The sequence below is a fragment of the Syngnathus leptorhynchus genome, chromosome 7, assembly GCF_054491065.1.
Source record: "Syngnathus leptorhynchus isolate UIUO chromosome 7, UIUO_Slep, whole genome shotgun sequence".
In the NCBI taxonomy this organism is placed as follows: domain Eukaryota; kingdom Metazoa; phylum Chordata; class Actinopteri; order Syngnathiformes; family Syngnathidae; genus Syngnathus; species Syngnathus leptorhynchus.
Window position 1 is genome coordinate 1,704,319 of NC_141201.1, and position 108,592 is coordinate 1,812,910.

The window sequence follows — 108,592 nt, forward strand, 5'->3', positions numbered from 1 at the left end:
ACAAAAAGTTTAATTTAAAGTCCTTTCTCTAAGTGCGGTAATTTGCTTGACTTCAATTAAGGAAATATAACAGAGAAAAGTGCCGTAATGACTTTAGATTTACGTTTGATTGCTTTTGGCCCTGGATAACGCGCAGTCATTTTGCTAGCCACAATTCGTTGGCGGTAATCAGATTCGCTAACACAATGGCGTTCCATTGCCAGGGGCCACCGTGGGAATCTTTCATCAACATCTTGACGCCATCCCAAGTCAGATGTCTCATTTACATTTGGCCAAACGCCGGTAAACTTAATTAAAGATCTAAATCTGTTTGGATGTAGAATTCCAATCAATTCTTTTTAGACGTTTCACAAGCGTCATCACTTGCAAAGTTTACAACTTTTTTTTTTTTTTTTAAAGCCACTGCCCAGAGCGAAAACAAAACCGAGGGCGGCAGAAAAATACACCTGCTTCATTTCCCAGCTATTTATTGCTCCTAAACAAAATGTTCTTTGATATAAGATGTTTGTCTTCAAATGTTATTGTCTCACTGCGTGCTGTGAAGGGAAATGCAATTTATCTTATTGAACAAACAAAGAACACGTCGCGCTACCAAAACAACTGAAATGTCAGACTTGCTTTGAGTGATTCGGCTTGATTTTTTGAATTTTTTGTTTCGGTTTGGCAAAAAAAAAAAAAAGCTGTTAGTAAGCATTCATCAACGAAATGGAGAGCGTCATCTTTTTGCACTCAGAGATAATTTCATGTTAAACGCCCTTTCGAGTGTTATTGACTTCATGTTTTGGATTTCTCGTCAACTCAGTTTCCGGCATAACTTTTGACATTTATTAAACGAGATGGTGTCTTAGTTGTGCCTTGTCACGGCGTCGTGCCAGAGCAAGTGTCGAGGCGGTTTGATAAATGTGTAGATGAACAGTTGGAGCAGAAAATTGAAGCTTGTACTACCTGAATGGCGTTTGGGAGGGGGAGGGGGAGGAACATGACAGCACAAATGTCAGTCTTGAGGATGAAGCCACTATCAGTTGTGCATTTATGGCTGCATTTGTGATTTCTGCTATGCTGTCATAACTCAAAACTGACCAAATTGTTCTCCTTACCAATTTGTAACTCGAATCTCCTGGTTGACGAGATAATGGTGACATTAAATGAAAGAGAATAAAAAAAAGCAAGATGGCACCCAGGGCGAATACGTTTTTGTTTAATGTCAGTTTTTACGGCCGAGTTTTTGCTGAATCTGACAAAAGAATAAAAAGGGAAGAAAAATGATGAAGCATATTATGGGTGATGGATGAAGCTCGTATGAGTCGTTTCACGCTATTGCAGCCCAAATAACTTGATTCAAATCCTTTTGGCATAGTGAAGACTATTTTGTAAAAATGTTGCCAGACCTTTGAGGTATGGAAAAAGGTGGAGAAGAAATGCAAGCACAACAGGCTTTCCTCAGTTTGCGGCTTTCATCTCCTTGAGCCTTTGTCGTCGTCGTTGCCCCGAGCAACATATTAATAGGTGAGACTGGAAGTGAAAGAGGGAGGAGAATCCAACAGGAGTATTTTCGGAGCCGAGTTGCGAGGCATCGAGGCTGTCATGAAAAATCGTTTTAAAATCAATAAGTCTATTATTTATTTATTTAATGTAATTTACTTATTTTTTTATTTGTTTAAACACAAATAGCTGAATTTGTAAAAGATGAAGCACAAATATGTAGGGGTTAACAGTAATAGCTTCCTGAATATGGGGGAGGGGGGCGGGGTCCTCGTCAGGATTTGGAGCCAGTGGATGTTTTGAAGTGCAAACAACCCGACCGCCTGAGCTTTCACCAGGTTGAAGGGGGAGGTTGGGTAAGGTTGCATAACCAAACCACCGGGGGCGAGATTGAAGGAGAATAGCAGCGAGAGCGTCAAGTCAGCATCCCTGGCGTAGGCTTGCTGACCGGATACGCTAAAGATGGCGGCAGCAAAGGAGGTGCCTGAGGCGGTCATTGTCAAAGACTTTAAGTTTGCTGAGGTCAGCATTTCTGCTCAATAGGATGGCGAAGGTCAAATAAAAATGTTTTCTCATCCTGGTTTGATTTTAGATTTTGCAATACTCGTTTGAAGAATCTTACCAAATCAAATATCGGCAGATGCATTTTAGTTTGCTTTTAAGAGCACTTTTGCAGTGCATTGAAACGCTATTTGTGCTCAGAGTAGTACAAGGAAGCGGCAGTAATGGCTGTCAGAGGCTGGCACGCCTCACTGAGCTGAAGACAACATTTTCCATGCGACCGACTGCAGGGGATGTTGGCCGTTACGTAAGCCACGCATCACACGTGAGCTCCCTGATGGAACATTTAAAGACACTTGGCTAGGGATTGAATAAAAGCTTCTGGAGAGTGTTTAGACACCAATGTAATCCATTTTTCCTGGACGGCATTGACCTTGAAAGCTCCTCTTGGGATGTTAAAAGCACGACTGTTTACTTCCCGCCTGCCTCGGCTCTCGGGAAAAGTGCGGGTACGATTCGGCGGGTCCCGGAAAGCATGGAGTTCTACGATAAACAACGGCGTCTCTCTCTCTCACACATGACTGAGCTTCCCACTGCCCTCCATTTGCCTTAATGAAGTACGCTGAAGCTAATTATACATTAAGGGAATGTATTACAGAGAAGTGGATTTTTAAATTGTTTGCACAAGAGACGGGATGGCTCAGTAGCAGTCTGGTCATTTCTAAACTCAGATGTGGGTTAAATTGACGGCCTTTGTGACCATATCCAAGATTTTTATCATTGTTTTTCATTTGATAATGCTTTATATTGCAGAATAGCTTTTTATCATCATAAGACCTAGTGGTGTTCCCCAAGGCTCTTTACTAAGTCCACATATTTTAGCACTCTTTGTGACCATGTCCCAGCTTTTCATTCATGTTTTTCATTTCATCATGCTTGATATTGCATTTTATCATGATAAGACCTAGTGGTGTTCCACAAGGCTCTATATTAAGTCCACCTATATTTGCACTGGACTCTACATAAACTGGGAACTGTTTTATATTTGGAACCATTTTCATACTACATGTCTGGAATCTTTGTACATGTTTGTTAAAGTAGGAACTTTTACTCGACCTCGTCCCAGACAATGGGCCCTGCATCGCTTTTCATTCTTTTTGTTGGCTTTCTGTGACACATAAAGTATAGCCACAAATGTCTTACTTTAGTTCTTTTCTTTTAACTGCGCAACTGGAAGCTCATCAAAAGCACTTTCAGGGGCAACTGTCACCTATCACAAAGACGAATTTACAAACGGAGCCGATCGATGGCGTCGCAGCTCAGAACTGCAGAAAATGAACATCTCCAGGGACACTTTTTAGGACCACTTTCTTCCATGGTGGGCTTTTAGGCAAGGGAGATGATTTTTCAAGTAAAGTGTCATTTTGTTGCTTTTTGATGTCATTTCTGGGGGGGGGGGGGGGCAGAGATGGGCCTTTCAGGTCTTTTGGCTAATAAGATGAAAAAGGATTTCAAGATGCGTGGAGCACAAGCGTTCTCTTTGCTGAGATTAAAGCACCATTTTGAGGTACGACGCACGCTCTTAGATGTTTTTTGTTCTTTTGTCGTCTGTTTGATTCTCGCGGCTATTGTCACCGTTGCGCTGGCGCGGCGAATCTCCGTGTCGTTAAGACATGACAGAGAGAGAGCGAGAGAGAGAGAGAGAGAGAAAGAATCCACTAGGCTTTAATCTCAAAATTAAAGAGGAGTGCCGTTGCATTACCTCGCACTTTGCGCTAATTGAGAGTTTCTCGATGCTTGAGATGGTTTTTGCTGATTGCCGCTTTCATGTCGCTGAGGTGTCACTCTCGTTTCAGATGATGAAAATGTGCAGTAGTTGAAGCTTCTCTGAAATGTAACCGCCTTCTGATCTCTTGGACTGATCAATAACTTGTGCTTCATCTCTGCTATCCAGTGGTGGCAGTAAGTCAGATATTCGCCAGTCATGAGTAAGTCTCAAGTCTTAACCTTCAAGTTTCAAGCGCATCCCCAAGTTACCGCCGCACAAATCAAACGAGACAAGTCGAGTCGAGCACCCACTAAATTTCAAGCGAGTTGAGTAAAGACTTTACTTTAGGCAAGTCATAAGTCAGACAAGCTTAGTCACAACAACTAAATCACACTTTAGCCACGTTTCTCTCATTTTCTAATTCTAGGAAAAAATTGAAAATAATCAATGTTGAAATTTCCAAAGTGTATCATTTACGTATTAGCATGTAAGGCCTTAGATCTTTTCGGTCACGACAACACCGCTAGTTAGCTAGCTACGTGCTCCTGGTTGACTCTAACTTTTGTTGTATTGAAATATTGTCATAGTTTTTATTTCATTTCCCCCAAATAAACCCACGTCACTTTAAAAATTAGCTGGCACACCTTTGTCTGATTTTAGGTAAACAATTGGTATTCATGGGTTTCTTGCAAGCTAACGTGCTAGCAAGGCCTAGTTAGCATCGCTCGTGAGGAAAGCTATATTCACTTTTGTTACAAATATTTACTTTGGCTAGTCATAATTTACAATTAAGTCCTAAAGATTTCCATAATTTAATGTTCTTAATCTGACACTTTTTTCCTCTAAACCTACAACCGGCCTTGTAAAACGCGACCGCTAAAATAAAAAATAATAACAATAAATTGCCTGGTGTTCAGCGGGCCAAATGATGTTGCCTTTTTGCCAGTGTAATTTGTTTACTGAATTTACTCTGTCATCTTTTTTTGGGGGGTCACGCAGCTCACGAAGGCCTTTGCTAAGCTTGAAAGCCTGCAGCACGGTTGTTTCTCCACACTCACACACATTAGTTGCTACACTTCATTTGGCAAATGGATTTCTTTTGCCGGCAAAAAAACGCTGTGAGTATTTGTCTCCATTTCTACGCCATCACGTTGGAATCTAAACAAGCTGTTGCTATGCCGGGGGGGAGAAAAGTCTCCTGAAAAGGAAAAAAGACCCCTTCATAGTTCTAACGTAATTATCATAATTGTGTACCCCTCGGTATGTCACAATGTGTCACTTTTTTTTTTTTTTTAGTTCTTTATATATAGATTTTTTTTTTGTGTGCAAAAATTCAACTAAATGTGTCAAGAGAGCACTACTGGGAAATCTTGCTGTAAAGGTCAACTTGACGCAATTTTGTCTGCTTGGTGTAAAAAGTATATTTCAAGAAAATTTGCCACGATTTCTAGTCCTTGGTTCACTTTCACCCAGAATGAGAAAACGAGGTGTCCTGTTTAAATTGAACAGTTAATAAATAAAAAAGTAAAAGAATGAGTGATTACATATAAATAAATAATGACACACCTGATGATTTTTTGAAAGGAGAATTTCTAACATGCATTTTTAATGGAATCATAATTACCGAGGCATGTTCTTTGAGAGGTAATGGATAATTATGTTTTTTTATACCTGTCTTCACTGCTAACACTTTTTGTGTCAATCTGACTACATTGTAGCTGTTTCTAAGAAATCAACTCAACAGGAGGATTTTAAAGACCAATTTAAAAGCCTAAAGTGTCAAACACGTGCAGGATAATGGCTTTCAATTTGGGGGGGTTGAGGGGTTGCTAACATTACCTAGCATTTTTTTTAAATAAATAAAACTACAAACATTGTAAACTGCTTCACCTTCCCAAGTAATCTTGCTTGAAAGGACTATTATTGTGCGGGTCAAACTGACCCACGTTTTTCTGCTTAATAAGTGTGATCTCTCCGTACAATGAAAATGGTTCATTTTGTCACCATTTTGAGTCTGTGGGTCACTTTGACCCAGAATAAGAAGAGGCGTCGTATTTGAATTATTTAAAATAAAATAATAATAACAAATCACATTTTTTTTCTTATGATTTTTTTTTTCTTTAAAAAAATCACATTTGAATAATCAATCACAAAAGAAACAATTGCCTCCAAACTACATTTAATGTGCATTCTGTTAGGGGGACTCCCCATGGAAATGAGCCTTATGGTTCTAATTGAATGCATTTACATTTCATTGTTGAGATGCTCATTTGTGTTCATTGTCCTTTTCGAACAAATAAAAGAAAATGAAGGAAGTGGCGATTATTCTCATCGAAACATGATGTGTGAGCGGTAATGGAGTTAATAATGTCTCCCCATTTATAGCACTTTTATTGTAACGGTTCAGATCGACCCGGGGACATTATTGCTGTTCCTGAGAAACAAACCCAACAGGCGGTTTAATATCGTCCTTTTATAAGCCAAAAGTTTCACATAACCAAAAATGTGCCTTTGAGGGTTTTTCTTTGTGTACTTCTGAAAAAGAAAAAGTACAGCAGAGCTACTTTTTTAAAAAAAAGTTTTTTAATTCTTTTAGGTTTTTAGGGGTGCTCATTACGTCAATCTCGATCGTATAATAAATAAATAAATAAATAAATAAATAAATAAATAAATAAATAAAATTCTATTGGCTAGAATCCATCCCATCGCTTGATTGACATACAGATAAGCCTGTCAGAATGCAATTCCAGTGAATCGCACATGCGCAATAGACAGTGACCACACCCCTTCACCCAGCAGTTTGGCCGCGCAAACACAAACCCGGCGCCAAAGCTAACAAGCTAATCAACGCACTACACATCAACGCACGAATTGTAAGTACTCGCTTTTTTTCTTTTAAACAAAAGAAAGTTTATGACCATCAAAAATGAGTGGGGTTGCTCGACCAAGTAAGAAGCCAAAAACGTATCACTTTCATACGGAATGTGAGTTGGACTTTTTTTTTTTTCTTCTTCACAATGTCGTTTATGTCAATTATGCGTCCCCGGCTGATTCAGTGCAAGTCATCAAACAACCAAACTCAGGTAATTACACTAGATCTTTGTGCCTTGGTCATTTTAAAAGTAGTTCGCGAGCCGAAAAAGTGTGAGCATCCCTGACCTAGATGTCGTCCATTTAATTGGACAACCTTGTATCTATAATAAGTGAAGACAGCATGAAATTATACCATAATTAGCGTGCTACAATGTCATCTCATATGTCAAGATGGCCGCGTTTCTCACCCGCCAGAAGTAAGGCCGATCTTACTGGCTGGACCCGGTCTTTCCAAACTATTCCACTTCACAAAGTAAGCCTGGAAACAAAAAAGAAAAGGATAAGTTCATGACACAGAGGTAAAAAAAAGTTCACGTGGTAATCATGCAAATCAGATGATAGCTGTCTGACGTTATTATTTTTTTTAAATGCTGTCAACAAGATTAATTTGTACAGGGATTAATTGTGTAAAAACTGCGACCCGGTCGGTCTCATTACCATTTAAATTCCTCGCGATGCTGGATTGACTTCGGGACATGATATTTATTATGATGAGGTTGTTTGGCTACGAGACTGTGTCAAGCAAAAGACGCATATCGTCACGGTCTGTGGCACATTTCATCCGGAGGCTGAAGTATTTGATGAAAACACAATTTATGAGACATTCTAACTCCGGGAATGTTTCTTTATGACATTCAAAGCATGGCAAGACCCATTGGAAGTAAACTGTCATGGCTGCCATCTAGTGGTGGTTGGTGACAATACACCTAATACACCTGCAGTTGTTCTCAGTGTATTTGCATCTGTGTAATTTTTTTCGACTGTATTTTTCCTCTTGTTTGTGTGGAAATCGAACATTGAATATTTATCAGTGTTTTTCAGATTTTATTATGTTTAACTTTTGTTTTGTTTTTGACTCCACCCGTTGTCCATCTCTGATCCAATATATAGCACATACCTTTAGGTAGTTTTTTGATGTGTCTGAGTGACAATACAGGAGTGCAGAATTTTTTTTGAAGCAAAAAACGTGCAAAAAAAATCACTATATCAGCATATTACCCCAAAAAATCAAAATACAAAAAAATGAAAACATTAAGGAGCATGACTTAATTCACACGACTTAGAAGAGCAACACACGACAGCAAGAATGAACCAACAAAAGCACGCCAAGGAGACAATGTGGCACACCTGGACAAGACACAAGTGGCTGGAGAAAGCTGATTGGTGGACACAAGAACCGGGCTCGGGAAAGCAGGTGGAAATGAAAACCGAATGAGAAGGAAAACATGACCAAAAAATATTAGGTTCTGGTCTTTTTTATTGTTTTTCATAGATTCTGTCCCACAGAATGACGTTCCTATGACGCAGAATTCTTGTATACTCAAAAACATGAACAGAGACTCTTGGATGTTTTTGAAGAGGAAACATATAAAATGGAAACGACATCAAGTAAAGACTTGGTTTGAAATATTCTTCCGACCAAGGAACCGACATTTGGACCAAACAAAACAGCATCAAAGGTAGGACATATTTTGTTTTATCTCCTGTTAATCAGTCATGGTCACTGTGGATGGTGGCTGGAGAAAGTTGATTGGTGGACACAAGAACCGGGCTCAGGAAAGCAGGTGGAAATGAAAACCGAACGAGAAGGAAAACATGACCAAAAAATATTAAGTTCTGGTCTTTTTTATTGTTTTTCATAGATTCTGTCCCACAGAATGACGTTCCTATGACGCAGAATTCTTGTGTACTCAAAAACATGAACAGAGACTCTTGGATGTTTTTGAAGAGGAAACATAAAATGGAAACGACATCAAGTAAAGACTTGGTTTGAAATATTCTTCCGACCAAGGAACCGACATTTGGACCAAACAAAACAGCATCAAAGGTAGGACATATTTTGTTTTATCTCCTGTTAATCAGTCATGGTCACTTTGGATGGTTGCATTCCTTTCATGTCACACAGTCCACCAAGTCAATTAAGACTTGGCTTGTAAATGTTCAACATTGTCATCCCAGACCTGTTTTGAAGCCAATTATCGAGACAAACACACCTCACACCAAAGAGAATAATCTTTTAGGACAAGGCCGTCTGGCATTTGATGTCCTTAGTTCGGGAAGGGGCAAAATTGTCTTGGCGTGTACCCAACCTTATCAGTCTTGGTTCCGTATTTCGCAAATCAAGCCGAGAAAGTTATCTGACTCGGCTTCCGAGCGCGCCACCTGCTGCGTCTCTTGAAAGAACCTGCAAATGAATATCTCGTTGTCCTCTGAGCTACTTTGAATTTGTATTTTTTTTCGTGTGTGCAACCAAGACAAAAACAGTCTTTTAATTGGCGAGCAGATGCTTTGTTTTCCTCATTCCTTGATGGCATTGTGACGGAACAACATTGGCGCAGTTGACGCGTAATTGTCGGAGCCGTTGCCCATTTCCACAATGACAAAGAATGAGCTGGTTAACCAGCAAGGGTCCACAAAATTGGACAAAAATGATTGAGCGGGCAACAGACAATTGCTGTGCAATTCTTTCTCAGGGTGTGTAATTGCGTATTGATCTGCTTGTATTGTCATTTTTTTAATTAACAAGTCATTTACAAGCTGGGACCTGTTGTGAAATTTGTTTGGATTTACAAGTACATATTTTGTAAAATATATATAAAAAAAAAAAAATACAAATGATTTATGCTCGGTTTAAACTTTGTCCTAATCACTTTTATTGATCGTGCTGGCAACTTTTTGATTTGCAAAATGTGTGGTAAGACTTCAGTTGTGTGAAGCAAGTTAGCAGGTGTACCTAATAGTGTGGCCAACGGCAGGAATTTATTTTGTGTGTGCGTTAAAACAATTTAGATCGTACAAAATATGTCTAATATAATTAAAATAAAATATTTAAGTAGAACCAAATAGTCAGACGTAAATTCAAAGCCCTTGTTGCCATGCCGCGCTCTAAAAATGTAATTGCCTGTTTCAGACGACGCACTTAAACACTTTCTCGCTGATGTGTGAAGTTTGACAAGTTTTATTCCCATTTCTTCACCACCTCTCAAAAGCGTTATTGTGGCTTTTTGCTGATGCCCCGTATTCCCTCGACGAGACGAGATGATTCTCGCTCACAAGCACGCAAAGATCATTTCAGTTTAAAAGCCGGCGGCACCTTAATTGGGAAGAAGAATATTTTATTCCAGGTCTACTATTAACGCCGTGTGATTTATAGGACATTGTGCATTTTTGATGCTTCGGGAAACGATTTCCTGTTTTGCGTTTTGGCTTTATGGAAATAAAAATTAGCTTGATACGCGGCGGCTCGTCAGAATTCCCCCAAGGATGCTGATGCTCTTGTTTCTTTGTCAGCAGCCCAAAATGTTTTGTTTTATTCACAGGTGTCAGCGCGGTAAAATGGATGGCTGCTGGCGTGACGAGATTAAAAATGTAAAAACGTTTGACAGTTACGGGTCAACTGTGTTTGTCGAGTCGCGACATTGATTTACATCGATTTTGGGGGGGGCGCCATCACGTCTTTTTTTTAAGCGTTGGACAAAACAAAAACAAACGAAATGAGCCCTGAGGCCAGCTGGTCCACATCATCAACACCAGCTATTAAAAAAACAGTAATGCCGTCCAAACACGAGTGTGCGTGAAACATTTTCAAACTGCAAAAGTGCTTCTGTTCATTAAAAAGACAAACATTCATTTTGCGTTGGCCTGGGGTGGTTGGAATCGGCCAAATGCTTCCTGACTGAAGAGGCTATTAAACAAATATGTGGCTGTCAAACAATGGCCAAGTTGAAATGGTGGCGAGGGGAAATATTTCGAAAAAAAAAAAAACACTTTTCCTGCGGGCACAGGTGGCTTGAAATCCATTACGGCTTTTTGCGTTCCAGAAAAAAAAAAGCGATCCAATTGATTGATACTTCCAACAAAAGATGTCCTATTAGTTAGGTGAGCTACATGAGGACAAAATATTTCTACGCACGCTGTTTGTCACCTCGGATGTCAAGACAGTCATTGGTGCGCACCGGTAGAACTACAACGGTGTTAAAAGTGAGCATTATCCCGCCCGCCCGCGTAAGTGATAAAACATCTCGCTGACTCGCCACGGCCGACGAGCAACAATTGCTTCAATCATGCAAGCGAGTCGCTTGCGCTGGCCCGCGTGTTAATCGGCGCACTTTTAGGCCGTCAAGCGCATCGGCGGCACATCTCCCGTTAGCGCACTCCATCGCCGAATTGCAAACATGGCGACGCGGTGACAGGCCGACGGCACGGGTTGTAAATCACCGCCTGTGGCCCGGCGGGGCGAAGCAGCGCCACCGTATTGGAACTGGAGATGGCTTCTGAGATGATGAATGGCGGGATGCCGGAAAGACGTCCAGAAAACAGATCTGGTCGCGGATGTCCTTGAGCTGGATTGCCGTGTGGAGGCTTATACGAAGCTTAAATTGAAAAAAAAAATAAAAAAATAAGTGGAATGCGTACTTAGCGAGTTCTCGCTCCAATATCGTAAACTGAGTTCATTTTTAGTTCTTATGTAAATGTAGGGTGGTTGGAAGAAGGCTTTGTATTGTTGAAAAATCTCTTACTGCTTTTGTCATTTTTTTTCCATTTACCAAAATGCAGACAATCCAAGTGGCCAAAACAAACATTTGAACGGATAACAGAAAATGATCCGACGATTTCCCAAACATGCCAACGTAGGCTTTTGGGTTTTGATCACGCTGACTGCGTTTGCGGCAAAGGAAGGGAAGCACTTTCCGCTGCATTCCTGGAAAAGTAGTCGGAGGAGCATAAAGTAAATTTCCTCTTTGTCAAAGAGGATTATTACGACGCAACACCCAGACTGTGACAATTGTTGCGATAGCGGCGACAGAACGGAATGAGAAAGATACTTCCAAGCAATTCCAGAGACTTACTTTCTTAAATTGCAGTTCAGTTGCCAAACATGAGGTCATCTCGGCGCGTACAACAAAATATTTGTTAGAACTTTTGCAGCTTATTAGCATCAAAAATCCGTTAAGAAACAAAGCAAGAAGGATTTATGAAGTCACCGAGTTCACTGGATTGTAAATATCACCTGTTGCTAGGCAGATTTACACTTGTAACTTTTTTTTTGCAGGAATCAGATAAAGATTTAATTCATAAACTTGCTAGCTCGTCTCTCGCTAGGCAGATTTAATGGCACTCCATACTTCATGATTTTCTTTTTTTGTTTTTGCAGTGTCTCCTTAGCACTATCTTTATGTTATCAGCTAAACACACACAGATTGATTCATTCGCTTATGTTTTATTCACTATTACGTGATCTTGCCTATTGGATGGGAAAAGAGCCGCCTTTTGTTTTCCCCTCATCCATTTCAAACGCGTACTCCCCGTGATTAATGCCGGCCTTGTACAAGGAATAATCTGAATTACACCGCGGCCGTCGGATTACAAATGGCATTTTCCGCCCATGTCGTTGTCTGATTTACGCGACAACAAGCTGAATCCCCGCACGTGCGTTATCTTCCAACTGCGCTGTCATCAAATGCCGCCATTATCCGGGATCACGCACGCGCTAGTTTGCAGATAAGGAGTGTTACATTATGCAGCGCTTGTATGCGGACGCTTAAGGTGTGCTGGGTATCAAAAGGGAGGGGGGGGGTCCTCACGAGTGAGCCCCCCCCCCCCCCCCCCGCCTCATCTAACTTTTAAAACATGAGGAGAGGATTCTCTCTCAGCTCCAAATTGTAATTATGCAAATGAGACTGAATTTTTAGATTGCATGCAGATGGGAACTTTTGTTTGCTGAAACTTGACTCTGTTCGGTGGAAGGTCATTCTTTTTGTTTTCCTGGAGGTACGGCCAAAAAACGAGAATGCGTTAATATGATGTGGCCCTTTTTAAGAGTTCATTTTTATGTGCTTCCCGTAAGGTCATCTACCGTCTGTTTACGGCGGCCATTTATGCACCAGAAATGCTAAAATGACTTCCCGTTCTCCTCGTTTATTTCGAAAATAGACACAATTGTTTTTTGTTTTGTTTTTTTACAAGGAAATTAACAGGTTGCAGAGGACAACCCAAGTTTAACTAATGCACACGTACTCCTAGCTTGTCCGACTCCTCTTTGACTTTCATAACAAAGACTGCATCATACAGAGCGTTTGGCAAAAAACAGAAAACAGGGACAGCTTCACCTGGTGGCTCTGATATTGTTGAGAATTTAATTTGTGCGGAAATTGCCGGACGCCAACAGGCGAGAGCGACGTATAGACGTTTTCATCAACAGAATTCGATTGGCGCTCACCGTTGCCAATGTTTGTCACGAGGGCTGTCAGTCAGACCCCAAGGTCAAACTTAGCGACAGCCTGTCCTCCGAATCCGTGAAAGCCGGAGGATGAGGATGAAGACGAGGAGATGGAATAAGAAAAAAGTGATTACAGTGGAATCTGGCATTCTCTGGATGAATGCACTTTGGCACTCTGAGGCTGATTGTGATTGACACTCTATGACCAGTCGCAGCCTGCCGGAGCATCTGTGCTGTCGGGGCGGCGAGGGGGCGCCCGTCCAGGTTCGGCAGGATTACTTTCTCCTGGAATAACTTTTCCCCAGAGAAGATTACAGTAGACAAAGTGAAGTCGGCATTTCCCTGGTTTCTTTTCAGCAGGCCGTCGCACCTTTCGGGGGCTCTGTCGGCTGTGCTGGGAACAATCTACATCAATACGATTGAAATTGATAGACTTTGATGATTGATGATATGTCTCGTTGTTGCTTTCAAGCTATAGCGCAGTCTTATTGAATCTTTTGCCTGTTTGCAAAAGGAAAATGAATCAAGTTTACTGACTGAAAACATTGAAAGGAGATGAACTGTATTATGGACAGTTAACACGGTAAGAAAGTTCGGAAATATATATTTTTTTGTCAGTGTGAGAAACTGCACCCCGGACATGGTCGCTTGTGGTGTAATTTAGATTTTCTTTGCCCTCCGTTTAAGGTGTCACGGTAATAACGGTCATCACCAGGCAGTGGCTACAAATTGCTCGGGGCGCTCGACAGCAGCAAATGACTGCTAGCGGTTCAGGTTGTTTAGTTCCTATAAACCACTTCGGTTTTGATTTAGAACAGTTGGAACAACGCTTGGGGCAAGGACATACTGTATTTTATCATTGGACAGCAATATTGAGGGGAAAATATGTTCCTGTGGGGGTAGCTAGCTCTCTATTTACTTTGGAAATGCTCTGATGCCACGAACTAGCTTTGTTAGCTAGCTGGCTAAACTTGCTAATGGCATGGATACTAATTAGGTCGCTTGTTATTCAGTCAACAAGCTAACTAAGAGTAAATGAAAGCGTCTGGCGGTACGGAAAGCGCATGTTTATAAAAAAAAAAAAAAAAAAAAAAGATCATAGGTCTTGTGATCCTCTTGTCATATCAAGCTATCACATGTGACAAAATTGTGATACCCGATTAAAGCTCTCCACCTTGTTTTAGTTTGATTGGTCTGCGGTCGCCGGTGGCCATCAAGCATCACCATTGATTAGTCATGTGACACGCGGCGTGACATTTTTCATGTTCCGCGAGCTAGGCTATCCTGTTGTTCCGTGCGTGTCGGATGAGATGATTGTCATCCCACGTGTTACAGCTCTAATGAAGCCAGCAGGACGCATATGATGAAGCAATGAGACAACTCCCACTCACTATCCCTTTGTGGAAATGATTCCAATAAAACAAAATTGCAATATTGGAAATTTTGAGAACGTTGCAGATTTTTTTTTTTAAAAAGAAAAAATGTTTTCAGAAAAGTCATAGATCAAATTTTATTTTAAATTGATATTTTCTGTTTTCATTTTTATTTTAATTGTATTTATTTTTGGGGAGCTTTTTATTCAAGATAAAAAGCAATTCAATATTTAGAAATCATGTTTCAACTATATGTCATATAATATTTATAATATACAGCCCATCATCATTGTTACTCCTCCCACCAGCCAATCAAATTCCTTGACCCGGGCATTTATTTATTTATTTTTTACCAATGATGGCGTTCAAGCCTGGCAAGAGGCGAATAAATACACCAGAGCAGTCCGAGAATGAAAAACACCACTTGAGTAAAACGTTGCTTTTATCTCATTAGCAATAAAGCTAATGCTTGGCCTCCCATTAAGAATATGCGAGGTGAAATAGAAAGCCATATTCCATCACTTGACTCCTTTGTTGGCCCTTTCTATGCGCTAACAAGGTAAATATAAAAAGCTGGCCGAGTGTTTTACCGCTGCTGTCAACCTGCGCAGAGGAAAGCGGCGCTATAAAAGACGGATGGCTGATGATCGGCCGACGGTTTGCATGAATTATGATTTCATGGAATAGCATAAAGAGTCAGTTTTGCCGTTGGCTTCGCCTCCTCCGTCACATTTTGTTAACAGGGGGCCGTGTGATTGATATTAGAAAAGAGATGAAACTACTTTGGTGTGTTGCTCAATGATGAGCTGAAGCAAAGTAGCCAGTGGACATATTTAGACACATTTAGTTGTTAGTAATAATGGACAAAAACGATTTGGCTTCACTCTAAGTCGACTTGTTATGATGGACGATGATTTATGAATTATTAAATTTATCAAACTAAACAGAGAATTGCATGTTACAACTACAAGTGACTGACCATTTGAACACAAATGGTGGAGCAACATATTTAGACAGAACAGATGACAAAAAATCGATATATACAGTATATATTTATATATTTGGGAAAATCCTGAGCTAAACTGACAAAAAATATACATATAATTTTGAGCTTTCTGTACTCTAGGTGCATTTAATATTATTGATTGATTGATTGATTGACCTACAATGGACCTATACACCTTCCTTTCTTTGTTGGCTGCAAGTGTTCCATTTTAACATAACCAAATATGGTTTGCTTGCCCTATAAAGGTCTTCCGGTGCCTGAAGGCTCGTATATTTGAAGGCGTTGGGAAGGCGTCCACTTACTACTTTTACAAACCCTAACCCACACGAATGGCGAGTAAATGCAAGTCAGCCACATTAAGCAGCAGAAATGTGGAGATGAAGGTGTAGTACGGAAACCATATCGGGAGGCACTTGGGCTGCTTTTTATTCTCTCTCGCAAAGGCCATCTTCCTCCTGACCTAAGCCGGCCTGACGTGTTCACCCCCTATCCTCGGTACCTATTTGCGGATGACTCTAACGTATGGTGACATGGCCTGGGGGGGGGCAGCGCTTCCTCTCCAGTGCCGGCAATAGGAGAGCTGGCTAATGTCTTTTGGCTGTTATTTATCTCGGGCGGAAAAAACACAAACGGCGTCGAGGGAGGAGAAGGCTCGAGCGCGGGCTGCAAAGCTGATGCTTCTAATGTGTTTTGGAGGCTTGTGTCCGTTTAGTTCATATGCTGTGCTGGAGCAGAAAACGTCATTCCCCATTGAAATGAATGGAAATCCCAATAATCCGTTCCGAAAAAAAACTTTTTTTTAAAGTCATTTAAAAAAAAAAACTGTTATTTTGCTTTTTTATTGAACAAAATATTTCAAGAATGTTATTTGTGTTTTTATTAAATATTATGTTGACGTATTCATAGGAAGTTCTACGGAATTTTGTAGAAAAAAAATCGCATAAAAGAAATAGAAGAGCGATAGTCTAAAAGCGAAGTCTTTTTCGTGATTTCTGCTGTTAAGTTTGCATCCAAACCTATGTAAGAAAGCAATCGACTATCCATTTTAATCAACCCTTTCCCAGGTGCACATAATTAAAGGCTACATTTAGCAATGGAGTCCATCAGGATAATCACCTTGGCTTTCTGTAGCCGCAATCAGCGCGACTCCATATCGCCAGCTGGAATCACCCAATGAGGCACAAAGACGCCTTTCAATGGCGATCCGATAGCACATTTGGATGCTTTGCAAGAAAAAGACCATTAAAAACGGCTTTTATCGCTTAAAGGCTAACACGGTGACCATCAAAGGTGCGACGGTGAATAGAACGAACATTTACAATTTAATCTTTGACATTTTATGGACAAAAGGTAAAATATACATATGAAGGGAGGTTAAGGCCGGACGTGGATAATCGTAAAATTGTCGAATTACAAGAAACAAAATGTCTTTCATTTGATCATTTTGAGTTACAAACGCGTTCACAGCACCGATGAGACGCGCAAGTCAAGGTGGCGCCGTAATAGAAGAAAATGGCTGAGCAGGACGCGTCAATCACAAATTTGGCTGTCGCTTATCAACGCAAGCAGTAGGCTGCTGTTTCCCATTAGCGGCGGTGGGCGGAAGTCATCAACAAATATGCACGACCGGCGTGGGCGCTATCGGCAACGACGAGCCCAGATTCTCTTTGCTTGCAGCCGTTCTATTTATAAAGTGCGGGACGCTCGCCTGTCCTCATGAATAAACCTTACTGGGATGAATGCTTCCCACCGGGAATACACTATGGTGGGAGGGGGTGGGAGGAGGGGTCGAGATTTAATGTCCGCACTTCCCTCACATGAAGATGCGACACTTCAGCAGCCTCCGCAAACAGGATATGAGCACACATGATATGAACACACACGAAATGGATGCACGCCATTAGCATTAGCACAACGCCAAACCCTTGGATTCAAATTGTTGACCGATAAAGCCGTGCGGCATTCGCGCTACGTCGGCCTCTCTTCACATTTCATCGTTGGCTGTAAAAAAAGAAAAATACATCAGCTCCAATTTACTGGCTAATCTTCGACGGCATCAAAGTAGAAGATTTTTCTAAACAACTGTCTGGGATTTTTCCGTGCCGGCGCGCTGACGCGACCCCGAGGTGATGCCGGCGGGATTGACAAGACGCCGGGTCCGAGGCGGGTGAGGGGGATTTGGAATAAATCACACCGACGGGTCTTAGCCTGTCGCCGCTGCGTCGCCACAGAGTAATAGATCTCCCGCGTAGCTCACCGGCCTCTCTGCCACAAAAGCCGCCTTGAGGGAAATGAATTGCAGAAAAAAACACACCAAAAAAACACCTCATAAACATTAGCAGGTCGCTACAGAATGCGCTTATTGAGGTTAGCCTGGGTTGTTGGTAGAGAGTCACCTTGTCTAAATTCCCAACTTCAAACCTCAATCTTATCTGAAAACCTCAAACCGTGGCTTGAATCCAACATTTCAAACAGCCTGGGTTTAGATGTGACCAAGATCATATGCACATGTATGACCAGTACGCATGTTCCTGGTCATGTGTGGCCACTGTGCTTTGACAGATTTATTTCCCACACCTCCCTTCCCCCTGCATGTCACATGACCTCTCCAAAATATCTCAGCCTTGTTCATATTTTATGCCTCTTGCCTAATTTAAAGGAGTGAATTAGAGCAGAAAATTTGGCGGTTTTCTTGGACACACACACACACACACACACACACACACACACACACACACACACACACACACACACACACACACAGCATTTGACACTGGGCGCCATCTTGTTCTTCACACAAACAAACCCTGTGAAAGAAATGAAACAGACTCCCGGTTTGGGACTTTAATTTGAATTATTAATATTGGTGACATTGTCGCATAGCACTCAAAACTACTTTCCATCGCTATGACGACAAGGATGCTTCAACCCAGCCCCCCCCCCCCCTTCCCTCCCCTCCCCTCCAAAAACATCCAACATGGTGGCTCGTCACACGGGTGACATCACGACCTCGCTTGAGGCGAATGATGACATGATCGGCACAGAAGCAGCAATGCTGCCCGCCATCTTCTGGCAAGCCCCTTCGGCATTCGGGTCCACTTCCGACGAGTGCCCTGAATCAGCTAGCGTATGCCCGATTTTTAAAAAAAATATATATATTTTTCCTCTCTCACCAGTAACAGAATTTGGCTTATTGGGAACCCAATCAGTTCTTAATTGGGTTACCTGAGTTAATAAAATAACGGACTCAAAATCTTAAAACTGGTCTTTGTCTCAGATGTTGCATGGGAGCTTTTGAAACATGAATGAACGGAAATCAGAGGCCATCCAAGTGGAGTGTTCAGAGTTGCCTGTCGCATCAACGGCACGTCAGCCCGGCCCGCCTTGACGTCTCTTATGTAACGCTCGGAAGAGAGGAGAGGCCATGCCGCCGCCAAATACTAACCGTGGCTTCAATCGCTAATTTCCAACCCTAACCCTGACATGAACTTAAAAATTTCATGCAAAAAAAAAAAATCTGCCTCTGACTTGAAAGCCAAACCTTCTTTTCAAACACTTTCAAACCCAGTCTTAAATCCCGATTTATGAATTTGTAACCTGTAAACTACACCGGCCTTGAAATCCTAACCTTCCATTTGCAAGTTATCTTAACGACCCCGACGTTGCCGTAGTGCTGCTCATACAAAATGTAGGTGAGACGTTACATATGCATGATCGACTGGTAGCTGGAAGTGTGTGTGTTGCGTGTGCGTGCAACCTAATAAACCCGAAGCATCAAGGTCTGCTGCTGCTGCTGCTTTGTGGAAGTAATAAATAAATAAGACTCGCAGCAGCCTGCAAAGAAAGTACAAATCTGACTGAGATTACATAACTCAAATCTGCTTGTTCATTGTCTGCCAGGCACTTTTTGTGCAAGAGCGTTTCACTCGCTTCAAGCATTTATGACTAAAAACAGATTCAATATAAAAAGCTAATATACAAGGTTCATGTAAAAATATATATACCCAAAGTGTAAATAGCCTTCTGAAAAGAATTAATTAAGTAAAAAAAAAAAAAAAAGAATTAGTGGGTGTGTTTTGAGGCAAGCTACTTGTTTTCAGGGATTTTGCCTTGTCAAATGTTTCTGTACTATTGGGAGATAATTTTGTATAGTCATGGTTTGAGGCCCACATTTTCATTTTATTATTTTTTTTTTGTGCAGCATGGGACAGGCCCCGTTTATTGTCGAGAATGCTTATACCTTTACATGTTTTCTCGTTTCCAAGTCCGCCGTAGGAACTTGACGTAAACGAGAGGAGCAACCCGAAATCAACCCGAATTTCTCCGCTTTCAAAATCAAACGTGGCGCAGCTGTCGCCCTCCGCCTTGTCTGAAAGGAGAGCGACAGACAGACAGGCAGCGCATTGCATCGGCTTCATTTTAGAAGACAGGCAAAATGTCAGGCCGCAAGCGACGGGCGTCGTGTACTTTATAATTAACCGCTCATCCCGCCCGCCTGGCGTCTCTTAAACATTCAACTCGTTTCATCGCAAGGATTCTTTTAATGTTTTATTTCTTTCGCTTTTTAGTCCGCTTAATCCAGGAAGTAAATTGACTAATGGATTGACTGTTTAACTCGTTAACTTTGTGGCTAAAGACCAACAGTTATGAAAAATCTACAAAATGCTACATTAGCCTAAATGCTTATTAGCACACGTTACTGCACATTGCGTGTCGCCTTCATGGCTCGCAAAAATATTCCTCCGCGGCAGCTTTCCTATTTTATTTATTCTGTTGCTTCAGAGGATATTAGAAAATAAGAAAAAACTGACAGCAGAGGGAGAGGAGGCTCTCCTGGGGGAAGCTGGGTGGGGGTGCGCTAGCTGGCCACGTTTACGATTATCATTCATCTGTTCAATTAACTGTCAGCTTTTCTCCAAAATGAATGAAAAGACAGACCGAAATAAAGCTGGTCGATAACGTCGGGGCCACAAATTGAAAGAGTGGCCTCATGCATTTCTGAGCGCCAAGCGTGAAAATGGACACGGACGACGCTAAGCGCGGGAAAAAGAAGAATTAAACTAATTTCCGAAAACATGCATAATATCGATATCGGGCCTTCCTGACGAGCGATAAGGATAATGAGCTTTTCTCCCTCCTTCAGCTGGATGCGGGTATTGTGTCTTACAGATGTAAGTCTCATTATCTGACCTCAACTTTTCTTCAATTCAATTCCCGCATTCGCCGCTCGCCGAGCGCGTCCGCCTGATTAAAGAAGTTTTTTTGTTTGTTTCTTCCCCCCCCCCCTCCTTTCTTCGAGGAGGCTGAAGTCGTTTTATCAGCTCTCACGGCCAAAAAGATAGCGAAGCTCCGGTGTTGGCGAAAGCGCCAGACAGCTGCTGCTCACACACGTTAAGCCTCAGAAAAAAAAGAAAGAAAAGTCATTCACAATGGCTACAATACAAGTGTGGTATCAAAAGCTCACCTTTCGCTAGGTCACGTTGTGAAGAAAAAATGGCACGGAATGATATACATCTGCAAGCGTTTTTTTTTATTTTAATTCCATTCATTGAATCTTAATTCATCCTAGTAAATGCATAGACAAGAAATGTTCTATTTATGCAATGAAAGATTCTAAATGGGTTATTTTATGCCAATCGAAACAATGTTAAATTGGTTATTTCTGGTTTGAACAATTCTATGAAAAATTTCAATTTTGAGAAATGAACTAGAAAATATATATAAATGACCTAGAAAAAAAATACATATATAACTAGAAAAAAAATATATAGAACTAGGGGGAAAAATATATATACTTTTTTAAATCTACCATTTTGAAATTGACTGCCGTTAAACGTGATGTTGCATCTCAGGAAGCTCCTCTCAACAAAAACGAAATGACAAATCGAAACTTTCACACAAATGGAACCCTTTCACGTTCCAATACATAATCCCAAAGGCAGCCATCACGGAGGCCCTCGACACCTCGCGTTGTTCCTAAGTGGCCGTTCAACTTTTAGACAAGCATCAGTGATGCAAGGAGACGAAAATCCATCCTCCTCCTTGGCCATAAATTCACAGGCTGAAGAAAACAGGATGTAATCAATTTGGCTAGCGGTGCCTTATCTGCACTTGCAGATCCTCCCCACTGCCAGCATCAACCATTGCCGTTTTATTTATTCCCCTCCCGCTATCTTTAAATTCTCAAACGGTGCTTCCTGTGGTGGAAATAACTTTTTTTTTTGTCAACTTGATGAGACAGCTTGTTACCAGCAAGGTGAGTGGTGATAACCTGACTTTCATTGGATGGATCAGTTGGGCTCTGGACTGTCACAGATTTATTTATTTTTTTCTTCGTCCTCCCTCCCGCCCAATTGAGTGTGTGTATTTATTCATCTTGGTTGGGATTTATTTGCTGTTCGACGACTTATATTCCTCCGGCGCGCTTGATCTCCTTGAATCAGATTGCACCTTATCGGTCGGAGCAGACTGCACCGAGGCCGTCGTACTGCCAGCTGAGCTCTCAATCGGCGTGTCGCACATTAGCAGCGCCATTACCGCACCTCCGCTTGACGTCTGCGTGGGTTGCGTTGGCTAAATGGCTAATTGAAAACAGCCTTTGTATCGCGAAAAAAAAAAAAAATGTGTGTACCAGAGATGTGAACTCGGGTAAAAATCAACTCCAGTCACTGAGACTTGACAATGAAAAGTTGTGTTTATTTTTCAAGACCTTAACTAACATTGTGGCCGTAAAAATCTATTTATATTTAAATGTTGGACCGACTTACGTTATTGGTTTAGCCCAAACAAAAAGTTGTTTGTTGCAGTGTAGCCCGGGTACAAGCAGGAAGATGAATGAAATTCAAAATATTTATAAATTTGCTCACCTTCACCAGAAGGTGCTTTTTTTGGTGTCATCCATTACGAAGTCGGGTCAAGTCGGGGAGGTTAAATGTAAGAAATATGTGCTGGTTTACACAGATGAGGCCGACGAGGGAAGCGACGATAACAGCGGCAAAAAGAGACACATTTTAGGAGGTCATCTACTTTCTTACGTAAGACTCAAGTTGTTTACTATCTTGATGGCCTTGAAATGGATCGAAGAACGTAGATGCTTTTGACTGCAGTTGCTTGGTCTTAAGTGAGGCAGGTCCGAGAGCAAGAGCCCATGGTTTAAAAAAAAAAAAATCTTGTTTTTATTTTTATTTTTTTCAATAGTTCGAATCCCTGAACCTGCTGGAAGTGGAGCGAAATGTTTCAAATGGTAACAAATGTAAGGAAATTGAATCGTTTCACCCTTTCTTTTGATTTGCTCGTTCCACCAAGAGCTTAAAAGAAACTTTTTGACATTCATGTCAGGCAATATGAAAAAAAAAAAATGTACATGTTTCACGGTACAGTTTTTATCAGGGATGATAAATGCGTTCATACTGTGAGATGTATTTTTCCGACGCTTGAACCTCAACATGAAATAAGGTGGAGGCTTCTGTTGCCCACAGCGAGAATCGTTCAGACAGAATCATTTCGCCTCGCGACGGTTCTGCTGATGAGCCCGGTGTCACTGCCCACCCATTTGCCGATAGCCCACCGGTCACTCGGCAGCGCTCTCATTTTCTCTCGGCAGTTCTTTGAAGCCCGAGACAGAAATTAAAGATCTGCAGATATCACCCGCCCATTGCTGGCTGCATTCGGCCCACCCGCCCGTCGCGTATCACCTTGGCCCGCTCAAATGTGCCGCTTTCATTTGGATTTTAGTTATTTGGATGAGTGAATATTCAGTAGTGTTTTTACATCTAACATATAGTCTATATTCTTCTTTTTGGTCATGTGACGTGAATGAAGACTTGTTGCTAGGCAGTATTCATGGGGCATAATCACTGCTGCCCCAAATATGAGTTTGAAATTGTAATGTTTTGGAACTAGTTTTATCTGTGAAATATTTGAATGTAGAAGTCGTAATATGGGCAACAGAAAGATTTTTGAGATTCCTCAAGAGTAGCGGGATTTACTGTAAACTTCAGATGAAAATTTGCACAAAAAGGGGATGGTGCTTATTAAAATCTAAAGGGTTTAAATGTCAAACTCGCGCTGTAATTCCGACAGCGATTTCATTCTGCGATGACATGACTCCAAGATTTGAATAGAACGACACATCACAGAAATGAGTGACGCTCTTTACCAGCGGCAACTCGCAAACCGTCCTTGAGCTACGCTACGCGCTAATAGCTAATCCGGATTTTGGCTGTGACAGTGAACCTCGGCTAATTAATCCACTTTGATACATGCTTCGATACAGACTGAATAAGATCAGCCAGCCAGCGAGGCGGCTTCTGTCGAAAGAGAAGAGACCAACTTTTGGCTTATCTCTAAGACACAACCCCTGCTGAAAATTTGCACAGCAGCAGCGAATGGACTCACTCAGCAGTTTCTTGGAAATGTGATTCGGAATAAATATGAAGGACAGAGCTCAAATGTGGTGGGAGCTCATTTGTGAATTCCCAAGGCATAATCAAAGCTGTGTAATGTATTAGACAAACTTTCACCTTTAATGTGTTTTGGACACACACAAGGCGCAATCAAAAATGGTAAAAGTTAAAATTACAGAACGGATCAAGTGTGGGATGAAAATAATTAATGTGTTTTTGCAAGCTCCGATGCCGCCAAGTTCAAGCAATTGTCTGTCATTGTGTTGTCATAAGAGATTTTTTAATCTGTTTTTACAAAATAGTCCCAGCAATCCTTTTTGAAACAAGTCGTAATGGACCATTGAGTTTTTTGTGCGTTATTTTTTTCTGCGACATTCAAATGACAAGTTCATTAATGCCGCCCGCCGCCTGCTGTGCTTTTACTGACATCTTCACACGAAAGCTATTGATTAGATTTGAATGATTGATTAACTTGACAACTCCCTACCAAGAAGAGTGCCCATGAAGTGACTGCTAAAAGCAATCTGTGTGCTTTTAGACATTATTCATATAAAACTATTCACGGAAACAACTCTAAAGGATGCTTTAGTTTATTATTTTTTTTAATTTTGCAGGCTATAATTGGCAAACACGGCCATCTATAAAGTGTCCTTGTGAGCCGGGCCTTAGTGATAAATGCATGCTGAGGCTTACTAAATCACAGGACATAAATGGAAGGCATACAGTGCCGAGTGTCTTCATGCAAATATTTTTATTGATGGGCTTCTTTCGGATAATCGAAATAAAACGACTCGCCTCGGGGCGGGAGTCGAGAATAGCTCTCGCATCCTTCCCGCCGCATCCCGACACCAATCCATTCGGAGCTTCTTGTTTTTGTGCATTGCGTTCATTTACATTCGAGCTTTACGTATTTGTAAATGTGGCACTGCAGGGTGCTTTAATGGTAGAAAGTGTTGTCAAGTTTGGGTTTTAATCATTTAAAAAAGTACCCACTATAGCTAACATTCGTAAGCTAATGCTAGTAGCTAACGGCAGTTTGGATTCAAGTGCTGGTAGGGAGCAATTATTTCAAATAAAAGAATTTTTGGCAACTTGATTTCGGGGACATTTGATCTCTCTAAAGCACCCGTCCAACACGTGTCATTGTCATGCAGTGGCACATGTCGCAGCTCATAATTTAGAGTGAAAATACAAAAAGTGGGCGTCAGAATTGCTTGGATCAGCCGTGATTTTGTTACAACTTGGCTTGGAAACGTGCGCGGAAAACCCCAACAGATCCTCTCCGTGAAATGTTCCTCCATCACTCTTATTAAGTTCATTCCAGGTTTCAATTTGAGCCATTATAAAACCTTCAAACAAAGCAAATAGTCTCGCTTAAAAAACACACACAAGTACCTCCATCAAAGGGCTTCCAAAGATATTCAGCTAATTAGGCTACATCGTGTTCCTTTTGGAATTCAACGTCGACAGCGTGCAAACATCGCAAGGCATCTTAACGTAAAGTGACGCCGACAAATGTGTGACGCCGCTTCAAACTCTGCACACTCACTTCAAAGTGAAGCTGCGATGCTGCCAAGTCAATGTTTAGTTTAGTCTTGAAGTGGAAACTCTTTACTAAAATGCCAGACAGGCTGAGTTGAAAAAAAATAAAATACACACTACATGTAATATATGCCACAAAAATCGGTGAGAAGAAATACTGTCGCTTTTTCAGGTTTGAGTATTTTTCCGACAACTTTTTACTTTTGATCCTCACAATCCATTGCTGCCTTGCGATACCATTGACTCCAATCTATTGTGGAATTTGTTCTTGAACATCTCTAGTTGGAAATGAACTCTAGCTTGCATTTATCTTTTATTTTATTTGCGGCTTCAAAAAAAAAACCCGATTTATGAGCTCTGCATTAATTCATTTATAAAATCAAACCTTACCGCCTCATTTATATTTTGGGGGGAATAGCCAAGTGATTTTATGCTTCCCCGGCGTGCTGTGCTTGCGTTCCAGCAACAATTGGCGTATAACGTGAACTCTCTCACTTGTTCCTCCCGATTGTTGTGCTTTTACAGCGAGCGACACAGAAACTTTACAATATGCACACATGGCCGGATAGTGGAATGCTTCCCCGGTGGGTGTTTCGAAGACAGCCATGCGGCATTTGAGACAACAAAACTTGGCAACTGTAATGAGCTACCAAACCAATCTGGCCATTTTATTTTGGTCATTTAAACTGGTGGCGCCACTTTCACGGTCATTGTGCAGTTGCGTAATGCTTCCCAGTGGTGTTGCAAAAAGTGTGAACATCGAAATGGTACAACAGTGGGTGTGGGTATTATTAAAGTGCTTATGCATGTATATAACTGTAGGCTACACTCCTAAAGGATCCAATAAGAATTGCCCTGATTTTACTGCCTCTGGCTACTTGGGGGAATATTTGTATCCTATGTGGGGAGCCGGGGACTATTTTCAGATATGAATTGCTTGGTTGATTGTGTGAGTTTATCTAATATTAAAACTCGCCAGAGTTTGAATGCACATGCTGCTTCGAACATGAAAGCAAATGGCAAAGTTTACAAGGAAGGAAAAAAAAGTTTTTGTGGGTTATGGAACAGTTGAATTTCAATAGGGGAATATTGGGATAGAAATAAATAGCGCTTAGGGAACTAATGTACTTCCGTACAAGTGATTTGAATAATCGTTTTCATTCACACGCAAATATTTTGTAATACAGTACTGTATATCAAATGTAAAAGTACATAACTATAATTGGAAGCGCTGGTGCGCGCTCGCGTGGACGCGGATTTTGGCGGGCCGAGTCGCATCTCATCCTTCCAGCTTCCCGACTCCTCCCCCTCCCGTGACGTCAGGGCCCCAGTGGAAGGTAGCGCGAGGAGGAGGGGACGCTCACTCGCTAGCTCGCTCGCTCACTCACTCACTCGTTCGCTCACTCAGCCGGCCAGTAGTCGACTGTTAGGGAAGCAGCGTAAGCACACGGCCGTCACTTGCGTGGAGCTCCACGGTGTCAATCGGAAATCGAGAACCCGACTTTCTTTCCGGAAGAACATTGCGGATCTTTTCCCCGCCATTCTCCCAGCACCACCGCGGGGAACTTGACCCAGCAAAGGGGAATCGGGACGCCGAAGTGTTTGGAAACTTCCCCTTCGGCCATCGATCCAGAGACTTGGATGGAGCCAGAGCGGCGCGCTTGAGGCTCAACTCGAAACCGCCGTGGAAGTCAAGCGTGGAACCCTCCTGACTTGTAGATGATCCTCTAGTTTTCTTTTTCTGGCTTTGGAGGTAGCAGGTCCAGTTCAGTCCAGGGGGACCCCCCACTTTCTCTCTCTGTTTTTTTTTTGTTGCCCCCACAAGTGGGATTTGCGCAAGTTGCATGCTCGCTCTTTGTGCACGGTTCTAACGCAGAAGACCCCCCGGGAGAGCTGAGGTGCCATGGCGCAGCTGTGTGCGGGGATTTGCGTGCTCCTCTTGGTGCTGCACGTACAAGGTAATCCCCATTAAAAACAAAAGAAAACTGACTTTTAGCCATTTGTTTATTTAAAATAAAATGTCCCGGGCTTTTTTTTTTTTAGTCATTCAATGCATAAATGCCCAGGCCAATCCGCATAATTTTACATTTGCAATTTGGAGTGTGTTTGCTGCAGAGCAGTTATTTGGCGTTAATAAAAAAAAGTGTAATTACGCGGATGATCGGCAGATGTCGTTGTGAGCGAGGTACTGCAAAGTTAGGCTAATTTAGATTTGAGTGTGGGGGGGGGGGGGAGTGGGGGTGGTTGGAATAAAAGCATCCTCTGCTCTCCAGTTGTAATGGGATGAATCTCCTTAATGTAATGACTCCCCCTCCCTTCATCCTCTCTTGTCCAAATCCTTTATTCCGCTTTGTGGATTCGACCCTGTTGCAGTGGGAATGTTGCGTCTCGGAATATATTCCAGCCACTGACTACTGGCTGTATGTGCTTGTGCACATTAAAGCCTGTCAAAGGCAATTTAAACTCAATAAATGTCTGTGGTCAGTGGTGCTCCTCATGGAAAATGTGCCATATTCCCCATTTTTCTCCCCCTAAAAAAAGGCCCTCAGGCTCCTCCTCCTGTTCCAAGGTGAAAAAACAAGAAAGATGTCGACCTTGCTCGCTGGTGTGTTTTAACAGCGATTGGATACTTTGATCACAAAGAGCTCCGTGTGATTTACAGCGAGATGATCCCTTTGCTTGTGGAGAAGATCAGGATTAGTCCCATTCCCTTATGTGTGTGTGTGTGTGTGTGTGTGTGTGTGTGTGTGTGTGTGTGTGTGTGTGTGTGTGTGTGTGTGTGTGTGTGTGTGTGTGTGTGTGTGTGTGTGTGTGTGTGTTGGGGGGGGCATGTGAAGTAGTTCAATCAAGGCTGTGTGTGGAAAATGTCTCCAAAATTGTACTTGAGGCGTTTCGGGGAAAGTGAAAGGAAGAAATCGGGTGCCAAATGAGATTCTCCTAAGGATGCGTTTACACGCACGCAACACCGTTCTGATGTTTTGTCACAGTTGGGAAAATTAACGTGGCATCCAAATGAGATCGTAATGCTTCAAAAATCGGATTTCAACTCAATTGTAATCAATTGAGGCCCCCAAAATATGGATGCATCCCGTTAAAAAAAATATTTGAAGACCTGAGCAGTGGGAAGTGGAGATGTGTGAACATGCAGATACCGATTCAGTCTGTTAATTGTTCAGACCAAATGAAACCATCACATTGGTTTATTCCACAGTTTTGTTTTGAACTGGGAGTTAATGGAAAAAACCTGCTGCCTGAATCATTGTCTGTCAGACACGTAGCAACAAGAATTTGCTCTCAATGGCCCCCGGGGGGTTAAAGGGCGTCGCTGTAAATGCCCAGCCTCTTTTTTAAGTCCTAATTGATATACAGCCTGTTCCCAAGTCGGTCCTCACCGGAGTGGGCGTGTCCCGGTCTTGCAGCGGGACGCCCCGCGCCGTCAGCGGGAACGTTGCCCGATAAACCCACACGCCAGATTCCGAAACAGCGAAGGCTCGCCAAAACGATGATCGGCGCGCGCGGGTAATACGAGCGCCTGCTGTCTTTGGCAGGCCGCGAGTCCAGACTTTCGATTTAATTGGAATCCTCCGCCAGGTGGTGGCCGGCGGAGGTACGGCTCTGATGTCTCTTTTATTTAGCGGGAAGCGGCGAGTTATTAACCAAGACGTAGGGCGAGTAGAAATCACATCCCGGACGTCCTTGGCGCGAGTCGGCCGCTTTGGCCGCCAGAGCGTGTTTCCGCGCGGCTGGCCCTTTAAGTCGAGCCACGCGACGGCTCCATTGTTTAGGTGTCCGGCCGTGGATTTCGGACCGAAGCCGAGTGCGGTCGGGCGGGTCGGAGGCCGGCGGGGGCACTGGAAGGTCTTGCGCTGGATGTTTGATGATGACTCTGGCAGGAAAGTGCCGGGGGGGGGGGGGGGGGGAATGCACATGTGTCTTTAATTAGCATGCTGACGTTGCACATTTTTGACCTCAGCCATTTGTTGGTTTGCTGGTGATCCAAATTACTTTGACAAAGCGTTGAGAAAGGGGGAACTTGTTTGCTAGGCGACATCATTCCCCAGAGTGTTATTCCGAAGCATAATTGGGCCTTTGTGGAGGTATGCATCGTTGTTTGTTGAGCAGTCAAACTGTTGTTTGGATCCTTGAATGAAGGACTAATTGTGCCATCTTGCTAAAAATGTGGACGTGATCATGATCTTTAATGGCATAAATGGAAAATGTGGCCTATTTTTTTATTGATTTGAATTTTGCCAAACTTTCTTAATTTTCTCAGAGCATTCAGTTTTGGGGATTTGGAGGTGCTTAGCAATCGCCCGCCCAAACTTCAGATTCTGGAATTTCACACTTGAAAGATAATATTTGAATGAGAAGCCATGAGACATTGCTGAATTTTTCTCAATTTCCCAGGAAATGATGCATCACAAATGTCGAGCCTAGGTGGAGGTAAGCCCCGGTTTGTTTTTTTTGCTGGAAATTAACCAACAATAACAAAGCTCTTTCACATTGTTGTGATGGGACTCCTTCGATTTGGTGGACTTTCCCGCCATTTCCTTTCGTTTCCCAGTGAATGGTGCATGAGGACTGTGGAGCCCTGGTGGTGGTGGTATGACTCTGCTCTTTTGATTTAGCTGATCCAGGGCTTGATTTCCCCACTTTGCTTAACATTCCAAAATAACTCTTTCTTTTCTTTCCTTGCTAGAGGAGGCATGTACTTGTTCATTTGCTGATGCAGCGATTTAAGATCAACTGAGAACTGCTTAACCGAAATGGGACTTGGAGAGAGTCCAGGTCAATTTTGGAATTTCCTCAGCCACACAGAAGTGACTCCTTGAAAATTCATGCAAATGTACGATGTCGTGTGTTTTCATTTTGGCGATGAACTGAATGAAGATGGTCTTGCCTTGGCGGAGGTCCGCGCTCAGGCTAGCGTCATTTGGGTATCGCTTGTTATTTGCTCGTTTGTGGCAATTTGTCCCCCACGCCGACGGCGAAATCGCACGGGGATTGTAAGGCTTGATAGTTTGAGTGTGACTACTAATTGCTGTGATTCCGCCCTCCTCTGGGGGGTATCTCCTTTCGTGATGGATGGGCAGCAGCGTCCCCGGGAGAATTGCTTGAAGGCGAGCTGACGGGAGATTAAACCGCGGCGGCGCGCTCTCTCTCTCTCTCTCGCAGGCGCTGCCGGCGGGAGCTAATGGAAGCGCTCGCTTCCTCGCTCGCTCCGACTTGTCTTTGAGCGTTCGGGGCTCGTTGTCGGCGGCGGCGCTGCTGTCAAATCTCTCCCAGAACGCTGCGTGAAATGGAAAGTTTAGATTCCGTTTTGTCTGCCACGACTTGCCCCGCAGTAATATCCGGGCTTTCAAAACCACTTTTATTCAGTCAAAAAAATATTTGAATTGCCTTCTTTGTGTTTCCATGCCGCAGTTTGTGGAATAAATTTGGTAAAGGTTGTGTAATGTGGCTGCCTCACACTCAAGCCACACTTGTACTCCATAAATAAACACAGTGCAGATCAACTTCTGTCATTAGCAGACAGTGTTTGTTGCTAACGTGGCTTAAGTCCTCCTCGACAGTAAGTGGCACTATATTGCGCCAGTTGGCGAATCATTAGTCTGACAAAAAGTAAAATCTAACATTTTTTTTACAAAAACGTTTTGAAATGAAACTCTCTTCCCTTCATTGTCTTTTGTTAGCAAAACAAAGTTTATATTCCGCTCGGGCTAGCTAGTTTCCTAGCGTTAATTTGCACTTTCAAAACTTCCTTTCCACTAAAAGTATTTGAATTGTTTCCACGCTAGAGTTCAAAACGGGCCTGCCTAGAGTTTTGCTTATAAGGTCGCATTTGGACGGGCGGGCCTGAATAAAACATGACATGAAAGCGCTAAAACTGAGTGCTAGCGACAGCGCCGGTCCTCCGCGCGCTAATACAATCGAGAGAGAGAGAATGAATGATGAATTAAGTTCAACCCCTGCCTGGCCCAAGCCCGGAATCTGCTTCGGGGTGAGACTCCAGTCATGATGAGGAATAAATGAATGGTTGAAATTCCCAGCTGAGCAGTTTAGCCGTGAATTTGTTCTCTGTGCTTAAGTTATTCCTGCACGCTCAGGCTAATATCACCTGGAGTATTTTGACTACTTGTAGGCGAAACCCACGCATCGGTTTAATGAAGACGATTTTATGCTCATTGCTAGACACTCACTTAGCAGCACCTCCTGGAAAGTTGGAATAAATTAGCCCTCAACACATGTTAAACTGGTTAATATTAAATAGGGCTAACATTTAGCCCTCTCTAAAAACTCATGAGGACAGATGTCAGAAAATGAAAGGAAAAGCAGCCATTTTGATTTGAAGCAGATATTTTTGCTTATTTTTATTTTCCCTCTCTGGAAAGTTAGTGAATGAAAAAAATTACAAGACAGACAAAGACGTTCTGATGACTCGCAGGACGGCGTCCATTTTGTATCGATGGCCCAATTCAGCTTCAGCACCAATCCGAAGCTGCTATGAGAGACACTAAATGGCCAAGCTTTCTTGGCAGACCATTGCATCATGATTTATTTGCTAATTTGCCATGAAATGGGAAATAAAATCATGTTTGATGATTGAGAAAGACAATATGTCATGAACGTAAGAAGGGAGGTTGTTCGTATTTGATCTTGTCTCGGTTCTTGGTCGTCGCCATGTCGGATCAAGATGAGATGGGAGGTAAAAAAAACTCCAGCTCTGTGCAATTTTCTGCTTTAAAGCCTTGACATTCCACTCTGTTTCAACCGGAATGGCGGAATCAGCAAAGCCAGGCAAAAGAGGAAATCAATGAAGGGGATCAAATCTCGCCCTGAGCTTTTCTGATTCGGCATCAACATTTCTTCTCCTATTTAGCAGACAGATTCTTGTCGAGGGATTAAACAGTTAAAATCCCGCTCGACTTGACTCTCTCCGTCCCGCGTGCTTTCTCTTGTGTGTTTGTCGAGTCGAGGCGTTCTGGCGTTGTTTGATAGGCTTATAATGCCTCCTAAATTGATCTTAATCTTCTCCAAAGTAATGTTGGAGGAGATCTGACAGCTGACTTTTTTTTTTTACATTAATCGTTTTGCAAATAACTGGTAGGACTGCTACAAGTCTCTTCGGTTATTACCATAGCGACAAACTTTCTCAGCATACACTACATCGACGACAAAGCAAATGATATTTATTTCTTTGTGATGTTGGGGAAAAAAAATGCAGCCTTTTCATGTACTCATCAAAAAACGTGAAATTTACGAGTGGGGCGTTAAATGGTTGCTTCGTAAGAGATTGAAGGCAGATAATTCCTAACACTTTGAAGGCTGTAGGCTTTTAAAATAAAGCAGATTTGCTCTCCTCCATTAGTTCTTGTAACTATTCCTCCAATAAGATGCGGGCTACAGGAGTGTTAGGAGGACACAAGCACAAAACAAAATACAAACAAGTTTTTTTTTTTTTTAAATAAATTTGATAAAATTTGTAAGGTCTGGCTAGCCGACAATTGAAAGTTGCCTTTGTTTATTTTGGATCTTAAAGAAAGGTTACGAAAACCTTTTTTTGTTGTGCTAAAAAATGACCCTAAGGAACTCTCCCAGTCACCATTTTGAATTGAACTCCCCAATTGATTGATTGATTTCCTCTCTTCTGGTTGTTTTCCTGATTATGAAATATTTGAAACAATGACCCTGTCTTTTTTTATCCTCGAATGAAGACGTTGTTACGTCAACAGCGACTTGTTTTTCCAGCATGTCGTGAGATTTATTTCAGATTTCGGGAATGGTGGCTGCGTCCAAATCGTGACTCAAACCATCCGTTCCCGCCTTCCTCCATATACTGTCAAAGCTTTGGTGAAAGTCTTTAACTCTTAAAACGTAGCGCTAACCTCACGCTCCAGAAAAGTAAGCTGTGATGAAATTTCCATCCTCCCCACGCACGCATGCACGCGTGTGGCTCTTTCGTCAGATTCCGCTGCCAGACTTTTACATCTTTTTCCGAGCCCACCCTTCACCGCCCCCCCCCATACACACACACACACCAAAATGTCTCCTATCTCCGCTCTCCCTGCCGAGTCTCCGCACTCTCAATACAAAAGGGGTCTTTGTTGTGTGAAATACTTCCCTTTTTTTAATGAGTAATGTTGGCTCATTTAATATGCCGCGATGATATCTCTCCGGGAGATGACGAGGCTTCAAAGTATCAGCGTGCTTGTAAACGGGTGTCGGCTGCGGTTTTGGCAGCGGTGAGGAAGGTTTTGCATCAAATAACACTGGTTTGTTGTTTCCCACTGGGGGATGTTCGGGATTCGTAGCAGAGGTGAGAGACTTGACTTGAGTCTCTAATTGCCTATTTTAGGACCTGGGACTTGCTCAGCTAAAATAGAAATCAAATGGAAAACAATAGGATAGAAACAGCTGGCTTGACTTTGTTTGGTATTGAAATCCGCTTTTTGTTGGGAATGTACGCACAAAGCTGGAAACACAGCGACGTTGCCAAATTTAACATGCAGGGCAGAGTTGAGAGATTCATAGATATTAATTTTAGCATAAAATTGCAGTTGGCTCTGTTTTTGTGTGTCGCTACTCCAAATGAGTAAAGTTGAGTAAAGACGTTGGCAGGCTAATTTCTGTTAGGGTTCCATAAACCGGTTCACATCATATGTTAGCATTAACTAGCTCATTTTGATTTTTACAATATATGTATATTATTGCGAGTGGAGTCCAAGAGTACAATAAAAATAACACGGTGACCTGCAATGTGGCATTGATCCTTCCGCGTTGCCGTCCGAGCCAGTTTCCAAACGGCACTAATGCAGCTAGCAATCGATAGCCCGGTTTTCAAGCCCCGCTGCATTTCAGTGCCATGTTTGCATAACGTCAGGTGTCAAGCGGCCTTCACCCGCTTGCTTTTATTAGCCACCACGACGCCCTGTAATGCCTCTTTGGAGAAAATGCGCAACACAAATAGGTGGCAGGCTTTTGAATCCGAAGACCCGGGAGAGGGGCGAAGCTCGCAGCGAGCTCCCTCGACGCAATTAGACGAGCGAAGCAAACACGCTAATGCAAAACACACAGCACCGAGCGAGCTGACGTGAAAGAGATGAGACCATTGCGCCTCCGGAGTTGAAGGCTTCTCAACCAGGCCTGTGCCGCATCCCAAATGTATTATTTATGTGACGGACAAGGGAGGACTCCTACTCACCTTATTTATTTACTTTTTGCTGTTTCACCGACACCAGGATGAATAAATCCGGTGTTATTTTTTTTTTTTTTAGAACTTGGTGAGGAAAACACATTGAGTCGTAGTAAGGAGCTCACGTCTTGTAGTAAAGCCACAGGTTGACTTTCTTCTCTGGGTTAAGCTCATTAAATCGTCTCGAGATTATGTTTGTTTGTGCCTTTTGGCTCCGGTTTAATTTAAAGTGTAGAGCGAGAGACGCATGCGCCTCACTGATTCCTTTTTGTATTTACACATTAATTTTATGCCATACGTAAAGCTTTTGAATAACTGGACAATTGTTCAATCCTACTAAGAAATACATTTGGGAGGAAATGAAGACAAGAACGTTCTAGCCTTTGAAATTTTAATGACGAACACTAAAATTGAGAAAGGAAATCTGCCCTCTCGAAAAGCAAAGATTGTATGGCTGCCAAAATATTGAACTTTTAGCATCTTTAGTCATGCCTCGAAATAAATTCCTGCTCTTCTCGCCACCCACCTCCGCATCCCGCCCTCCCTCCCTGCCTCCCCCTTCGCCTCTTGCAGCTGAATAACTTTTCAAGGGTTTTTCCACATGGGAGCGCACGCAGACATCTTTGCTTCAGCGAGCGGAATCTTGAAAAATCCCGCTAGTCCGCATCACGCAGGGAGAGCCATTTTGTATCCCGCCGTGATTGTCAGTCAAGCAGAGAAGATGACAAATGTCATGTTGAGGGCGGCGACCCCTGAAGGTCAAACGTGTGGGTCGGCGTTAACATGACGCTAAATTATGCGGCAACAACTGGCTGGGGAGTGGAGCTTCTTGCTTTCCCTTCCAACTGTTTTCAGAGCAGAGTTTTCCCGTATCACAAGCTGCTTTAGAGCGTTTTGACTGATCTCGTTGGACTCACGGAATTTTGGGTTGGTGACCATTCATTCGCCTTCTGGAGTTCAGAAGAAAATTGTTTCAGCAAAAGTAGCAAGTCGTCCAGGTGCTGAAGTGGTGAAGCAGCCCCAGGCTGTCTTGATCTTGTTGGTGGATGGATGCATTCAAATGTGCCGGATCATAAGAACATAATACAAATAATAGAAATAATTCATAAAAATAGTAACTAATAATAGAAAGAATAAAAGTATATGCTGTAATTTGTAGTAACAATCGGGTAACTCATCAGCAGGAAAGAATAAAAGGCTGGTCCAGCTAAGATGACTCACACTTTTGGGGTTGTGTGATGAAGCTGGAAAAAAACAAAAACACAAATAGCTCGTTGTTTACAAGGAATTATAAAGTCAATTTGCCGTCAGGGCTTTATAAAAAGAAATAAAATAAAGCTTGCAAGTAAAAAGGAAAGTCAGGAGATGAAGATCCTCATGTTGGCCCCGCGGGGGAATTGGACCCGCTGTTCCCCAACGTGGCCGATGTCCAAGCATGATTCCAGTTCGCCTCGCTCTCCCGTTCTTGGCGGCGTCTCCCTTTGAACATGTCGAGGACGCTTGTATCAATAAGAGCTCATTAATTTTTTCCAGCTGTATTTTTTTTTTTTTTTCCCCTGTCGGGAAAGCCACTCAACACTATCTTTGCTCATTCTTTTTTTGCGTAATTGTGACTTAATGACACGGAAAAGTGAGAATTAAATTAACAGTGCCGTCGTTTGCTGGAATTTTTTTTTATTTTTTTAATGAGTCTAATGAGCTATTCAAATGCACAGTGAGCTTTTTTTTTCCCTGCTGAAGTGGATCTTTGTCGGCCACTACCCGATCAGTCGCAATGGCAAACAAGCCTACCGTCTCCCTGGATTGGTCGCCGGTCAATGGTAGGGCATTTAGAGTCCGTTCAAACTCGTATTCCCACTCACAGCTCAGCCCAATGAAAGTCAGCTGAGCGAACCACCATACTGACAGTGACCCACATTTTTTGCTTAAGGAGAGTAAAAAAAATCTAGTTGTGTTGTGTTCCATCTCTTTATCTGGAGGAGGGATTTAAGGGTTAATTCGATCGATTGGATGGCGGGCGGGATTTGCCACCGTAATCCTGCTTGAAGTTCTGCTGTCCTCACCCTGTTTTGTTGAAGGGGTGGGATGTGTGTGTTATGTTCATATGTTAACAGAAAAGTTTGTTGGATTCCAAATTTTCACCACTCCTTGTTTTTCCAATGTCAAATTTTAAAGTACAGTCTCTGGTCCTGTTTGTTTTAACTGTGTGTGTGTGTGTGTGTGTGGGGGGGGGGCATGTTAGGCCTCGAAGGCAAGACCGTGGAGCACGTCCCAAACGCGAGCCGCTCCGGCCCCGCCTCCCGATCCTGACCCACTTTTCTCCTCGCCGCTCATCGCTGGCTGTTTAATTGCCGCGCGGCACACTGAGGCCATCTGCTCCGACTGAGGCCCGGTCGCTATGGAGATGCCGGGAGGCTTTTCGGATTTGCCGTAGAGTGACCAAGAGGGAAATGGAGGTCAGGGGATGGGCGGGGCGGGGCCGGGGCGGGTGAGCTGGACATTCACAAGGTGGTGCTAGGACAGCACCTTGGAGATGAATTATGCGCAGTGGCTAGCACGAGAAGCTAACGTAGCGCTCGACATCGTCTCTGACGCCACAATGGAAGAGCCGACGCTGTAACGCTTAAACTGTTAAGAAAACCGTCCCAAAAAAAAAAACATTACACACATTCTAAATGAAATCTATTTAAATATTGGGATCATTTTTGTACAAGATGCAAAGCCAATTTTACAAATATTAACAAAAAACACTTCCCCACATGCTGTAATTTCCTCAAACAAGCAAAGCGTGTCCTTTTTATTCCATCTCAAGATTTAAGTTTGACTTTTTTTTCTCAGTTAATGTCTCTAACAGACACCTTGGCACGGACCGGAATGGCGCGGCGAGGTTTTGCAGGAATCTCTTAATGTTTACTCGTCTCGCTAAAAGGTCAGTATTGGTAGCTGTCATTTTCTGAGGCGCCATTCATAGGTCAATAGCTCATTAGAAATCCGCCGGCGTTTGTTTCGCTCGTGTCACAAAGATGCCACTGTTTGCAACTCAGGATGGGTGGGCTCTTGAATGGCTCCGAAAAGACACACTAATAGAATAGAGAAAAAATATTAGGAAAGAATAAAAATGTTAAATTATTAGAGTAAAAATAATGGAAAAAAACTAAGAATCACGGTCAGACGCGTCTGTCTCTGTCCATGAAGGTCACAAATCACGTCTGTCCGTCCCCCGGTGGCAGCTTATCACCGCGTGTTAGATTACATGCTAGCTCTATGGAGGACGGTAATTAATTTGTGCGATACTCTAAAAGTTTGAGGTTGCGCTAAGCCCCATCTCTCGTTTTTCTTTTTTTGTTTTGGTTTTTTTTCTGTTTGTCCAGAGCATCAAATGATGTGACATGAAAAAGGATTTGGAACATCACGGACGACTGTGGCCGTTTGCGCTTGCCAAAGTGCTGATTGCGGTTTGAACGGCGGCCATGTTCATTAGCGCTCTTTGCGCTTGTGATATGTTTAGACAAAGGACGCCTGCCTCATCTCTCCTTGACTGGGCGGCTGCCTTTTATTGGCCGCTCTTGCGCAAACAAGGCCCTTCGGATCAGGTTGTGGCCTTGCTTCTGTTTTGCATCATTACATTTTTGGCTCGTCCACTTTACAGCGGCCCATTCTGTATTTGATTATTGCCTGACTGGGAGGCCTCAATCCACCTTTATTGAATTCATCGAAAAATCTGAAGGGCAATATTTTGGCAAAAAAATATTATTGAATAAAACCCCCCACTAACTATAAAGTCAAAACATATCTAACATAGGACATGATGCTGAACAAATATGAAAAACACAAATATTAAAAATCTAAAGGTGTAAGACAAAAATGCCTAAAAATAGTAGAACTATGTATATATATATTAAAAAAAAATGTATACAAAATTTCACACAAACAAAAGAACACAAAAAAATATTAGAAAGAAGGCCGAAATGATATAAAAATACTCGTTGGTTAAAAATTGAAAATTAAAAAAATATTTTACCGCTAAAATATATTTAAAAAAAAGATACAACATTGCCCTTTGCGTGGCCAAAATATTACAATCGAATATACAATTATTCAAAAAACCCACATTGTATATTATTTGTATAAAAAGCAAATGTAGTATGAGTAGGAAAATCTAGGCGTGCCATATTCACTGCACGTCTTCTTCAGTGCCTTCCTCTTGTTGATATTTTACTTCACTTTAAGTCTTTCACAAGACGTTATATACCTTAAGAACAATAGCTCCAATTTGAAAACAGCAATAGCAACCACGTGAAATGTTTTTTCCACTTTATCAGTAAAGCCCCGGGCTGGCTCGCGGCAAAGAAGTGGAAAGCATGGTCTGATTCCGAAGCTTCCACTCGTCTCTGTGATGAATGCTAACAGCCACCCTGTCATACATATCTGCGGCTAATAACGGCTTCGGTATTCATCAGCCGGCTCATCTCCCCTAAGACTCCGTGGGGAGAATATACGCATTCCCGCCGTGTTCTCTGTGAACCCCCAGCAGCGCAAAATCAGCCCATCTGCAATCACAACAAGCAGACGATATCAAAAGAGAAACACAACAATCGCAGCGGGAGCCAGTCTGGAGGGCGGAGGCTGCTTAAAACCAGGCCGCCGTTGCTGTTATTTTCCAACTAGATAGATGACACTTGTGCCAATGAAGTCGGCGGATGGACTGGCCAATGGAGTTTTTTTTTTTTTTTTTTTTGTAAGAAAATACCCATCATCTGCGTAATGTCAGAATAAAAAGACCCTCGACTATATCTGGGCTAGACTGCGAATAGCAACGATCTTTCTCGGCGATACATCCGAGGACTTTAGTCCCGCGGGAGTTGGGTGTTGTTATTGTGCATTAAAAGCATTTTAGGATCTCGGCGACATGAATAGCCTCTTTGTACTCTAATGCGCCGACTCATTTGTTTGTCTTTTCCAGATGCGAGAGTTGTGAATGACGTGCGGATTACGGGCTTTACTGTAACTTTGCTGTAATTCCGCCTCTTTGTGCTGTTACTTTGCTCGAATCTGAATCTAGTTCCCACAGCTCTGCGGCCCTTAATAAAAAGGGATCGGAATTGAATGTTAGTTTCTGATTAGGAAACAAAAGGATGCCTATCTTAACGTGTAGGCACTTACAAGCTAACATGCTAACAGGCGGAGATGACTTCACACAGGAGTACATCCAGAAGGGATTATTCAAATGCGCTCGTTTAATATTCCGGGTCGGTAATGTCAGATTATTCCCCCGCCGTAACTTCGACCTTAGATTTACGATTCATATTTATGGCGGGTTGTCAGGAGCCGGCGGCCAATGATGAATCAACAAGGATTCAGGCACGGAGAGTTGCGTGATGTCGTAAATCAGTATCCAAAGCAGGAGAGGGAAAGAAATCCCACCTAGGTACACAAGAAGGAGCCAATTATGGAGTGAGTAACCTTCCCACATGCACCGCATGCTGCGATCTGGGGGATTACCAGTGTGCCCTCTGGGGGTGCGCTGGATTAAAATTGTAATGTTGGATGTAATTTGAATATCGGCACGGTGTCAAATTAACGTGGCGCTATAGCCCAGTAGTTTGAGTGCATTTTATGCTCTCAAAATATCATGAATATTTCAAATATGTTTAAAAATATACTATGGGTTGCGTTGTGTGCCAACTCTGTCATGTTTCAAGGAGCGCATGGTTTAAAAGATGTATGGGAAATCACATTCTATGATATATAATTGATGTACTAAAATTCTGCTAAGTTAATTTTGTTACAATTGTTTTTTGGAAAAAAACATTTTTGTTGGGACTTGGAAAGGGGTGGTGCGCAGTTTACACGGTTTAGGGGAAAGACTGCTCGATTAGTTCTACGGTTTTTGGTCAGTTGGACTGTGTTGCCTTGGGAAAGTGGTGCGCCAACTCCCTCACAGTGTTCAAGAATGCGTGTGGTATAAAACATTTGCGAAATATTGTTCCCCGATGTCAAATCAATACAGAAAGTGAAGGATGTAGTTTGTTTCCATCTACTTTTGACTGACTGGATTATTTTGCCATCGGAGCGGATTTTACGAACCTTGTCGGAATGTTGAAAAGGGTGCGTCGGTTAAAATGTTCAGTAAAGGCTTCTTGCTCCCCGCGGTGCTTTTTACATGGGAGGGAGGCACGCATGGCAACAGCGTGTGCGCATGGATGTCTTTCAGGTCGACTTCTCCAAGTTGTGTTGGGATGTGGAGTTATTTTTAGCTGCTTCCCATGCAATGTGTCAGGGGCAGCATCATGTTGAAGATTCAGTCAGATGGTCCTCAACACCGGGGGCGCAGGGATGAGTTTGTACCCAGCGCTGGAAGGCGTGCGGGGAGGGGCGGGGCGGGGGGGGGGGGGTGCGCTGGGTCACGTGCTGACCTCATTGTGCGCACGAGTAGGCTTTTGGCTCGGCGGCATCACGGCGGCCGTAAACGGGAGACTGAGTGACTTATCTGGGAGGCGGCTTACTGCGAAAAAAACCAACTGACTTCCCCGACGCAAATAAAGAAGAGACAGAAACGTTTTTCTTGATCCGTTCGTAAAATTGGGAGAGATTTAGTATTTTTATCCCTGGAAAAGGGAGCTGACATGCTTTGTTACGCTCGGCGTCTCCTCCCTGCACATCCCCTCCCTCTTCCGACATCAGCATCCAATTGTCGAGCTAGAAAAGTCAGATTGGTGTGTGTTTTTTTTTTTTTTTTCAAGAGGTTAATATTCTTTTACCCCTCATTTGATTGACATGTTGGCATACATGCAGATAATGTTTTGTCAAAAAAAAAAAATAGTCCATGTCTATGGTTATGGTCAGCCAGATCAGACACCTGAAGAAAGGAACTTCCGGAAAACGTGTCAAAAAATCTAAATCTTACCACAATCGTACCATTAGATATTACATACTGTGCAAAGTATAAAATCAATAAACTTCCAGAAGTTCAATTGAAAACAATTCTAGAAACCATAGTAAGTAGAAGAACCTTAAGCTGGAGACTTCCCACGTTGGTGGGGGCTATTAAATGTCCAGTCTAGTCGTTTTTTACGCTTGTGTTGATATGAACATTAGCCTCATAAAAGTCTCCCCACCACCTCCACCCACTCCCTTGAACGTTCCAACTTCGCAGCTGTCCAACTTCCTTCAGTGCTGCATTAACTCCTGCTGGCTGGAAGCAGATGCCGGCGGGAAAACAAAGAAGGGGGGCGGGGGGGTTACTGTCGTTGCGTAGCTGGTGATGAGAAGGGCGGGCGGGGGGGGGGGGGGGGGGTTAATAACGCTACTCAAGAGGGTCAGCGATGCCGTCTCCAGGTTTGCTTGAGCACACTTGGACTTCTTTTGTCGCCCGTTCCGCCTTTCACATGGTGTGACACAAAGAACGTTTTAATACGCACCGCTAAAAGAAAGGAGCTCCTGTTCCCACATGAGACACTCTTTGAGGGACAGATAAAAAAAAAATAAAGTCTTCAGGTGCTGTATGAGTAGAAGCGACATCACTTCAAACCAAAAAGGCTGCAGACTTGGCGGCTCTTCTCTGGCAAGTGCATTTTGTAAGACTTGTTTTTTTTTTTTGTGGGTTTACTCATGATTGACAAGCGCACCAAATGGAACCATTTTTGTGGGGCTGTTTTTATAAAAACAAAATTGACTCTTTCAATACCTAAGTACTTCAAAACAAGGTCGGTACCTTTTGTTGGAAAGTCCTGTTATTTTTGTACCCTTAAAAGCAAAAACACTGCGCTGAACCAAAAGTACATTTCTCTGGCGTCACGGAACATAACGTCAAAGTTTCGGTTGCTCCATCCCGCATAAACGTGCGTGTTTGGGCAACAATGTGGGTCGAAGGAGCGGCTGACTGCTGACTGATAAAATAGTTACATTCAACACTCCATTTGGATTAACCCCCAAAAACGCCCTCACCGCTCCCATCAATTATGCGGCTGGCGAGGAATTGTCCGCGGGTCAGCGGCAAACGTCTATCGCTTACTACCGTTGCCTTTCGGCTGCTTATCGACGTTCATTTCGCAGTGGCGGCCTGCAGGTATTGAAGCTTTTATGGTGCGTCTATTAGCAATGAAGCATTTCACAACGGATGGCCTCTGCGTTTAACATCACACATCATTAAAAGTGTTGCGTTTGCTTTTTTTTTTCTAAATGTAAAGCTTTAATTATCCTGAAGAATAGCACTTAATCTATAAATTGACAACACAGCAGGCAGGATTTTTAACCGGGAATCACTTCATGTGCAACATGCTAGCGTGACGGCGCTAAACCCAACCTGTGCTTACTCGTTAACCCATCAACTTCTCACCGTACAGACAAATTATGAAATAGGAAACGCCAAGACAGGGCGTGCCTGAGAAGTAAACAAAAGCGCTGACACATGCCCAAGGCTTTCTGAATATAATTGAATTGAATATCATATCGTTTGTATTTTCATACTGAAGTATTTCTGACAGTTTGTTCTTTTTTTCCCTCCCTGATAAAATCACTTGTTCTTTTTTTAACCAGTTTCTTTTCGTCTGCACTTCTACTCAAGTAAGGAGTGTGGATACTTTTTCCGGCTCCACTTGAGCACCCGGAAACACATATACTATGGGGGGGGGGGTGAGAAAGTGCGAGTGAAGCAGTTCTCAACACAACAGCTGTGCTGGAATTGTTGTCATTTAGCACCCGGTTCCGCTTTGCTTCAAGATCTCTGTTGACTTAGTCAATTCCCATCAGGCAGGTAGCGAGCTACTTTTGTCCTTAAAACGTCACAATAGGTACCAAATCAAGTTTGTCTTTGTTTAAATATGTCAATTTAATTCAACTGGACTTTATTGAATTATTGTGTTTAGTATGAATCCAATGCGTAATGTTTCAAAAGTTTGTTTAGGCTGCAATTATTTTACGTACCACTAGAGGGAGCCCAAGTGTGAATCATATCTTTCATTTCAGTGGAAGAAGAAATTTTGTAGTTTAAGCAAATATAACCTGGAGAAATCTTCACACGTACAAGTTAATTTAATTTCGATCGTTTCTACAAAGAGTAAGGGTAAAAATCAAGAGTAGGATCATGGGCAGAACGCATATTATTTTTTTCGGCAATCTGCGATAGCTCCGTCTCGACCCCTTTTGTGATTTCATCGCGGTATCCATCAGTAGACGTCAGACAGAGGCCTTCCCCGTCCTCCTGACAAAGAGTGCGAGCGTTGTACGACATCATCTATCATCCCGCCGCCTTTGTTCAGCATCCTGTCTGATGCGAGCGCTCACAGCCAGCGTCGGCTTGGCATTCAGCATGACAGGCGGCCGCAGATGCAAAATGACAGTGACAAAAAAGGGGAGGAGGGGGAGGCTGACAGCGCTGTTTTCCATTGAGGCCGGGGGGGCTCGGCGGGACTTACGGGGCCCGGCGTCAGATTATGTCGGCGTTCCTGACACCCCCGACTGTCACCGGTTTGATGTCCAAGATGCGCTTTGAAACGTACATGGAAACCCTTGCCGTGTTCTCTGTGATTGAAAGTGCTTCAAAAGCTTCAATTTGTTGGGAACAAGCTGCCGCCTCGCACTTCTTAGCACCGTATATCGAGGAGGGAATATAAACGAGGGAACCTTTTTTTTTTTTAATAAATATATAACGAAAGCCATTTTCCACCCGGTGGCTCAATACAGTCGAGTGGCTGGTTGGGATCAGATCAAGGTTTTGTATTTGTCATTACAGAGTTAGCTTTCATTTAATTTGGACTTTCATTTTCATCACATTTTATAGCAGGTTTATTCCTTTTAATTCCTATTTAGTTCAATCTTAATTTTTAAATATATGGAGCGGGCGTGTAGTTCAATGTTTATTTTGATAAATGCACTAATATTAGCACTTAGCATTGGATAGTTCCGATTTCCATCAGCGTCTTCCTTTCAATCGAAGCATATCTAATTCTGTGTGTGATGCATATACAGTGGCGTTCTTGTGGATTCTCCTCACTGTTGCCTCCAGTCAAGTGTCTGTATCTGAGTTTCGCTTGGATCCATTTCCCCCCTCTTGTCTTTTGTTGAAAATGCGACACAATGTGCAAATGTAGCGTTTGAAAACTGCAGGTTAGCGTTGGCTCATTTGCAAAGTTGTCATTCTGGCTGGCTCCCTTCTGTCAGCGTGTCAAGGCTTTGTTTGGGATTCGCGTCAAGGTTGTTAGTTTACAGAATCATTCCGAGTTCCATATAACACATTTCTCAGCATTCATTATTTTCTCTCTCTATGGTGACATCTGGTCAGGGGAAACTGACTCATTATCGACAGGGTGCTCAACTTTCTCCTTTGGGGTGAAAGTTTACGGCGTTGTTGTTTTTTTTTTCCGGCACAGCCGCGTGTCTTATTATTTTTAGCAAGCACCTGGGGAAACGTTGGTGTCACCTGATGCTTGGCTTGTAAAAGCATCCTTCTGCTTTTTATCTGCCCATTTCTTTGCGCCGCACAGCTGAAATTGCATCCACACATGTACAGCGCATTACATGATAGTCGCACTACAACTATATAATGCGGCGCGCGTTCTGTAAGTGAAGTTAGCCAAGCGAGTAGAACTGGAATGGCCGTCCCGGGAGGGACGAATCCCACTAAGGCCAAGCAATAATGCGGCTTGCATGCTGTTAATAGTGCTATTACTGTTACTTATGAAGCCTGAAGTCGATTTGGATTTATGTCAGGCCACTGCAATAATACATATTGTAGTCGTGTCTAATGTCAGGTAAGCATGATATGGACTGATCTTTTCATGGAGGATTTTAAAGGTCAGTGGAATAGAATGGTCATATTTTCCACTTTTGATTCAGTCCTGTTTTGTTTTTATCAGGCAGTCAATTTTAATGAGTTAAAACAATTGCACATTTAATTCGTTTTTAAATAATTGCAACTGCTGTGCTAAAAAGACAAATGAACTCTATTTTCACATGTTTACATCAATTAATGTCATACAACTGAAATAAAACAGATTGTTTTGATGTAAACGGCATATCAGAATAAATTGTGTCATATGTAAACTGTCTCGATAGATTTCAACTGGAATGATAACAACTTCATGTAAAGTCGGCTAGGAATGGGCAATACCTAGATTAGCGTTAATTATTAATGCTAACATGAAGCTAGCGGACTTTAAGCCTAAACTATGAGGTTATTTTAAAACCCAATAGTTTAATTCTCTTGTATGATGTTTAGTTTGATGGTATAAACTTCATTTGGGAGTGACAAAAACAACTTGAATTGTTCACTATCCCCCAATCTTCTGCTTTCTATAAAAAAAAGCCGAGTCACTGCCGCCATACAGCGCCATCTGAAAAATCTTAATTGAAATGTTAATTCGGTTGTTTCTCGGGATACCAATTCATCCGCCGTTTCTGCGCTGGGAATAAACGAATATAAAATGCGAGTCGTTACTCGTTGAAAAGTCAGGCGGCGCAGGTTTAATAGGAGCTAGCGCAAGCTAGGAAGGGCTTTGTTTGTGCAGACGAACTCTCTGGGGGTCAACGGCGGCGCGTCTGTAAGGGGCGCAAAAACTGTTCTGGGATCACAGAGGCCGTTTAAGATTACATGTCGGCGGCGCATAGGTGAAAATAATTGGCTGCGTCACTGGCCCGTTCTCCGCCAAACCTCCATGTAGTCACCCCTTGCTGACTGGGTGCAAAAAGAGGTAGCAGCACCAGTTTGGTGCAATTAGAGGAGAGAGGCAAGCTTCTAAGAGGTTGTGAAAGAGAGGAGCAGCAGTGTGACACTAAAGTGCACCGGCGGACTTTGGGGAAATTATGAGGGGGACATGTTGGGGGCGGGGCTGTGAACTGTGACAAATATTGCGGCGACTTTGGTCAAAAGATGACAGAAAATGTTCATTATGTTGCTCGTTATCATGAGCTCAGTAAAGGTGATAAAAAGGTAAACAGAATTCGTGTCTTGTATATAATTTACAGTACAAGGAAATGTTTATTTTTGTCAAATTGACCTTATGGTGTTTATTTTAGTAGAGTAGTTGAATGTGTACTTTTATTAACTTCAGTCTTAGCACATTCGTCACTTCTGGAATCAGAAAGTTACTCAACCTTTTATTTCTGAGATGAACTCAAGAACGTAGCTAATCAGTAGTTGGTGATGAATGCTTGGAAGTATGCAAAAGAACAGGGCGAGGGGGTGGGGGGGCACTTTGGATCCGGTTTGTGGAAATGCAACACTCCAGAATTAAGTCTATTCCAGAAGTGGCAGCTTGCCAGAGGGTGTAAAAATGAGTGCAAATAGACTGTGTGCTGTTAATGTGCTGCATCTACAAAAGGCGGCATGTGCCCGAGCCCTAATGGGAACTTGTCTTTGAGGTTGGTGTCATGTTTGTGGGGGGGGGGGGCAGTGTGTGAGTGGGCGTTTGAAATTAAACTCAATGAATCCAATTAGGAATCCCATTTCGTTTTAATTTTGAAGTGTATGTACTGTTGGGAAATAATCAACACTGTAAACTGTTGAGCAGCTTTCTGTTTTTTTCCCCAAATTCTCTTTGACAATAAATCAGACTGTTTTTAATGGGGTTGGCCTGTGTCATGCAAAAAAAAAAATTGGTTTCTCCCTGAACTAGGGTGTGGCAACGCAAAGACTCACTGGAGAAGCCTTGGAATGGTCTGTTGTGCTCATTGCGGTTGTTTGCAAGTCTCCGTTGTTGTGATGTTGCGGCGAGCATTGGCAATACCGCAGGACAGCCGGCGCAACTATGCAGTCTCAGCAGTTGCTATCAGGCCGCCAGTCAATTCCAGCGACAGAAAGGCACTATGTGATTGAAAAAGTTTCTTCAGAGGCATGATTGCGCAATTCTCTTCTTTCTATTTATTTAAATTCTCGACAGGAAGTGAGATCTGAACAATGAGCCAAGTTGTTAGCAGAGTTTCAATGACTTCTTCTGCCAAATATTGGAATCGGCATCAAACCCTCCCCAGTTTGAGAACTGCTGCACTCATCTTCTTCTCCTCCTTCGCTGCCCTTCGCCCTCAAGAATGCTACGTCGCAAAATTTTCACTGGCGGTTTTGAATAAATAATGGCGGGCGTGCATTTATCAGATGACGCTTCGATCTGCGACACGCGGACAAGTCTGAGCTCGCCGCGGCCGAGCCGCCAAACCGACTCCGCTGTCTCCTCGGCCGAAACGATTACTCATAATAACGATGACTGCTGCTGTTGTTCTTTGTGTGTCATTTTTCCACACCTTGACATTTGTTCCTTGTCAGCTCACAAGAAAAACGATCCCACCACCACACACCCGCTGCTCCCCGACCATTTGGTGAACAAACTTGCCGCCATTTTGCTTATTTTAAATACTAAGCACAGATTCTTGCAAAGATTTTTTTTTTTTCAACATTAGAAATCAAACTTATGTTCTCTCACATATTAAAACACAAAGAAATTTGCGGCGTTGTTTCTCACTACTTTGCGTACGCATGTTGGCTCGCTCGCCGCGGTTCCGACAGAAGCAACAATCAAGCAAGTCAGAACCCACACACGGTTGCCGCGGCGCGTGCGGCTCTCTCATTTGTGTCGTGTCGCGGTCAAAGCCAAACGTGTGCAAATTATACGCCGGTGGGCTCAAAAAGCCAACACTGCGGCGTGGGCGAAGACGGCCGCACCCGCGCTGACGCCCGCCCGCACGCACGTCTGGCTCAGCTGCGGGCCGCCAAACTGGTCCGCAGACGAGAGATTGCCTCATGCCATGGAGTGTTTGTTGAGCGCGCACGTCCATTTGGGATTTGTTTGCACTCGGGAGCGTATAGAGAGTCTCATTCAAGTGATTAGCCAAGATGAGTTTGCACAAGGAATTGTGCATTTAGGGCAGCTGTGACTTTGTTTTAATCTGCATCTGCTTTATAGCAAGCAGCATTCTCCAGGGACTCCGATTTTTTTTTTTTTTTATATAAACTGAAAATAGGTTTTTCATATAAATAAATGTCATGGCATTCAGGGGCAGATACGAATGTCAAATTGACATAACAGGGGAGTCCTGTAAGGTAGAACCCGGACCCCTAAAGCTCGAGAATCACAAATGTTTGTGCGACCTAAATAAAAGATGGCTGACAAACGACAATTCAGCAACACACCTGCTTTTCTATCCCCGCCCGGCTCGTCGTCGTCGTCCTCCTCCTCCTCCACACGGTTCCCCTCGTATCCCAGATGCGGCGAGCAGATGTGCCGCGGAGAGGAAGCGCTGCTGTGTAAAACAAATGAGAGGGGGCGCACATGTATTGTAATCCACACACGCACACGCAACGCACATTTGATATAGTCATGCTGCCATATAATAGTGTTTGAGAAAGTCCACGAACAAGCAACACAGGAGCACGTCCAGTGTCTTTTTTTTTTTTTTCCTTTTTCACTCCCTCGAGCCGTAAAACAATAAGTCACCGTCACGTTGAGGTCAATAAAGAGAACGTGCACAACACACACAGCCTGGAGATGATATCATAAAGTAGTTGCTCTCAAATTGGGATCCCCACATGTCCACGAGCCCGGAGCTTGTGAGCAGGTTCACTTGGCTTTCTTAGCTGGTACCTGGCCCGGCGACCTCCGCATTGTTATATTTTGTCCGGAAAAGAACCTCAGTTGACATGAAAGCGGAGTAAACAGCAGGGAGTAAAGATAACATTGCACTGGGGAGAGAGGGAGGCCGCGGGGGTTTGTACAAGACTCAGATGGAAGGTCATTGTATTATCTAGGTGTACCTCATATTGGGATCAGCGTATATTTTGATATTTCACATCCGGATGCCTCGCATATATCGCAATGTAAGGCGGCGCATCTTCTTGTGTCGTCCTTTTAATTAGCTTAATGAATGCAGTCAGCTGTGTTTCGCCAGCGCACGCCATAAATAAGGAATATATTTTCTTCCTATTCTCGTCTTCCTCCAGGAGATTTTCTGCCGCTTTGCTTCCATAATGCACTTCCACTGACGCTCCGATGAAAATTTCATGCACGGCACGCTCGCTTCAACACGCCCGACCCCCGCTCTCGCTTTGCCAGATGTTCCATCCTCCCTCTTTGCTGATCCGTCGTGTCGGCCGTCTGCTTTTCGCTCAACGTCGGCAGGGGGCGACACCCCGAGAATTAAAAAAAAAAAAATAAAATTGGCCGACCTTTGAAGTCTCTTTTGGGAAAAATGTCAGCGCTTCTCTGAAATGCACTCGCCTCTACTCTTTGATTTTTTTTCTTTTTAATTAAAGCAGATTAAAGGTGGCATCGACTTAATTACTCACTTTATTTCCGAGTACCTGCTCTGTCAAAGGCCTTTGCTTGCTTTCCTTTCACATATTCTGCAAATTAAATCCAATTATTAGCTTTAGTTCTTTTTTTTTTTTAAAACATCTCAAAACAAAGAAATAATAATATATATTTATTTTCTTTGCAAATTTAGCGGTCCGAATAAACTGCACTCTCACAGTGGTCATTACTGTCATAGACACCATGCTCATATTAATGGGCAACGGTAATGTGTTGCTAACCAAAACAGCAGCACTCATTCATTTTCATTCCCTATAGTGGAATCCGCTGTCCAGATGGAATATATTTGTACCGTCTCTGAATATCTACCTTTTTTAAAAATGGATACATGCAGTTGAAGTGTTGAATTAAATAATTTTTCTCAACAACGCAGGAGTCCGCATATTTGCCAGCAAAGTGAACAGAGAAAAGTAAACACCAAAATAAAAAGGAAAGCGAACAGGAGGATTGTTGTCTAATAAAATCAGTCTCCGAGGAGCCAAGGCGCTCTTCTTTGGCGCTTGAGCTACCCACTTGATTGTCATGTTTTGTTGTGTCTCAGCCCAAATAAAGAAAAGTGAAGTCCGCTGAACTCTGCGGTTTTAAGTAGTGCTACTGGCCTCTGGTGGCTCTCCTTTTTGCTAATTGTTTACAAAATCGCCCTCTCGTCTCGACTTTTTGTGTATTGTTTTAGCTGAGTGTAGGAATGTAAATCTTGGGAGGGATTAGCATACGCTACCGCTAAACTCTACTGGTTAGCTGCTTAGCGCAAATATCACTGAACTGTACTGTAGACGACGTATATAGCTAACCATTTTGTGTCCAGTAAACATATTGAAGAACCACCATTTTATTTACTAAATGCTTTCCGACTAGATGGAATTTGAGCAGAGCCAGCCTGCATGTTTTTTCATATTCATTGAAACAGAGTGGAACCTTTTTTTTCTTTTTTTTTTTCCCCCCATCCTCTCCGCTTAGATCTCAGAGGCCGTTCTAGTGAATCATAGTTTGAATTAATGAGGTGTTGCATGGTCATACCAAGGACGTCTCTTTCTTTTGTTCACTCGCTTTATTTTTATTTTTTTTGTATCTTCACAGAACTGCTACGACCGTTCAAGAAAGAGTCATGATCATTCAGTTAGTTAGCTGTCTAGCTAGCCAGCTATCTAGCAGGTTAGTCTGTTAGCTAGTGAGATAGTTTGATCATGACGTTAGTTAAGTAGAAAGTTGATTGATCCTCTGAATGAGTGAATTTGTTAGAATACATCAATATTTTATTGATCCTTTAGGGTTCACTAATTGACTGTTTAGCTAGTTATATTTTTGTAGGTAGATACAGTAAATATTGTATTATGATTAAGAAGTAAGCTCACATGTAAACTTAAACTAAATGGACGGGGTAATAAGTGAGGGGCTTTCGTTTTTTTTTTAACTTAACAAAGAGCTTGACGGCAATACGTCTTATTAATTATTTTCAAATGCCAGCGTGGCTAAAATAGAAATGTCAAGTTGGCGCGTGTCAAATCATGGTAATGTGGGGTGAAAGCCAAAAGCCATCGCGTCTTTATTCTTAATAATTCATGCCGCCGACGACGTGAACGCTCTTCGGATTGTTTGCATCAAAGAGCTGATTAAAAGTGCTACAAATATTCTCTTGAAGTTTTGGCGAGTTCACTGGTTTTGATCTCATGATGATAACACTCATCTCGACTATGTTTGTTTCGGCCAAGCGTTTCTTTTTTTTTTTATTATCAAGCTTTTGTGTTGGAGGCTTTTGTGCGACTATGCGACTTTGTTCTTTTATTGCTTTCGCTTACGGGATTTTTTTTTTTTGTCCAAATGGAAAAACTTAAGTTCTCTGTCGTCAAGGTCCTTTGATCTTATGATTTCGTCGTTGTTGTTGTTTTCAAGCCTGGCTTTGACTTGTCTGCAGCGTCAGAATTGTTTTGTCTCCATGCAGTAATTCCACCTTTTTGGATTCTGCTCTATCTCATGAGAAATGCCTTGTTGATATTTAAACAAGGACACCAAGGTGGGGCGCTACATTACAAACTGGCGTACGTCACATCCAACTATGGTGAAGTCCCTTTGTATATATTACAATCTGTAATAATCAAATGATGTTGTCAGTGATTAATTACATCATCCTATACAAAACAAAAGTGAAATGACCTCGGAGAAAACGCCACCATCTGCCACTGATTCTGAGAGGTCTTATTTCGAAAAGAAGTGATTACAAACGCATCCGGTCGCTCGCTTGCAAGCCGCCAATGTGTCAGTTGTCTCCGCCAAGCTTTTAGTTCAACACGCTGCCTGCTCATTATAATCTAGAGCCAAGACAACATCGGAATGTAAATGAGGTTGAGGTTTGATGGGAACGTCTAAAATTTTTACCTGTGGCACGTGTTGAGTTAGTTCATTATTTGTCGTTTGTTGGTCACCTCATACAATCCGAATTTTGCTACGCGCTACAAACACCGCTGGCGGGGTTTGTTCCCCAGCTAAATCAATTATGAAAGCAGTTATTTAGAAAAGCAGCTGATTGCAAAATAACTATGCGCTCGCATGTGAGGTTTGCGACCCGACAATTACAACAAAAATGTGCCAGTTTTCATTGCTGGGCTGCTTTTTCAATGTTAGCCTGCTTAGAATCAGTAGCGGCAGAAGAGTAGAAATGACTCTAAATGAGTGTTTATGGTTCTTAACATTTTTTTGAATTTATTAGTTCAAGGGCAAATATTTCAATTCATATGATTGTGAAAAAATATTTAGCAAAACTGTCTTTGAAGAAAAGCCACTAAGTTTTACTTGCTTCAACTTTGGACCTGTTTTAAGAGTCAGCATGCATTACTCCCGGCTGTCTTCATTGGTTTTCTCTTTCATTTGCTGGATGATTTTTTTTTTTTTTTTACAAACTTTCTAGAAAGTTTTTCAATGGTTCAGCCAGGCATGAACATTTATCATGAATTCCGTCCCAGGAAGCGAGATTGCAACTGAATATTCTATCTCCAAATGAGGAAAAAAAAAAACCCAAAAACAATACAAAAAAACCCAAACCACTACAGGATGCTGTGAGATTCCTAAGTGGCGGCGTTGAGTCTTTCAAGCTCCAGGTGCAGATGTCGCACGCAAGTGACAAGAATGCTAATTCAAAGACGTTATCGTCGTCCCTTTGCACAGCACGCAAAGCTTTGTTCACTTGTGAAGCAGCTTTCCCTGGCCGTTTGACGGCTTCGGCTCCTGCCATCACAGGCTTGGAAGTTTTCCGAGAGGTAAATCACATCCGGGCAGGATGCGGTGTTGTTGTTGGGTTTTTGTTTTTTTTCTCCTATGAGCCTGTCTCAACAATGCATGCGTGGATCTTTCAGGTGCGCATCCAAGTGTGTCGCCGATACGAAGGTCGGCAACGTGTCCGCTTCCACTGGCTTGCTTGCCAACAGTGGAGCAGCCATTGTTGTCGAGACTGACACGGCCGTGTCGGCTCGACCCGTGAGGACTTGCGTACCCTTCGGGCTTGTAAAACTATGCGATGTAAAAAGTGAAAGTATAGAAGCTGTAGAAACAAACATGAATCACATGGATGAGAAAATACAATGGAATACAATGTAACATGCATGCCAGGCCAGTAGTTAGAGCTGTTGCTTTGTACAAAACATTTTTTTGGGGGGAAAAAAAGATTTAATTTGATCATCAATTAATTGTTTCCGCTTTAATAAACTAAAGTTGAGTTTTAATCTGTTTTGAGACGAAGGCATCTTATGGTGTTGAGGTTTTATGTAACACTTCCAGTGTGCGTTAGCTTGTGAATACAAGTAAAACACCCCAACATCTATCTTCAAAGTGTAGCAACAGCAATTCCCCTTCAGGGACGCAGTAAGCAACATTTAAATAACGGAATTAACATATTGTTTTCCATACTTCAGGTCCCTCCGCTATTATAAAACAAATTGCTTTGTTTGCAGCGGATTAACATTTGTTTTAATGCCGCAAAGTCACTCACTTGGAGTTTGTGCTTTCGCACATTTTTTTGAGGTGGATATCTAAGGTGACTCTTTTCTTTTTGGAGGAAAAGCGCTTAGCACGCCACGGCCGCGTTCCGCTTGGCCGCCCTCGCGTTGTGGCAGGGTGGGCGCGGCCGCAGTCACGTGATCTCAGCCCCTAACTAGGTCAGCCTCGTTTTAGTGCAGCCGAGCGAGCGAGCGAGAGGAGCTCGTAGCTAAATAAATATTTAACAGCTATTCATGTGTGTGCGTGCGCACGCCTGTGTGTGCATTTTGTTTTTTTTCTGAAGGGCAATGAAGAGGACGTGTGTTTATATGTAATAAAGTGCACAGGCGAAATAATGGCGAACTAAATGGCGCCATTTGGGGAGTTGGAATACAATATCTGGGAGCTAGCGTCTTTTGATTGTTGCGCGGACAAAAGATATGCAATTAAATGCAAATGAGTTGGTTAGTCGGAATTTCATCGGCACTGATGAGATGATTCATAAATAAAAACTGAGTGCAATTGCTTTTTGTCTACATGTGGTGTTTGCAAAATATTTTTCCCCATTGGTTATGATGGGAAAGGGTCAACAGTAGCCAAGCGCGTCGTCTCGCACACCTCAGGTTCAGGGTTTGATTCTCGTTTCATCTTTATTTTCGTTTGTTTTCTTTCAACAGGGCAACAAAATAAACAACCGGGTCAGCCCGAGGGTTGATTTCCAACTCCTGAACTGTGCCGGTGATTTGTGTCCTTTGGCAGTTTGTGGCATTTAAATATGGAGCACCCGTATAGCATTAGCTAGATTCACATTGTCTATGCCAACTGCTGATGATACAAATATAATCACTGTTTTAGCTCGCACGGCTAACTTAGTTCCTGCCGAAACTAGTCAGAACTGCAACTATATCTCCATAAATAGATCATATTATGTCATACTAATTCATTTTATAGTTAGATGTGTATTCTAAGCATTCTTCATAATCTTTCTGAACACTACTACGACACTACAATGAGCCCATTTCTGCTGAAGTTAGTATTGATGGTCAAATGTGTTTTTCAAAAGCCTCATGGTTTGGCCCACAACAACTCTTGGCCTTCATCCAGCCTCCTCCGCTATTATGTCCACATTTATTATGTATGAGCGATATGCAGTCAGTGTATCGCATGTGAGCGTACATGTTGGCCGTGCAAGAGCAGCTTTAAGAGCTCCATATGACATAGCTAATTCTCCTCTTTTGCCAAACAGCAGCATAGCACGTGGGTGCTTGAAGGCTATTTCTCTTTTGACATTCTGTTATGAAATTGCCTTAAGTGGACGGCAATTGAATGGCGACAAAGCCAACCCCGCGTTATGCACCTCCTCTTCTTTCAGCCGGCGGCGGCGGAAAAGATGGTCTTCAAGGTCGAGCCGCTCGATCAAACACGATAAAAGGCGCCTGAGTCGCGCTAGCTTGAGATGTTAACTATTGAAATCCTATCGTTAGCATTGTTAGCAGCGGATAGGGCCTGACCCCCCCTGATGTGACAAGTGAAAAATCACCAAAATGGGTTTATTGTTGTAACAGCAGGCGTGAATGTGAATTGTTCTCATTGTTCATTTTCACCCAATGATCTCCAGTTGAGCCTAAATTGACTCGAAAATGTATCACAACCCTTGTAAAGCCCGATGGAAAATACCATTGTAAAAGCAATAGGGGGTCACTTCAGTGGCATTACGATCCCATTAAATTATGCTAATAATCAGGTCGAGAGGGTTTCACGTTGTCTTACTAGTTTTGAATTTATTGTTGTGACAGTTTGACTTCATGACTAAAAAAGCTGACTTCATCCTTGTAACGTTTGATCCTCAGCACGTGTTCTCTTTTCTTCACGTAAAGGTGACGTTCTTCTCTCGGAAGAAAAAGTCAACCATCTTCTCACATCACACTAGTATTATTTGCAGCTCTTGGCCCAGGCGTCCTGCCTCCCCCACTTTACGCCCCGCGCGTTGTTTGACAGGATTGACAAGCTCCCTGGCCGAGTTGATTAAAAGCTTTAAGGTCAAAGAAAGTGGGACGGCTATCGAACAGCACCTGTCTGTACGCGCCGAAGAGGTCCCCCCCCCCCTCACTTGCTCGCCCAAGATCGATGCAGGACGTTTTCTATTTTTTGGCAGCACAAACAACCCCCTGCATGGGTTTCCTATGTATCAAAGTGTACGTAGCGACATGACGCCAAACGCTCAGCCTTTAAGTCTTGCTAAAAGGACCTCCGGCATCCGATAACATTTCAAAAGTGCTATCAAACATCCCTAGTTCTATCTTGAATTATCTTTTTTTTTTTCTTTTAAAGTGATTTTTAGTCTTTTAAATGCTTTTTCCCCCGTCCCCAGAATGTGCAGAGTCAGATCTTCTTTCATCCTTTTCTACATACTGGTAAAAATAACGTTTCAGTCCTCGGTTGCCCGCTGAGGGATTATAGATCATGAAAGAGATGCTCGAGTTCATTTGAAACCTCTTCGATTAAGTTCCACCAGCGAGCGAGGGTCCGACACGGACCGGTCGTGCTGTCCGGGAGTCATAATCCACAAGCGGACATTTCAATTTACTCGGGATGATGGGGAATTAAGATAAGCGCTCCATTGGAGAGCCACGTCCTCGCTTTTCGTTAAGATTTTTTTTTTTGATAGAATGAAATGTAAGGTATTGACTTATAGTCTGCCAAATGAAAGCATGTTTTTTTTAAAAATAAAAATGTATCCAGATATATGTAGCTAGCGAGAAAAAATCTAAATCTAACAATGCTCCTTCTACTTGAATATTTAAAAAGAAATTAAAATGTATAAATAAAATGAATGGAAAAAAGATTAATGAATATTAATACATTAATAATAATCAAATTAATCGTACATTCATGTAAATAATGAATTAATAAATATTACTCAATATTTTTTTATGATCAAATGCAAATACATTGAATTAAATAGTCACAAACAAATAATTATAATTATATACTTGTCTATTACATAAATTTTTAATTTTTTCTTTGCAAACGCCCAAGCTAGTCCAAAAGCCGTCAATGCAGGATGTTCGATTTGGAGATAAACATCATGTCCTACATGAAGAGGCCACGGATTCGCAAACCTTCCCTCCCTGACACAACAAAGCCAACCTTCTCGTGTGCTTTGAGAATTCTAATTAGACTGTTTTGTCTCAACTAGGAAGGAAAAAAAACGCAGAACTTTAGCATCGTTGGTTCTCCTGGGGTGAGTGACAGTGATTCCAACACGTCCTAATTGAGTTGCTGGATCTCGCCTGCTTCACCCTGCCGCCTCGTGATCAATAGCACGACGCTATCAGGATGTGTCAGCGATGCTTTTGCCTTTGTTTCATCAAAGCGCTTGGCGAGTCGCAGCCTATTCAGGTCCGTTCGCCGTCTCGCGGCGCCTGCCGAGGAGGACCTTTGACTGGCCGACGTCTTGCCGGGTAATTTGGGCTCCCTTTTTATTGCCGCTGATAGCGCACAAATGGGGTGGCCCGTCAAATGCTTAGCATTTGGCCGCGCTCGAAATGCACGACGTGGACAATTACCTCCTCTCAGTGCGCCGTTACCTGGGAGCTGCTCAATTGTCACTTTTCTGTCTGTGTTCAATCGGGGAGGAAATTAAGTGTTTCTTTGTGCAAAACCCAGGTCACATTTACCCAAGTAGTGGATTGGTCCATTTCGACCCAATGGCTACGTAGCTACTAATTAACATCAGCAGTAAGCTAGCAGGTTGAAAGACTGGATATCGTTAGCAAATTGGTCAAATGTTAAAAATATGTGAAAAATGAAGACAGCTATAAGGCCTTCAGCATTTGTATGCGAATCTTATTCCTCAATTTCAAATGGCTGATTTTGACCAACAACATAACAGGAGGGTTAACCCCCCTCCCACCTTCTCCGATGTTCGAGCTGCCCTGTTTGCAATTATGGTTCCTTTCTCTGGCGCTATGTGAATCCCACTCCTCAATTTTTTTGACGGCGGGGGGTTGGGGGGGGAGGCATGAGTTAATTTCCTGCCCGTGCCCACAGCCCACCCACCGCGGCGCCACGCAAACCCTCGACACCCCGGATTCGCTCGACAATTCGGACGCTCTCAGATTGAGCTACCTTTTCTCTGCGTCTTGTTTTTCTGGCGGCGCGCATTCGCTTGGAATCCGGCGCACGACTCGTCGGCCCAGGTTGCCGCATGTCGCGACTCATTGTCAGACATCTAACAAGCGGCGGGGACGCGGGTAACTCGAAGCCGCCGCGCCACTCTCCTTTCAAGCTGCACTCGCTCTCCCTCTTGCTGTGGCTTTGTGGTTCCCCCGCCTTCTCCTTGAAAGCTCAATTTCTGAAGCAGAGTCAAAGTTTTTGGGTCCAGGGCTGATATTTTTCCAAGAGCCCCCTCTCAATCCTAACGTCTCATTATTTTTGAAAAAATAATAGTAATGTGTTGTAATCGACTTTTTGCACAGAAACAATTCATATATAACAAATTTGTCTTGATTTATCATATCAGAGCTTTCAATTGACCAGAATCCAATTTAGATAGCTCTTAAGAGCGTCACCAGAACTGGACAGTTTTATTAGTGAACTGCATTGTGACAAAGAGGCGTTATTTGTTCCAGCTGGGTTTTGATTAACTACTTGTGAGAAAAGTGCATTGGGGAAGGATGACAGTGGCGAGTAGGACTCCCAGCTGGAGAGCACATGTGGTGCGGCACGAATGCGGCGGCGCGACGCGACCAGCATTCCAATGCTCGTATGTATGTGGAACATGGAGCCGCGCTGGCCTCGTCGAGCTGGGCTGCGGTCGTGGTTTAGGAAACGCTTCAGCCCCCGGCCTCGGAGAGCTGGCGACAACCGCCGAGATTTACGATCAAAAACACACATGAAAACAGCAAAGGTTGGCGGCTGAGCCGCTATGCTGAAAAGCTCGGTGTGTTCTCGTGCTAGCCGTCACCGCCGCCATGTGCTAGCGCTGCGCTAGTGGTTTTTGTTAGCACTGCGGTCAACGAGACGAGATTAGTGAGGGATTAGTTTGGTGACTGGACAGGTCTGAAACCTTCTACCTATAATGCCTGCAAAGAAGTGATTTGTAACGTTCCTCGTATCAATTTGTTAAATCTTGTGAATTGATCTGGACTAAAGCCACAGATGAAGGTTCGCCGATTATACAGCACGTTCATCCTCATTGAGTGGGAAAAAACGATTTCAATAAAGAGAAAAACAGGTTCCGCGCTAAAACACGTCTTAAGTGGATCAGCTAAGGCTAAAGACGGGATGCTAATCCGTACCTAAACAACATGACCCGCGGGGGGCTATATTCATAATCGCGTCGATTTGCCTTTAATTCCTCCCGACACGTGCGCAGACGCGACGACGCGTGCAGGTCACGACGTCGCGGATCCAGCCGCGATGAGCTAATTGATAGCAGACAGTGGATCCAGCTGGAGGAAGAGGAGGAGCTTTTAGGAACTGAGGAAGAGCGTGTCCTGCATAGGTCCCTACCGCACATTAGGCATGCGCTTTGATGGCTGCCCTTGTTTGTTCCATCTCGCACGTCTTTAAAAATGCATGATACGCACGATTCTTTCGGCGACAGTCGACGCTATCCTCTTATCAAATATTGATTGGAGGCTAGCATGCTTCTCTCACTTTAATAAAGCCATACAGCGGGGTCTTCCACAAGTCTACATATATATATATCCTTTGACATACTCGCATCTTGGAGATCTCAAGCTGGCCTATTTTGAAGAAAAACAGAATAGAAAGAAAAAAACTCAGCATGTCTAGTGCAGGTCGCACACACACAAAAAAAAACTGGATGGTTGAGTATTTGTAAAGGTCAGCTCGCAGGGGGTGTATGGACTTACTGTGCTTGTGTATGAGAAGATCTTGGCATATTTTCTTCAGCGAATAAATGTAAAATGTTTATTTTGCTTACAATTCATTTTATGGTGCTTGATAAGGGTCAAATAGAAGGATTACATTGTTATATATTGAATTATGTTCAAGCCCTTCTAAATATTATATTAGTTAGTACCATGAAGTGCATTTTATTTCATATTGAGGCTGTGGCTAATGCAGCAGAAATTATTATATTATTAGTATTATTAGTTTAGGCAAGATTTTAATCGCGTAATTTTTATGGATGATTAAATGCTACACTTATTTTATTTTTTATTCTTATTGAAATTTGTATTATTTTCATTGCTCTTATCACAAGGGCTCCATTAGACAGCATTACCTAACCCACCCCTCAACCACTAATGCGTCATCCACCTTTCCCAGCTGCTTCTGGATTAGTTTCGTGTCCAGAACAGAACAATCAGAGAGCCTTCTTGTTCACTAGGTGGACAGACCCCCATGCACAGGATCTGTGCTTGTTTGCAGACGCTTGGTCCCTGAGTATCGGGTATCAGCGGTTGATGTCATCCAACCATTTGGCCATTGCGTCATCACTGTTTATTTTGTGTCGTCGCACCGAAACCGGTTGTGCCCTTGTTTAGTTAAGCTGCAGGGGAGAAGGGAGGCAGTGGATGGGGGTGGGCGGTATATGCATGGGTGTTGTGTTGTTGACACTCACTCAGCCACAAAAAAAAAAGTGTGTGTATGTCATTGCTGTGGTTAAAGATGAGCAAAATCCCAGATTACAGTACATGCTGTGTCGTCTGTAAACAAGAAAGCTTTAATTACAACTCAAGAGTGTAATTTGTGTCAAAATGCTGTCCTGTCTGAATCCTGAAAAGCTCAAATGAAGTGAGATGGAGGAAATACCATTGGTTCTGGATTCATGTATCATTTCTCATTCAAATAGCTCAAGTGCTAAAATAATGTGTATGCTAACAAATAGCAAAATGCTAACCTGAAATCTTTGGGGGGAAATATAACCATGAAAATGTGGCAATTTTGGTAATTTTGTTAAAAACATTTCATAGTAGCATGGATAAGAATGGTGCTAAATCTGGCCCTAATCTTCTTCCGTAGGAATGAGAATGGCGCGTGTCCTTTTTACGTTGCAAAAAGTCAAATTTACAAAATAGAGTTGCCGTGTTTTGTAGCGTTGCGTCGCTTCAGCGAATAATCTTTCCGCTGAACTGTCATGAAAAGCCACCCTACTGATGAATTCCCTTGACATTTGGAATGCCTTAAAGATGCTCTGGGCGTTTTTATTTGTGTGTGTTTTCACTTAAGTGCCATTGCCATGGTAACCACATGCACTACTACAGTCGAGTGTCGCCCAGGCCGGACCACGTACCGTTGAAAAAAAACAATAAACTGCGACTACCAACAAAAAATACGATAAATCACTGCCATGGCTTCCTTTAGTTTGTTTGCTTGTTATTTATTTGAGATATATGCCCGGACATCAGTATGGAGCCTTATTTCAAGGTAATGGGTACTCACAGATGCTGACGATACCAGCCACCGATACTTAAGGCCAGAGGGGGGGAAATCTAGTAAGTCCTCCTCCGCAGTAGTTGGCGCTATACTGCTTTTTTTGTTGTAATTGTGTTAAATGAAATTTAATACTTGCAGTATCGGTGCTCAGTATCGTTGAGTGCTCAAAGTGTGAACAGTTATCCAGGTTTCGGTTTGAAAAGAAGTAGTATCGAACATTGCTAGTTAGAATGGATGGGATCGTAGCCATCACAAAAAAACAACAACAACCGTTTGCCGCAGATAGAAGTCAGTCCGAGACGTTGGCCCAAGGCCGTGAATACTGTCGATAATCATTAACGTTTACAGCGCTGCAGCAGATGCTACATTGTTCTCGCTGGGTTGCGCGTTGGAAATGAGAAGCAGTTGGCTGGACCATTTCAAACAGGTCCGGTCTGTCATTTGGGTAGAAAGCGCTCGTTGCTGACATGCTAATGTTGCCACATAACAACAAATTTGCTTCATGTGACGCTGAAGTTGTTTGGGAAAAGATGAAATACTGAAATGCTTTTTAAATGAACCGAACATTTGATGAGATGAACATTTTGAAGTGGGAATGGTTTGAAGTAGTCCAGAAAATATGTTAAATGCGAGTTGTGTTCTGAATCATCTGTTCATCAGTTACTTTGCTACCTTGTCATCGTATTTGTTTGTCGGCACCGCTTATTATTTCAACAGACTTTCTTTTGTTTACACAAAGCTTTTGTCAAAAGAACTGACAGTCTAATTTCCCTAATAGACAAAATGTCTCTTATTTACTTTCCGCCAGAACAAAAGAATGTTTTGTCATTAATTAGTCATCGTTTAAATGCACTGCCCTCAAAGCGCATTTTACCGAAAAGTTTAATTTATTCATCAAAACCTCATCGGGCTGTGAATGAACTTTTTTTCATAAATTGCAAAATGTCGCATTTCAAAGAAAAAAGAAAATGCTGCTGTCCCTCGACAAGTGTCACAGTTACGGAGAAATACTGACAAAGCAGCGGCGGCGCGCTAATTGGCACGAGCGATAAACAAGCGGGGCGGGAGGATTCAGAATAAATCTGTGGGAAAGCAAATTGTCACTTGGAAAAAAAACAACTGTCTGATCTGTGACATTGAATGTCAAGTAGGGATTTGGTGTTTTGTCCTCATGAGAAAAATGCACCTCACTTGAACCACAGAATACTTCTCTTATTTTTGCTAATCGTTTCATGACGGGATATAAAAATAAATCTACTGATAAACATGATGTAGTTTTTCCGTAGTGTGCTGTCGAATGAAGTTTTTTCTTTTAATTCACAAAAACTAAAGAAATAAACTATAATTGGAGAACATTCCCATGAACAAAGACACGAAATTTGCTGAATTTGTTGGGCATGCTATGAAAGGTCTCAAGGACTCGTGCTCAAAAATGAACAAGAAGGCAGCCATTTTGTTTCTAAGCAGCCATTTCACGCTTTGCCAAACCTCAACTTAGGAATTCGTCTAGGTATCCATTTTTTTTCTCCCAAATTGATTTATGTGATCATTTTGAGAGTTTTCCATAAAAGCTGATGCTTCAAAGATTTCTCCTGCCACCCTCAATGGCTGCATGTGTGGCCAGGAGCCAATGAGGACAGCCTGGGCACAGTCGTCGTGGGAACGGCGACCGCATTAAACGCTCATTATCCCGAGTGGGTCGCATCGCGTTTGATCCTTCCGTGTCCCACTAACCAAAACGTTTACGCGAAAGTTCACCAGCTGCGCCCATCTGGAGGTGTTGTCATCACTACTTTAAACGCAGCGTAAAGTTCACGTCACCCTTGAAAAGACGGCGACGTCTCGCTAGCGTTCCGAACACGCCATTTGTCCGCCAAAGCTCCCTGGCTTGGCTTTAAATAGACATTAATGAGCGTCTCCTCTGAAATATGCATCGGGCCCTACTTCGTCTTGGCCTCGCTCACGTCGCGGCCCGTGAATTATACCCGGACTCTGGCGCAAATGAGTTTCTTCTGGGATGAGCGTGCCAGCAAACGAGCCAATAATTGTCTTATGAAAAGCTGGCTGGGCGCCGGCCAGCTGGACGGTGCGTAACTGCCAGGGAACGCTTGTTTCATGACAAAAAAAAAGAGCCTTTAGGGGAATGGTGTCCTCGATTTTAATGCAAAGTGTTAAGGTTGATGTTTGGAATGCCCCCAATAGTGGCAAGATGGTGTCAAAGTCGATTTGTACACTGAGTAGCATTGGCACTGAGTAGCGTTAGCTTCTTGCTAGCTTGATAGCACCTTCAGCTCAACTTAGTAATGTGTATTATTAGTTTTTTTAATGATTGTTCAGGTGGATTTGAGTGGATTTTTGCTTATTATTTCCAATTCATTCAATTAATAACTTAAAAATGTTTTTGTTTTTTTTTGAATAAAAATGTAACCCAGGCTAACCTTAGGTCCTCCATTACTGCTGTCCTTTAGACAGAGCACAAAAACACAAATGCTGAAGTTATTTTGTGTAGGTGGATTTTATTTAAAACCGTTCCGAATGTTAACGTGGCTTAAAACATTGCTTGTACAGTTCAAACAGACTTTACGACTGCGACAGTTTGGTTTGAGGTCACACTTGAAGGTACCACCGCAGTTATTGTTCCGCTGACACAAGACCGAGGAACAGAACGACGTGATTGGCCGACACGTTCTCTCCCAGCAGCAGAGATGAAAAAGCAAACATCCCACAGCCACATGAGAGAAACGAGTCGAGCCCGTTCCCCCGTGTTTATCGTAATTGTGACGGCTCTTATCAGAAAGTGGGAAGGCGGTTTTTAGAGACGGCTGGGTTTTTTTTTCTTTTTTTGCCAGACAACACAAAGCCCACGCTTGCTGGACCCGACCGGTTCTGAATGCTTGGTGGCAAGGCCGAGGGAGCGTCGCTATCAGTGGGGGGCCAGACGACTGTGCGGCTGCTTGAATGACGCCCCATTTTCCATCCAAGTAGGCTCACCTGGAAGTGTTTCGTACTCGCTCTTTGTCCTCTCGACGTCGTCTGCCGTCCTGTCTTTAAATCGACCACATGATAATAAATCTCCCTCAATGGCTGCCCTTCTCTCAGGACTCATCCCAAAGTCTACCTTTTCCATGTAACGCTGTAATTACAGCTCCGCCGCGTCAGGCGAGGACTCTTCCAGTTTTCTAGTCCCCGTGGGCGCCCCCTGGCCCTTCGACAGCGGGGATCTGGGCTCTGTGGCTGCGTAATTACGCATAGCCCTCTGGTTTCCATTTGTGCGAGGGCCTGTTTATTTGCTTCAGTCTGTTAAAAAAAAGAGGAGGAAGAGCGGCAAAGACGATGGGAGGGACTGCAGCATTTCACACCAGAAAATCTCCTGCCAGTATTTTGTGGGTCTGGCAGGCTTTGTGTTTTTTAAAGAACATGACCGACCCAATATTTCTGGAAAATAGCAACGGCACAGGAGTGGCAGCTGGGGTCTTTCTCACAGAACTCAGAGTGAGCGTCTGGGCTATTCTTTAACTTTATACTGCCGGAAAGTTTGACTTCCGTGTTTGTTCCGCAGCATCAAGAACACAGCTGTAATGGTTTATTTTAAAATCACCCTGCCATTTATCAGCTTCTGTCTTTCACACAGAGACGAGTGAAGGAAGTGTTGGGTGCTAAATTTCACACCCTTTGTTCGATTGTCTTTCACATAATGTTAAATATGTACCTGACAATTAATTGTATTCAACACCTCAGGGTGATAGAAGATGACAATCAAAGTTAACAACCTGGTTGAGGCTTTCCTTCAATTTGGCCTGATGGTGTTTCACCTTTAATCTGTCTTCCCCCGATCCTTTAATTGAATAGCTAATATATCAGGCTTAGCACACATAAATATTACCCCAAGTTAGCGTAGAACATGTTCATAGCCGTTGCCATCAACAGCTTTGATTGGTTCTGTTTTTAAACGTTGAGGAAGGAGCTCCAGATCCAATTTAAAGCGGCACTATCAGGCGCTAAATCGCGTTTGCCGTCTCCTGAAATATCTTACGGCCGCTAGCATCGGGCCGGCTAATGTTAGCGGTGATAAAGCAGAGCAGAGGTGCGCAAGGACACAGGTGTTCCTCAAGGTACATATGACAAGGTTGCTAGTCCTCGCTGTCAAAGCGGGTTAGTGAATCAATCTGTCATCTGGTGGGTGGTGCGAGTCCAAATCCCCGCAGACGCCATGCGGGGGACGAGGGGGAAATGAAAGATGATGTTGCGCTTGCTAACTTCTAAAGGTTGTCACTTAAGTCTCTTCGGCGGCGGCGGCGCTTGAGCGAAAGCCATAACAATGCATGGAATTGGTCTTTTTTTCACAGCGTTCCGCCTCAGAACGCAAGTGCGGCCGTCGTAAGCGTGTCGGAGATGGAATGCGCCACCGTTTATTTACTGCGGCTTAGACGGCTTTGACAGAAAAGCTTGCTGTGACACATCGGAGCCCCACCCATCAATCTGATGTGATCATCTCTCGCTATCTCTATCTCGTCTACCAATTAAGGTTTCAAATCCAGACTGTTTTAAATATCAAATTAGCATTTCAAAACAAGGTTACAGTTTGAAATTAGGGTTTCAAAACAGATTAGGGTTTGCAGTGACTGTTTCAGGCCTGGGTTAGGGTTTCTGTTTTGGCTGCATGTGTTTGCTAAGTACCACAGCAAATTTTCTCCCAGCTTTTACGACACGATTCACCAGAGGCTTTATGAGTCGTTAACTCAGGACTTTCCCCTCGCAGCTAGTCCTGCTGGCTCGCGCCTTGTGGCTGATTACAGCCGGCTTGTAAATCCGAGGCCTCGCAAGAGGGGACGCTGGGGGAGGTAGGAAATGGGACATCATCATACTTCACCTGCAAGTGAACATTAATCAAGGCCGCCTGATAATAAAGATGCAGCAAAGACAAAGCTGGATGAGGCAAGGGCCGGACACGACGGCACGCTGTCGTGCGCTTGCCAGTCTAGCGTTTGGCTTCATGACATCCAGTAAACCGACAGAAGATAACGTTAATTCACTTAATTGTTCTTATGGGGCCGTTAGAGTACCGCGTTTCCTTAGATAGTGACCATTCGTTTCCCATTTGTACGGACATTAAGTGTAAATAATCTCAAATTAGCTGGTAGCAAGCCTTTTTGCTAGGCTATTAAAAGGGTTACAAGTCTGGGACTTGTTTTGTGTGGGTTAAATAAACATGTTATGATTTTTTTTTTTCTTTTCTCATTTTACAACTAAAGCCCTTGAATGTCGGTGACGAACGAGCTAGCTTGATTTTTCTCAACGCGCATGCTCCCATTACGTTTATTAAGAGCTTCCAATGGCCGCAGGCAGTTCGTGGGAGCGAGTCGGAGGTAATTAAAAGCGCAATAGCATTGACGCTACACGAGGAGGAGGCGGTCGGTGGGAAACGACACGCCGGCGAGGCGACTTCGGCGTCAGCCGGTCGCCCTCGTTCATTAGCGATGCATTGCCTCTCGCGGGGAGCCTCCCTTCTCATCAGGAACGGCACCCCCGCCGGACCCAGACGTCCCCCCCCACACCAACCCCTCTGCTTTTAGCGCATTTTAAGCGGATGTACTGCTATGTATGCACGTCCCTAAACAGCGGGTTTGACTTTCAGCGCTAAATGGGCGTCCCAGGGTCAGGCGTTTGCTCATTTGCTTGTGGAGCAAGGCCTTTGCAAACTTTTTTTTTCTTTCTTTTTCCAAAGACCTTCTCATAATCTGTATGCCAATTAAACATCAGCATGCGGCGGTAAATGCCAGGGGAATTAAAGTAGATAGTTTTCAAGAAAAAATTTCATAATTAAGACATGACATTCATAGTTTTCAGTGAAAAAACTTATTTTAAGATTTCAATGTAGGTTTTATTACCATTTAGAATTTTATCTATGAAATAAGATCGCAGTTTCTTACCGTCACAGAACTCAAAAGAAGTTGGCCGCAATTCCTGACGAAGGTTCTCATCTTTGCCTCCTCAGGTGCCCGCTCCCAGATGGTCCGGATGGACTCGAGCAAGTCGGGCTTCGTGGGCTCCCAGGTGGAGCTGGGCTGCAATTTTATCAACAGCAACCCGCCGGTGAAGATCTCACAGGTGACCTGGCAGAAGCTGCTCAACGGCACCAAGCAGAACGTGGCCATCGCCAACCCGGCCCTGGGCGTCTCCGTGCTGGCGCCCTTCAAGGAGCGCGTCACCTTCAAGCAGGCGGCCGTGCGCCACCGCACGCCCTCGCTGGAGGACACCACCATCGTCTTCTCCAACTTGCAGCTGTACGACGAAGCGGCGTACATCTGCGAGTACACCACCTTCCCGGCGGGCAACCGCGAGAACATGGTCAACCTCACCGTCTTTGGTAAAATAGGATTTAGAATTGTTATGTTGCATTTAGGAGATGTTTAAGGTTTTTCTTCCATCAAAAAGCGAGCAACTTAAATTTTGAGAATATTGACCAGTTGCCTTGACGATGGCAGTGAGCTACTTCCATAAACATTTTTTTTCTCCCCATAAGCTGCTGAAAGATTCTTTTAATATGGGTCAAAGGTTTTTCTGTCGAATTAGTCTTCTAAATGCTTGAATGTTTTTTTCTTTTCCAAGAGTCAGATAAAGCGCGGTCAAAGGTACATTTTCCTATTTAGCGAAGCGTTTCAAGAATGATCGCTGCGTTTTGAGCTTGTGTGGCCAAACTGCCTTTGAAGGCCTCGGGCAAGCGGCATACTTTTTTTTTTTTTTTCCCCCCTCCGCTCTGAAGACTTTTGTCTGAAGAGACTTTTCACAGTTTGTATAAACGCAACCTCTGTGTCAGCCGCCGCGCCTTCTGACGGTGACGCCGCCACGGGTCGAGTGCGATAATTGGGGTGAGGCGCTCCCTTTGAACGCCTCACCGCCACAGCGTTGTTTTTTATTTTTTTTTACAGTATCCATCAAGAATCTACAGCACGCTTCTGTGTTATATTCTCGTTATAGCTTTGTTTAAACCATGAAACTTCATGACTTCCAATGTCACCCTTTTCCTTGGTATCGATCAGTCTCTAGCTAGCTAACTAGCTCACCGACTAGCTGTCTTGAAACAAACGTGTCGTTGGCTAACTAGCTAACTTAACTTAGCTGGCTAGTTCGAGCTGTCTCTAGCTAGCTAGTTAATTAGTTCACTAGCTACCTTAAAAGTAATGTGTCATTGGCTAGCTAGCTAAATAGGCTTACTAGTTATATTTTTTTCCTCCCAAAAGATATTTGGGATGTTACTTTGTTGCTTTTTTTATTTCATGTTCATAAAATCCAATGTCTTCTTCCAATGCGGTGAATCTCGGTAATCCAAATGTCGAGTTCATTGCTAATTGCTCTTTCTCCTTTGAATTTTAATTCAGTGTACTGCGATGTCCATAAAAGCAGATTCTAGGAAAGCGAAACATGCGTTATTGTGAGTGAGTTAAACTTGGCCGGAAAACATGGATTAATCTACTTTTCAAGAAAATGACTGTGAAATGTTTCAGACCACTAAACTTCATTTATGCTTGAATCATCTGGTTTTAAAAGAAAACATAAGAATTGATTATCTTAGAATAGAGCTCTCATCAGAGCCAATATGTGAGGCTTGATGCCTTTACCTTTGAAAGAAAAAAATACTCAAGTGGCCCCTGTTCCCAAACAACTCTTAGATGCTCATTTTAGATCCGAGAGCCCCTTTGCGCTCTTCTTTAGAGCGTGCTGAGCTCTTTTGCATCCGCAAGCGCCTTCCCTCTTTACGTTTACTTAAGATCAAGCGTGCACTAAGTGGAGATTTCTAATTGGCACCTCACAAAGGATTTCCAATAAGATGAGTGCTCATGTTGGGCTCCTCCATCTGCGAGACTTGCATTTTCGCTTTGAGAACCCGGCACAACTTTGCTTGATTAGCGCGGCTTCGCTTACTTAGCACGCCCCCCCTGGGAGGTAACACACGTCATATACAAAGTTTTTGTTTAATAAATTCAATTACCAAAGGTAGGGGTAAAAATTTGCATTTTGTTGTTTGCACAATTAAAAAAAAACAACAAGTTGGCCCCTTGTATTGTAGAAGGATTTAAAAATATTTTTGTCCCCGCCTCTGCAGCTCGCCCAATGACTCGCATGACCTTGACCACGCCCACCATCGTGGCCCGCTCGCAGCGCCGCAAGATGACAGTGGCCACGTGCGTGTCGGCCAACGGCAAGCCGCCCAGCGTCATCCGCTGGGACACCAGGCTGAAAGGCGAGGCCACCTTCCAGGAGATCCGCAACCAGAACGGCACGGTGACGGTGCGGAGCAACTACGTGATCGTGCCCGGCCGGGAGACGCACAAGCAGAAGCTGACGTGCATCGTCACCTACCGCAACGAGAGGTTCACCGACAGCGTGGTGCTCAATGTGCAATGTAAGCATCCGCTGATTTGCTTTTATAGTCCTTGGAGACATTTGGGCTATCAGAACAATTGAGCTGTTTCAGTTTTAAATGGGGATTGACCGATTTAAAAAATGTTCTGACGATTTGGCAGGAAAAAAATTCTGGTCACCAATTAATCAGATGACTAACAACATACTAACATTTTTTTTAGATTTTTTCGGGGGGAGGGTTTGGGACGGTGATAGAAATGTTTTTTTTTCCAATTTTCGAGAATTTAAGGGGAGTAAAAATAATAGTTGTGGTTTTGGTATTAGGATTTTGTTTGGATTTTGAAGAAGAATATTTTTGGTTAGATTATTGAGGAGTAAATTACAGAAGTTTTGTTGGCTTTAGGGGAAGATTAGAGGCGACCAGGTCAGCAAAATAATATTGTCTAAAGTTAAGCAGCATTAATCGTGATATTCGAACAACAACAAAACACTTGGCATCTTGAATTTGTGCTGCTCTCAGTAAACCAAGTCAAACGTATTGTACAGTATATCACCAGCACGTAGCGCCAGGCGCTGAATCAGTGCTTGTTGACAAATTATACGATCGTGATAAGTGGAGACTGCCGTTTGAACTTCGGTATGAAGCCAAGCGACGAGGACAGAACTCAACACGCTTGTTTTGAGTGGAAGCAAATTCCTGCCTTTTTTTTTTTTTTTTTTTTTTAATCTGGAGGTTCCACAAAAGCATGTTTGTGTGACCCGACTGCCTCTTGTGCTCGCTCTGCAGACGAACCTGAGGTGAAGATCGAGGGTTTTGACGCCAACTGGTACCTGAACCGCCAGAACGTTCAGCTGACCTGCCGGGCGGACGCCAACCCGCCGGTCACCATCTACCAATGGAAACTGTGAGTGGCGCCCACACGTCACAAAAAACATGACTGCTTTAGCTTTTACTCCACTTTATGATTTTGATTTTATAATTTTTATTTTATTCTATTTTAGGCTTTGTCTGTTTACTTTACCCAAGCTATTTTTCTTTTATCCCAATGATCTTTTTGCCTGGCTTTTTTTTTTTTATACTCAAAGGTTTTGTTTGTTTTTATATTTGTCTTTTTTAACATTTTCTTTTTAACACAACTGTTTAACGCTTCATGCAGAGTGATGCACAGCTCTATTTTACCCCCCCTCCATTGTTTTGCAAAGGTTTCTGTGCCGAACAGACACGGCAGGCTGGTGTATAACAAATTTGCACCCCCGTGGGTAATAAAGCATAATAAAAGCGCATAATGAAGTCAAGTTAACAGAATGAGTGGGCGCGCTCAGCTTGGTCTCCGTGTGGCGAAGCATTTTTAAAATGATGACAGCAGGGCCTCGTCGCATAGCAGTCGATGCGGGCTGCACACAGCACAACAATCAGCCCTCCTGATAAACAGCTAAAGAGGTCTTGACTGTCTCACCAGTAGAAAAAAAGAACGCTCCATTTCCAGTCAGGTGCAATTGTCGATCAATAAAACGCGGATGGAAAAAATTTGAATAACATTCCCGCATGGCGCATTGCAGTTATTCTCTAACAACATTCTCCACGTTTCTCCTTCCACATGCGACACAAGAGACATTTCTTAACCCATCTAAAGTATTTCGCAATCAAAATATTCCTCAAATTTTGTACTTTTGACAGGAGTTTCTGTATCATGCTTGACACTTTATTTTTTTATTTTGAGTTGTACAAACACATCGAGGATATCTTCAGTGTCCTTGCCGTGCTACTTCTCTCTGGTCGCTTGTTTGTTTTGATAAGAAACCTGACCCGAGGCCGATCACAATGGCTCCATTGGAGCAATGATGCCAAAAACAAACAACAGATCCAATCTTGGTCCTTCAATGGAAATTTGGAGACGGTTTCAAATTGTTCATGAGTTGACAATGCAAGACTTCAATTTCTTTTTTTTTTTTTTACATTTTTTACCTTAGTCGCTGCTAATATAATCAGAATTGATTGAATGTCAACATGTTCATGTAGGAACAAACATTTCCCACGACTTCATCTTTTTGTATTCTCGCACCATAGCACAAAGCCCGTTTCGTGGACACTAGATTTTTTTTTTTTTTTGTAAACAGCACCATCGAGCCCAAGTACACAGAGATAAATGCGGCAATTTATGCGCTAAATGCTCAGCGGAGGAGAGGTGAACGAATAAGTCACGCCAGCGAAGTAGACGTAGATTAATTGATCATCGTAGCCACGGCGCGAGCCTCCCTCCGGTTAGCGCTTTTATGTATGCGTGCGTATATATCAAGCTAGCTCTCAGCTAGAGAAGCTCAGATAAAGAACTCAAAGGACGATGCAGGGGGAGGATAAAGGCGGCAAAGAGGAGAGATGTGATCTAGCAAGACGAGGGCGCGGCGCTGACAGATCGGAGGGGACGGCCATTGCGGCGCTGAAAGCCAGACGGCAAATTTGTTGTGAAGGCTCCCCTGGGCGCGGCGGTGGAGGTCAGCGCAAGGCTGTGACGGAAGCGTCCGGAACAGGCTGGTCCAGGGCTTGCGCGCGCACACAAACACACACACATTTAGCACATAGCAGAGGTGTCAGTGACAGTCATGTTATCAGCATGACATTATAGTTCAGGTCCGTTGAATTGCTGTTAATGTTAACAAAGTCAAAACAATCACCCACCTAAGAGTGTAAAAACAAAGTTAACCGCATTCAGTCTTAAAATAATAATAATTCTTCATGGTAACTACTGTCAATAATAAAAGTGTCAAAATATGTTTGCTCATGTGTTGAAAATGTTAAACGGTCAGTACTAAAAATGTCAAAAGAATAAAACACACATGTTCACCATTATTTATATGTTATTCAAATTTTCAAACATGACACAAGGAAGTTGACTCCCAGAGCGCACTCGCCAGACACTCTCGTCCATTCGCGTTCAACGAAGCCAACGAAGGAAAGGGGGGCGACTTGTTGGAAGTCGATACGGCCGCAACTGGCGCCGCGGCCCCTCCTTCCCGTGTAAATGAATAAAGAGGCTATCCGATGCATGACCTGATCAAGCGAGCGGAAGCATCGGCGTGGCGGCAAACACCCGAGGCCACCTCATTGACACCTTATCAGTCGGTCTTCCGGGGTGGTGGGAGTAAGCCCCCCGAACACAAACTCCATCTCCTACTTACATACCTGTTTAACGACCCCCCCCCTCAGGCTGCAGCATACCTGTTGGGATCTGGTTGCTCAGTCATTTAGTATGACAGATTACAGTCAACATGCAACTCTGTCTAATATTGCGTCGACATGCACGCTACTCTTCCCCCCTTTTTCTGCCCCGCGAATGCTCCCTTTTTTTTTCCAGTTTCTAATCTCCCGCAGGGCAGCTAGTTTACCTGATGAAATGCAGACAATAAGCCGGTTGTCAAAGTAAGCCCCGAAACACAAGTCCCCTCGTATACTGACGTCTCGAAAGGTTTTTTATTAAAACAAGTTTTTGGTTTTTGTCATTTTCAGTGTTCTGACATTTTTACAATTCATTTTATTTCAATATATATTATTGTTTGCTATTGTTTGTATTTTGTTTTCTGTCATTAAAATGCCTTTTTTTTTTCATTTTTGACTTTTTTACAATTCATTTTATTCCAGTATATTTTTTATTTGCTATATTGGATGTTTGTTTCTATATATTTTCAGCTTTCAGTGTGCAATGTCCCTTTTGGGGCCTCCCTCGTAATTTAGAAAGATGGATGATAGTTGCGATCCGTGCGCGGTGCCGTATTTTCTGCTTTCCTCTCATAACGCTCTTCCCCTCCACCTTCCAGCTTGAACGGCTCACTGCCGAGCAACGTGGAGATCAAGAACAACAGCTTGTTCTTCAAGGGTCCCGTCACCTACGACTTGGCCGGCACGTACGTTTGCGACGCCACCAACGGCATCGGCACGCGCACCGGCATCGTGGACGTCAACATCACCGGTAGGCGGCCGTTTCTCGGCGCTTCCTTGCTCTTTTGGCCCTCTCTGGCATGGCTTCATAACCGGCAACAGCAAAAAGCTACTAACAAAGCTACAAGCCGTCTCCGATGCTATGTTTTGCTAACAGCTTGCTCCTGAATGAGTGTGGTAGTGAGTGCGTAGCGACCGGTGGGGTCGCTAAGCAATTGCGTAGTGCTGACAAATGATAGAATTTGTAAAAAATGGAAGTTGCTAGTGTTGGAAAGACTTAAGTGACTAGCAGCTGCCAAAAATCGGCTAAGTGCTAAATGGCTAAGTGACAGAGTTTGCCAAACTGCTATCGAGCTTTTTGTTGTTTTGAGATTTTCATTGGTTGGCGACAAATTTGGAGAAGCTAGCTTCACTTCGATGAAGCCAAATATACGTAGATGGAATTGTCATAAAAGTGCGGGAATGAAGGCTAACCCTGAATAACATGGGGGAAGTTGGTAGCGGCTTTATTGACAGGTGATTCAGCAACATCGTGGTGGGCGAAGAAACATCTTACTTAAACGTATGGATTATTTTTTTTTTTGCACTCCTTCCAGGCGGGGGTGGTGGTGTACCAACACTCTAGGCTGACTCACATCCCGTCTCGGGAACAGCTGCCATATAGTGTCTTTTATTTATTATTTATTTGCTATTCTTTCCTGATAGGAGAGGGGGGTGGTGCATTGTGATAATTCAGGTGTGAGAGGCGGCCGTTAGTCACCAGACAGGAAAGCGAGGAAGCAATCGGCTCATACGAAGGGCCCCTGAACGTCACACAATGCGATGCAAAGACAAAGAGGAAAAGCCACTGAAGTCATTTTCTCTATTTATTGTCAATGAGCAGGCTTTGTTCTACTGCCGCTGTCTGTGTCTTTGTGTTGAGTGACTCTAGAGAGACCATATTTCATTTAAGCACATTCAGCTGCTGGATGTTTGCATACGCCGTTTCAATGCACACTTCGTTTTTCTGCCTGGTTTTGTTGCTCACTTAAAGTTGCCTAGTGCGACTAGATAAAGCGCAATCCAGGGGCAGATTATATAGCTAGTCAACTAGTCGGGACAGATTTTACTTGTTCTTACTGGTGGCTCCAGTTTTGGGATAAGTTCCCAAAGGTCTACAATCAGGCTTTTTGGATATGAGCGCTGAAAGGTCACAATCTAACCCAACATAGCCGCTGGGAGTTCCAAGATAGCGGCCTGTCAAATTTCAGGGCAACAGATGACTGTCAAACACAGGGTTGGTTGCTGTTTGATGTGGCGAGGAATGCGGCGGCATGCCGGAACCTGTCCACGCGCCTCAACTTCGCAGGTGCTACGTGACGGGGAGATGAAACTGTTTCCTGGTCCCATTCAGGTCGAGACTTGTTTTTGTAATGTACAATGCCAATTCCTTGTTTATTCTCTGGAGCGGCAAATGCAAAACACACTTAAACTCTTGAACTCTTTACGTTCAAGAGAGTACATTTGCAAAAAGCCTCATAAGCCAGTTTAACCTAACGACCTAAATGCCAAAGTAATTATTTGTTTTTGGAATGCTTCATCTAAATATTGACATGACCTGTCTGCGAAACAATTAAGATCGTTTACGATACACGGAGCTTGTGTCTAAAATGTATTTGTCTCTCAGACAAGATTGTTTACGAGCTCAAAGTTCAAATTCCAAATGGCTATTTTTAAGCGTTTTGAATAAAAACAGATGCGAAAGGTTTTTTTCTCTGGATGAAATGCTAATGTGTAGCGACATATTGTCGGGATAGGAAGAGCGAGGACATGTTAAGTTGTGATTCCAAGACTCTTGGGCCAAGCTTAGCAGCGACTTATCGGCAGCTAACAGTGTGTCATTGCCAGCAGGTAGCATTATCCGGAGTGATTTGATTTTGAAGTCTCTAAAATGCTAACAGCTTGATTTCTGCTCACTCCAAGATTAGCAGTGTGTCACAAAAGGGATTAGCATTGCTAACTATATATATAGCTAGCTGAGTGCTTAGCTACAAAGGACCTCTTGACTTCCTTTGCTGTTCCTATAACACTTTTTTGGGATTAGGTGCCGTTAAATTTGTGGATCCATGTAACGCTAGCTAGCGCCCTACTAAGAAAAAGTGCTTTAAAAGGAGAACTCCTGAACCAACTGGTAGCTAATATCACGTACCTGCTAACAGGTAACATGAGTCCACAGCAATGTGATTTTGCAGTCTGGAAAATGTCAACAGATTGTTTCTTGTGGTCGAATAACTTCATTTTATGGTGTCGGCTTCCGGTCAATTCTTGTTTCTCGCCTTCCAGACAAGTTTGTTTACCTGCTCTTACATTTGATTTCCAAATGTTGCTTTAAAGGGCAGAAATGTAATCATTTCATATTTAGTCAATAAAGCGTTCACGCCTTGGCCTTTTCCCGCCGGCTCCGAACTGTACCCGAGGCGCTGACAAAAAATATCAGGCGTCCGGCGTCTATCAAGATTGGGACGTTATCCGAATGCGCGGTCGCTGCGTGCGACGTGCATTATGCATGAGCGTGGACTGACACAGCAATATAAGTCTGCCAGGGAAAACATCCCTGCTTCCACTTTTCGCCGAGATAAAACGTCCGAGACAAGCTGTTGCGTATCCGAGGAAATCTGTTTTCGCCGCACCGGGAAGCAACGCTGATGGAGCACTTAAGAGAGGCAAATTTTAATCAAGCTCTTCGCTCTTCGCCCCGCCATTTGTCAGCGCTCAGCAGATAGCGGCGGCCAAGGAGCGCCTTGTTTCAATTAGTTTTGGGGGGGGGGGAGGCGTCGAACCGCGGTTAGTCACGTGGGCACGGAGCGCTTCCTCCAAGGACACGCGTCGTTCGTTGCAATCTAATGAAGCACCTTCGTCTTTTAATCACTTCTCCCTTAAGATAAAGCGAAGAAAAACAGGCCTGGTTTTCTCAAAACAAATAGCTTATTCCCATTTCACTCGCAACTCTACAGAAAGGAAGCCGACAAGTCGTCCGCTCCGATTAATCAACTCGTTGGAGAAGGGCATCGGATGTTAAACAAACCTGGTCGCTTAGCTTGTCTCGGTAGCAAATTAGAAGAGTGAAATTGTTATTTGCGTTGGAACGTTTTTTTGGTTGAGGCGACATTTGGCCCAATTTCCATACTTATTATAGATACGGGGATGCTAGCTTCTCATATAGCCTAGCTTAGCAGCTAACTAGCTGGACTAAAATTAAATTGCGCCCACAACTGGCGATTGATGTTACTCACTTTTAATCAAGCGAATTCTCAAATCTTAGGTCTTAAATTTTTGTCAATGAAAATTCACTGATATGCTAATCGACCCTGGATACGAAATAGTTGCTCTAAAATTAATCTATGCACAGCTGGCTGTTGAAGTTGCGAACGTTTGATCAGCTAATTAGCAACAATCAAGGCAGCAAATTGGAAAGGTCAAAATTAATTTGTACGCACCCGCAATTGGCTGGTAAATTCTACTGTGTGTATCATCTTTGCAACAGTGTGGAATAGTTTTGGCTAGCTTCCATCCATTTTCCCATTATTTTTTCTTCTGCCAATTCTGGTCACCGTCACAGACTGGCTGAAATCTGTCAAAGCTGTCAATCTTGAGGCTATTCCAATAACTAGGAAATCGGACATTTCAAGAAAAATACAGTATACTGACACTCCGAGTTCCTGCAGTCGGATATTTACAGTTTGTCCATTTCCTTCTCGCTAGCAAAAGTGATGCCCAACTTTGGACAATCTTTTTTAAATACTATTTTTAGACGCAATTCAGTCTTTAATGAACTTAACATTTCCGTGACTGTCAATTAATAAGACGATTCACTCAATAGTTGATCTCATGCATATAATTTTTTTGTGACCATCAAAGAGCATTACCAAACAAAGACAAGTGTTTTCATTTGCGCTAGAGTATGTTTATATAAACATGAAAGACAATTGAGCATTCATCAAAGCTAATGTACATTTTGGTCAACATCCAAGGCAGTTAAATCTTGAGTGAATCTTTTTTTGTAAAAGCCAAAGACAGTTCCGAGTCGTTAACCTAATAAGCGTTCCGTATATTTTCATCTATTTCAAAGAAAATGTGGAGACTTCAAACTAACTTTTTATAAACATAGAACATTGTGTTGAATGAACTTGCAGCGCGCCGCCTGTGGTCATGTAAGAGAAGGAAATCAGCCTCTTTATTACACTAATCACCTTCGGAAACAAGCCGGCTCTGTTTTTGTGCGGCGAGCAAAATGATGCCGCCGTCTTCATTTTCTTCCTCGCACAATAAGTGCTGATGAATGGCCTTTCTGTTCGCAAAGGCCTCACAATTATGCCATAATCACCCACTCTCGTCGTTGTTGTCTTTTGTTTTCACTGTACTGACAAATGTGGGAAAATTTCTTCTCCCTTGCGGTGGGTCGACCTGTGGAAATTTACATTTAAATATTATTTTGTTTTTGTTTAAACACCCCCCCACAGAGACGTTTTATCGCACAGGTGGGAAACTTGTTCCGCGTCAAACCTTGCCCTCAGCCTAACAGCAATCAAATGCTGAGGCAATTATGTAATTTATTGGTCTTATTGTTCTTATTAGGATTCCATGTTACTGTACTGCAATGTAATTAACGGCCACAAGGTGGCATCAAATTACCGCACGAAACTCATCAATTCACTTCGATGTAGTTCTCGATAAGGTAAACGATGTTTATATTGTACAGTTAGTTTTTTTTTACACAATTATACATTAACGTGGTTCCACTTTTAACCAGCCCAAGGAGGGAAACCATACTTGCAATGTGCTTTGCGCTGAAAACAAGTTTTATATTTTTGTTTTATCGCCATCAAGGAGGAGGAGATGATATCAGAGAAGTTAAGGTTCAGCCCATGGGCAAACCTACCTTGCAGAGATGTTTTATTTTATCTGAAGCTTCTTTTTTTTTTTTTTTATCTGAGTCAAGGCGCACTAAAGCTTTTTGTTCAACCAGATCCGTCGTGAACAGGAGGAAAGCAGATGAATGCATGGCTAACATCCGGCAACAGGAAAAACTGGGAAATGAGATGGGCTCAGGCACATGATGAAAGTGGATTTGGAAAGGATTGAAGGGCAAAAGAAACTTTACTTCCTTAGCAAGCCTCTCTTTTTAGAGAATGTGTGAATAATCCAGCGCTTCTGTTTAAAGAGTCCCATGTTAGCAAGAAAGCAGTGTTGAGAAAAATACAAAATGGAGATGAAAAGTTGACCAGGGAATAACTTTTGGAGAACATCTCCAAAAAGATTTTCCAAGAGAGTTTTCAGAGGCCAAACAGCCAGCACCTTCTGCTGTACAGAATGAAAGTAGCAATGAAAAGATATTTATAATCGCACACTGCCGGGCAGGTTGACTTGTCTGGCTCGACCTTGTTGTCGGCCCAAACGCTCTTTCGCGGACACGGTCGGGCTGACGGCGAAGCGACGCGTCCTCGCTGCGGGAGGCCTTGCCTCGGCCAAGATCACCCCTCATTATCCAAATGAGGCATTAGCGTCACATGCGCGCTTTAGTTGAGTTAGCGCTTTGGCTAATGCTAATTAAAGGCCTAGAAAGTGGCATTTTAATCCAAACTGTCCATTTTGTGGCCTTCAGACTTGTTTGTGCGTCCTATCATGACAATCCCATTTAGTCCTGTACAATTTGTTTGTTAGCGCCAAAGACAATTTTTAATCTCAATTTTTAATCATAAGGATTAATCTCCTTAATCTTTTTAAAAAATCTCTTTAATCTCAATTTTTAATCTAATCAATTTTTAATCTCTGAACGTGTAGTCATTTCCCAAACATCAGACTATATGTATTCTTCAGACATTTTTGAAAATATCCAATATTCAATTTTTATGAAAAGAACGACAATTTAGATTATTCCATGAGCCTAATGTTAAAATTTGTCAACATCAGAGAGCCATCAGTGAGTCAAACATAATTTTTCATAAACATCAAAGACACAATAAACCTTTTTTTAATGTATATAATGAGCCTAACTTTTTGGAGAATATCAAAAACACTTTCCAATTACTGAAGACAATTTAGTGTCCAATTTAGATTATTCCATGAGCCTAATGTTAAAATTTGTCGACATCAGAGAGCCATCAGTGAGTCGAACATAATTTTTCATAAACATCAAAGACACAATAAACCTTTTTTTAATGTATATAATGAGCCTAACTTTTTGGAGAATATCAAAAACACTTTCCAATTACTGAAGACAATTTAGTGTCCAATTTAGATTATTCCATGAGCCTAATGTTAAAATTTGTCAACATCAGAGAGCCATCAGTGAGTCGAACATAATTTTTCATAAACATCAAAGACACAATAAACCTTTCTTTAATGTATATAATGAGCCTAACTTTTTGGAGAATATCAAAAACACTTTCCAATTACTGAAGACAATTTAGTGTCCAGATTTGCAGTTTTTCTCCACAACGAACGAATCCGTGCTGGATTTCCTTGGTCCCGCTAGCACATATTTTCTAAATAATGCAAAAGTATTGACAGAGGCTTGACAAGATGGAGAAGGGGCTTAGGGGCATGCTCCTCCATCTTGTTGTTGTGAAAGAATAAAATGTCACCAGGAGAGCGCACGTGACAGGCGAGTTCCATTTATCATCAACATTTTTCTCCGCCAGCTCTGCTTGTTTGGCCTCTCCCGAGGATAGTAGCGACGGGGACGCGTCTGCCCGAGCGTTCTCCGTCCTCAATCTCCAAGTCACGCCTCACCGACAGCGGCGTCATGTAGGTCACACGCCGTCGCTTCTAGATATGTAAAAATAATAATGATCAAAGGATAAAATAAGGAAAAAAGAAGCAAGAAGACAAGTAGAATGTTTGGGAGAAAATGGCCACCTGCTTAAAAAGAGCAAAAGCGCTGGAATGCCCGCCGACCCAAGAATTCGTCTTTACATCGCGTCTGCTCGGCGCTGCAGCCTCTCAACGGCAAAAAAAAGTGCATCAAGGAGGCCAGACGAGTTCTTGACACAGATGCGTGCATTATGGAGCCCTTCAGCAAAATGGCCGCCTCCGCAAATGCATCAAGTAGCCAAAAAAAAAAAAAAACGCGAGCAATGAATGAAAGAAAAGATATATATCAACAAATGAATGAAATTGGAAATTTTGCACAAATGAAAATAAAATGTTTTTTCTTTTTTTGGCAGACTGCCACTGTGCTATTTAAAAAAAATAAAATAAGCACCCTGAGTCCACACAACATCCTCCACCGATGACGTCATGAGTGTTTTGATGCGCAGTGTTATCTTGTCCCACACGTACGCTAAGGCTCTGCCGGGGGAATTTTTGACATGCTTTTGGCTTTTAAAAAGAAAGTTGTTGGGGTTTTTTTTTTTCCCCCCCCCACCCATGTTATGACTTGTATTTGCCTCTTTCAAACCACTTTGGGGGTTTTAGTAAGCGTGGCAGGTGAAGCAGATTTGTGTGAAAGGCACAAGGCTCCACAGGCTTCCCTCCATGGGACGCAAAGTAAAAATGTGTGGCCCTTATGTCGTTTCTGTGAATAGACTTTAATCACTATGTCAACATTTAGTTGGATTGAAATCATTTTTTATACCGGTCAATCCGGTAGAACGGCTTCACAGTTAGATATTGCGATCTTTAGCCCTCTGGTACTAACGATCCTAATATTTCTAGTTTGGGAACTTTTAAAAATAGTTCTGCTTTCAACGGCCTGCAAAATATCCAAGGCGGGTGTCAAAGGGTGGCATCACCTGATCCTTTATGGGAACCGGGCGGCGGGCGCTCTTTCATGTCGTCCATCTTGTCCCGGCTAATTAGGCTCCAATAACGAGAGCGACGACGCACCCGTGAATCGAAGGCCGAGGATTACGGGAAAGCCTTTCCCATATTTATCCCGCTTTTGGCTGGGTGGGACAAGGTGTTCCTGCGGAGGGTGACCTCTGATTCATGTGTGTAATGAGGAGCTGTGTCTCCGTAATCCCATTAGCTGCTTGGCTTAAAAGTTGATATTGGAGACGCCATCTTTGTAAAAGAGAAAGACCAAGTCTTTGAATTCAGTGCCATTGGGATTAAGAAAAGAACAATGGAAATTGCCGGGTGTGCTCTTCGTGTGTGACTACTTCATGTTTGATCAGTAGGGGCGTGTAATGTCGCTGCTTTGGTCGTACAATGTTAGCTTTGAAGCTAACAAACACATAAAGATGTAGCTTTTGAATGGTGTGAAATTGAATATGATTACATAGCCGCATGGATTTACTTGGTTGGCTTGGGTCTTGTTTTTACCTTAAAAGGTATCAAATGTGTTTTTTATCAATAATGCCCAGATGTTGATAACGTTGGTTAGCATTTCAAGCTAGCAGTAGCATAGTGCTTTAATAGATAATACGAGTACATCAAAGCAGACAAAGGTCCGCCTTTTTATTTTATTTTTTAAAGGCATTCAACTATATGGACGACTACGTGTCTTCATCCCCGTCTCGTAGCTTTATCTTGGTTGGCTGTGGGCTTTTGAAGACCTAAGTAAGTGTGGCCATGAGCCTACGGCTCACAAACACAAATAACTGTTTGCGTCGATAAGGAATCAACATTCAAGGGGTGGAGTCCAACCCTCGACAGATGTAACATTGATTCAAAGGCGTGTCCAAAGACTTTGGTCTATCCCCTCCAGCGTAAAGGCACCACGCCGCATTTTCGTACGTTAAATAAACATGACGCCAGCAGGAATGCGACAAGCAAACGCTGCTGTGAAGAAAACGAGTTTATTAAAAGCAACCTGCAGCCGCTCGTTTTTCCACTTGCGTGTCTGCACACGCTTCAATGAGACGTTCCCATTCCTACCAGGGTGAGGGGGCGAGTGGGAGTTCTTTCGAAGTGAAACACGGGGCGTGGTAACGTGACAAAGTGAGGATGAAAAGGAGAAGAGGGAAATTACAAGACAGCGAGAACAAATACAACCATGACGTGCAGCGTTTGTTTTTTTTACGTCTGCATTAAAACAAAGCGGTGGATCAAAACTGTCTCGAGACGTTCACACATTCGGTCATTGTTCTTTTGTCTGCCTGTAGGAGCACATTAATTGAATTACTATTGCCGTCTTACTCGTGTCATTTAATGGCCTTGATGTTATCTTTTCCAATCCTTTGTGTTCATTGACACAAGTTGGGAAATTGACAGTTGTCAAAATACATAAAAAAATATGTGGCCCTCTGTGAAAAATTAAAAAAAGTCCATCCCTGCTCGACTGGTGTCGGCCTTCCGCCCAGAATCTCAGCATACTCACCTTGTCTTAATTTGTGGTTATTGAAACGCTATTAATATGGCACATTGAAAGTGACATCGCCTGTGCGGAATCGTCTGTGACAGCGCGCGGGAGGGAGCCGACGTCCCACCGACGCGTCGTCGCTAGCGGCAACACCTGCCAACAGACTGATAAAACAGCCCTGATCCTGTTCCCAGCAACACAAGGCAGCCTCTGTTCGCGACGCGCCGAGAAAATATTCCGATAGCGCCTTAACCTTGACTTGGAAACACTAAAAGCTACCATTGAGATTAATAGGTGCCAAGATGCGCGGTGAGAGGCGATAATTCAATCCAGGGGCGTGATAGATTTATACGGGCAATGAATAACATGAAATACTGCAGCCTTTTTTTTTTTTTCTTGTATCTTTTTTCTTTTTCTTATTGCTTCAACTGCGCCATCCCCTGTAGAAGTGCATTCATCATAGCGCGTTTACATCAGACCCGATTAGGTGGAAGATTTATAGCCGAGAACGTTTTGGTGACAAAATTGAGTGCCTGGATGGGCAGACACTTTGGGACAGTGAAAATAATGTCTTGTCAGAAGCATGTCTTTATTTTAATTGCTTTTGAATAATGACCAAAGGCTGGTAAAATTGAGAATTTACAGCCCGGCAAATGTGTTTGTTCATGCATTTCGCTCATCAAAATATGTTTTCTGATTGATCAGTGGATGAAATTATGGTGTCGTAAATTGTGGAGGAATGCAGGTAATTCATTCTCGGCTGAAGTAATTGTCGTCGGTCGGGTGTGGTATTCTCCAGGCCTGAGGAAGTGGATGACGTCATCCTTGTGCAGGCCACGACTTGAAAGGTTTTTTTTGTGCCACGCAAATTTGACAGAAAGCAGCTCGGCGTGGTTTTAGGAGGTCGTCTCGGTTTGTGTGACGGCTCGGCTGCTTTGTTTGCTCTCTGGCTGTTTGCTTTCATTGCCTCCAAGCTGATGATGAGCTTTGATTGAATGTTTGTCGCTTGTCTGATGACACCACGTGGAATTCCAGACAATTCCAAGTTCATGCATGCAATTTTTTTTTTCCTTTTCAACTCACGATGCACTTTTGTATGAAGCACGGGGTAGGGGATTCAATTGTGGCCACAATATAGAAACAGTCAGCCCTCACAATGTAAATTTGCGATCTGAAGACCAGGACTTCGGACCCTGAGGTCCAGAATTGGTGACCCCCTGGTCTACGATAAAAGATGACTGTATCGTGGCCACAATTTTTTGGTTATGCTTGGGGCTCTCTACTTTTGTTTGTCCAGTCTGAATTTGCATGCCGCCTCCTTTGGGTCGGGTGGTTCGGGGGTCCGCCACGGGCTTGGGGTGTCCTCCTTTTCCCCCCTTTGCTTTCCCATCCTTGTCTTTCCCATCCTTCCATCTGCACAACCACACCTCCTCCCACCAGAGCACTGACACACTCCCTTCCATCTGTCTTTTCCTACCCAGAATTCCCTAACAACCCATCCGGGCGCAATGAGATCCCTCCGGAGCAGCACAGTGCAGGCGTGGCCATCGGGCTGGCGGTAGGGGGCGTGGCCCTGTTGGGGGTCGCCGCCATACTGCTCTTCGTATTCCTCCGCCGCCGCCAGCGCACCTTCAAGGGCGACTACAGCACCAAGAAGCACGTGTTCGGCAACGGCTACAGCAAGGCGGGTGGCGGCGGGGGTCTCCCGGTGCACCCCCCCATGCCCAAGAACCTGCAGTACCCGGACGACTCGGACGATGAGAAGAAACCCACGCAGATGGGGGGCGAGCGCGATTTTGACCCGGAAGCCGAGGACCTGAAGAGGCCCTACTTCACGGTGGACGAGGGCGAGAGCCGCGACTACGACGAGCGGACTCTGGCCTTCCAGTACGACGCCGAACCCGAGATTGCCGACGACATGATCTCCCAAACCGACGGCTCTGTCATCTCCAAGAAGGAGTGGTACGTGTAGCGGGCGCCGCCCCCGCCAGGAAGCCTACCAGCCCTGCGGTGGCACATCCCCAACCCCTTCACCTCCATCACCAACCCACAATGGTCAAACTGCACCCCCCCACCCTCGGAGCCCTCCGTCCCTTCCTCACTAACCCCGCCCCCCTTTGCCGGACCCTCAAAATCACTTCTATTTACCGCCATTTTTGTCTGGAGCCCCATCGGATCACAAACTTTGACCCGGTGCCGAGAGCTGCTGGTTCTTTAGTGTCTTTGATCTCTTGGATTATCTTATTGTAAATGTCTTAACGTGTAGACCGCTTGCAGGTGGAAAGGTTTTTCCCTGGAAAAAAATGTGCGGGGAACTCGGACGGTGGCACAACCCAAGCTCGCTTAAATTGAATCGAGGCAACTGGCTACTTTTTGGTCGGTGAAGACTTTCTACTTTCATCAAAAATGATTCTTCAGTTCTTCAGTTTTAGCTTTGGGCGCCCCAAGGTTCACGATAGTATAGATAAATGTTATTGTGGAACTGAAGAAATGTTTTGGATGATATGTGAAAGTTCTTTCACCAACAAGAAGAGTCCACTTGCCGCCATTCGACTGTTGCCAATTACCTGGAAGACGCAGAATCTACACAGACTTAATGGATCATCATGTTGTAAATGTCTTAAGGTGTAGACCACTCGCTGGGGGAGATTTCGCCGGCAAAATGTTTGACACTGGATACATTGGGCCTTTAATTTCTTTTTTTTTTCGGTATGTCTATTACCAACCCACGTCGGTCGAAGCCCGCTCGTCTCGCCGGACACCAATCATCGCCAGTCGAAGATCATTTACCGCCGTTTTAGTCTGGAGGCGAGAGCTCATTGGTGTCTTTGATCTCTTTGTTGTAAATGTCTTATCGTGTAGACCACTCGCCGGTGGAGGGGTTTTTTTTCGAGCACATTTATGGGGGGGGGGGGGGAAAGTCTGACACTGGATTCATCGTGGCTTTTAAAAATTGTGTTCTTTTACGTGTCTCACTTGGTTTGTAATATTGCGATCAAAAAGACAGCAGCTATTTTTTTGTTTGGGGGGGGCGTTTTTGGAGACGGACCGTACCCCTCCCTTTTAATCCGCCCCCTTGTCAACCGTGTCGTGACATTTACTAGAGCGCTCAAGGGGGTGGCAAATGTCATCAATGACACTCAAGCGCTAAGCGTCTGTTTATGGTACAAAGGACTGCAGCAGAACCTCCAACCTGTTCAAAGGGAATTCGAACATGAACGGCGGCCGTCTTGGAGCGGGACAGGTCGCCTACAGCTTTCGTGTTTCTTTATTTTGATGAGAATGAATGCTTGTTTGTTTGTTTGTTTTTTTCATATATATTTAAAAAGAAATCACTGTTAATGAGTGGAAAAATACAGAAATTGTATTAGGCCTTATGTTACAGTGGGACAAATGAGAATTTGATTCCCTGCTGGTATTAATTGTAAGTTTGCTCACTTGGAAAAATGTCCAACTTCTGGAATTGATTATGGTAATCGACAGGATCCATCTGTCCATCCAGTTTTTAATAGCGCTTGTCCTCATTTGAGGCCAGAGTGTGCTGGAGCGTAGGCCAGCTGGTCTCGGGCGAGAGGTTCAGGCCCAAGACTTTACGGTCAAGACCAGGTCCAGACAGTAAAAAGTCTGCCGCACTTTGGTTTCTAATCTATCGATTAGCGCCTGTGGCTAAAGCCAAACTGTGGCCGTATTTCTAGTGCTGGATTTTGAGACGTTTTGAAATTCCCAGAACAGCAGTCTTCCTCCACATGAGCAGTTAAGATCAGAAGTGGCCAATTGGTTGACGGGCACCAGATGATCTGGCTGAATTCCGCATTGTAATCACTTTTATTTTAGGGTGTCCATAAAATCCATCAAATTTAAGACTTTTAATGATCCTTGTTAAAAATTCAGCAGGGGATCAAGTGGTTATTTCCTCCACTGCGTGCATGTTGGTGTATGAGTGTGTGTTTGTGTGTTTTCATTTGCAGTCAAAAGTTGATGGGCACACAAGCAACGCTAACGTGTTTTAACCACATCGATATAAATATATAAATATCATAAATAAATAGGAGCAAGGGAAAGCATTTAGGTGGTGAATGTTTTACAATTTTATTTCAGATAAGCATGTCAACGTTTTTTTTTTAAATATAACAAAGTAAAGGGTGTCGAGACGTTTCTCTTTTGTAATTTTTTTTTTTATATGGATCCCATTTAAATACCCAACAAGTTTTTATTTTTTTCCACCTTTGACGTCCATTTTTGCCTTTTTCACGTAAGAAAAATTGGAGTTTTTGAGTTTTCCATGTTAACATCCCGGTGCATCCCTATCACAGCAAAGCAATTCACATCATGAAACGTGTTATTTTGTTTTGTTTTTTTCTCCCCCTAAGTCTAAAAAAAAAAAAAAGTCAGTCTTAGCCCCATGTGTAAGCACAACAACCCCATCAAAGAGATTACAAACTTGCACGCTGTCCAAGCACAAAGTCAACGTCCCGCCATAGATGCTGGTTGACATCTTTTTTTTATTTTTTTCCATTTTGTAATAATAATGACTGTAGCTTCATTCCATCCTGCTTTTTTTGTACTCATCACGCTGTAAATAGTGTACATAAGATTGAGAGTGTAGGTCCACTGTGTGTGTGAGCGTGTGTGTGTTAGGGTGTTATCTAAATGGAACTGCAGCACCAGAGACTCAACGTCAAGCGCCCCCCCCCCCCCCCCTTCCCCCCCTCCCCCAATGCTCGTGTTTCTCAGTTTACCACTACTAGGGGGCGCCAGTTGACACGTTCGCTTTTAATGTCCATGTTACGTTCCGGGATATCGATGGCAGTGGGAAAAAAAAAAAGAGAAATTGTTTGTCTGCAGCTACGTGAATGTATATTTCTGAGGGTGTTACAAAGATGGAAAAAAAAAAACCCAATTGTTCAAAATTGTGATGACCCAGTGAAGTAACTTGTATTTGTTTTAAGCATTAAATGATTTCAATAGTCAATTCGGTGTGTGCGTGTTGTAGAACCAAATGGCCATTTTTTTTATGACAAGACTTTTTACAAGCCACAAGAACAGCTCGTCTAACTTTTCGATATAAAGATGTTTCTCCTGCAAAATATGCGCCTTGGCTCCAATGTTGGAAAACATTGCACTAGGTAATGCCACAACATGGCTGCTGTCTATTTACAGATGAGGGAAAAAGAGTGATCACTTCCCGAACGGGAAATATGACAAAAACCAAAAGCTTGTCTTTTTCTTGTCATAAATGTCAAGAAGAAAAATGTCCTCCATTGTTGTTTATTGCGTGGCCTCGGCGAATTTAACGGCGCTTGAATCGCCCACGCTATGATGTCACGCTATTTGCCGAATTGGCGCAGGCATCAAAGGGCGCTTCCCAATCCATGTAGCGGACCACCCGGCAGGCGAGATGTCCACCGTGCAGTAGATAAGCCTTCAACCTACACCTTTGAAACGTTGTTGAGGCGTACACGACAACTTCCAATCGTCTATAAAATGTCTGCGGGGCTCTCTTGATGCAACCTCCCTTTCCCAGCATGCAAGCTCACATCTCACGACATGATGTAAATCGCTCCGGCAATGCAAACACAGTCGAGTCGACACTTAAGAACATCCATCCCAAAAAAATGGACATTACCGCACAGTATCAGAAAATGTGAGACCACGTGAAAACGTGCCTGCGGATACTTTGAGCCAATCGAAAGCCGCTCCCATGAGAAAACTGCTTTGAGAGTTTTTCTTAGCTTCTTCGTAGGAGCAAGTCGTTAGTTTTGGGGGTTTCTATCAAATCAAATGCTCATTTCCTGGATTTTAATTACATTTATTCCTACTTACATAGTAATCTATTTATTGAGAATGAGATAAACGATTTAATTGGACAGTGAGAATATCCGCCAATAAATTCAAAAATCTGTTCAGTGATGATATTCCACGTGTGGACACAGCTCTTAAAAAAAAAAAATCAATATAAGGAGTACCAGCGTGTGCCCATTAAAGCCAGTATGCAATTAATAAGGGAGGGTGTCGCGGCTTCTATCGATTCTGTGCTGTAATTGCATGTTGCCATCGGCACTTTGATGACAACCCAAGCGAAGTGGAACGGGGCCATCCGTTTGCTCCTCAGAGTCCTTTGACAGTGACGACCTAGCTTGGCTTTTAGCATGCGCCGCCATTCTGCTTCACTCTCCAGAATTTTCTTCTATAAAAAAAGCATCAAGTGTCGGCCCAACTATATTAAAACCAATCGATTTGTTATTAATGAAAGACAAACTACAAAATGATCTCATGATTGTTTAGGGGTTTTTTTTTTTATACAAGAAGTTGAACCGGAGAGGCGTAGCGCGGCGCTAAGAGCTAATGAGTTTTCTTTACGCTTCTCTCGTGAATGGTATTGATTAGAATTTCTTCCATTCGCCCCCGCGCGACTTTTATCGGCTGCGTCGGCTCGCTTAGATAAACAGTGATTGGGTGCCAAAGTTGGCAACACTCGCTAATCATTGTCAAGTGTACTCGCGTGAACAAATCATTAGCGTCGAGGCGGCTTCGCTAGCTTGTTCTTCGTGATTCAACTTTTGTGCTTAGAAGCAGCGATTGTTTGATTGGGGATAACTTTTAAAAATAATGAACCTGTCTTGGCAGGAATAGTCTTAGCAAGATGTTGCCACGGCAACCGCTTCTGTACTTCAGCCATTGCCAGTAATTGAGAATCACTGAATTCCATTTTACAAGTGTTTACATACAATGTTGGTGGCTAGGTGGAGTTCTGTTGTATTTTACTTTCAATTAAAGTATGTTTGCATTTATTCCTCAAGAATTATTTGTTTCTTAATCAACAATTGTAACAGTAATGGATGCGATAAATATGATTACAAAAGAGTTTGATTCCAGTCGGGTTGCATGTCACGCTGAAATGCGAGTCGACGTTTGATCAATAAGCTTTGACGGCACAAATGAAGGAATCCACCTGCCGGGCTGTTTTTTGGTCCATCAATGAACGCTTTCGTTCTTTCAAGCCAAGAAGTTAAAAGTTAGCAACAGGCCAACTTTGCTCCCGCGTGACCTTTAGCTTCCCGTCGTCACTTCCAATTAGCTTTCTGTTCTGGGTTCCGGGCTTTGTTTGCTCTCTTTTGTGTCAAGTGTGACGCGCATCGATTAGTCGCAGAGCGTCGCCTGGCCGCTTTTGCCCCCCTACTGATGTTTAATTGGAATGGATCGGCCATGATTTGACAAATTATCTCGTAAATGAAACCTAAACAAACGGCTGTGTGTGTGTACACTTATACACACACATTATATGATACATATATAATATGACGATATAATGACTGCTAAAAAAATATCTACACTACTTGTGTGGAAATAATTTCCGATGTGTCGTATTTCCAGTTGGTGCCTTTGAGGGGATTTCCCCAAACAGTCCACAGTTTGCGTTTTAATTACACGCTGCCACGTCTCTGATTGCATATTGATTTGCGGTTTAATTTGTGTAAAATAAAAAAAGGATTACTCCATGATTAACAGTCACACAGACAAATCCGAATGTTTGCATTGATGGGAGCGACGATAGCGACGGTGGTCGGCGTGCTTCACGCCCCAATTTGAATGGGATTCAGATGATAGAAAATATGGGAAATTTTCATTATTAATTCAATATACGTCGATGGATGTATGATATTTTTCTGTGTGCCCTTTTTCATGTTTTATTTTGGCGTGTGTCGTTTTTATGAGCTTATCATAGGCACGGCTGAATGTTTCAACACAAATTAAGTTTTATTCTCAAGTTACCGTCTTTTTAATATATTGATATAGAACTAATATTTCCTCTTAGTTATGTTATGCTCTGGATTGACATTTCACTGCAAAGAAACTTGCATTACTTTCCTTGGTAGTGTGACTGACTGAACTCTCAGTGACGTCAGCTTGAAAGTAATAAATGACGTGCTGAAACTAATAACAGCGCTGACTCACTGCAGCCAGCTGTATTATTCCAATCAAATGACAGGACCCCAACACACACCCAAACAAATGTACCGTAGTGGATTGAAAAACATTGAAGCGGCTCTTAGGTGCCACTAAAAGGACTCCATGAGTAACCACAATGTTTAATCCGCTGTGATATTAACGGTGACTTTATGTGGCCAAAACTCCTCAGCATCTTTTTAATCAGCCGCCAGAGATGCCTTTTGCTCCTTTTTGAGCACGCCACTCGTTGTCGAGTACCGCACTTGCGTCTTTTTATGACTTTTTTTTTTGGGGTCTCTTCCCTGCTTTACTTCAGCAATCAAAACTAGGAAGGTATTAGCATAATTTAAAGCAGCGCAAGAGAGTGATGTTTATTTATGCCTCCTTGAGGACGATGCCATTTTGTTTGTCGGCGACCTTTAACGTCTTCGCTGATTGCTTTTCCCGGCAACTTGTTGATCTTTATTTATAACCTGCTGAATATTCTGCCAGACTTGGCTAGGCTTAGCTTAGCATTTAGCCTCTCTCTGTGCTCAGTCAAAGCACTTGTGACTTGACTGAGAAAATATTTCTGTCGAATTGTAAGTACTAAGATTCTTCTCGAAGTGTAACATGTTTTCTTCATAGAATGCTAAGTCGAGGCGTGCGAGCAGGTTGCGGCTTTTCTGTCGAAAGTGAAATGCGATCTGCTGGCTTTGTTGTTGTTATTGTCGGAGGTTTTGTCTGAAGTGGAAGGTGTGTGCCGGCTGACGGCCTCTAGACAAGAATGTACCTGCATGAACAAAGATACACTTTGGCATAAATTCTGTATCAAGTCTTTTGGGAATTCACACAAAATGGAGGGAAAGTGCTATCATGCTAACGTGCGCGCTGAGTCGTAGTCATGCTGTTGTTGTTTTTTTCACAACTTAATCATGAGAATGATGATGATCTGTTGATGTTCTGTTTTTATTTGACTTTGCTGCAGGTGGACAGTTAGATGGACGGCCATCTTGATTTTCAGGTTTACTGATCTGACGGTGAACAGCCATGACAATATCTCGTTCTTGAGCGACACTCACAACATTTGACTGTTTTGGGAGTTTTCCAATCGATAGTTATGACAGTTTACGAGCAACATCCCCTCTGCATTTGCGTAAATAAAGCCCACCTGGCTGTTGTATGCAGTAATTGTCATGGTGGATGTGATTGGCTGTAGCGCCTAATTAAAGTGCTTTTTTTTCATCAGGTCCTTTAGTGTGGCGTTGGCGGGAGTGTCTGACCGACCGCCTTAGCCTCATTCTGTCATCTCGTTTCAAGCCACAATGAACGCGCGCTCCTTTTCTTGTCCGTCCTGACGCCCGACGAAACTCATCGGCGGCGAGGGAATTGAAGCGCAGGCTCTTGTTTTGTTCGGGGTCCCTCCTCCCGGGAGCGCCCATCAATCAGGTGATCCATTGTGCTCACCGGGGAAAGCGTTTCCTCTATTCAATTGTCAATGCTATTGAAGCGACGGCAGGGTACATTATAATCTGAAGGCCGCGAGCATGGCGGCAAAAAGACGCAAAGGCCACACGCTTTGTTGGCGTTTGGCGCGGCGGCTAATGACGTTTGTGCTCTCCGTGTCTCCTGATGCACTCCTTCAAACTCTGAGGATTTTTCCCGTGTGTGTTTTTTTTTAAACGGCAACAATGGAACACAGTCTAATTCTTCTGATTTAATCAGATCCGAGCTGTGGGAAGAATTTAATCTCATGCTGTCCTCCCCGAAACAATCAACTAAAGCCCAGCAGCATGTGAATAAAACCACTTCAACTCAGCATCCAAGTGAACAAGCACGAGGTGGAAGTCAGTCTTGTACTGTATGTGCCAGTGAAAAGTTTTTAACTACATTTTCTCCACAGATTTTTGACGAATTCATTCATTTTAAAGAAACCAGGACAAATTGACTCGCCGCTCGGGGAATGAAATCGCAACAAAAATAAAAGCTAAGTGCAAGCAGACAATGAAGTAAACCTGGACGAGGCACGAACGGCTGGAGGGAGCTGATTGGTTGAAACCAGAGCGGTGGTTGACGAGATGAAGTGCAAACAAAACCCGAAAGATACCCGAATAGATGCTCTCTCGACTCACCAGATTGTGAACAACAATTAAGGCCTGTGACTTGCAAAGGGGGCGGGGCAAGTAACCAAATGAGCCAATAGCCAAGTAGCTTCTACTAAGGCATTAACCGTTGACGACCTTTGCTGTACGTGTGGCGTGATTGGCTGGCTCGCAGTCCAGTCATCCGCTAGTTCCTGCAGCTCCCCCTCGATCCCAATGAGGATAAGTGCAATATAAAACGGATGGATGGACTGTTTATGAGAGCGGCTAACCACATCAGGCTTCCAAAGCGCTCTGTTTTCATCTCAACCCAAATGAAGCGCCGAGCGGACCGAGCTGACTGATTGGTCGGCCTGCCGTCGGAGCGGAACCGGCAGCGAAAACACCCGAGCGGCCAGCTGATGCTGATCGATGAGCTTGTTGTTTTCGTTTTGTTGAAAGCCTAAATGAGGAAGGAGCGGTTTGTACGTCTTCATTTGCTCGCCCCGGCGTCCGTCGGCGCTCGGCCGTCGGCTCGGAAAGACAAACAAAGTTTGCGGATAGAAAAGAACGAACGAGCAAAACCAAGTGTAAACTTTGTTGCTGTTTTTTTCTCGTGGAATCAATAATATTTTAGCGTGGCTGCACAAAAACAATCTGGCTGACTGCGGGTGTCAAAGCTTGTTTCTCAACAGCGGCCTCAGTTAATGGAGCATGTGCAGATGCTGACTTTGTTTGGAGAAGCTCAAATGGGACTAGCGAAGAAGTCACGTGGCGGCGGTAGCGCTAGCTGTTCGGCAGGGACGGAAAGGAGCTGCTCTGTCGGAGAAACATATGATAAATATATGGCGTACGTTTCAATTTGTGTTGATTTAGCGCATGTGACCATTAGCCAGTTCCCCGTGTGTGGTAATGGCAACCACCTGTGTCGCCACCGCTCTGGAGAACAGCTCAGCAATTTTCTGCTGACTCGACATACTCTTACAAAGCCCCCCCCCCCCGTACCCTGCCCCCCTTCTCACCCGCCTTACATGACCAGCACTCCAGTAACTCCGTCGAGTCAGTTGCGTGACGACACGCTTTCCTGCAGACGTCTAATGACTGCTGACTGCAGAAGCAGTGGAAAATGGAAGCTGTGTTCTTAATTAGCTTTGATTCAGATCCTATCGCAAATGAGGAGCGGCTTGTTTTTGGAACCGCAATAAAATATAATCTGATGAGGCGAAATGGAGGAGTCGCTTCCCAGCCTTAGTGACCGTCATCTGACCCTCTGATGCAAACTAAAAAGGGAAGCCATTCATAAGTTATGGTATCAGCCGTCCTCAAAATGGTCTCCGGTTGGCACACTGGCTGCTAATAAAACACGACACAAAAAACAATTGCAATTTGCGCTAGCATCATCTATTAGGCGGCAAGCTTTTGACTGACGCTTGGAAGGCATCCAGTCGTGCTCTGGGTGGTTGTAGTTAGCAGCGAAGGATCAAACCCGAGATCTGTTTCTGATATTGTGAAGTCAGCGAACCAAAATATTAGAGACAGCTCTCAGTATAATGCAATACAGTTGGACAGTATGAAATTCTTTGGACGAACAAAACTCAAAGGAGTGGATTTTAGAACTCAAAATATGACCTCAAAAGCAGTTATTTGAATCACACAAAAACCAAATTATGGCCATGGATTAAAATTAGCGTCATCTATTGGCCTGGAAGAGAATATCAGAGCGTTGACACCTCCAAGTGCATCTTGACATTTGCGTTATTAAAAAGCCATTCCTCCAACCTTCAATTTTCATTGCCACATATTCTTCAAAATCAAGATACTCTCAAGACAAGTGGCTCCTCGCGTTAATTTAGATAAGTTGTTTTTTTTTGGATCGACTGACAAGCAAACTAAGTGGCTCGTCTCGTCGCACAATGACGGCTTCCATTTCAAACATGATCCGTAGCACTCCACAGATTGTGGCCCATTCACAGCTTTTTGTCAAGAAAAGATTTAGTTTTTAAGGCCACTGTCATACGTGAAGTATTTGGTGATGTAGATCCCAAGTTATCTTTGCGCCAACCTGATAGGACTCTCAAAGCAGATCTTTGTGAACAAAGGCCTTCAATTTGAGCTTTCTGTGACTGCTGTCAGACATTTGTATCTCAATGTGTGACATTTGACAAGATGGAGCAGCCACTAAAGACATCTATCGCAAGTTATCTTCACACTAGCCCGATAAGAGTCTCGGAACAGCTTTCTGATATTTTTCTGACTGCTGTCATACATTTGCGACCGACCGGCCGTCCGTTCGTATCACCTCACAAGCAGCGCTGAGTGAAGATATAGATAGCAAGTTAGCTACACGCTAGCCGATTAGCTTGCTCAGAGCTACTTTTACCTTGGCTATTCTGAGAGTGGTTTTGACTTCATCTGTTAGTACTTTTTAACCAAAAGTAGCACCGTTAGTTTCTCGGTAACTTGGTCATGTTGAATTTTTTTTTTTTTACGATGTCGATTAACCCAAATAGGACTTTCAGGCCATCGAATTTAGTTTTGTGGGGCCGAGTTTGAGCAAGTGAAGACGCACTGCTTGATTAAGAAGCATTCACGCCAATCTTCATTTTCTATCATTTCTCAAAAACAAGGCGCTCGAGTAACTCGTCATGCTAATTAAGATGAGTTGCATTCAGCTTGACTGACACGTAAACTAATTAGCTAGCTTCTTCGCGGTATGACAACACTGAACGGGCCAAAATCAAAACGTCGTCGGAGCGACTCCAAAGACGACGCTCGCTTCCCAATCGTTCCCATTTGTTGCCGTCGCCTTGTGCTTTACTTTGATTAAAGGTGCCGTGTCTCTTGTGGAAAGTGTGGAGATAAAGAGTCCACTTCTCCCCGATGGCCTCCAGGGACTCAGAAAGGGAAAGAAATGATTAGGCTCACGTGCCACTCAATTACGCCATCCCTGAAAGCAATCTCTTCTCAGGATGCAATTATCCAGGACGGATGGCGATGGGGTCGGCCCCGCTGGTGGAACTTTAAATCTAAGCCCGCTTAATCGATCACACGTGTCGCTACCCCCTACTTTCAGTGCCCACATAAAGTTGGACCGGTAAGAGGCAGGCATACTCCTTCATCAACTTTTGTAACTTATTTTGGTACTTTTTGACGACCTTTTTTGTCCCAATTTCTCTTAGCTTGGTCAATGTCAGGCTGTTTCTTATTTTGGTAGTTTTTTTACTTCCTGTTTGTTTTGAAGACTCTCATTTTAGTTTTTTTAGTGGCCAAAGAACTTTGAAGTACTGTAGATGTGACCGGTGCGTTGGCATGATTTGCTATGTTAGCATCCCATGCTAGCTGTGGATTCTCTGGCTAGCATATGCCTCTATGAATTTATCTGTTTTGCTTTTTTTTATTTGATCTCTATAATCTGTGTTTTTCCAGTTGTATCTTTTAATTTTGTGTTCCTATTTTATCTTGATTTTCATTTCATCCTGTTTTTAGCTCACTATTTCTTAGCCTGACAATAGATTCGTTTTGAATGTTGCTTCACAAACTCACCCAGCCACGTCCAGCGACTGATGATGGCAACCCTTTGGAATGATCAAAATGATGGGAGCCCACCAAATCGAGACTTCCATCTGCTCAGCTCTTATTGAGATGAAAACTTTGTTGTACATTTTCTCTCTCTGTCCCAACCCCAAAATGAGTCTGTTGTTTTTAGTCTTCGCTGGCCACGCTCCCGGCTCTTTATGGGAAGCTTTAACAGCGCCTTTCCAGATCGGGTTTCCACCATTCCCCCCCCCTCTAAATCTCGCCGGGCCTGACCGCCTGGCAAAGCGCTCACGATTCCGAGGCCAGAAGAGGGGGCTGGTGTGACCACAGTTTGGAATTTCTTCTTTTTTTCTTGTTGCTCTTTGTCATACAAAGCCAGAAAAATGAAAGCAGATGTTGGGAGCTGAGGTTTGTTGGAAGGGGGAGCGCAAGGATCATCATTGACAGGCCTGTCTCCGTGGCGACCGTTCTGACGCTCTTAAAAGTGCTACGCGCACAACAAACGTGAGGATTTGATTATCCAAATGTTTCTCACGAGGCACAAAGTGAAAGAAGCACTGTGCTGGCCAAGCCCTGGTGTAATTACGCAGTGGGAAAAGATGTCTTTTATATTCATGAGCTGAACAACTGGCTACAATTTCAAAAATGGATTACAAGGAGCATATTTCTCATTTTCAGTCCCCACATCGTTTTTAACAGGACATTAAGTCTGTCTTCTTTTTTTTCCCCCCTCGCCTTTCTTGTCACATGAGTGTGGAGAGAGGCCGTTGCTTGTTAGTTCACCCGGTGTGATTTCTCAGGATGTTCTCTTCTATCTTAGCTCATTGGCTTTGGTCTGCTGTCCTCTGTGGAGCACTAATAATGAAATCTTTAGATCCTCTCAAACACAGTACAGTAAACAGCCCTCCTCCGTTGCCGGGTTATGTTCCTGCCCACCCCTGCGGTCGATGAAATTTGCAATAAAAAAAGAAAAATACAGAAAATAAATAATGCTGATATATATATCTGTGTGTTTAAAGTAAACAAGTCATATTTGTTGAAACTAGTACACTTAGATACAAAAGTAATCTGGTTCCAATATGTACTTAATCAAGTGAATCTACTGCCGTGACTTTCCGTAGGCGTAAAAAGCACGACTACAGCAACGAACATTCGGTTTAGTTCAAATTAAAGAAGCGTTCCGCAAGAGCTGAGATGTTTTATTTTATTTGACCAGCTCATCATTAGTTAAGTAACCTTGAGGTTTTGCTCATGAAACTTAGCCTTGTTCCAGTAGTGCTTGTGAAATGAGGAGTATGGTTAATTTGGTGGGAATTTTGATCAAATTTGTCGACCTTATGAAGAGAGTTCAATTGTGAAGTTGACAAAAGCACCGGTGCACTAACGCGACGGCCTTCTCGCAAATTGTTTTTTTTTTATCAAAAGTTATTTGTTATTCCGTCTCTGAGTGCAAATCACCCAGCGAGAGGACATGTGGGATGGATGTAGAGGGGATGGCCTTGGGTCAAAATCGTTTTTTAATTTGCATTTAAAAAAAAAAAAAAGAAATTCCAAGATTTTCATTCAGCTGCTTTGATTTGACTTTGTAAACATCCTTTCCACAATCCTTTTGAGCCCACGCGCAAGACAAAACATCGACAAACATTCCGAAAAGGTTGATGCGCCATACGAACCAAAAAAAATCAATTTTTTCTTTTTTTACATGATATGTAACCAGATTTTTGGGTGAAACTAAAGAACAGGCAGACAAAAATTCTAAAGATAAAGTTAAAAATCGAATCAAATCACCGTCTAATTTCAATCCATTGCCTGCTTTTCGTTTTCAAACCGACCTCTTCTCTTCCGAGGTCCAATCGGAGTGAAGAATAAATGAGTTGTCTGGGTCATTTGGCAATAGCCCGCGAGCTGCCCCCGACTGCACCGGAGATAAAGAAAAAGCCACAGAAATGAAGACACCAAAACAAGACCATTTTTCATTCTGACACTGCTAAATTAAACTCTGCCTACTACTTCTTTCCTCCTACTAAAAAAAAAACTTTAATTAAAGCACACTTGCATACACAGGTGAGATTTTAATGGTCTTTGTTTGAGATAGTTAGAACATTTTTTAAAGGGTAATTGGATCAAAACACTTAGCACCAGTCTTCGGGGTATAACGTGTATTTGGATGAGTTTTTTTTTTATCTTTGTCTGGGCCAGAGAATCCATTCATATTTGGAATAATAATAATATTTGGTTGGAGTTTTGGCTATTAATAATGATTTATTATTTTTAATGTGTTTTCTTATGCCCATAATGCCGCGAGGTATCGACTTCCGCACCGCAGCCATAATAAAGCCATAAAATTTCAAATTGGTAAATGATGTTTACTTATGAAAAAAAAAAAAAAATACAGTTTAGGATTTAGTTGGAATCGCAATTCGGTCACAGAGAAAAACACTTCCCTAACAAGTGTTTATTCCCCATGTGACCCGCATCAACACAAGCACTTTAAACACTGTCATTACGTGTCACATTCAACGCAATTTGCGATATCATATTTATGGTAACGTGAAAGGCGTTGAAGTTTCGTTAAGTACGGGTTATTTGGCAGCGCGCCGCAATCGTCGTCGGCCTTACGCAACCACGCTCAGGCACTCGGCGAAATCAGACGTCATATTTCACACTTGAGACAAGTTAATGAAATAGGAGCTGTCAGTGGCACGAATAAAGCTTCGCACCTGTCGAGCGAACCGGCTGTAAAATTTTGATTGGTTTACAAATTGCAGTAAATTGCCGGTTGTGATGCTTCGAGGTGCGTCGCGGCCTCTGGTTGTCGTGCTTCGTTGGATATACGCCATGAGTGTTGGAGGCTGTCTGCTAGTAAAACAAACAGAAAAATCTGCTGTTGGTCGCCCTACCGATGAATCTCACTGTTTGGGTGTTTTTTGTGTACGGAAATTGGCTGCTATCTCACTTGGTGAGCTGTAGATTTGGAAATGTGTGGCATAAATCTGCGCAGAGGTGGGTTTGACTTTTTAGGAACATTTTATTGGCGTCTTTAACTCATTCAGTGCGAGCCCAGTTACAAATGGAACTTTGACGTCTATGGTCGTCAATGGCAGTGAATGAGTTAAGTCTTAAAAGTCATTGGCAGATGTCTCTTCAGAGAGAGTCAAATTTGGGGGTAGAAAAATGTAAATTGAAAAAAAATTCAGATTATTTTGATGTTGCAAAATATGAAAGGAGGAAGTCGATATATTTTTCAAAATATCAGAAAAATGAATATACAAATGTCAGGGAATGTTTTAGAAGGACAAAATGTGGCGGAATAATTTTTAAAAAATGCAACTGTGCAAATGCTCAGTTCGACATGTGGAAAAGCTCAATGAAGTGAAGCCTACAAGCAAGGCAAAGAGTGGCTGGCCTGTTAGTCATCCGCATCCCGCTATTGATTAAACACGGCCCGGCGTCACTGGTGATAAGTGAAGGATGGCCCGTGACGGCTAATCACGCAGAAATCACAGAAGCACTTTGGGGACACGTCGCTAAACCGTCCTGCAAAGTGTTCCCATGTGGCGCTGGGCACGGCTCTTTTGTTCGCGAGCACTGGAGCTAGACATCCAGACATGTTAAAGGGGATTGCGAACATCCATCCCGAGTCCTAAACCAGATGCTCGCTTTTATAAATATAAAGGAAATCAGTTTCACGGAAAAATTCATGCCGACCGTGAAATGAAAACACACGTAATGATTAAAAAAAAAAAAAAAAAGGGAATTAAAGTAACCGCCCCTTCTTTACTCAAAGGCTGCGGGTTTGCATTCCTTTCATTTTTTTATTTTATTTTTTGTGGTCGCATTATACAACTCAGTTTTGGTCTTTATTTTGCAGTGCAATTTCATTCTCGGCCACTAGAGAGAGCTACATTGTTGAAATACAATGTGAAATGAACGCTTAAGTTTGTTCGTCCAGAGGGGGGAAAAAAACCAACCAAATTAGTTTATTCTAATTTGTTGCTCTTCCTGCCCTCTCTACATATTTTAAAAGTATTTGCATGTATTTGTACTATTTTAAATCAATCATTCCAGTAACAGTCTACTTTAAAACTGAATAGCGGGGCTCAAGGTTGTTCTCATTCTGTTATGACGAATCAACTTTATGATGTTCAGTGGGAGATGCAATTGGAGTAAAGGTCGAGTCCATTATTGGGATTTCAGAATAAGCGACCATTGTTATGTATGTGTGCGTGTGTGTGCGTGTGTGTGTGTGTGTGTCATCTCCCCAGCCGCTCTCGTGTTTCAAATATGCAACGGAGCAAACAGTGTTATCGTTTTGCCTGCCAAAATGGAGAGCATTTTGGAATGGGGCAAACTTCCAGAACGCAAGTTTCGTTTTGGCGAATAAACGCGAGTAGCGGCTAAGGGGCAAACGACTTGGGGGTCATCTGCCTCGGTCGCTAATAAAAACTTGAAGAATGAACCCGTTGACGTCGCGATTGGCAGCCGGACCGATACCGTAGTAAACACGGCGGAAATATCATTGGAATCAAACTATCATGCCTGTGTTGGATTTTATTTTTGATGGACAAGCCGAGGCAGAGTCGAGGTTGGCGTGTGTTTGAATTGGCATCTTTGTGGGCCTGCGTGTGCGTATTATTCCAAGGCTGCCGCGGAATAATGAAGGATATTTTTACAGGGTCATAATAGTATGTCTTTTGCCCTTAATTTGCCTTCCTGTATTTCCTTCACCGCAACCGAGTGATCTCTCCAAGTAATAAACAGAGTCAAGAGAAGGCAAATCCCGTTCGGCTTTTGTTTCGCTAGCACAATGGAAGACTCTGTTGACCTGTGTAGGCTTTTCTCATGCAACAAAAGAATATCAACTGAATATTGCAAAGCTGCACTTAAATACTATTTGCAAGGCCTTCAAATGCACTTTGATTTGTTGGGCGCAATTAGCGAGTTGCTAGCTGGCTAGCTAGTACCGATCTGTCAACATGAAAGCCAATATAGAAGAATCGAAAAGCATTATCATATTTTGCCCGTCGTCCATGCGGCCGCAGACCAGTCGTCATTGGCGTCTCGGTGAAGCAGCATGTGGCTCACCAATTTTTTTGCTACGTCCAATTTCTCCACTACAAAGCCAACTCAGTGTTTTGACTGTAATGCTGCTCTGCTCTTGTTTTCTGTTCCCCAAAACATGGCCAACTTTATATTTCTTGGGAAGCTTTAACGACCCATCCTACTACCTTCCCTATCTACTCTCACCCTTCGCAGTTTTCCCACCACAGATCGTTTTTCCGCGCGACCGCAGCCGAGTCTTGAGATTCTCTCTCCGGCGGTATTTAGAGCTGGAAGTCAGCAGCTTGAGCGGCTCGATGCAGCAGCGCCTTTGAACGTCTATAAGGAGGCGGGCCAGGGGTTTTTTTTGCTCAGCTGGGCGGCAGGCCGGCTGGTATGCATGCAGAATCCCAATCGTCACCCCCGTTTTGTGTTATGTGGTCTTCGACAGATCTGTGTCGTTACCTCCTTTCAACTTAAAAAGCAATTCGGACGCACATCACAGGGCAGATCTGGTTTATGTTAGTCACCCCCCCCCCCCACACACACACACAATTCCCCCCACCTCCACCCACTCTCGGGAAAAAAAGATATGCATCATATGAGTACATTCCTACACAATACCACATATTTATGCTGTACAAGCAAACTCAATACGGTCTTTCAAATACAGTATAAAGGACTGAAATATGTTTTTGTCTCATTTATGCTTTAATATCGTAACACTATTCATAAAAAAAATGTCAATTTTGTCTCATAACATGATGATTTCTAATCCAATAATATATTTTTTTCTTTCATCAAAACCGAAAAACTATTTTTCCAACTCAAAATATAAATAGCTTTGTTTTTTTAATATTTTTTTATTGTCTTTAGACTTGCACATGGTAGTTATTTTAAATTTGTGTTAGATTTATAATGGGTCCTTGGAAATCATTTTTCCCTGGACCCCAAAAGTTTGAGAAACCCTGACATAAAATGCACACATGCAGAAAAATTGGTGAGTTTTCAGGGATATGGAGACCCCCCAAAAAAGGCAAATCATTCATCGAAATGACTGTAATAGCCTTCAAATTGGACTTTGTGGCTTCATGTTTTTCACAAATCCAACAGAGAGCCAGAAATCAGCAGCTGTCTGAAGAGCAAAAATAAAAAAATAATTCTCTGCAAAGATGAATGTGCACATATGCCTGCATTTTTATCAGCGTGACATGAGCGGCGTCGCAATGGCGCCGGAGAGTTAGCGGAGCGCTGCCATTGCAAACACCACAGCCGCACTTTACGAGCGCAGCGTCTCTTGGAGCCGCTCTCGCGCCCTAACAGGGGGCGGGGGCCAAAAAAATACATTTCGGGGTACATTAGCCCTGAAAAGGTCTTAATTTGTACCCTTGGCACTCCACTTTTAGTGTAGCTTTTTGGTATTGGCAATTAACTCTGAAAAGTGACATGTAGGTTAGCCAATCACAAACGTGCTTATGCTAGCCAATTTGGCCAGCTAAGCTAGCTCAGTGTTTCTTTGTCGTAATCGTCAGATCTTCAACAAAATGTTGACATTTATGTAGAACTTTATTACAAAAAAAAATTTATACACATGTATCTATAAACCTTTTCATATCCTTGCCAAAATTTACTTTGTGCCTTTTTTCTTTTTACATAAAGGCTAGCGCCAAGTCTGAGAACTATCATCATGTTCAGCTAATTTAATAAAACAAAAAGTCACACATATTCAATCTCAATTGACTTTCTGGCTTCACCTGAATTGTTCCATATTTGTTTTGTTGCTCACAAAAAGACAGGTGTTAACAGCTGTTAGCGACAATGGCGCTTTCTGCTTGGCGACACGCTTGTTGTAAATTGTCTCTAAGTTGTTGTATTGTTTGTTTTGGTTTCCTATGTCGTGATCTATTTCTGTTTGTTGTGCGTCATTGCATAAAAGCAGCCAATTGTATCGGATGGTATTGCACTTTTTTTTTTTTTTTCCTGCTTTAATGGATTCCACTCCACTTGTGCGCTCTGCTGACACATCAGCGATGGGGTAAAAAAAAAAAAAAAGACCATTTTCTTCTTGTTGTCTTACTGCTCCGCCCAAAAGTTTTTGTCTTGCCAAATTTGGTGAGCATGAGAGCTTTTTTTTTTTTTTTGGGGTAGCTTGCCGGCATCCCATAAATCACAGTCGAGTGCGTATTAGCGCACCGTCAAAGGAGTTTTACCTTCCAGTCAAGCAGCACACAGCCTGTTCAAACTGCCTGGCCGTCGCTTTAGTGTTTGTTTTTAACGTCTCGGGGTCTGCAAGAAGGCTGTCGGGTCGTAAAAGCTACATTTTGGTGCCCCCGGTGATGTCATGTTATGGCTATTCATTAGTACGAGCTGTTGGTCTCTCGATCCACGTGGAAATGCAGATGTGAAGTGCATCAAGTGGGAGGTGAATCAATTTGGACTGTGAGCCGATCAGTAATTGTCGGAAAAAGCAAAAATATATATTCTTTTCTCCACACTGTAACATATCGTAAAACTTGTATCTTAATCTTGAAGTAAAACGTACATTTAATTACATTGAGATTAGATTCCATTTCGAACTAATAGAAATATATTCAATAGTGAGCAATTACAACATTAGCCAAATGAACAAACCAATCAGCATTGCCTCGGGTATTTGTTTCTTTTTCTGGAGATGGCATGATGAAGCCGAGATGGTTATCTCCCGGGAGACCACCTTTGTTTGTTTTCTCTCTTCGTCTTCATTCCGATCAAACGAGAGAAGGAAATTCAGGCCTCGGGCCTCGTTTTCTTTTTACCGTTTGTGTTTTCCATTAAAGAATCGAACATCATCGGCTCTTGGGCCGCGTTAATACTGCACAAGGTACAAAAAAGTATTGATTGCTCACTGAAAGCTTTCTCCAAAGCTTGCACGCTTGGGCTGAATTTTTTTTGAATGCAAGTAGCGAGACGGTTGACATGAACATTGAGCGTTGCTATGATATTATTATTATCGTGTTGAACGGACGTCATCGGGGTTGTACAGGCGTACCTAATCAAGTGGCCAGTGAGTGTAGAACCATTCATTGTCTTTGACTTTGGTGACCCAATATTTATAGATAATATGGACCACGTTCGACTCCTAATATGTCATAATATGTACCATTTTATGTGTTCATATTTAATCTGTCACCGACAGCACCTTTAATGTAAACGAATTTGTTTCCTCGGGTGTAACAAAAAGATTTTATTACTGTCATTTTTCTAGCAGTCCAAAATCCAATCATGATAAGGCTCGGCGCACTCTAATGATAATTCATATTAATTGGGTTTTGATTGATTGATGTCAAGGTGTAAAAAAATGTGTCATCCATGAAGGAGACGGTGCCAAATTGTTAATGGCTGACGTTGATATTTTTTTGCCGTTCCTAATCAAGCGTGAGGTGCTGATTGGTTGCTGGGTTATTTTGAAAAATAGCTTGCGAGTGTCACCTTCATGTTGGGACTGTTGACATTTTTGAGCTTGTGTTTATTATTTAAATCCTCACCCAAATTTCAAATGTAACAGAATCTTCACTGCGTAACCAGGCCAACTATCTCCAGTTTTACGGCGTGGAATGGAAGCGGTCGTTAAAACAACAAAGCCCGCGGCGGCTTGTAAATATTTGATTGTCGCTAGCTGCTAATTGCGTGGCGATATTGTCACCGATGCGTCGTTACGTCGCGACGGGTGAGCGCCGTTGTTTATTAGCGGTTAATGGGCCACTTTGGGTTCATCAGCAGGTGGAGTCAAAATAGTACACTGGTGCCTCGCGTTGTTGAGGTTGTAGGGATTATGGCGGCGGAGTGAATTCCTCCTTTGGCACTCATAACTTTGAGAAGCAAGTATCCGAGTTGTTGTGTGTCACGCGTCGGTGGTCTGATAAATATTACAAGACCAGTGCGGTCCAGACCGGTGGAGGCCATACTTTGCCCAGCCCCCACCCCCAGAGGCAGAAATGCACGCCTCAGCAAAAGGAGTAGTAATACACGCCTGACGCGACAAACGCTAGCATTACTGAGCTGCACTTCCGACAGCCAATACAAATGTCCCGAGCTTGTATGAACGCACGCCGCCGTGCGATGACACGGCGGCTTAGCCAGAGAAAAGATGGAGTAGAGGGGGGGGGGGGGGGGGTATGGAAGACCCCCCCACACCCCTCCCCTCACTAAGCCCCCCTCAAAAGCTTACAATTGAAATGTGTCTGTGCAGAACACGAGCGAGCCGGGCTGTGGGGTTTTAACTGGCCGGAGAAAATTAGCTGTGACCTGAGCGTGGAGACTTTCTGCTGACACATTCGGAGGGAATGTGCGTGCGAGCGAGCGAGGAAGAGCAAAGGGATGCTCGCATTAACATTCTCAACATGGAGGCCGGGACATGAAAGGGAAAAGGAGGGAGGAAGAGATGAAGCTCATTTGATGGAGCCACAGAAGCGGGTTTGTAGATTAGTGATGATGCGTGCACTTGTTCACGGGCCGCTGTAACAGGAACCTCGCGTGTTGAAGATAGCGCAGGTTCAATTCCGGGGCTACGTGGGTGTGATGTTGTTGTTTGCTCAGGAGGAATCGGACCTTTTGCTCCTCGGCTGCCCTATTGTTGTGAAATGTTCCGACGTCGGTCGCTTTTAAACATGTTGGAACAAGCTTTCTGTAGGCCTCAAAAGCAGGATGAAAGAGTATTTCGCAATCAGCCATCTCTTCAGAAAAGAATTAGGCTGGTCTTGAAATGCTGTTATTGTCTTCTTCTTTCACATAGCTACAGTGTAAAAAAAAAACCAATAGGCTGCCACCTAGCGGCCCGAAAAGGAATTACATCAATAATAAAGAATACAAATGGGGGTTCTTTTTTTTTTTTTTTTTAGAATAAACGGCACTGCATTCTGAACATTATGTTCATTCTACTTGTCCTTCACAATGCAGCCCCTCATTTCATTTCCACTTCCAGTTGACTCGTGCGTGAACGGCGGCCTCACTGTTTATTTCCATCCTAATTATTCCCGCGGGCTGATTAGTTGCGCGGATTTTTCTTGACGTACTGTTGAGCCGCCAATTGTTCACAACGTGGGGGGGCTGTGAAGAAAGCTCAGCGTGTGTTTATTCAGCCATGCGGCGGCGACAATGACAACAGCACAAACACAGGAAGCGCAAGACTCCGTCCATCAGTGGTGGGAAGTGACAAATTACCAATCTTTTGAGTGTAGATAAATGATCATTTTCTGCTTTTACCAGTATTTTTTTTTTTTTAACATATCTGTATTTCAATTTGAGTGCACAGTGTGAGTCTATTTGCCACCTCTATACTCTTCTTGCATTTTGGGCCTAATCAAGTGCTGCCCTCTGTGGACGAGTGTGGAACAGCAATTACCTTTGTAGTCCATTTTGGGCCAAGGTGGTAGTGTGAGTGATGCTCTCCAGAGAATGTTGTGTGAGGAAGACAAAAAAAAAAGAAGTCAGAAGAAGGTGACATCAGCAGCCTCCAGTTCCCTGAGGAGGTCGGACTGGAAACTTTAACGAGGTTTCTTCCGAACTGTAGTATGGGGGGGAGGGGGTCCCAGTTGGCAGCGAGTAATCCAGATTTATGAACTCCATTAAGCTACATTTCTGTCTTTTTATTGGACGGCCCTGCAGCATTTACCCAAATGTGTGTGTGTGTGTGTGTGGGGGGGGGGGGGGGGGGGGGGTCGGAGGGGGTGATTGTGGATTAATTGCAAACAGCTTGCTCTTTTACACACACATAAGGTTCATGTAATAATGAAATGAGGTGATAAAGGCCACTAAATACCTGAACTGGGGCTGCTGACATGCGAGGACAGCCGCCGGCCGGGCTGGAGCCAAAGCGGGTGGCCGTGGTTGTCCGGTTTAGACGCCAAGACCCTCAAGGACCTCCACCCCATTCCGTCCTTGCACCACTTGGACTCAAATCATGGGTTGGGGAAAAAAAACTGGCCCAGCAGGTGCTCACATTGTTGTCTGTTCTGTAAAAACACTCTGCTTGCTCCAATCATCTCCAATTGCTGTGCAGCAGTTTACAGTAACAGCCTGCATCCACTTATGTGGCGGCGACGTTCAAAAGAAAAAGGAAATTGTCACTTTGCAAAATTGTACTTTATACAAACATAGGCATGACTTAATAGGATGTTAAGACGTCAACCGGTTTTGCCTCATTGTCCGCTTCATTTTAGTGGATATAGTGATGCTCCTGACCACACGGGGGCAGTATAATACAGACATGCATAGGAAAATAATGATGAATAATAATAATAATAAATAAAACTTTATTTGCCGATGATAAAGAATATATGCACAAGGTTTGTTATTCCTCTAAATGGCACTAGCGAGCACCTGCTTATATATACGACATCAAGACTCCAGTGTTGTTTTCTCATTCTCCAGGTGTCCCTCTTACCCTTTGACTTCCCACCTGCTCTGTTCGGAATGTGTGACTAACTGGTTCAGTGGGGAGCATGCTAGTACAACAGCCCACCCCCAGAAAAAAAAAAATGGCTTCAATTGTCATTGCAAATAAATGTCGGCCAGCTCTGACGGCAGGAGGGTTGCACTAATCGATTCGTGCTAGCGAGAGCTCCTCCAAACGCTGACCACCTCCCGCTGGGAACGTGCGGCAGCATGGGGCCGATCAGAAAAGAAGTGCAACGGTGTGTTTGTGCTGCCTGAAAAGCAGCAAAGCTCTTACTCTAAAGTGGAAATACAATCATTTGAAAACGACGGCTGGACCCCCAACACTGATTTGACATGTTATTTCATTCTGAAAGATTTATTCATAGGCAATTTCGTTTTAAGAAGTCATGCTTCCTGTTCCAGCAGCTAACCCAGTGGTCGTTATTTGTACGGGTGAGTTCTATTGCAAATGCATTCATTCTGTAGTGACCCAACCCTGAATTCTTCATTTTTTTTATTTAATCTCATTTAGGTAGCTCATTTAGCAGCTTAACGTTGGACATGCATTACGGTTATCCAACTGTTTACATATATGGGTGGTTCTCTGGAAGTGTGGTCCATAATTATGAGCCAAGAAATAATCTTATTTCAAACCAGTTTCATTTCACCTTCGGCCCACAGGACTCAAACATAGAATGGAGGGGCGGGGGCTGCACCTGAGGGCTTGCGTGGGAAGCGTGACGCTCTGCAAC

At 43.1% G+C, this 108,592-nt stretch overlaps 1 protein-coding gene across 14 annotated transcripts; it reads left to right on the plus strand.

Moving 5' to 3' along the window:
- The first annotated feature begins 6,529 nt into the window (after window positions 1-6,529).
- Window positions 6,530-86,751, plus strand: nectin1b (nectin cell adhesion molecule 1b). 14 transcript variants are annotated; one of them, XM_085915719.1, is made up of 10 exons: window positions 6,530-6,624; window positions 6,808-6,834; window positions 7,909-8,304; window positions 8,488-8,672; window positions 29,798-29,833; window positions 67,254-67,625; window positions 69,363-69,662; window positions 70,410-70,527; window positions 73,436-73,587; window positions 84,321-86,751. In XM_085915719.1, exons 5-10 carry the CDS (start codon window positions 29,815-29,817, stop codon window positions 84,809-84,811), a joined length of 1,452 nt encoding a protein of 483 aa, XP_085771845.1. In that variant the 5' UTR covers window positions 6,530-6,624; window positions 6,808-6,834; window positions 7,909-8,304; window positions 8,488-8,672; window positions 29,798-29,814; the 3' UTR covers window positions 84,812-86,751. The 14 variants fall into 14 exon arrangements, 12 of the variants coding, with proteins under 12 accessions (XP_085771845.1, XP_085771844.1, XP_085771843.1 ...); XM_085915718.1 differs by lacking the exon at window positions 6,808-6,834 and having other exon boundaries at window positions 6,533-6,624; XM_085915717.1 differs by lacking the exon at window positions 6,530-6,624 and having other exon boundaries at window positions 6,631-8,088; window positions 8,182-8,304.
- Window positions 86,752-108,592: the final 21,841 nt, after the last annotated feature.

What these genes read in the sequence shown, in the direction of transcription:
- nectin1b (XM_085915710.1), top strand. Translation starts at nt 27,294, where the DNA reads ATGGCGCAGCTGTGTGCGGGGATTTGCGTGCTCCTCTTGGTGCTGCAC. An exon ending in AATGTCGAGCCTAGGTGGAG is followed by an intron (nt 29,834 to 67,253) that starts GTAAGCCCCGGT and finishes TTGCCTCCTCAG; the next exon opens with GTGCCCGCTCCCAGATGGTC. An exon ending in GGTCAACCTCACCGTCTTTG is followed by an intron (nt 67,626 to 69,362) that starts GTAAAATAGGAT and finishes CCGCCTCTGCAG; the next exon opens with CTCGCCCAATGACTCGCATG.